This window comes from Parasteatoda tepidariorum, chromosome 3, assembly GCF_982258835.1.
Source record: "Parasteatoda tepidariorum strain Cologne lab strain chromosome 3, Ptep-v5.0, whole genome shotgun sequence".
Taxonomy (NCBI): domain Eukaryota; kingdom Metazoa; phylum Arthropoda; class Arachnida; order Araneae; family Theridiidae; genus Parasteatoda; species Parasteatoda tepidariorum.
Genome location: NC_141757.1, coordinates 38,254,091 through 38,393,501, shown reverse-complemented (window position 1 = coordinate 38,393,501; position 139,411 = coordinate 38,254,091). Strand labels below are relative to the sequence as shown.

General features: G+C 27.3%; 3 protein-coding genes and 1 non-coding gene across 5 annotated transcripts; 2 read left to right on the top strand and 2 right to left on the bottom strand.

Moving 5' to 3' along the window:
• Positions 1–7,433: 7,433 nt before the first annotated feature.
• On the top strand, positions 7,434–14,988 carry LOC107438299 (uncharacterized). Its single transcript, XM_043046614.3, has 2 exons — positions 7,434–7,641; positions 14,224–14,988. The coding sequence occupies exons 1-2, from the start codon at positions 7,454–7,456 to the stop codon at positions 14,861–14,863; spliced, it is 828 nt and encodes a 275-aa protein (XP_042902548.2). The 5' UTR covers positions 7,434–7,453; the 3' UTR covers positions 14,864–14,988.
• Positions 14,989–24,788: 9,800 nt separating this feature from the next.
• Hr3 (nuclear hormone receptor 3 ROR-beta) lies at positions 24,789–132,884 on the bottom strand. 2 transcript variants are annotated; one of them, XM_043046612.3, is made up of 10 exons: positions 132,225–132,884; positions 41,683–41,768; positions 36,649–36,790; positions 36,322–36,529; positions 34,116–34,321; positions 32,535–32,656; positions 30,933–31,065; positions 29,045–29,152; positions 26,598–26,714; positions 24,789–25,182 (listed from the first exon to the last, which is right to left on the bottom strand). In XM_043046612.3, exons 1-10 carry the CDS (start codon positions 132,307–132,309, stop codon positions 24,920–24,922), a joined length of 1,470 nt encoding a protein of 489 aa, XP_042902546.1. In that variant the 5' UTR covers positions 132,310–132,884; the 3' UTR covers positions 24,789–24,919. The 2 variants fall into 2 exon arrangements, with proteins under 2 accessions (XP_042902546.1, XP_042902547.1); XM_043046613.3 differs by lacking the exon at positions 132,225–132,884 and adding an exon at positions 115,061–115,190.
• Positions 39,709–41,527, bottom strand: Hcs (holocarboxylase synthetase-like protein). The gene has a single exon (XM_016050561.4). The coding sequence runs from the start codon at positions 41,410–41,412 to the stop codon at positions 39,718–39,720; it is 1,695 nt and encodes a 564-aa protein (XP_015906047.3). The 5' UTR covers positions 41,413–41,527; the 3' UTR covers positions 39,709–39,717.
• On the top strand, positions 41,948–42,020 carry TRNAR-CCU (transfer RNA arginine (anticodon CCU)). Its single transcript has one exon. It is a non-coding gene; the product is annotated as a tRNA-Arg (tRNA).
• Positions 132,885–139,411: the final 6,527 nt, after the last annotated feature.

Below are 139,411 nucleotides of genomic sequence, written 5' to 3'. Positions count from 1 at the left end.
ATTTCATAAGCTAACTCAAATATTTATGCGGGATTCACAATTGAAAGTAACGCCTACTTTCCTTCCGAAGTTTAAAAGTAACGCCTACTTTCTTTTAAAATTTTCTAAGAAAGGGATAAACTTTACCTGTTTTTCCGTCGAAAAGCATAAGCGTTCACGAATCGATTGACGATATTGCAACCGGTATTGCAAATTTGCTGGAACTTACGGAGCTCTAATTAATTACAATAATTGCCTAAAACCACAGTGTTTCTAGATTTTTCTCAAAATGTTGCAAATTTGTGATAGGTGATGTACTTTGTAACACGTGAAAAAATTTAGAGAACAGAAAAATGAAGCTTTACGCGTTACCAAGGCAGTTACCCATCATTGAAGCTGCAGACAGCTGCGGAGGAGAAGGATCCCCATGATAGACACAATGACAACTACCACTACCTTATGTTTGCATCATCTTAAGATCAGCTTTAACTCTTGCATTGCATCCGCATCTTAACCTCAGCCTTTACTGCCGCATCTTCATCTAACTTTAGCATCCGCCTTCTGTACCGCCTTTGTATATTCTTTTATTTTTTAATCGGACTCCCAATTTATCGCTATTATCCTGCTTTTTTTGTATAAAGCCCATTGATTGTTTATTTACTCTGATTTTTTACCTTACTCTTTTATTGTATCTCATCATTACCTTAGTCCTTTGGATGCTTGTAATTATGACTCTATGATTATGCTTAAGCACGTTCCTCCTCCTTTTTTTTTACTCAGCAATTTGCCATTGTAATTTCGCCTTCATTCACCGTCTCTTAATTCCGACGAATCGGTTTATTGCCGCCTATTACAATCTTTGTAAATCGTGAGATAATATTTATAATATCACCAATTAATCCCACTGGTTACTCCACTTTTGATTTGGCTATTTGTTCGTGGTTGGTGCTGGCTCTTTTCAATTATATGTCTCAAAAGTATACCGAATAAGTAAATACTGCTTCGCGTCAGTGCACTAAGATTTGAGCTATGTTTTAATATTATTTGCAATTGAAGGTATTATCAGTTTGTCCTGAACGCCTTGACGTCAGGGCTAAGATCAACGACAAGTAGGAAAATCGGATTGTTCGCTATAAACGTCTTGTCGCAAGGGCTAAAACCAACGACAAGTAGGAAAATTGGATTGTTCGCTTTAAACGTCTTGTCGCAAGGGCTAAAACCAACGACAAGTAGCAAAATCGGATTGTTCGTTATAAACGTCTTGTCGCAAGGGCTAAGGCTGATGACGATGGCACTGATTAAAAGTAGAAGAAATGTTAATTAGTGTTTGCGTTACCGAGAAACCGTAACATAACGCAAAAGCTCTCTATTTTCTTACTTTATTCGAAAATATGAATATAAATCTTAAATTAAGCTTATTCTAACTGCAATATACATGTATACTATAAAGATTTTTGTACTTACTTAACTTATTAATACTATTGAAAGTTGCAATATGTGCATAGCATGCGTATTCTTAAATTTATTGTAATCGATCGCGGAGTACAATAATTTTAAAAGAAAAGTATAAGAAAGTGTCAATTTTAATTTCATAATAAAAATATTACTACTAAACTTTTGCTCAGTGGAAACTGATAGTGGAAGTAAACAAACAAATTTGCTGTTTATCGCCAACATTATCAACTTCTGCCAACTTTCTTTAGTAACTATTAGTCAATTTAACGCTATTTATCATAACCTTAGTATTAATCAGCTAAAATTAATGCCAAGTGTCAGGTGGGTGACTCTATTTACTCTCAATATTAATTCTTGCTGAACTAAGGATAGAAATAGTATTTTTATTATGAAATTCATATTTTCACACTGTAGCACTCTCCTTTTTAAATTATTGCACAATGCAGTCAGTTAAAGGAAACGCATGAGTATAGCATATATTGCAATTGGAATAAACTTAATTTAAATTCAAGTTTTCAATAAATTTGAAATATAAGGAGTTAAGCACTTACTTTTTTAATTCGTCCTGTCTTCTCTTCGGAAAGGCTTTATAAATAGTTCAATTATAACATGGCAATTTTTTGCACTTTTCTTAAATGAATTGTACCGGTAATCTCTAAATTTGCTTTCTAGTAAATGGCTCTTTTCTTTTGTTTCAATTAGAATATATTACTAAATTTAGTTAAACATTATTAGCGATGAAAATTGTATGGCAATTTTTTTATGTCTCTCTAGCCCTGGTTTCTTAGGACAGGTCGGCGTTACAAAACATCAGCTAGAAGCGAGGACTAACCCTTAATTGGTCAATTTGTGAGTTAGACAGCATACCTCATCGAACGCTCAGTTTGGACGACGACTGACGTCCGAATCAACTGCTGTTGGATTACAACGTAACGTTAATGACAGAAGCAATGGCGAACAATATCCAACAGAACATTGAAATCAGCCAAGATTTTGATTTTAACGTTAAACATAGCTTCTTCTTCTTCATTAAGCTAAGCTATAATGTGTTTTTTCTTGAACAAAGTCATTATATTTTCTCTAAAGCACTGGTCGACAATAACAAAATCAATACAAATTCAAAATAAATATTTGTTTACATTATTAATGCATGCGCAATGCGAAATAATGTCTGTGTTGGACCGACTGCTCACGCTGAGCTACGAAACAGTATTTTGTTGGCATCGTTGGCCTAGATAAGGCTCTTCTCCTAAGAAACCAGGCTTTAAGTTGAACTAATATGCCTTTTCCCCATTAGGTTTGCTTTTTAATATGTAGCTTATTATTATTTTTTTAAACTTCAATTAGCACCTATTACAAAGTTCTATTCCAAGACGATCAATTTTAGCATCGATTTGCTTTAGTTCAAAAAAGTAACAGAATGAGCTAGTCAATAAAAGGATACCTTTGCAACTTATATTATGTTTAAAATAAAATCTTTTACAACATGAACCACTGCTTGTTAATAAGCAACATTTTTTTTTTATACAAACGTACATTTCATACTTTTAATTCTAATAATCACAAATCATGTAACAAATTGTAAAATATTAAAATAAGACAAAAAAAGGAAGAAAAAAAGAACTGTAGTTAAAGTTAAATTGTATAATTTTAAAAATATATACTTTAATATAAAAAAAAAATTCACTCCGACCTATTTCGTCGATTTGAGTTTATTTCTAGCAATTTCAGTAAAAGCGCTTCCTTATTTTTAACCCTATTTAATAACATCATATATCGCCAATTCCAACAAATTATTCTTATTTTGAAAAGTATGTTGAAAATTAAAAATAATGAAAAAAGAAAAAGTTAAAATAAAGAACAAACGTTTTCGGAAACGCTAACAGGCAGCACACAGCGCAATCAAAGCAACCCACCCATTAAAATGTGTGACTTTTCAGAAATAACATTAAGGTTAACGTTTTGCCAAACGTAATGCAATTAATGGCATACGTCAGGGATGGCGAACCAATGGCAAGCGACGCAATATTTTGGGCACGCCACCGATCATAATTGTTATTGCACTATGAATTGTTATTACACAAATGTCACACACTGAAACATATGTAAGAATTAAATTAAAATTCACAAGAAGCAAACAAAATAATAAACAATTCTTAATAAAAAAATTAACAATTAATGCTAAAAGAACAATTAATAACCATAAAAAACAAGCTAACAATAAATAACTAGCAAAAAAGTCAACAGTCTTGCTTAAACTAATGTCTTACAACCTAATATAAGTTATTTGTCATTTAATCTGCAATAACAGAAGTCCCACTGATGCTACTTTAAGTTAAATTACGCGTATAACTGAGACATTGTAAAATGTATTTTCTTTTCAATGTAAATAAAGAGTTTTGAGTTGATAGTATTTAGTATTATTATTTTCCCAATAATCATGAAGTCAAAATTATTTGACGGCACGTCTGTGATTTCATTAAACAATTTTTTTAGAGAAAATGGCACGTTGGTGTATAAAGATTCGCCACCTCTGGCATACGTTATACAGTGAATTCGCGATAACTCGAATCTGATAGGACTGACGAAAAACTTCGACATATCGGAAGTTCGACTTACCGTTAGTTTCGGTTTTGGACTTTCAAAATATTGCCGGATTATTTAATTAATGCTTATTAATCATTTTTCTGACAAGCCATTTACGATAAGACTGTTTGAAGCACTTTATGATACCCTGGTCCATCGGCTGCAACTTTGCTGTTGTGTTTGGAGGGAGAAACTGCAAGTTTACTGCTTTCAAATTAGGTTGATCACTATGTGCTGTGCATTTATCCATAAAGAGTATCACTTTTCGTTTTTTAGCAAATAATTTCCGATCCAATTTTCTTACATAGTTTTCAAATAAAACTGATGTCATCCAAAACTTTTTGTTAGACTTGTAATCCAAAGGATACGTTTTTACATTCTTGAAACATCGGGGATTTCGGTATTTTTCGATAACAAGTATGACAATTTCTCTGTCCCAGACGCATTTCCTCCAACTAGGACAGTCAAACGTTCCTTGCTCATTTTACCCCCTGAGCAGTTTTCATCCTTAAACATCATAGTCTTATTTGGAAGACATTTAAAAAATAAACCCATTTCATCAATATTGAAAACATCATTTTAACTGTATCCTTGAAGTAAATTTGGCAACGTTTCACTTAACCATTGTTCACATACTTCAAGAGGGAGAGCTTTATCTTCTCCATGAAGAGTGCGAAAGACATTGTGTGTGTGTTGCAAAGGAAGGGGCAAGATATCAGCTCCTAGGTTTTTTTTCTTGCTTTAAAAGATCAAAAAAAAATCGAGTTAAAGGGAGTAAAATTCGAGTAATCGAGAATAATTAACATGAAATTGAAGATAAAAGGGTCGGGACCTCATAAAAAAATCGAGTTATAGTAATATTCGAGTTATCGTACTTCGAGTTATAGCGAATTGACTGTAATTTACATTAATTTTCGCGCATGCGCTACGAAGCTCAATTAGCGCTTACGCTAGCGGGAAATCGTAACGTAACGCAAAAACCCTCCAATATTGCCGAAAATCACAGTAGATTTTAAAAAAAAAATCTCCAATTGGCAGGAATTTCTGATATTTGATCAACTTTGTAAAATGCAAAAAAACTTAAAAGTAAAGAAAAATGAAGGTCCACGCGTTGCTCCATTCAGTGGTGAAAAATAGGCTTTACTCTACATTTTTTCATCTCGTGATTAATAAAACAAAACTAATTTAAAAAGAACTGTATTCTCTACCACTTTAAGTTTTTAATTAGAAACATTAAGAATAATTGATAAATTTCAAGAAATGTTTATAGTGACGCAATGGTTTTCTTACTAAGCGCCTTGCCGATAGAGCTGAAGCTGCTGACGGCGAAGGTAATGAATAAAAATAGAGGAGTAAAAGTATTTTAGCTTGGTATTTCCCTGGTTTAGAGCGAGGTAGAATTATTACGATTATTGACAAATAAAATTTAAAAATGAATAACAAGAAGAGGTACAGATTTAGCATATGATGAAATAACATTAACCGTTAAGCTCCACGCTAATTTTACATGTCTTGCCCGTCAGGCCACAACGTCAATAACTACAAACTTAATCAGCAAATATTAGATGGATTTTGCTATTTTTTTAGAAGGTTTATTATGATCATGACATAAGTATAAGTGAAAAAAGTGGTGAATTATATAAATCTACGAATTATGTAGAAATAGTGGTGGATACAAATCTACTAAATTGAATTTATTATACCAAAAATCACAATAATTACGCAAATTTTGAATAAATTTTCTGCAATTCCATAAGAGAGTGTAAATTTTATAGTTCTATATCATGTTATACGCTGTCAGCCAGCTGTTTTTCGCGGCCTATGTGAAAGGTCAGTGTCAGCAAGCGGAGGCAGAAGCAGCCTAAATGTAATTTCAGTGTCAGCCACCGGTGGTTGACGCGGACTAAATGTAATTTCAGTGTCAGCCACCGGTGGTTGACGCGGCCTAAATGGAAAGTCCAGTGTCAGCCACCGGTGGTTGACGCGGCCTAAATGGAAAGTCCAGTGTCAGCCACCGGTGGCTGACGCGGCCTAAATGGAAAGTCCAGTGTCAGCCACCAGTGGCTGACCAACACCTCCTAGAAGTAGAACGGCCTCAGCACGGATCAAATTAGTAGTCCGATGTGACGAAGTTAACTGCGCAGTAGACGAAAAATAAGAAAGATGTCATTACGTTAGGGGCACTGAGCTGCGCAGTGGTTGTAAATACAAAATATGTCATTACGTTTGGACTACTAAGGGATATTTATGGCAATCCGTGCTGAGGCCTGTTCTTTCTAGGAGGTGTTGGGCAGCCACCCAATCACTAATTGAGATGTTAGGCGCGGTATTTTAGAATCTCTCTTAAAATTGCTTGTTTTTAGATTTTTGGTCGATTTGGATTTCGATTCATTGCTTAACCCCTTGGGGACATGTGATTCATAAAAGTATTCGTACAAAATCAAAATCAGGTTGTAAATAAATAAAAAAACGGTAGCTTAAATGTAGGCGCTGCTAATTTGACATACTTACTTTGCTTTTACTTTAATTATTGTTAATTTAATCATATACATAATCAAAGTTAGTTCAAAGTATAACTAAATAATTTTATTTTGAACTAAAGTAATGGTGAATTAAATAAATTAAACAATTATATAACCCCGCCCACAAATAAACTGCTAAAGAACTACTTTGAATACCAGTTTTATCTTTTTACCCTGATTGATACGAGTTTTTACTGGCACGTATTTGTGACAGTCGGCGAGAAAGGGTTAGAGATGGATTTAATTACGAGTTTGACAATTATCAAAAAATTTAAATTATTCAATTTCCAAGACATCATTATTATATTCAGTTACAGTAATTCTTTGACAGACACGGGGCTGTCATTCTGTCATCCAAATTGAATCCTGCTCAGACCATCAGCCAATAAAACTCTGCGCCTTCCTCTGACTTCCTAGAAATCTACTATTGTTTTATTTAATAACAGTTGGAAACATTTTGAATTGGAAGTAATACAAATTCTTACACCATTTTAAAGAATGTAATTTTATAAGGCAAAAAACAAAATCGGACGAACATTCACAAGAAATTTCGAATTTCAAAAATGTTAGATTTTTGAAATATCTCACTTTTGGTTGTCTTTTAAAACAGCTCGCTTTTGTTTCATCAAAACCAATTTGATTGCTTGTCAAACAAATCGCCTTTTCTACTTCTCTTTGTTTCTTACCAGAAATCAAGCAGGGTTTAATGCTATCTGTCGCCTTTCCCCATAATGATTTGTTACAGTTTATTTGTCTTAAGTAAGTACGGATATTTGATGTGCATACTGTCTTGACTTCTCGCACCAGGATTCTGAAAATATATATTACGGGTAGTCATTAGAGAAAACCAAGTATTTTAAATTTTTTTATTCAATTTCGTGTGTATTTACAGATGCTAGAGAGATATTGCTATGGATTTCTTACTGATTCTATTGTTCACCACTGTTCATTGCTTATTCAATCCTGCCGGCGCAGCACCGATTCCCTTAGAAATGGTTGATATGACTCATGTGTTTGACAACGACACTCTACACTGGCCGACAGCAGACAAATTTCAGCTCTCAGTTAGGAAAAATGGAACAACGGAGGCAGGATATTGGTAAGATAAAAAAAATCCCCTTTCATACAATAACTCAAAAAGATTGAAAACCAAACTACAAAATTAACACTGTTATATTCATGTGCATTTTTAATGTTGTTGTTGGAGATTAGAAAAAAATTGAAAAGTGTTTGACAAGTTTAATAAAATGGAAACAGTTTTACGAATTTGCAACCACTAGGAAATACTTAGAGAATTAAAGAATGTATATGTTATGGTAAAAAGTGTGGTATTTGTATCCTATTTATAAAATATTTAATTTTAATCATACAATTTACCCTTCACAGTAGCATCTAAAATAAGAATTATATTTTGCAATATGTTTGCAGTCATTTGTTCTCAAAATAAAAAGGTCATTTGTTCTCAAAATAAAAGCCTTTTTAAAAAAAAGGCTTTTTAACCAATCTATGATTCATTTCTTTTCCTCTCAATGTTAAACCAAATATCTTAAGGGAAATTAATGAAATCTTTTCGCGTTGTTCTGAAGTTAACTTCATTTGTATGGAAATGTAATATTAAAACCATATTTTCATAAATTATTATAATTATATACAGAGTTATAAGGCTAATCATGTTTACTCCTCGGATCGAGTCTCCTTGGCAAACTAGGGTAAAGAGACGAATAAAAGGAGCCCTGAAAAAATGTAGTAATGCACATTCAGGAGGGTTTTTTTTATATGATTTACAATAAATCTTTTATGTATATATACATATAAAGATCAGAATTTAGTGAATCTTTAGTGATATTTTAAAAACTTTGTTGTTTTTTTTTAGGTTAAAGATGATTTGTAATTTAAATCGCATGCTGATGTTTCTATACACTCTGAAAATGATTTTTGCAAATTTACCACAAAATCTCTCTCGACGTGTTCGTCCGCTAAACTCTTTAATTGCGTTCAGCTACATTTATCACCAAAAATCACTACTAAAATTTCTTTGTAATTTTTTTTTTATTCACTAACTTATTTTATTATTCACAACATCAACGTACATCTGATAATATTGCCCCATTTCAAACCAGAGGTGGCAACATTACTAAGAAGGTTTTTTTTCTAATGTCCACCTGGGTTGACATTTTGTCAATTCAGGCGTATATGGGCAGATTTGTTGGTCACTCACCAAAATATGTGGGTCACCGTTGCTGCCACAATAAGGACAAATAGTACAGAGAATGAAAGAACGTCCATGCCTTATTATACTAAGAATGATAGGATGTTTTTTTTTTGTTTATATTCACCACTCGATTTCAATATTCTATTTCAGTGACACCAAATATTTATCCACCCACGAAACGATCCATTTTTTCCCCCTACGTGTAAAATCAAATCATTAGTGAGGAAGTAATTCAGAGTGATGTCTTCAGGGTGGTGTAAAGTTTAAAAATATTAAAGAATTTATAAAAGCAGACGATTGTAAAGTCTAAAAATATTAAAGAAATAATGGGTTTGCAAAATCATAATTAAAATAAAGTAAACGCATAAAGAGATAAACTTAAAATAAAAGCAGACGATTAAATTAGAAGTCAATATTTAGAACGACAGAGTTGTTGATTCTTTTTAGATTAGTTTTATTGTGGAATTTGAGTTTCCTTATATCCCGTTACGGGTTTTCCAGTTGTTTATGATGTTTTCACTATCCCGTTACGGGTATTGCATATTTCTTAATGTTTGTGTTTGTTAATAAAAGTTTTTATTTAAAAGAAAAACTGAATAGTTCTTGATATAGCTTATGATACGTTACAGCTATATTTAATTGGTGGCAGCGTCGGGATCGATTTACCATTTGATTTAAAGGAATTGTGTTCCAAATATTATTCCTTATGGCTTTCTTGGGACGAGCAAAAAAGTGTGATTTGGTAGAATTATGCAAGGAAGTGGGCGAAACTATTATTGAAAATGTTACAGTATGTGAGTTGATAAATCTTATAAAAAAATCTGAAAATTACGAAGTGAATCTAGTTAAAGAAATATTAGAAGCAATTAAAGAAAATCGTATCGAAAAAGAAGAAAGAAAACGCCAAGAAGAAAAAGAAGAAAGAAAACGCCAAGAAGAAAGAGAAGAAAGAAAACGCCAAGAAGAAAAGAAAGAAAAACTACGCCAAGAACGGCAAAAACAAGAAGAACGCCAATTTGAACTCGAGAAATTAAGGCTTAGTGCCCAATTAAGTGGCCCTTCAAGTCAAAATATTGGTACTACTCTGCGGAATAAGTTGGATTATAGAAAAGAGAATTATGATAGAAGTCTGAAATATATCAATCCTAAATCCGACTATAAAAATATATCGCCAAATGTTTCCAGAAAAGTACCAAATTCTTTTATTGAAACAACAGTTACTTCGAAGGACACAGAATCTAGTTGGCTTAATATCGGTAAATTAAGTGGCACTAAGTCTGGAAATGTTGCCAAGAGTAATTCTGAAAGAAGCCAATCGACTTCCAAAAGAACAATAGTCCCACCAATAGTTGTACCTGAAGAAATGGAACCAATTACTAAAGTAAATAAGAAGTTGATTATAGATTGGGAAGAAAATATTTTTGAAAAAGTGTCAAATTGGAGTTCTCCAAGTTTTGAAGAGAATAAAAGAAAAAGAAATGAAACTTATTTTCGAAAGGAATTCGAAAAATTTGACGAAAACATTATGGAAAGTGTTAGAAATATTTTTATAGATGATTGGAAGGAACAGAGCCAAATAGTAGGAGCAGAAATAGATATGATATTGGAAATTAGTCCATGTGTACTAAACACAGAAATAAAAAGTGCAGTATCAAAAGATGAATTGTTCGATGGAGTTTCTATAGATATAGTAAAGGTGGTAGAAGAAAAGGAATATCAAGTCATTCAAGAAAAAGTTGAGTTGAAAAATGAAGAAAAAGATGATTGCCAAGCCAATCGAGTCAGTTTTGTGGTAGAAATTGTAGAAGAAGAAATAGCACTGCCAAAGTGCCAGAAAGAAACATCATATGCAGAAACATATTCGACGAAAAATTGTGAAATAATTTTGGTTGAAAATAAAAAAGTTTGCCAGAAAGAAGAAAGAAATGCAAGAATTAAAAGGATTTCGGAAATAAAATCTACTAAAAACCATGTTAGTACTGAATCATCAGTCATGAAAGAAATGATGGAGATTGATTCTAATAAAGGCAGCAAAAGTTCACCAGTGATTGTTGGTGACAAAATGGGAAGTAAAGCATTAGTCATAGAGAAACGGAAAAGATTTTCGAGCAAAAGAGTATCAAATAGTACAAAATATAAAATTGAAACCAAAGTGGTTAACTTGACACGTAGGAATGAACAATTTTGTTCAAGAAAGAAAACTCCAGCAGATTCTAAACAAGTAAAAATCTTTCATAAGAACTTTGTTATGAATGGAAGTGTCCAGAAAAGGAGCCAATGGCGAAAAATCAATGCCAAAATGAAAAGAAAGAAGAACTTTGATAGAATTAGCGTCACCCAGAGAGTTAAACTAAAATGGTCGCCAAATAATTTTGATCACAAATTCATCGATGCACGATTGAAACAAAAAAAGAATCGATTTCAAGGAAACTTAAAAGTTTTTGCGGATAAAAGTAAAGATGAAACTTTTCAGAGACAAATGTAATTTTGATCATGGAACCAAAGCGACCAAGTATAAGTGCAAAAGATATGTGCCATATTGGAAAAATTACAGTGTTAATAAAGTAAGATTGAAAGAAAAGTTCAATCATCGGTGCAAGAAACAGAAATCTAGTGTGCTTCACAGAGTTATTAAAATTTGCCAAGAAAATAATCAGTGGAACTGGAAGTTTAGGAAAAGAATTGTGGTGAGAAAAAAAACTGGTAAAAGAATATTGACATCTACAAAACAAAAGAAATCATGGCACTACGAAATTCGCCAATTACCCCAAATTTGGCTAACGTTTTAAGAGTAAAAGTAAAAATAATGATGAAAGTATGCTCTTTAAATCGCCAAACGATAGTAGTAAAGTAAAACGATAATTAAGATATACGTTTTTGTTATTAAACTATAAAACTAAAACAGTTAAAATAGTATTCAAGATAGGTTTTATAAATTATTTCACTTCAAGTGATTTTTATTTAATTAATAAGATATTTTTGGCTATTTCTTTAATTCTTTTGCTTTGCTTTAAATCTTGTTTATTTAACTGCAAACAGTATGTTGTGATGTTTTGTTCAGATTAGTCATATTTCTTTATTCATATGTATGACTTACTTTTTTTTAAAAAATTAACTCGTAAAGAAAACAGTTGCTATTAAAATTTGAATTAAAGCTTTAATTAAGGTGGAAATATAAAATAAAAATGTATTGAAGTTTTTGAAATTGAACCAGTTAAGTTTAATTTAAGAAAGTGTTTAAAAATGATTATATTGAAAATGAAACATAGGTGTTAAGCGAATTTGTTTGTAGAGAAAAGTGCTAGTGTTCTTAAATATGTTATTTTTTATGCACATAAATATTAACAAGATTGAGTAGAATCTAATTATGTGAAGCTTAAAAATTTTAAGTATATTGTTTGGATTTAAAAAACTAGTGATACCAAGAAAAAAAAATAAGCACTTTGAAAAAAATCTGGTTAGCTTCAGTTTTTAGATATTGTTGTATATATGTAAATAGTTATGTTAATTTGTATTTATTTTGTGTGAAGTTAAATTATAATATTTATTTACATTCTAATTTTATTTCGAATATTTTACTTTGATATCAAAATTGAGTTACAAGTGAATTGTCTATTAATGTTTACTGCAAGAGTCTAAAAATAATTTAGAAATTTTAAGTTTTAAAGTTAATTATTGTACATCACTTCTAATGTAAAAATTGTATCTTGCATTTAATTTGACAATTAGAAAATTTAAATTTAAAAGTGAAATGTTTTGATTATAACATAATGCATTGGTTTCAACCTAAAGTTTTAGAGGACACAAAAAGTTCATAATAAACTTTTCCCCTGATTTCTATGGAAAAGTTTTTCCAAGGGGAGAGGAGTTGTAAAGTTTAAAAATATTAAAGAATTTATAAAAGCAGACGATTGTAAAGTCTAAAAATATTAAAGAAATAATGGGTTTGCAAAATCATAATTAAAATAAAGTAAACGCATAAAGAGATAAACTTAAAATAAAAGCAGACGATTAAATTAGAAGTCAATATTGAGAACGACAGAGTTGTTGATTCTTTTTAGATTAGTTTTATTGTGGAATTTGAGTTTCCTTATATCCCGTTACGGGTTTTCCAGTTGTTTATGATGTTTTCACTATCCCGTTACGGGTATTGCATATTTCTTAATGTTTGTGTTTGTTAATAAAAGTTTTTATTTAAAAGAAAAACTGAATAGTTCTTGATATAGCTTATGATACGTTACAGTGGTCACTCAAATCAGATTTCAAATTTCCCTGATTTTTCCAGGTTTTCCAAATAAAAATCTTAAAATTTCCAGGTTTTTGTTTCTTTTTTCTTATAAAGTGTAGGATGTGTGCAAGAAAAGTGACTATATTATAAAATATTTTATTCAAAATGTTATTTTTTCAATGTATCATCTTGAGAATAATTATTTATTTTGACAATTTCGCAAGATTTTTATTTATTTTTTAATGTTTTAGTACAAAATTTGGAATCAAAAATCATATATTGACCAACAAAAGAGTAAAATTAAATATTAATATATAGTTGGTTCTTAAAAAAACCTTTTTTAAAAATTAAAATATGCTATAAAAGTTTAAAATGAAATAGAAAAATTTAGCATTAATGCAACAATTGTAACGATTTGTCGACAAACATTGCTGTGAGCGATTGTAAAAAAATGTGTGATTGGTTGATTTGCTGAGAAAAAATAATTCACAGATTTCTTTGAATGGGAGTAGAAAAGCTTTCAGAAAAAGAGTGCAATATAAAATCTATTATTATTAAATTATAACCAACTAATTTTTTGAGAATTTTATAAAGTTAAAAATACAAAAACATTTTGTCAAAATAGGAAAAAAAATTACCACCAAAGCATCGGAACAAACTTGAGCCATAAATGGATTCAGCCCAAGGACAGAATTTAAAAACAGAAGCTAATATCCTAATTTCTTTTTCCACCTCCACCAAAATCTTTTCTAAATTGCACAGTCCCACAGCGGTCAAAGGTTTCTACATTCATTTAGCAACCATGGGAGAATCTTATGTGACATTCTAGTTTAACAGAGCTGTAATGGAGCAAATTTTGATGCAAGCAAAGTATCACTGTTTGGCGATACATTTCCGTTTAAAAAAAGTGTGTATAATGGATGAAATAATTTAAATTAAGAAAACTAGTAAATAATTTAAAATAGTGAAATTAAAAAAATTATCAAAGAAAAATTTCCAGCTTTTCTTTAAAATTCCCTGATTTTTCCAGGTTTTTATCCAAATTTCCCTGATATTTCCAGGTTTTTTCCAGTATAAAAAAAATTCCCTGATAATTCCAGGTTTTTAAGGTTTTCCAGGTGGGTGGCCACCCTGGCTTTTTATTTCGGGCCCCGTACATGTACACCTTACGTAAATTATTGTTAGTTTATTTTATCCACAGTTTAAAACGTGCAATAAATCAACAAAAAAATTTCTTTCAGGGTTCAATCGGAAAGTTTATTCTCTGGCGTGCATGTCGGAACCCATATGGATGCTCCATGCCATTTTGCCAAAGGTCGTTGGTGCATTGATAAGGTTCCCCTAAACCATTTAGTTGCTCCAGCCGCCGTTATAGACATTACCAAACAAGCTGAAGACGACAGAGACTATCTCGTGAAAGTCGAAGACTTGATGAAATGGGAGATATTGTCCGGTAAAAGCCTTGATGGCACAATCGTTATGTTGAAGTCCGGATGGGGTCAAAGATGGGGAGACAGAGAGTCCTTCACAGGGACTCCTGGCTACGATATTACTCAGTTACATTTTCCGGGAATGTCTGCTGAAGCTTCAAAGTGGTTAGTTGAAAATAGAAGTGTGTACGGTGTGGGCACAGAAACGTTGTCAACTGATAATGGAAGATCTCGAGACTTCATCGCACATAGAATTCTATGCGCGGCTAATATTTTTGGATTAGAAAATGTGGCAAATGTGGAAAAAATACCTCTTTATGGAGCTACTTTATATGTAATGCCAATGAAAATAGGAAATGCGAGTGGAGCACCAGTTAGAATTATTGCCACTTTTCCGAAACCTATGTCTTCAGCTCAAAGCTGTTTGAAACCAATGCCCTTTTACTATTGAATAAAACATCAACAATATATCTATATCACATACCAACAAAACAGACAACAAGAACAGAACTTATGAAGAATAACCTTTTAACATTGCAAAGATGGGATAGTGATGATACAAAAGGCCGACACACTTATCAATTTATCCCAAAAGTCAGTAATCGAAAAATCTACTCCAACGTCTATATCAATCTATTTCTAACTAACCCATGAGCGTAAGGTAGTTATCAGTCAAAATTGTTTGGCAAAGACCCGAACTGTAAAGTTTGTAAAACTTATGAAGATATCGAACACATATACTTACTGTCTGTCCAGTTTATGATGATTTAAGAATAAAATTTTTCCCGAAAAATTTCAACTTTGATACCATTAAAAGAAACTGGAACCAAAAGAAACTAAACAAAGGAATTGAAGAGATTTTTTAAAGACTTTTTGAAAACAGAATTGAGGATCTGGCCTAAGTCGATCCTTCAACAGTATTCCCTGGATGCCCCGAAATGGGGGCAGGACAGGGTAAAGCCGAACTATTCAATAAAACAAAGATTGTAACATCTCCTTAATAAATAGACTTAAATAATTAAAGAAACTTTTAACAAGTACTACATATTTACGTAGGCTTGAATATTTGTCCTACATAAAACTTTCGAAACAAAAACTTTCAATGTAATCTGTTATAATTTTTTTTTTGTTCTGTCTTTTTTCTTCAGTACTTTTTATGATTATTTTTTTTTTTAATTCATTTCATTTATAACCAACAAAAATAAAAAAGTTAGGATTCAACTGGTTTCATATGATAAGCTTTAATGATAATAATATTGCTGTATGCTGAGAAAATTGAAGCATTACAACAATAGTATAAACATTTCTGAGAGCTTCGCGAAAGGACTTAATTTCCTAATAACGGATTATCTTGGAATTTCAATACTCACATCTCTCTTTGAAAGCAAAACATTTTTATTCTTTTCATTTGGTTTTATGGAGTATTCAACGTTCCCCTTTTAAAAAAAAATTCAGAATAAATACATAGATAAAAAGTGCTAGCTAAAGATAGGTAATTGTTACAAACTCACAACAGTTATGAAAATAGCATATTATTTGAGTAAAAGTATCATTTAATGAGACTACAGATTTCGAAAAACAGCCTTAATTGAATGTTAATTCTAATTGTGATGCTATTTCTACTATATTTTCTCAGGTCTTTTTGGACTCAAGTTTTAACTTGGTTTCCTAGTGAATATGTTGCATATATTTTGTAAATACTTATTTTTTGACCACATATTCATTACTCTATTTTGTTTTTCAATTTTTTTGTTTTGTTTTCAGACCTTGCTATGTTAATTTCATAATCTACATTTTCAACAAAATCTTATAATCTAATCACCAAACCACTAAATTAACTCTCATCGAAAAAAGAAAAAAAGCTATTCAACGAAATGTATTTTTAATAAATAAGTACACCTGGATTACTAATAGAAGTTCATTCAAAGTAAAAAGTTGAGTTAAAAGTTTTTTTTTTAATTATCTATGAAATAGTCTAGTATTTTGTTTGTTTAAATGTAATTTCTTCATTAATTGTCTAGTATTTTGCTTATTTTTGAGAAATATAGGGGGCCATATTTAAATATCTTTAGTTTTAAGATTTTCAAAACAACACATCAACTTTAGTATTTGTAAAATAAATTGAGGTATTCATTATAGAATTAATAAAAGAAATATATACATCATACACAAAAAATTAGAAATTCTGACATTGTTTGAAATTATGACTATTATTTAAAATGATATTTCAACAATTTAAAAAAAAAATCTATGTTCTTTTTTCTCTTGCAAAAACATTGCAGATTTTGTGCGGAAATTAACTTTAAAAAAATTGCATTGAGAAGTTCTACATTGTCAATTTTTTTTTTTTTTTAATCTTGTAAGAAGAAAATAAATGTTTTGAATAAAAATTTTATTCTATTGCATACAATACTATTTACTATGTGTATAATACTATCGAAATTATTAACATATAGATTAATTTTTTTATGTGTTATTAATATGGATAGTATTTATTATACCATTTAAATATGACACATGTGATATTGCCTTCTCTCCCCTCCCCCTTAAACTGTTTCAGCAGTGGATAACAAATAAACAACACAAAATATGAGAAGAAAGATAAGGATCTCTTTTATTTGTTTGTCAACAGTATTAAAAGATTGTATGGCTAACAATATCTATTATAGCTATTTATACAGGAGGGCCAACAATGAGGCAGACATTAAAGAGCACCTTTTCATTTTCCCAATTGAGACAACAGATCAGTTAAGAGAAAAACAATCATCACTAACTTGAAAACTAGAACAGGTTTCAATTACTTTTATATCCAGGGTGATGCCAGATCCCAGCATAAAACTGTTTGTTTACACTTATTTTCGTTATTATAGTAATTAGTCATACTGTAATAAAATAAAAGTTTGGTTTAAGACGTCCGCATGAAAAATTGACAACCTAAAACTCCATGAAAAATTGGTTGCACCCTAATGCAAATTTTCTACAAATTACTTTAATTTTAAAATAATAAATAAATACAAATTTACTATTTAAAAATTATAGTTCTTTAAATTAAGTAAGATATTAGTGAAATAATTTAATTGTGAATTGGTTTTTACAGAAAAGTTACTTCACTAATTTTTTCCAATTCATTATTAAAAATAATTAGAAAAAAAACATGATGCAGAAACTTACACATTTCAAACTATAAAAGTTCTTTTTGAAATTTTGTTTCTAGCATGCTTAAAAACTTTAGAGAATCAATAAAAAATTTCACAAAAAGCTATTCTGTTATTTTTAAAATACATTGATGATAATAATAATAAAAACATCTTTCTGAAAAGACTAAAGAATAAAATTTAAATTTTCAGATATTCATTGATCTTAAAAATGACTATTTAAATATTAAAATCCACAAAATTAAAATTTGTTAAATTTAATATCTTAGTAAAAAGATTTTGCCATGAATTGGATTTCCCTATTTAATATACCAAAAGATAAATCACTTTTTTAATTAGTTAATATTTTCCCACCTTATTTAATTGATAATTTATTTTGAACCAATAATTGAAACTATTATTTTCACTAAAGTTTATTGATTTTTAACTTAAATGACTATTGTCCCAACTTAAAAGTGCTCGAGTTATTCCAAATGAACTTTCAACAATCATGACCTGGCATGGTAATATACATATATAATATATATAGCTTACTCTCTTTCAGAATGAACTATCTTAAAATATAATTAACCTTCTTCATGAATATAGTTATCTTCAAAATATTACAGAAGTCCAAGGACACCACAAAAGTCAAATCTTCTCTGTACACACACCAACAAAAAATTATTTTTTGCAATAAAAAAGTATTTTACACCAAAAGAATAATAAAATGCTTACACTTTTCTTAAATACAAACGGAACATTCTGGGAAAACAAACAACAATCACAACTACCTTAAATAATTCTGAATGTTATATTTCTTCAAGGCAGATTTATAAGTTAAACATAAACAATTATAACTTAATGAGTTTATTTTGTCCAAAAAAAAAAACAATATATTTGAGCACCAATATGATTACATTTTAAAACAATTAATTTAAAATACAATACTTAATATTAATTTTTAAAAGAAGCTATAAGGCTCTAAAAATAAATAGTATAATTTAAAAACATATGTCGACACAATACCAATATACACATTTTGCAAATAAGTTCGAAAAAATTACACAAATAAAAATTTGAACTACACAGATATAATAATTTAAAATAGCTAAATGTAATTTACAAGTACGTTAAAAACTGCATGATACAATGTACATTTACAGGCAGAAAACAAGTTTCATGCAGCCTCTATAAAACTTAAATACAAGATTTGAAAGTTTTAAACTTTGTTAGAGTTTCTTCTAAGAAAGTAGATAAAATATATAATAAAATTTTTAACCATTAAGAAAACTACGACACTATAAATTTAGTGACACTAAATGTTTGTATGAACAATAACAATTCTCTCTCAAAATGCACTTTTAACTCTCACAAAATTAATTGTAAATAATCTAAAACTTTTCTGATAATAAATTTCTCTCGCTATACTTATAAAACAACTTAGAGGCACTTGTGAAGAAATGTAAAAGTAAAGTTGAGAACAAAAACAATTTTTCAACAATTTTATCTTAAAAAATGCAAAATTACCCCTTTTATCAGTGGTTCTCAAATTTCTCTAATTTCAAACTAAAACATTCATAGTGAAACCTTTCGGGAGTGACCACTCTGTTCCACAGTAATATGGTCTTTAATGGAGTTTGGTCATTCTTAGAGGTTTACTCCCATTGACTTTAACACGGTATCGAAAGTACACGATTTTTCGCAAGTGATTTTAATTTGACACAGTGTCATTTTCTTGGTTCGGAAATGCCACTCGTGCCAACATCACGAAAACCGGATCGATGAATAAAATTTAGCGGCAATAAAAATTACCACTACTGAAATAATTATGCGCAAAAGCAAATTTACCAACTATGAATGATATAACTATTTTAAATAAATAAGCAATTATGCTTTTTGTTTAAGTTTGCATTTAATTTTATATCATAAAAATTAGCGTAGCCAAATCTTTGAATCAAAAATAAGCACTTTTTAAAAACTTTTCAAGCACTTTACAAAAATTTTCAACCACTCAAGAAATTCATATTCAATCAATGATGTTATTGAAAAACAAAAACTTTTTATAAACAGTTTTAGCATTAAAAAAAAACCCAAAAAGAAACAGACGTAAATCGAAACAATCAGTACTTTCTCACACCACAGAGTGAATTCAACTAGACCTTGAACTCAGAACAAAAGTACCCTTACCCCCTATGTCAAAAAAGTGTCAGAAGTAAAATAAAATAAACAAGAATAAAATTAAAATAAATTAAAAAGAAAAAGGTTTCATAAGGATCTGATATTCTCTATCCGAATTGGAGCACTCGGGTTTCGGTTTCAAGTGTGCGCGCATGCGCAAGTCATAACGCGAGTACGACATGAAGCGTAGATTGCGTAGCGACATGATTACGTAGCAAACACCCCATTTTTCGTGAAATGCATGGGATCTACCAAATATCACTGAAGGAAAAAATATTTATTCAAGAAAAAAAAGCACTTTTTAAAAATGCCAGCTGAAAAAAAGCACATTTAAAAGCTTTTAAAAACGAAATCCCCCAAAAAGCACCTTTAAGTACTTTATACAAACGCTACGCACCACGAGTTAGCTTTAAAGCTTGCTTGTTACAGATGTTTAGTTTTTCTAAAATATATATTTTTTTTATTTAACTTTCAACTTGAAAACTAAGTTATGGATAGCATCGTATTTAGTGCACTCTGACCATAACAGGAGGCTGTGGATTTTTTTCTGATATTGTCAAAAAGAGCTTTCTAAACAAGAAACACTGACAAATATTTTCAATACATTTTAATCTACTTATTTGTTTTAATACTTTTCTATTTCGATATTTGGTGCAGTGGTTCGCCCAGTCGCTGGGGGGAAGGGGGGGGCTTTTGATGGTCTCGCCTAAAGGTTTTCTTCAATACAAAATCTATAGAAAAATTCCGTGCCTTTCAAAAGTGGTCATAAATAGAGGAGGTTGCAACACAGAAATGGTCATTCCGGGAGGTTTCACTGTACTAGACTTTGTGAGGCTTTTGACGAAAGATTTTGCAGAATCCCAACAAAAATAGATCACTTAGATTGAATTAACCCTTAATTTATTGAAATCAATTTAAGTTTTTTTTAAAATCTCATTCCTTAACAAAAATTTAAAAGAATTTTTCTAATATATTTATTATCATTATTTCCATTTTTTGAATCATGAGCATCCTTAGCATGTGGTCGTATGTCTAAAAATATGAAATCTCTAAAAGGCCATCTTAATATTTTTAAACTAATAAAGATTCCTGTACCACTATGGATTTAAATTTTATTTAAGTTCAATACCAAGTAAGACAGAAACACAATCAGATTTTAATAAAAGTTTAGATAGAAGAAAAAGTATTTTTTTCGCATGTTAAATTTAAAAAGCTATTGTAATAGTTTATTTTACTTCCATCCTTCCCAAAAATTGAATACCTGTGGCGTCTGATAAAATTTCCAATACTAAAGTTTAATTGTATTTTTTTTTTGAAAAAAAGGAAATTTGTATGATTATTATAATTAAAATACCCATGTTAGATTAAAACAAGTATGGGGCCCTGTGATAATAATCTGCTTGTCACAAACTTTTGAACTACATTGTGAACTACTTAAGACATATTCATTAAATTATAATTTGACAATGATACTTATCTTATCAATGTTTAGTTAAAAGTAGTAGTAGGAACTAGATATTACCAGTGATTGTAAAATAAAAACTCACATAGATTTAAATAAGCATAATTATTTTTGATTTAACTAGTTCAAAACGATCAATTCATTATCCTGTAATTTGTATGCAAGTGCAAGTTTGAAATAGTTGTGCAGTTTTGTGATAAAAACCAATTTAAATCAATAGAATAATTGATTTACAAAGATGATCGAATAATTTTTGTTATTACTAGGTACAATTTTTCAAAAAATGTGCAAAAGGTAGTAACAGCTTTTAACAAAACGTTTATTAAGAAATCATCTCAAGTTAAATTTTTTAAAACTTTAATTTCAATATAAAGTATAGTGCAATTTATCTTTTATATATATATATATATATATATATATATATATATATATATATATATATATATATATATATATATATATATATATATACATACAGGGCCTGTGCTGAGCATTTGCCACCTCGCCAAATGTGATAAAATCGTAAATTTGGCAAATAAAATCATGTTGTAGCAAATGATATTTTCCGCTGGAATGAAAAATATATATATAACTCGATCCTCAAAATGAATTTTTATAAACAAATCTGTATTCTTTTATTCAATTTCAGTAATTTTCAGTAGATGTGCCGCATAACCAATTAGAATCGGGTTCAAATAATACAAGTCTGAAACAAACTACCGTAAAGATGTTTTCAATAGGGAAAAAAATTAATGATAAAAATTTTTTAATATTTGCATTAAGCAAAGACTTTCGAAAATTGCCGAATACTTTTGATATTTGGCTAATAATTTAAAATCCTTAGCGCAGGCCTTGATATATATACAACTGCTTGAAAAATAAAACATTCAGGACATAGTTTTTGATTAAAACGTAAAGGTAATACATTATAAGATATTCTCTGTTTAGAACAAGACGGGTAATTTAGTGTTTCACCTCTGCTAAATTTCTTCTCATACTAAAAGTTTGAGAACCACAGATTTTTCTTTTCTTTTTAAAAAAAAGAATATATTTTTTGTTTCTAATTTATAAAATTTTTTTTCTTCTATACTTTGAAATTTTTAACACTAACTTCTAGTAACAAAAATATTTAAGGCCGCAAATGATAGGTAACTATCATTTAAACATTCTATTAAATATATTTTTTTGTGTACAAAAAATTCTCTGCAAGCAAATGACTACACAATCATGGAAGAAATAATAAATAAATTTCAAGATGTGAAACAATTAATTAATGTCTATTCAATATACACATAAAACAAGGTGAAATAAGATATTTTAAAATTATTACTAATAATAATTATTAATAATTTTATAGAGAAAGGCCACTAAAAATATTTCAGTTTGCTAGTTTATGCCATAGCAAGTCTCTGTTCTAGTATAAATAGTCAACCTCCCAAATTTTGAAGACTTTTGATGTTTTAATAAATATAAAATAAATTCTAATATTTTTTTAAACTTATTTCTATCAAAGGATTTTTTTCTCCAAAAAACTGAGTTGTGACCTGTATTGTGCTTTCTTTAAGTAAGTTAAAACTCTTTATGTTTTAAAACTGGGGGAAAAATATCTAAATTACTATTATTGTTTTTAAAAGTCGAACATGCACCAGTTTCACAAATGGCAGTGAAAAAGTCATATAAAAAAATTTGCCTTTCCTTTTGTTTGGGGACAGAAAAGCATCAATTCATTCACATATACAAAATGACAATTTTTACACAAAGTATTTCATTAAATAATGACAATATGACACAAAATAAATTCGAAATATAAAATTTACATAAAGTAATAAATAAAATGTTAATGATGTGCTTCAGGCTAAAGAAGTTACATTAAAGTAAAATAATAATTAAAAAAAAAAGCATTTATAATTCAACATGAAGAGTAATTTGCATTGTTGAAAAAATTAAATTTTATAGTATTAAATTAGACAATTACATTGTGAAACATTTATAAAAATTTTGTTTAAAATTCACTACATTTAAAATTATTTCCTCTTATTTGATAGTATTATTGCCATTACTTTACAACAGAATACACAAAAATATATGCATTTAAGAGCTACTTATATTACTATTTATATTTAGCGTTTAAACAATCAAAATAACTAATTTATTAAATCTTAAATGATGTATCCTAAAATTACTTTTTTTAATACATATTAATATTGATATGTAATATAACACTATGTTAAAATTAATGTATTTTAATACAAAAATTTTTAATTTGAATAATTAAATATCTTTTAGTCACAGCTATTAATAAAAATGTAATATTTAAATAACCATTTTTTAAAAAAATTATAAACTTTAGATCATAGAGGGAGAAATTCGCTAACAAATTTAGATAAAATGAAAAGAAAAAAATTATTATATTAAATATAATATAATATTATATAAATTATTATACAAAATTTTTTTTTTACCATACTCTTCATGCCTGAATTGTAAAACAAACAAAGAGATGTGAAAAATAGTTTTATTAGAATATTGCACTTTCCATTCACATTCGCAGCCTTAATTCGAGAATCCATCTTTTTCATACAATAATAAAATCTTTATATAATAGCTTTCAATATGTAAGTATTTACAGTATGAGTTTAAGTACTTTAGTATGAATAAAAAATGCTCTTTAGTTAGAAAAAATTAAAAAGAAAAGAAAAAGCATCAGCTTTTTTTGTATGTCTTTTTAAAAAAAATGCATACAAGATGAAAAGAATGTGAAAATAGGAAACAACTCTAACCCAAGAAATAATCAGCTCTGTACAATCTATAATCAGTTATAATAAAATAATTTGTACAAGGCAAGAGAGCCAAAAATATTGTTCAGCAGCCCTCTATGGTCAAACACAAAAAAAAAAATTCTGAAAAATACTAAGACATTGTACAAAATTCGCATCGTTAAGACAGTCTACATGAAACAAGTTTAACATTAAAAACACTAAATGTGCAATATAAATAAGTGAGCCAAAAATATCTACTATAAAACTACCGATCACCAATCGAGAACAAAATCGGAGCACAAAATTGGCAGTAATAAAATCTCGGCATTCACAAAGTTAAACCAAATCGTTTCCGTAACAAATTAATTCTCTCAGAAATATATATCCCTGCTCTCTATTATTTTGTACAAAATATTTACTATTGATAGCAATAAACCTACACCATAAGCTAATCGGAACAAATTGTTCGGCTAAGAGCCACGCATAGTATCTTCCATATCACATTTCATCTCTAAAATAAACCTCATTTTTTCTCCTATTCTAAAAAAAAGTTTCAATGATGAATGGTATTTGTCGATGTAACATTGTAAACGAAGGAATGACAGCACCGTTTTGATATCTCAACAAATCAGATATCGCAGTTCACCGGTTGATAAATGTGCTGAAGTCACATGATGAAGCTGTACATGAGGAGGAAGCCACGCTTCTTTATAAAGTACAATTCCACTGCTACTCGAGAGGAAAATAACTTCTCTTTTTTTATTAAATTCTCAAAAAATTAATAATATTAGTCATCCATCCAAAATAAAAATGAATTTCGAAGAACTTCTGGATGGCGAATTTTTTCTTTTTCTCCTTCTTTTTGCCATTTACTTGAGTTCATCAGCTAAACCAAAGCTGAGGTACCCTTTATTTTAATACTTTAAACTCTGGCACTGTACAGAAAATGAAGAAATGATGGGAGGAAATGATCACATGCTTTCAATCGAGAAGAGTTCCTTGTGAAGAGCCGGGAATTCGAGGTGTGGTGCTGAACACCTGAACTTGGCCAGTGTTTCCATGTGCAAAGAACTCAAATCACGCAGGTCGACCAGTTTTCCCATCAGGATGTCGAATGCACGGACATCTCCTTTATATGGTAGCTTATGAGTCTGATCAAGTTCATACTTTAAGGCCTTTAATATTGCTTGATTTAGAGTTTGTACGTCAAGAATATTCTTTAGCCCAGGACGGTCTGGAAAAAAAAACAAACATATACAGTTAAAATTGTAGAAAGAAACATTTGGAGCCTGATAATTTAGTCAAAAAATTAAAACAAACATTTAGCACAAAAATATATAGTAGAAAATTAGAATGAAGATTTAGAGCAAATTAAAAATCAATTAGTATTGTAACAGATATCTATATTAATAATATATTTTAAACATTTGGTGCAAATCTTCCTTTTACAAAAAAACAGAAGGCTCTATTACAGCACAAGCCTACAAGACTGGGCTCTGGGTGTAAAGAGGCACAAAATGTCTGTAGTTAATATTCATTTTTAACCATATTTTTTTTTAATTCTTTCTCTATTGATTAATCAAGATTTGATATGCATACTTCTACATTTTGTAAATAATATTATGACTCATTATTATTTGCTTTAATGAACATATGCTAATTTATATGCTTATGCAATATTGATACACATATAAATAAGAATAAGATAATTGAAATAAAAATAAGATAATTGGAACTGGAATCCTATTTTCAAAAAATACTATTAGCATTCTATACAAGATTCATAATTTAGAATTTCTTTATGGCAACAAGGTAATATTTTAACAAAAATTATACTATTTTTGCTAAATTTATGGAATTTTTATAAAAACAGCAAGTTATTTTTAAATTGAGATTTCCTTGATTTGAGAATAAAAAATAGTAGATTTCTAAAGAGGGCACTATATGAAAGTTCAGATCCTTTTAATATCACGACAAATGACCAAAAATTAGGAAGAAAATCACTTTTTATTTGTTCAGAAAAGTCAACCCTGATCTGTAATTAAACATACAACAGAATAAAAGTGTATACAACAGAAAAAGAAAAAAGGTTTTGATTAGTTTTGTTATTTTATAGCTCAAGGAATCATTTTACAATGTTGTGCACGAAGAGTTTTTCTAAATGAACTATTATTAAAGAGAATATGTTCAATATATAGTGTTAATTAATAAGGTATACCTATTTCCTAGCTAGACTTACCAAGTCAGTTTATGGCTGATGTGTTCAGCTCATTTTTAAAAATTAAATATGCTGCATTATATGCTTGCTGTTTAATATGCTGCATTTATGTTGCTTTAACATTATATAAAAATATAGTGCATTCAGTATGTGGCAACTGCAGAAAATGAAACTGGATACAGTGGATATGAACTAATGTTTGTAATAATGAAGGCTGTGAGATTTTATATTAACAAAACTGTCATTCTATATTAAACAAAAAGTGAATAAATAATAAGGATAATACAGCGGGAAAGAAAGATATATTACTTAAGAAAAGCTAACGATTACAAATGTTAAATTATTTTATAATTTTCATGAAATATTAATAAGGTATTGCAGAATAATCATAAACATGAAGAGGTAATTACAGATGATAAAAAAAGTAATACCTGGTTGAAGTAATACAGAAGCTGAATATAGAGCTAGTTCAGATTCTGTCAATTTCAACTCTGCAATACTTTTAGCCATTTCAAAAGTATTATTAACCAATTTCATTTCAGATGTATCTACAAAGAAATTTTAAAAAATTAGACACAAAATTTTTAATAAAAAAATCAATTAACGACACTAAAATGCATTTATATAGAAAATTACATATATATTTGGTGAAAACTTCATTAAATGTTATTAAATCAAAGATAATTAAAAATGTAGAAAAAACTGACACTTGAAAATCCGTGTAGAAGATCATTTAAGCAGTAATAGAAGGATTTATATTCAGCATATATATATACCAGGGTTGGCAAGGTTTAGGACAGAATGGATTAATCCACGGTTTAAACCGTCCTGTCCAAAACTGTCTTAAACTGTCCAAAACCCTTTTACTCAAATTATGTCACAATTTTATCTGAACAATATTTAAGAGGTAAAATAAACATAGAACTAATAACATATTGATAATTAAATATACTACAGAATATTTGTTTTTAAAAGTATAATGTTTTGTTAATATTGTTTGACATTTCAATTTAAACATTAAACAAAGGAAGATTAATCAGTAATCAAGTTCAATTGATCCTCTCATTCAATAATACATAACTGAAGTTGTACCTTGCCATACAGATTAAGCTATTAGGGTCCAAGTGCTTGGTTAGTCATAAACAGGTTTATTTATCTATAATATTATTCAAGAATACTGTTATTTCATTCATGTTCAATTCCTTTAGCATAGTGGTGATACATCACCAGTGTCAGTAACTGAAACTGATGTTATACCCTTCAAAACTGTTAATACATTTTTCAGTTGTTTTGTATTTTCAATTTAAACTAATATATTTATACTTAAAAACAAATTTTTTAAAAATAGATGTCTTTTTTATCATCCTGTGATGCAAAAATTATAACATTTTTTTAAAAAAATATTGTGAAAAATAAAAGGTTAATTTTTAAACAAATTTAGTATTTTTTTTTTTTTTAAGAATCCTTATTTTTTAATATTGCATTATTTATCCCTATGAAAAAACATTATTTATCAGTATTAAAAGCATATTTATATTTAAAGGATTAGGTATTCACTTTTGTTGTTCAATGAATTATGGAGTTTCAAAAATTATAAACCTTTGCCTATTATATTATATTATTTTCTTTTGATAAGTTAAAGTAAATTGTACAAAAAATATCAAATATTTATTGATACATGTAATTATTATGTGTAAAATGATTACACCTATAGAATTTTTTACCTTTTACCAAAGTTCAAGGTTTTACCCAGTTTAGGACAGTTTTATCCAGTTTAGGACAGTTTTACCCAGTATAATACAGTAAAACCCACGTGTCCTGTCCAAAACCAGTTTAGGACGTCCAAAACCCCAACCCTGATATATACATATATCAGGGCTTGAAAAAACTCAGAAATTTTACCTGTCCCCGGGGACAGCTTGTCCAACAATGTACCCATCCTTCTTTGAAACTAACCCGTAGCTTCTAAATATGTTGCTGTATTTTTAGATTAGAGAGTCATTTTAGGAAGGGAGGCGCTAGACTTTTGTGAGATAACAAAAATTGAAAATGTATCACGAATATTAACGGGAAAATGGCCGTCCGTGCGGGCGTCGGAATCGAGAAATTCGCTGCCCGCGGGGAATTTTTGACCGCTGAGGACGGGTGGTTTTTCGAGCCCTGATATATATATACATATATAGTGTTCCCCTTAAGCTCTTTGAGAAAAAGGCCCACTCTGCTTTCATTTTGATTCCAATAAATGTCCTCTAATCACCATTAATTGAAAAATTATTTTTTTTATAATTTTCTTGCATTATTATAGTTTTTCTCTACAAACAATAAGTATGATTATGAGTCAATTTTAGGATTTATGATACTTTAAAGTAAATTAAATATACACATTGGAGGCAGCTGTAAAAACAAAGTAAACTTCTAGCATTGAAAGATATATAACTACATTATATATGTATAACTTGCGTTCTTTTCAAATAAAAAAAGTACTCATACAGCTGTTGTTAACACATAAATATATAGTATAAGATGAAAACAAACTATTTCGAAAATAAATAAATAAAACATAAATTTAGGAAAAAACATTGCTTAGATTAAAATTGGAGGAAAAGAAATTACGACATAACTTAATTCTTTAATAAAGGATTTATTTATAGGAAAACTCATCATCATAAACAAATTTTTTTAATGACTGAATGAAAAAGATATGAAAAAAAATCATCTAAAATAAATAAATAACAGATCAAAAATCAAATTAGAATTTTGAAGATACACAAAAAATCCAATCCCATTCATGAATATTTTCCTTGATTAGAAAAAAAAAAAATCTTTATTTTAATTCTAAGAAGAAATAAATGGAAGAAATTTTTATGATGATGATTACCTGCTGTAGTGAAAGCTTCTGATGGCATCATAACCTCTCCATACATTACATAGCCAGAATGTGTGTCAACATACCTGCTCATTCTTAATACACTCATTTCAAAGCTACCTGCAATTCGAAAATAAACAAAATTAAATATGTATCTGGGATATTTTTTTTAGTTTTAGACATAAAATTTGATAACTAAAACAAATAAAGACGTATTAAGGCAATAAATCAATAAATATATAAATAGATATAATACAATATTATAAATTGAAATTCTCCATGTCCCCATTAATTTTTGCAGAAGTGAACGATAAAAATTGCAGCTTAAGAATTTCTGTAAATGAGTAAAAAAAATTAACTTCTTACAATATTTATTTACCTATTTGATAAGAGGTAATAATTTCAAAGGCTAAGCAATCCAAAATACATACATTTTTATTAGTTTTAATGCTCCAGAAAATTTCAATTTTTTCTCATGCGAGTAAGAAGTACTTTAGTGCATATTATTGTGTTAGTAAATATTTGTATCTAAAAATTATTTTAAAGCATTCCAGACCCAGACTAATTTCCAGCCAGGCAACCTGTTCTAGACTAATATTGCAGACATGATTAATAGGAAAGTTTAATGATAATTAAAATGATCTATATAACACAAAATTCTATAAAATGCAAAGCCTCTGATTTCAAGATTAGCAATATAAAATCTTCTACTGCACATATATATAACTATGAACAAAACTTTTCTGGAAAAAAAATGCTTGCATTCATAAGTATCTTGTTAAAAAAATATGCAACTGTTTGTCGTTGGTTTTACATTAACTTTCTGACTGTCATTAAGAAAATAGATATCATTAAATGACATTAACTCATACATATTTCACTTTGCTAAGCAATTTTTAAGTAGTAAGATAATTATCTAAATTTGGTCTCAATGGCTGTTTAAAATTTCAAATAATTTTAGATTGATCATTCAACAGATTTGTAATAGGGTTTATTCACAGGCAAAAATTTGAAAGAAAAAAAATTTAAGACAATTTCAGATATTTTCTGTTTTCCTAACTCATAGAAACACAGATTTATTTAGAAGGCAAGCAAAATTTAAGTAAAAGAAAAAATAAAAAGGTTGAAATAAACTAATAAAAAGTTTAAGATAGCAGCATTGCCAGATCTCAGAAAAACTTTGACTGATGAGAAAAATAAATCAAATGAATTTAAGCATAAAAACAAACTTATGGTTAAAAAATTGCAATATTTTCTATATTTACATACTTAAAGAACCTCTTACGCAAATAATATTAATCAATACTTTATACAACAAATAATGTACTTGTAAAGAAAAGGAACAATATTTATTCATAAAATAATTTAATTTAATAATAATTTAATTTAATAAAACTAATAGAATCCTTTCAGTTTGATAAAGTAGATACTGAATGGTAAGAATGAAAATTCAAAGATTAATGCAAATTTCAATCTCTCTTTAATAGAAATAAAAATGAATAAATAAGTATAACAATGCATTGATTTCTTTTTTGAATTGTCCTCATAAAAATTTGGTAGATTTATAAAATTTCAAAATGAAATATCTAGTTTTAAAGCAATTGCAAATATTTTTATTAGAAAATAAATATATTATAAAAATGTTGTAATATTAAAAAATAACATCATCATTACAATTAAATAAGAAAATAAATTTTTAAAACATGCTATTAAAGTTTAATTAAAAAATAGCAAATATAAAGTTAGCTTTTTATAACAAATATACATTTTTAGTTTAAAAAAAAACATAAAAAATAAATTCAAAAGATAAGATCTGTTATGTAATGAAATAAATAATAAATGGATTTATACAAATAATGTTTAAAAGATATGATTTAATGATTATAGTAGAAATACGTACTGGCTTTAAGTAATAAGATCTGGTCGTCTTGTGAAAGTTTCATGAACCCTGGTACCATTTTGGCAAACTCTATCAACTGTTGAATTATGTTTGTAAGTTTTTGAGCGCAATCTAGCCATAGCTGTTCATGATCCTGTGAAAGAAGAAACACAAATGTCAATATTATTGATGAAAATAATGCCTCCTAGAAATGACAGTAGTAAAAAAAGAGAACATAAATATTAATTATCTGTAAAATATAATTAAAACTTTTCTTTTCAGAGGAAAATTGATGAATAAAATCAACTAAATTTTCAATATGTATTTGAAAATATTTTCTTGACAAATTATGTATAAACAATAAAAGCATAGCAGTAAAATTAAATTGTTCTTGGTTTAAAAATATTTTATTGAAAATTCTACTATCATAAGGTATTTATGGAAAACGTAATCATCTTCAATAATTGGAAAGCTTAGTAGGAAGGTTTTAAATTACAATATTGAAAAAACTGAATTTTCTCCAAGAAATGTATAACTTTAGTCTTAATTATGCAACAATAATTTAATTTGAAGACCTCAGTGGATACAAATTCAAATTCATTTGGGAACTGACAGTCAAGAACAACTTTGATAAGTTTCCATTTTGATGAAAAATTTAAAAGTCAAAATTGTGAACACTATGATGCAAACAGTTTAAAAGAGCGTTAAAGATTAATAGAATTTAACAGTAGGAAGCTGGCACAATTTTTATTTATTTCTCAGTTTTGCTGATTATAAACTAGTTTGCTCAAATTCATTAAGATATCATACGATAAACTATCACTTGAAATTAATATTTATTAGTTATCAGAAAAAAGGAAACTAAATCATCTGAGTGGAGTGGATATTGTGAAGTTTACATTTTGTACAGGAAATAGTATTGAAATAAACTTTTATTAAATAATTGAATCACTTAGTTAATTACACTTAGAAATTTCTCGTAATTAGCACAACAGAAAATAGAAATAAAAACTTGATCAAACACTTGATAAAAACTTGAAATCAAAACATTTTCATAAGTACAGAACAGAATTTTAGTATAGAACTCAGAACATTTTTTAAACAAATAATTGAAACTTTTCTCCCCTTTACTTTACTAAAACACATACTTCTTTTTAAAGGCTTAATCATTTCTTAAGTAACAATTATCTGCAGTAAAAAAATAAATCGCTAACATAAATCACAAAACTTAATAATTTAACATTATTATCTTATAAGAATTAGAGTGTATAGTAATATAATCTTTTGGTATATAGGTTTAGCATTGTAAAATAATTAATACAATCAGCTGGGTGCATGCTTTTTTAAAACTCACCAAGAGAAATATAGCAGCTTTTAATTTTATCAGAAAACTTTAATGGCTGTACCAGCCTCTACCTTTTTTCACTAACTAAGAACGATATATAGCATTAAAACATTTTGATAAATTCATGGAAATTAAATCGATACATCATTTTCTTAATTTGCTGTGAGTCAGGGTTTTAAAAAGTGAACTTATGCAGCATTGAAAAACACAGTAAGAGCATTAGAAAAGTTTAATACAAAAAAAAAAACTTAAATGAAAGAATACTCTATAAAACTCACCATGCTCTTGTATACAAGAATCGATGTGACATCTGTAGGTTTCCTAAACACTTCTGCAACCTGCTCACTTGTGTATAAGCAAGTCCTCGTGTGCGCCTCGGTGAGAGTTTTCGTTAAAAGTTCTAAAAATTAAACAAATTTGTAAAAATTTAAAGAAATTATAAAAACTAATAAGTGAATGTTAATAATAAGAGAATACTGAACAACACTAAATTTAGCTAAATCATGGTATAAAATATGCCAGGCTACGTATGTAAACTGCTTAAAGTCAGATATTTAAGATTTCGGAAAGCAACTTAAATTTTACAAAAGCTCTAAAAATAAATACCCCAAAAATATTAAAAAAATTTGTATTTTTTTTCACTTCACAAATCATAGTAAAAGGATAACTTAGCTTATATCATAACAGTAAAATAGCAGACCAAATTCTACACCCCAAAATTCTTTCTGAACCACAAAATATGCCATTTATTACTATAGTGTTCAGAATGTAAAATTCAGTGCAAGAAATATAAGAAAGCTAAATAATATGTACATATTTGTAGATTAAATTAAAACAGATCATAAACAAAATGTTTTATGTGATAAATCAAACTGTAAATAAAATTTTTATTCCATCAACTAAATGTTGCATTTATTTTTATAAATTCTTTTTCAGCTAAACAGATGTAGATATAAAAAAATATATATAAAAAAATCAGGTAAAGTTATTTATACAAAACAGGAGGTAAAAAAATAAAAAAAAGAGAGAGATTAAAAGCATTGCTTAGTGATGAAACTAATACCTATTTGTGTTACACAAAAACCACCAAAACTTCCTATCTTTAGCAAGGGTTTGCCAAGGAGATTCTAACCACATCGTCTTCCACTTGGGATATTTTACGTCATTACTGTGGTTCGAGCAAGCAAATTTCATATCAACCAGCCATCACTGGCTTTTCAACCTGGGTAACCTTTAGTGGGAAGTGAATGTTCTATCCCCTTAGCGACTGCGGCCATAGCAACAATTTTGTTTTATAACCATCACTGAACAGCTGAACCAATTTTGGGCTTATGACTACTAATGTTCAACTCCGTAGCCTTGTAATTTTGAGCAACCTAATCCAGAAGACAAGGGAACTCCTGGTTCAAGTGTTGTGAGAAATTAACCTTCGTATAGGAATTTATGACAGAACTAACTCGCATTTGAGTGACATGGGGATAAAAACCACGAAAACTTTCCTCAGTCAGTCAGCATTACTCCTACAATCAAAGAAACTCCTTGTATGTGACTGTGTCTGGCAATCAATGGTAAATCAGCAAAAGGTATGTCTGGCCTCTGATTTTACTAACTCCAAAATTCTTCTGTAACACTATAATATGTCCTAAACTTGGTTCAATTAAACTCTCGCTTTCGTCTTTTTACAACTATAACCACTTTCCCTCAACGTTTTCAGTCATGGGTTGCAATGTAATTTTGAATTTGATTTACCCTACATCCCCTAAGAGCATTGTTGCAATATTTTTGAGACACCCTGCATAATAATACACATCTTAGTGTTACTAGCATGAACATTTATGAAAATCGAAAATTCTGCTAACCTAAATGGGAATTTGTAGTCATAGGTCCAGGAGGTACTACAGTAATGAGTAGACTATTGGCGTCTGCAATAGGCTCTAGCTGCTGTTGAGGATCAAATGTTGTGCTATCCACAAAATCTGTGCTGCCAAGGTCGAATTGTATGGCTTGTGGAGTGTAAGTATAACCATTAGCAGGAAATGTGTTTAAGTCACCATTATAATTATACCTACAAAAAAGAAGAAATTAAAAGAAAAACATGGTGTTCTTTTTGAAGTTTGCATTTTGTTTACTAAATTCGCATGCAACTTTTAATTAAGTAATAATAATATTAAAAAAGCAAACTAAAAAATATACATCATTAAATGTTTTTCACAAACTAAAATAAGTTCATTCTAACATAGGTCGAGATTAACGATGGCCACTGGCCGACTAAATATGAAAACAAGGCAACAAAAAAATTGTGTATCAGACACCACTTTTTCGTCAAAAATGCACCTTGTAAAATTTATTTATTTGTTGTTTATTTTAAAAATAAATATAGAATCATCGAGTATTTTATAATAATCTGAAAATTAATTTAATTCACACTTGTTTCTTAAATTTTTCTTTCATTTTAGAAATGCACCTTAAAACGCTTCCCATATTATACCCTTGCATTAATAATATTAGGTTTATTTAATCATTTAAAATTTTTGAAAAAATACTACAACTGACAAGCATTAAAATGTCCTAATTTTGCCCTTCACATTCTAAACAGCAATACTAATTTTTACATTTTAATATGAATAATTAATTGTTAGAAACTAATAATATTACAAAAAAATTTTTTTTAGATAAATCTATTTTGTGCACAAATTTATATAGAAAAATAATCTATATTAGATAAGAATCTTTATTAGATAGAATTATCTATATTTTCATTACTTCTATCCTTAAAAAAGAAAAAGACTGATAAATTTGCTTTTAATGATTTAGATAATTTTCCTTTAATGATTTTTTAATGATTTAGAAATTTTCTTTTAATGATTTAGATATAATCTATATTAGATAGAATTATCTATATTTTTATGACTTCTACCCTTAAAAAAGAAAAAAGGAAGACTGATAAATTTTCTTTTAATGATTTAGATATTTTTTTATCAATTAGAGGCATATTTAAGAAAATGACTTATCAATCAATCAATAATTAAATATAACTAAATCAGTACATTATCATGATCAGTATGCAAAAGAACATGTGCCAATAACAAAATGAAACCTTTTCTTTTTATAAATTAAGACAGCAGTGAAAACAAATTAAGAAACATTTTAATACATTTTAAAAAATCAGATTCAATATATATAGGAATACAAGAAAAAAAAAATTTCTTTCTGTTTTACACTAACCATGCTTGTTCACCTGAATTTTTTAAATAACACTAATTTAAGACCTGTGGTGTAAAGCAGGGACGTGGAGCCATAGCTTTCCTAAACTATGTTTTCTCCGGAGCTGAAGCTCTAAAATTTCCCATGCTCCAACAATTTCATTGTATCAAACAGACAATCGAGAAGCCTAGCCTATTGTAACGCATTGTCTGCTAGCAAAGCTGCTGTTCTTAGCATTAAAAAACATTTATAATGATTTATGATCAAATTCAATGTAAGATTCATTAGATTCAATTTTATTTTATTTTTTTTTGAAATTGGACATAACATGAAGAATTAAATTAAGTTTGCACTTTTTGTGTGAGCTGATGATCATACTATTTTTTTAATATTCCTTTTAATAATAAAAATTTTAGGTGCATAAATATATAGTAAAATAGTCAGAGCCTTAGGTTATAGCAGGAGCTTCAGCTTATTATCTGGGGTGGAATTGAACATCCAAAATTTTTTGGCTCCAAGTCCTAGATGCAAATTAAGTTTGATAATTGTGCCTTGTTTTTCTTTAACTTTCAGTTCATGACCAGAGATAAGCATTAACTTAAAAATAATAATAATTAATTAGTTATTTTCCAAATTATTCTTTTGAATTAAAATGTCTTCTTTTCATATTTGGATATACAATTCAAATAGATTAGAAAAATAAAATAATCGATTTCTAAAAATTAAAGACTGTTCAATTTTCTAATCTAAAATAAATTAACAACTTTCTGTTATATAAAACTAAAAAAAGAAAAAAAAAACTTATTTAAATTTGAAAAGATACGACCATTTTGGAAATAAAGAATTATCTTGTTAAAATACCCGCTGTTAATGTAGGAGACATGTTGATTGGATGAGGACGGTTGCTGCTGGTGATCGAAAACAGAACTATCGGGCGAAGTTTCTGTGGGCTGTGGCGTCGAATGGGACGGAGTCGTACCCTGAGGACGGACTAGCTGTGCTCGATGAAACCTCACCTCATCTTCCACTTTTTCTCTCTGCTTTTTAGACATGCGACCAAATTTAACCGCTGCAATGATACGCAGTGTTTAACAAAAACAGTAACACATAAAACTTTTTAGTTATTTAAAGATGTATTCAACAAAGTAAATAATACGACAAGTTAATTGATACATGTCATATACTCACCATCCCTAGACATCCCAAGTGCTAAACACTTCTGTAACCGGCAGTACTGGCATCGATTTCTATTGACTCGATCAACAACACAGTTTTTCTGACGAGGACACTGATAATTTACAACACTGGACTGGCTTCGTCGGAAAAAACCCTAAAATAAGTTTTAAAATATTGCTTAAATACAATTAAATGAAAACTATATCTGTAAAAAGAATTAAATGTTTTTGACGATATTAAAAATAAAATAATAAGCTTTGATGTTACACTCAGTATAACATCCAAACTTGTATGTAATTTTAACTACTTTAATACTTTTTTGATTGTAATATTGCTAATTGTTACAACAATTGTCAATAATTGTTTTAACACTGAACTCATTGTTTTTTACTAAATAAATAAAATAAAATAAAAATTATTCAAGAAATAATAACACTTCAGTTAATATTTCAACAAGTAATAACTGAAAGTATCAAATTTCCTAAGAACAATCTATTTTATCAAAATAACTACAACATAAAAATAAATTTATTATACACTATTAAAACTATATAAATAAAACAAATACTTGCTATTAATATACTTCTTTTCAAAACAGTAAATCAATAATTTAAAATATATTTTAATAGAATCACCTAGATATAAATATAGACCTACTGTAAAAGTGAATCATCACAACCTAAACATAAGAACCTAGTAAGAAAATTTGCCGCCTTTTTTAATTCTTTAGATTAGCACATGACAGGTTAATAATTTTATTCCTGGAATAGGCATGCTAAACATAGCTGCCAACAACTATGGATCATCCGTAGTATTTCCTTTTTATATTTAAATTGGTAATTTTATAAATTTCTTTTTAATTCTCGTATATAAGAGCAAAGTAATAAAAATCCCTATAACTCAACAGCTTTTATGTTTTTTAAATTAGGTAGTTTAATTACTAAAAAATTTTTATTAACAATATGTTTTATGTTTGTCTAAATACAATAAAAGCTTCTGAATCATGCCAAGAAAGCACATACACAAACTAATCAATATTTCTACAATTCTATAGCTTTTAAGGGCATTAGGGTCTCACTGTCTTAAATTGACTAAAACCATGAAAATTTGTTAATATTCCATGTGTAACCATTTGCACAAAATTTGACGTATTCATACTTCATAATTTTTTATAGATAATTTATCTTAAAAACAAATATTAAGCTATGAAGAATTTTTGATGCCTATTCCCAATAGTTCCTTATAAAATAATGCTTTTAAATCAGCAAAGTAATAAATAAAATAATAACTATTTTCCAGTTTTTATTTTGTTACACTCAAGAAATATCAAATAAAAATAATATTAACCAATATTTATAAAAAAATTTGTTTAAATATGAGTAAGAGTCTTAATTCTAATAAATTTAACAAAATAACGACGCAAAAACATACAAGCACTTTAAAAAAATGGATAAAAAGAATTGGAAAATTTTGTACTTTTTGAAGTTAAATAATATCAATAAAACCATTAGACTAATTTTTCCCATTTTCTTATTTATGCATAGGTTTTAGAAGGAAATATTCTCTCATAAATTGCAAGTTAAAATTTTTACTTATAAACACTCTAAAAAATTAGATAATTTAATAAATTGAGAATTGAATAAAAATTATCTTGGATAGAACAATTTTAATCATTGTGCCCTATGCCTTGCCAAACCTGATTATAAATAAACATTTTGTATTTCGAATAAATGTACAATATTCTGAATAAAATTGGGCAATTTTTATAAATGGATATACCGTTATTTTTGCCGCACTTGGAAAAAACAAGAAATCTGTATTAACTTTCTTAAACAGTGCTTGAATTTGAAATTTAAACAGAAACCCAAAAATATGAAAGAAAATAAATTAATATTCAATGTGTAATCAAATGAATAAGAAATATTTGACTGTTAATGTTTGATGAAGACTGATTATTGTGAACAAACAAAGGAGAAATAAAAAGATTATTCTTGGTTTAACTACTTTATTGAAAATAAAGATCAATATAAATAAAAAAAAACTATTTATATTTTTTATAACAAATAACATACTTAAAATTCTCATATTTAACAAAGAACAAAAACCTTATCTTTAAAAAAAGTATGCACACTAATATGATTTATAAAAAATAGAAATGCAAAAATATTTATAAGGTACATTAAAGGGAGATTTTTCCTTTTATAGACTTACTAAGATTTGGATAATTTCAAACAAAAACAAGTAACTTAAGTAGATATATTTTTTTATACAAAGTTATTTGTTTTTCTAAAACACTAACAAAGCCTTAAAAAAAGTATAATACATCAAAAATTAACAAAGCACTCCTTATTAACAAAACATGAATAATATATATATATAAACTGAAATAACATTTCAAGATTAATTAGACTTTTTAAAGTTAATTAAAGTTTATGAATATGTAGCGAAAAACACTTGCAATTCAACTATCGCAAAAATATATACATATATATTCATTGAAACAATATAAAAATATATTTCTAAAATATATAAATGTCTTTTTAAGATTGTGTAAGAAAAATTTCCTTAAAAGAAGTAATTCAAATATTAATAGAATCTGTAATATGACAGACCTGAAAATAAAAATTCAAACTTAACAAGTCATAACAATCAATTTTAAGTAAATATATATATATATATTAATGTATATTTCTTATATACAAACAGAAGCTGCGGAAGAGGAACCTAAAGCTTCCTCACAATTTATAGATGAAGACACAGCTTCTTTTAAGATAACTATTTTTCACTAAAAATTTGTGTAATTAAATTTGCAATTAAAAAAACGTACTACAACAAAGCAAAACATAATTTAAAAAAAATACCATCAAATGAAAAATAAATTTACAGGTAAACAATTTGTTTTATTAATTTAAAACAAATTGAATTATTAAGTTAAAATTAGAAGGTCATGTATGTATAAACAGAACTTCCGCAGTTACTGTATACAAAAAAATTTCGTAATAAGAGTTCAGGTAATAACTTCAGTTTAGAGGTAATTAAATAACTTTTTTTTAAATCATACAACATTTTCAATTTTATTTTTTATAGATGAATCTCTTTGGCAACAATTAAATTTTTCATTATGTCAAAACGATTTCCATCAGGTTGCAAAGACAGCTTTTTGCCATCTTCAGTTTCAACAATAAGAAATCCATATTCATCGATAGACTTCACAATTGCCTTTACGTTAGTACCGGCTAAGGTGATACTCTGGTCTTGGTGAATCCAGTACTTGTAATACAAATCCAAAAACCTTGCAATACCAGAATCGGTAAAATCATTCACCAAAGTTTCCAATTCGTTTAAAGTGGAAGCAATTACTTCTTCAACTTTTAACGGCTTTAAAGACTTTCCATGCTTTACATTGAAATCTTTAATAACACTGTTAACACATACTGTTGGATGCACATTGGCAACATTAAGTCCGATCCCAATGTAAGTATGAACGACATCACCTTGTATGGTAGTGTTGACAAGAACACCGCCAATCTTCTTGTCTTTTTCATAAAAAATGTCATTCGGCCACTTAAGACGGAACTCTAAGTTTTCGTATCCATCTTTTTTTCGCAATCCATGGACAAGCGCTAATGATGCCATGTGTTGCATAAGCGACATTCTTTGGCCGAGTTTCGACGAAAGCATCAATGGAAAATGAAGAGTAAAAGCGGCTGCCCCTTCTGGACTTATCCACATGTTTTCGCCTCTTCCTTTTCCGGATATTTGACGACTGGCTATAACGACTACGCCTGGGTGATTAGATAAATGCTCTGCAGGGTACATAGTTGATGTAACAACTGGGAAAAAAACTACAGGTCTACCAAAATAACTAGTTCTTAGAGCAGAAAAATATGCTGATTTATCAAAGAGGCTAGGTTTTAAATCATCATAATGAAAAAGCAAAGGAACTTTAATGTCAGAAGATTGACCTTTTTCAGCTGATGATTTTATTGATTTTTGTAACGAAATTTCTGAAATTGACATAAATTTCATCACATCTTCAATCTGTGCGTCCTTTTCAACAATCACATAGCCACATGATGGTGCAGGTATGTCTGAAATGTGACCTTCTAAGTTCAACTTTTCAGATAATATACTTTTTAAGACTGAAAGATTGGCTTCAGAATTTTCTATTCGCTTCTCTGTACCTGAAGCAGAAATATTAAATCCTAAATATACGGATGATATAATTATTGTTCCATCACTTAATTTCACTTCGAAAATCACTGGTTTATTTTTATCGTCATGTGCAAGAACGCATCCATTTTCAGTTGAGAACATGTACTTTCCACGATATAGGTCAGCATTTGCTAAACCTTTATAAGTAACAGAAACAATTTTTTCTTCTATGCATTCATAAGAGCAAATGCCTGGAACTTTAATGTTTGAACTCACAGCTAATAATTTACCTCCCTTCTTCACAAACTGAATGAATTCCTTCACGATATTTTCTTCGATATCGTCCGAAATAACCACTAATAGAACGGCATTTTCCATCCAAGGTGTAGTAAGCACTTGGTCTTGCTTAAGATGATAGATCAGATATTTATCAATACATAAACATTTTCCAAGATTTTCGGCCGCGTGTTTATATATTTTTTCAGCAGTAAAAACCAACACGTTAGGAGGTTTGACTACAGCTGAGAAAGAAGACATTTTTCTTAAAAGTTTAAAACGATAATATTTTTGATAAAATGCAAACGCTCGGTAACAAAAATTAACATTAAGTTTAATCAACATGAACTTTGTTCAAGGACATTCCTCATTATAGCTTAATATTTTCACTTCATCTTACGATGAATGTAAATAACAGGAAGTTAGAGACTAAGAAGAAAAAAAAGTCCAAGATGAAGATATTAACTTCACCTAATTTTTTACTTACGCGTAGCTGGTGGCGTCATCTAGGAAAAAGTTTCAATACTGTTGTCATTAAGCGTAAATACGAAAGTTTAATTCAAGATGTAGAAATGACACAAAACTTGAAATTAATTATAAGTGAAATCAGCTTACTTTGCAGCCTTCACAAGTAATAACACCGTAATGAACTCCTGAGGATTTGTCACCACAAACTTTACAGGGAATGATTTCAATTTGCGCTAAAAGAAAAAAAATCAAATTAATTATAAAAATGAAAATTAATTTAAAAGTAAAGCACTTCCTATTGTTATCAATTGATAGAATTTTTAGCAATAAAAATGTTCTATAACTCAAAATTATTTTAAAAATCTCACTGTTGCATTTTTTATTCTTCACTAGTAATTTGTTAAAAGGCATCGCCCTCGTGGCCTAATGGATAAGGCATCGGTCTCCTAAACCGGGGATTGCGGGTTCGAGTCCCGCCGAGGGTAGAATGAAATATTTTGTTGATTTCATCAGAGATTATAATTTTAAACTTTCTTTCTTTAAATGCAACAAAAAAAAATTCTGAAATTTTTTATCTCATTATAGACCTCTTTTTTTTTCATCATTTATTTTTTATGACAAGGAGATGACAAAAATGTGTTGCAAAAATTTTTGGACAATAATTTTTCTCTGACAAAGAAAAAAAATAAATTTTTAAACAACTTTTGAATAAACTAGCATATATATTAAAAATAACATAAATCAAAATATATTGAAATAATAATTTGTAATAATAAAATGCAGAGTTTGCGAGTCTTGTTTGTGTGTCTCATAAATTCTAGAACCATTTGAGCTAGCATTCTGAAATTCGGACAGTGATTGAAAGAGGCAGTACTAAAAATCGATACTAAAAATCGCGATAAAATTTTCATTATATCGTTTGGGAGAGACGTTTGAATTTTAGAAATTTCTCACTGGTCACCATGCCAAATAGCCATTGAATTAATTATTTTTAAAAGATAACATTAATGACGACTGACTACTAGCACATGCCGTTCATTAATAATAATAAAAAAAAAAAAAAGGATTTTATTGCACATTCTTCAATATGTAATTAAATGTAATATTTAAATATATGTAATAATATGTCAATATATATCATTTTTAAAATAAGTAACATTTAAATATGTTAAAATAACTTAAAATTAACGGTATTTGAAATTTTAAAAGAAAAGTTACTGACTGTAAAGTAAAATTAATGGAGAAATAGTACTATATCGTAAAGGAGAAAGGTAAAAGATCGGCACATTGTTAATAACGCCTATGATGCATGCTTAATTTTGGTAATAAGTACTATAACTTAATAAACAATTTATTAAATAGCAAAATTAATGGGGAAACGGTATTCATTCGTTTAGAAGAAAAGTAAAAAATCGCCAAACTTTTATTGAAGTCAATAATGCTAATTAATTATGTTAATAGGTTGTAACTGTAAAAAAGAAGGTATGTTCTAAAAAGCAAAATTCATGGAGTTAAGTAACTTATTCGTTTAGGGCAGTGTTTCCCAAAGTTATGACTTTTGTGTACCCTTTCTAAATTTTTCGTAAAACTGTGTACCACTAATGAAAAAATGGATTTATTTTTTACTAAAAAAAATGCACAAAAGTTAAAAATAACGACTGGCTGTTGACACCACTAATTATTAACTGTTAACTCTGCAAAAAAAAAAAAAAACCAATAGAAAAATACGTAATCGTAAATTTTCATAGCTAGTTTTGTTTTTAAATAAAAATTTTTGAAATTTTCGTTTGTTGCAAGATATTTTGTACCACACTTTGGGAAACTTTGGGATCCGTAAATTTTCGGCCCACAATTATTGACGCTTCGTAATAGGCATTACTGGTATTTAGGTGATTGGTCCAATTTCTATAGTTACCAAATATATACTAATATAGGTAAAAGTATTATGTTAGTATATTTGATACCTATTAATATAGATATTTACTGCTGTTTAATATAGATAATAAAGAGGATTTTACGGCCCTTTCGAAATGTATAAGAACAGGAAAAAATCTCTTGATAGTGGTAAATTTTGACTATCGTAAGTTGGTCTCATACAAGAACATTATGCCAAATGATACTGAATAGAGTTGATCCTTATTTTGATAGAAATGAACTTTTAAAAATGTGTTTTATTTAATCTAATAGCGTAAAGTCACCGGAAAAGGCAAAAAGTAAAAATAAATAAAAAATTTTGTTTTAGTTTTATTTAAAGTTTTGACATACTTGTTTCAATTTAGGGCATCATTTTGTACTGTTACTTAGTACTGATTCATTGGTTATTTACTTATTGCTTTCACCCTGCACGAGGAACGGGTATGCAACTAGTAATTTATTAAACTAAGTTTAAGATCCCACTCATAAACTTAAGGAATTATAACTAATAGGTAAACAAATTGACACATTAAGTTATTTGCGTTATATTTAACATAACATTCTTAAAAAAAAAAAAAAATTCTTTAAAAAAGCAGGAAAGATTATTTTTTAAATGAATAATTTAGAAAAGGTTTTTAACTATTTATTGTTATTCATTATTTATAACACAGTTAATGAAGAACTAATACTAATTCAGTTAGTAAAATTTATTTTGTTTCCATTTTGGTAAAATATTTGATTTTGATTCTACATCAATCTCTAATAAATTAAATAAAAAATTTTAAAAAAAATATTTAAAAAAAAGCATTTAAAAGAAGCATTATTAGCGATTTAATTTCAATATATTAATGATTAATTTAATTCGAATAAATCGGAAGGTTCAAATTTCCATAAAGCTACAGCTAAAAAACTGCCAAACGCTTTGAAAAAATTAAAAAAAAAGAAACTTTAAAATATATTTTGCACAATTTCTTCTGTATTTACAAATTTCACACTTTCTTTACACGGGCGCAGTCATAAAACTATTTTTTTTTTCCTCTAAACTTTACTACGTGCTTCAATAAAAGTAAATAAATAAATATTGCGGCAGATCAAAGGATATTTCCTAATTTTTGTTCATGTTTACTTACTGGAAGCCTTGCTTTTTCGCCCGCTTAAAGAGGGGAGTTAAATTTTAATAAGGATTTCTGTTCTCTGAACTCGTGTAATAAAATAATGAAATTTAAACTTCGGAACTGATATAGTAATAAAAAAAATACTGTATAATATTCTCATGAAACATTTACAGTACTTGCATATAAAAACATTTCCTTACGTCTATGTTAAGGAGTAATTTTCATGTAAAGGAGTGGTTTTTTCTTTTAAACAATTCCAGTAATATGGCTGGGTATTTGCAGTTGTAACAATTTGCACTTGGTTTGGAGCAGCTTTGAAAAATATTTGTGTGGGCTTTTAATTCATCGCTTATTTAATTAATGTTTTTAAAATGAAGCCTTACTTAATTAATGATTCAAATTTAATTTAAATTACCCATTTCTAACATTTCTACACAAAAAATTATTTTTTTTAAAAAAAAACAATTTAAATGAAAACTTGGGGAAAAATACCTGTTTTTGAACAAGTGTGGTAACATTTTCGGAAAGGTTCCTTTTGGCGTAGTTGAGTAATTAACAATAACATTAGTTGAGTAATAAACAATTTTAAAATAATTTTGAACAAAAATACTTATTTCGAAACCGGTTTAAGAAACTAATATGGACTTGAGCGGCTTGGAATAGTAATTTTACATTTGCAATTTTTAACAAATGCAATTGGTAGTACGTAGGGAACCGATTATCCGGAACGATCGGGACCATCGCTATTCCGGATAACTGATTTTTCCGGTTTTCTGAATCGCTACAAAAAGCCGTTTTTTTATCGTTAAACCCAACTAAAAAAAATATATATATATTTGGAAATTATCTTAAAAGGAAGAAAAAACGATGAAGTAATACATTAATGATTATTTCTAAACTGATGGTAAGGTAAACATCTTTCAAAAAAGAAAGAAAAATCCTAAAATCTTATGAAGAAAAAAACATCTTTTTAAAAAATTAGCGGGAAAATTTATCGAATTTTGTTCCGGTTTTCTGATTTCCGGATAACGGGTTTTGTACTATATCAATAGATGAATCTTTAGCTATCAATCTTCAAATCAAATGATGCATAGTTATTTATCTTTGCATAAAATGTAATTATTTTCCAATTATTTGTATTTGTCACTGGGGTTTCAACATTACGTTCTTATGTCTCATTTAGACTGTATATCATGATTTCATTACACGCAATCTTCTTTATTCATCAGGTCATAAAATTTCATAAATAATTTTTAACAAATCTCTTCATTCCATCATTTCCTACGCAATAATTTCCATCGATAGGCATGATTGTTCCCATTTCCTCATGCTGTTGAAAAACTACGAAGCTTCCGGTTTTATTTATTTATTTATCATCATTATTCGATTTCTTTCTTCTTCTACAACAGGTCAGTCGGAAAAATGGCGACCGCTTCCTACTTTTCATGCCCCATTAATTGTTGCACGAGTCTATTTTTTGGACAAGCCGCCCAAGTTCCCCACATAAAGCATCACGTTCTGCTCAGATCATGTTCCACGTTTACTTCCTCATCTAAGACAAGAAATTTTACTTGCAAATATGTCCCAATGTTCAGTTCATTTAGTGAAACCACATTTTTCCATCAATACTAATGAGCTTGTTCGCTAGAAATTTCTTTGCACGCAATTCTTAATGAAAACGTTACCCCGGAATTTTATTGCATTCGTCATAGACTAATATAAAAATGTTAACTCCCCATCATTATTATTATTATTGCTTTTAATATTAGACATCACAGTTTCATAACAGATTGTTAGCTTAAAAACAACATTATGCTAATAATTTAAGAGGAATATGAATTATTATTTGCAAGAAATTCTGTTTAGAACGGATTTTATGAGCGATATTTTTTCTTCACTTGTAAAGTCTGAAACAAAAATCAGAGACAGTAAAAAGGAACTTAGTGCTAACGTTTTTTTTTTTATTCTCAATTTATCTTTCCATTAATATTTCGAATTTTATGTTTGCTAAAAGCGCAAAACTTATTTTTTAATGTTACTTCTTTCTTAAAGCCAAAATATTGTTTGAAGTATGGGTGACATTTAAATGATCGAATAATTAAAGATATGAATAGATAAATAAATAAATAAGAAACGGAATTAAATTGACAGTTCTTTTTATATCAGGGACAAAATAAACGATTTTTTAGTTTAATTTGTAAAGACAGTATTATAAATATACTGGAACGTTTCGCTTTGTACTTATAAAATACTTTATTTTTATTTCGTTAGAGTAAGTGAAAAGTTAAAAATAAATAAAGAAATAAAGAATAACAAAAAATAGTAAATAAATAAATAAATTTTTTAGTTGAAATATGATATATAAAGCTTTCAAATTTTTCAAAAATTTGCTATAAATAACTTGCAACTAAAAAAAAATTTGGCTTTATTTTAAAATAATGATTATTATTAAAATGTTACAATCCGTGATGATTCGGTGTTTCACGATTTAATAAATCATACGAATTTGAATACGGAATTAATTTTCGAAATAGTTTTCTGATTTACAATTTTGAACTTATGCGTTTATATGAAATACAAATGACGCACTTACAGCATTAAGCAATAAAAATTGTAAAAAAACTTTCATTTATTTATTTTTTAAATATGGCTTTATTGTAAAATGATGATTGTTGTCAGGAATTTATAGTCCATGATGTGATGATTTGGCGTTTCATTCGAAAGAACGATTTTGTTAATCATACGAATTTCAATACGGAATCAATTTTCGAAATAGTTTTCTGATTTACAATTTAGGGCTTACAGGTTTGAATGAAATATAGAAGAATTTTTGAATTTAATCGAGAAATAAAAATTGCAAAAAAATTCGACTGCGGAATTTGTACTTCAACAGCGAGTAACAGAACCCATTGCAAAGCAGAAGGTGCGAACATAATCAGTCTAAAGACCCACAAGTTTCTACTCCAGATACTGAGCATCTGTCTCCGTTATACAGGAAGTTGGGATCTGCCATGAGAGGTGGTTTGGCCTTCACTTAGCTCTGGTGTGGTCACGTTTTACAACCGAGTTTTACTACGAGTTGGAAGCAGGAGCAGAGGATGTGAGGGAGTAACGAAAAAAAACAATTAAAAAAAAGCAAGAGAACCTTGGCCTTTCCCAGCAAGCAAACAGCCCGATACTTCTGTCTGATGGACTGAAGAAAGGTGGGGAAATACGTTAGTTCTTCATCTGGCTGCCATTTAAAAAAAGCTGGATTCATTTATTATTATTTTGCTGTTAACAAAAGCGGAAACAGATTGCTAAATCTAGAAAAACTGGGTTCTTAAGAGTAAGTTGTTAATTTATTACTGGTCTGCCTATGGAGGCACATAGTTTACGCGAGTTAAAAAGGAATATTTTTTGTCTGTAACTCTAATCCATCCATAGAGATAAAATTTAATTATTTTAGTCAACAATTTATGCTTTTGGTCATTACCGCCATTTATATTCTCGATATGTTGTTAATTACTAACGCTAATTACCTATATCTTTAATATTATGTTAATTACTAATGTGATAACGATTCTGAAGTGTTCTCACGTTATCGTGATAAATACGAAATATATGGTAATTATCGACATTTTTTTTTTAAATATTTTATAATCGTCGTTGAACAGCCGACCCAATAAATTATCGACTCAATAATGATAATTATCAAATAAGAGTCTAAAATCTAGCGTTAAAAAACATGCACAAACAAAAAAGAGGAGTAAAACACTCCATATTAATTTTTTTTTTTTTTTAGAGTTCTTTGATCAAACCAAACCAAAACTTCCAACAATTCTTTATTATTTAAAAACAAACTTTATTTCTCAGTTTTTAGCGCGAAATGAAAATAGTTGTCTTTAAAATCAAACAAAACTTAATCTCAAAGAGAAATAAAAATGAAAAAAGAATGTAAAATGAACTGTTCTAGGTCAAAATTTTGTCAAACGATAAGAATGAATTATGAAGGACGTTTCAAAAAAAAAAGAACTGAGGCATAACCCAAGAACATAAACCGGGGGGAAAATTTTATTAAACGAATCATCGATAGATCATTGACAAAAAGGAATTGAATTGAAAATTGAAAAATAAGTAAGCGACACGGAAGTAAGAATTGCATTATTAATTTTATTTTAAGTCTAGACGAACAAATTAAAATATGCAAACAAATTAAGAGTGGTATTTTTATAGCGGAAGAAAGAAAAAGTACTTTTAAATGATGCCTAAAACAAAACAACATAAGTTTATATTAAAAAGGATTTGATTGGAATTCAATAATTACAGTAGATTAGTGCTTGGGTACCCACAACCAATTAAGTATATTTGTTGGTATCACAAATTATATATAACAATGTCAATATTTATAAATCCATATTTATATTATTATTCAATATTTAATATATTATTCAATATTTAATTTATTAATCAATATTTAATTTATTAATCAATATTTAATTTATTATTTAATTAATAGTAACTATATTATTTATTAATTAACAATTAACTTAAATGAAACTTCATTTCAGAAAATAAGAAGAGTAATTCATGGTGGGTAAAAGCAATATAACTATATATCGTGGAATATCGATGTTTTCCGATAAATGATGTTTTATTCCGATTACGATATTTTAAAAAGTTTTCTCAAGAAAAAATTGTGAATATTAAGTTTTACGATAAATATTTAATAGAAAATAATTATTGACGACGATACTATAACTATCATTATTGACAATATTAATAGCGAATATGATAACCTCGTAAATAATATTGATGACGATAATTATCGAATACGATAATGTTTTGATCATTAACACATCAAATAAGATAATATCGTGAGTAATTTCGGTAACAATAACTATCGAATACGATATTAATTCACAAATTTAATTTTTATTATGAAAATATTGGCTGTAGGTTAGTTAAATTGGAAAAATTTTGCGGTATATCTTGAAATATCGAGAACTTCTGACGATATAACATAAAATAAACCAAATGTTGTTCGGAAATTAAGCATTTGATTTGGAATTGAGACCAACTTAAAAGAGATCTTAAGAAATACTAAACTATCCGAAAATGTAGGACTCTTAATTCGACAAAATGATAAAAAATAATATTCAAATTGGAAAAAAAAAGAAGAAGAAAAAAACAGACAAGTGTAAAATTGTAAAAAAGTGTAAAACATTTAAAATAAGTTTCAGACAGTTTAAATCTTGATTTTTGTAAATTAAAGTTTTGCAGAAAATATGTACGCAGATAATAATTTTAATTTATTTCTTCTGTTATAAATGCAACTGCAAGTAACGAGACTTAACAAATAAAGTCAACCAAACATAAAAAATAAAAAAAAAATAGAAAATTTAAAATATTTAGTTGGGCAGCGAGTGAAATAAAATGATTAACAATTACGTAAAATATATAAAAAATAGCTAGCCAAAAATTTTTATTCGATTTCACAATACTATGTTTTGATAAAGTACAAAGATTTATTTTTGAAAAAAAAATCGATTATTAAATAAAACGTTTGTACGTAACCGAAATTCATCAAAATATTTCTTATAAAATGTTATAGAGTGCCTTTTGTGTATAATTAAGTATCGACATATTAATAGCCTTAAATGAAGTAATAATTCAAATAAAAACTAATGGTTTTTGCCTCTGATTTCAAAAAATATCTTTCATCTGCAAGTTTTTTTTGTTTTGCACATTAACAATTATAAAACAAGCAAAATAAATTTTCCAAAAGAAAATGTAATTTGTAAAATAACAATAATAAACTTAGTTGAATCGTATTTAGGTAATTCATAATACAAAACACAAAACTAAATATTTTAATTACGCTATTTTTTAATTTTATAAACCCGAAATACATAATATGATAATAATGCCACAAAAATTCATCTAATAAAAAAAAGAGAAAGAAAAAAAACAATTCGCATAATAACAATAACAAACTGGGATGAATGTATTAAGGTGATTAATAATAAAAACAAAAAACTGAATATTTTAATTACACTGAATTTTTTTAAATTTTGGATAAGAATAAATAATAACATAAGGATATATGTAATAACATAAGAAAAACACGAAAGCTCTTATTCCAGAAAAGTAATTGAAAAAATTAGAACCGGTCCGAATGAACAATTTGCAAAATAATTACCAAATTCATTCAACCAAGAAAACGATTTTTTTTTTCTCAATTTGTTTCATTGTTTCATCATCTTAAAAAAATTAACTGGTGATTTTTTTAATACTATTGTATACAATTTTTTTGTTGTTGCTATTATTTCTCAGAAAATTTGGTTTTTGAGTTGTAATCCTGTATAATATTTTGTGTGAATTCCAACCATGCATTAAAGCGTAAATATGTGAATAGATCGACGGAGTTAAGTGAAACTGAACTGTAAAAAATCGAAACGAATTAATCAAAGTAATTATAGTAAATATATTAATATTTAAATGAGATATTTTTGATGACTTAGAAGACAACACCGTAATGCCAGAACTAGTACAAATGTATGGAACATGTTATCCAAACAAATTTAAAATGTGTTCTGCGTCACGAAGTTAACTATCAACAGGAAAATTGGAACAAAAGTATTTACCTGTGCTTATCTGAAACGCTATTTAAACTTCAAACGCATAAAAAATAGTAAATTAAAAAATGGCTTAAAATTATTATTCTTAGTATCAATTTCAGTTTAAAAATATGTTAAAATAAACATAAAATCATTGACTAGAATTTGAGAAAAAATATTTTAACTAAAATGAAAAAAAAAAAATCATTGAGTAAGTTTTAACCAGCTATAAATTCCGTAAATTAAATGTTATATATCGAAGATAAAGTGTTTAAAATAATATTGCTAACCTCAACCGAACCAAGATCTGGTTTTCTTGACGTTTTATTTACCGCTACTTGAACCGGTTTCATTATTCATGCCTGAACACTATTTTTTATTACTTCCAAATCTTGCTTATTCTGTAGCGCAACGAGAATTACCTTCTAACGGAGCAGACGATTTCAACAATTCTACATTCCATGTATGGCCTTGTATATAGAAATCCCTTCGTTTCACCTTCAATTATTATTATTATCTTATTTTCCCAGCCATTTTCTGAAGTTTTAAGTTTAAATTTTCTCTTGCTTTTATTTTATTTCATTCGTTGTTTCTCAAAAATAATAATGACTCAAATTTATCATAAATTAACAGGAAATGAAATTTCATCAAGGGAAAAAAATACATTAATTTTTATCATATATAGTTCTTTAAAAGAATTAAAATTTAAAAATTCAAATTTTATTTGATAAAAATTTCATAAAAAATACATAAGAGCTAGTAAATTTTGAAGTTATCAAGGCTGTTTGTGACAAAGTTCTTAATTTTTTTAAAAATAGCCATGAACGAATAATAATCACTGTGACGTCATTGCATCAAGTTTATATTCACCCTTCTCAAAGGAGAGCTTCCTAATAAGTAGGAAGATTAGACTTTACACTAACACACCTCAACTTAGTGGCTTTATCATATTTTTAACAATTCTTGTTTATTTCTTTTCCTTTAAATCTGTTATACGATAAAATCTACTACAGAGAAAAGGAAAATCTATATTAATAATTTATGGGAAAGCATTTATATAGTAACCATGAGCAATAACACTTATTTGAATTTATTCTTTTATTAGTTTAATAGAATTGAAAGTGCATAGCTAGCATATAAATTTATAGATATTGCATTCAATATGAAAATAAATGCAAAAACTACAAAATTGGGAAGAGTTAAAACCTTTAAATCAAATCATAATTTATCCTGGGTGTTAAGTAAAAGTAATCTGTCCTAAAACTCGAATATCGTTTAAAAAAAACATCCAAGCATAACACAGAATTGGAATAAAAACAAATAACCAAACGATTATAATAAAATAAATCGTCCAACTCGTAGTCAGGCTGATTACCATAGCAGGGCTATCAGTGAGAGGTGTTGCCATTTTATCAAATTTTGCAGGGGGAAAAAATCGCTTTTTTTCATAAACTTTAGCACAAATTAGAAACTTCCGAAATACTTTTCTATGTAAACATTACAAAAATTAAAATCGCTACTTAAGTTACGCAACCAATAAAAATTAGACTTTTCGAAACTAATTTATCGAAATAAATTTAAACTAAATTACTTAGCTTTAGAACTAAAGAAAGTTCTTCAAGTCCTAGTTTGCCATGCGTTACCTAGCCAACCAAAATAATCATGTAGATAAAAATGATTACTTAGTTAATCGAAATAATTGTTAATTTTTTCATATTCTTTTCTAAAACAACGCAGACAATTTTCTGTACGTCACCTAGTTCTAACCTACTTTAACACTTACAATTCCTTAAAATAAAGATAATTTTTATTAATAAAAATGAACACAATTCAACAACAAAAAAAAATTGTTTCACATTTAAAAAATTGTTTCATACTGATTAATATGACTGCTTTGTGCATCATAATTTTGCTTTAAACAAGAACGCGATCATTTTACGAATACATTCGTTTTCACGTGCAACCAAAATAAACAGTAGAGTGAAGTGCCAGAAAATAACATTCTACAGAAGCAAGCGATAAGATATTTTACGTCACGAGTTGTTTGTTAGTTTGCATATTTGAAGTGTTTAGATGAGCAATAGTTGATTACAAATTTTTAACTTTCTCAAAATCTTCGAAAAGTTTTCAGTGGATAACCCAGAAGCATATTTAAAGAGAACTCAGCAGACATTCACGAATTTGGGTGGAGTTGGAAAAACGAAACTATTTTTAGTTCCACTCAGTGGGAAGAATCCTAAAAGCTTCCTTGTGGTTTTTGTTACCTCTCCTTAGAACCAGTTGGAATGAACACGTTTTGGGTGTTTTTATGTAACTGCTGTGCGACATTAGCGATAATAATATTGTGTAATACATTGTATTGAAGCTATTATTTTTCGTCTATAAATGTTCAGTTCTTTTTAAATCTTGCGAGTAATATTTTAATGTTGCAGATAACGTTAGAAAATAAACCAAAATAAAAGTTGAAAATTTTGATTAATATTAATCACATATTTGCAAGAAACAAACAAAAAATACCGATTATTAGTCGTACTTAATATAAGAATGTAACACAATATAAAATTATGGACTTAACTAAATTTCTACTGTTTTAATTTTTTAAAGAAATAAAAATAATCAAATAATTCTGTTACAAAAATTTACAATGGTAAATAAAAATTTACAAATAATAAATAAAAAAATAAGACATCAAAAACAAATCGAAGTACAGAGATTTTAGAGCAATATATGGATAAGATGTAATTAAAGAATATCCCACATCATAAAATTCTAGACATAGAAACCTTCTACTAAAAAAATCATTTCAAAAATCAAGAATAAATAAATATATAAAATTTCAAAGTTAAAATCATTTCTAAAATCAAAGGCAGAATCTTATGCAAATGCAATTGATAAATATCGTGCAACATCGAAATCTGGACTTAACAGAATTTCTAATAATTTAAAATCATTTCAGAAAATAAAATATAATAGAAATGAATATTTTCAATCCATATATAACGGCAAAATGGCACACAACATTTCTGGACTTAGGAAAACAATAAAAATAAATAGAAATAAAATAATAATAAATAAGTAAAATACAATAATAATAAATAAATAAAATTTAAAAAAATTTTGAATTCAATTAATTTCAAAATCAAAATAATTTAAGCTGCTAAATAAAATCAGATTTAGAAATTCCTACATATGACTAAGGCATAATCTATGACAACAATAAAAATTATATTTAATAATTTTAATTTTTATTTATTAAAATTATAAATTTTTTTAAAATTAATTTATTAAAATTATTGATTTTTATTAATAAAAACTATAATTATATAATTTTTATTACATCTGCAGCCAGTAAAACATGATTAAATTTTAGAACAAAAATCCTTTAAAAAATTTAACCCGCTTCATAATAACACTGTACATAAAATAAAATTATTTAAAGAATAAAAATTTAGAAAATTAGTTCCTATTTTCTACCTGCTAATTAAGAAAAGAAAAAGTCATTCCAATATAACCCCCCCCCACGAAAAAAAGAACTTAATGAATAAATAAACAATTCGTATAATAAGGGCATTAAGTAGTATGCAAAGAAAGCAAACACACCAATTTTAAAAACATTGTTCTTCAACCCTTTTAAAGAAAACTAAAATAAATTCATTTTGTATTCATGTGATATATTGGAATAGCTAATATTCAAATGAGTATAAAATGTGTAGTAAAAATGTAAAATAATAGAGATGCATTAAGATATATGTTGATACTTGGTACTTAAAGAAAAAGCACAACTATGGTTGCCCAAAACAGGTTTTTTAATTAACAAATTAAAGACCCATAACGAATTTAAAAAAACGCACACATTTTAACATTATTTAAAATATTAATTAAAAGAAATTAAATGATACCAAACGCGTGTAAGGTCAATCACGGACAGCAATTATTTGAAAACATTGCGAGTGCTATAATGTTTGGGTTTCACATAAAACATGGACGGATATGACATAATATATGATATATGACATAAGGCATTGGCATTACTATCTCCCATAATGATATCGTTATATAATTAATAATTTAAGAACGCGCATTTACTGCATTGGGCGTTTTCACTTTTTTTTTTCATTTTAATGTTAGTCTTTCCTATTTAATGTAGATTTCAATTAATAAGAGTAATTATTATAATTTATATCATTAAATTATTATAAAATCATTTAATAATAGAAATCGAATCTGAAGTATCTTGACTTATTTTGAAATTCAATTTTTCACGAACTATTCGACCGATTACGTTCAAATCTTGTATTTTGCCATATGAAATTAAATTCTTTAAAATGATGTGAAAATTTTACACTTAACAATTAAATTTTTTTTTAACATTCTTAAATAAAATAATAAATATTTATTAAGTTATTTTGTGCATGTAATTATCATCGGATAAACGAATTTTATAATTGGGCGCAAAAAATTTTGAATTCGCTTAAAAAGTTCTCTAAATATAATAAAATACGAAAAAAGTAAAAATTAACATTAAGAGGTTCAAACTTTGGATCACTCTCCTGAGCAAACTAGTAGAACCATATTTTTCAGATAGCGGCTACCGCCTATATTTTGGGAATCATAAATCCAAATCAGTTGAAAAAAAGGTATATTTATTTAGAGAAAGTACGTTTTTGTGTCTTATTTCGTAACTAATATCGTCTGCAGCAATTAATTAGCATGTTTGAGGTCACCCCCTCAAACATTAAGATTGAGTCATAGAATGTGAAGATCCTATCATTAGATCAAAAGTTATTAATTTTTTTTTGTTACACGCTTTACATACTTATCTAGCTTTAACTCAAATAATGAATTTTAATACCGTTAAAAATAAAAGTGAGTTTCTACAGATAGTCAATATAAATTATTTATATTTACTACAGTAATCGATGTTACTTATTTTGATAACGAGAATATTTTAGGCAGAATTTTCAATACGCAAAATTTCGAATTTCTATATTCAAAGAATTATTAATAATACAACAGAAATATCCAAACAGTTTAAGTTTGAATCAAAGTGAATGAAAATTTAAAGTGGGTAAAATTAATTAACTTATTTTTTCATTAGAAAAACAAATATAAAAAACTTAACAAATTGAAAATTCAATAGAAGGAGATAAAACTAATTGCAACGAATCCATTTTTTCGTGCATTCCTCTTTTCTTATTTTTCACAAAAGTTTGATAAAATAAATTAAAAATAGAATAAGATATAAACAATAATTGAAAAAGGGGAACAAATAATATTATTGAAAAATTCTTCCATTAATATGCATGCTTAATATTTCTAATATGGCATTGTTTTGTCATAAATATTTCGATCTTTATGCTTTATGTGGAACAAAAACACAAATTAAATAACCTAATACTGGTTTTTATTTCAATTTAAACATAAATTAAAAATAAAAACCAGTTTTATTGCATTAAATTTCTTCCGGGATTATTAATCAAGTAGGAAAATTGCCTTTGAACAATAGAAATGTTAAAAGGAATTTTTCGAATGAAGCAGCTTTTTATAGGTCATTTGCCGTTAATAATGATAGATATTTTTTAAAATTATAAATAAATAAGAAATTTATATATTAGTAAAAGATGAAAAAAGAACTATAAATGATTCAAAGATTTAATAGTGGGATTTATATTTAGATATCTAGAACATATTTGCTGCATTTTTTAAAGGTGCTTCATTTTTATATTAACGAAGACAAAAAACAAAATAAATTATGTTTTAAATTATTCTATGCCATTTACTTTTTGTAAAAAAAAAAAAATTTCTTCAATTTATTAAAATAAAAATCTCTAATTTGGCAAAAAAGAAATTCAAAATAATAAGGAAGAAATTTTAAAACAAATAACATTCAATATTTTAACAGCTTATCAAAGTCTTATATGTCTACATAATTAAAATTGTGTGGTTTTTTGTTCTAAATAATTAGAGTTTGAGTCTGAAATTTTTTTTTTAAATTTAAGTGTAGATATTCACATACTTATACAAATCTTTTGTAATAGTTAACTTGTTCTTTCATTTACAAAAAAGTTATTCTTAATAATTAGTTATTTGAAACTGAGTGTCAGATTGCTTGTCTGGGATTGTCCATAAATATTTTTATGGCGTTTTTAGTTATTCATTTTAGTTTTTTTTTATTTCTTTACGATATCAAAGGATATTATTTAAGAATCCTCTTCACTTAATTATGTCTTTAAGAATACAAGTGATTACTGTGTTTGCTTTTTATTTTTCCCCTTTGTCAAAGTTTTATTTATTTTGAGTAGTTTTAAGTTAGGATAATTAAATTAAATACCAAATACATTCGATATCCCATCACTTATATTTATTTAGTCTGAAATATTAATATTTATCTGAACTGCACTTAAATAATAAGGTTATTAAAAAAGTATCGTTATTATAATATATTAGGACAGGCACTCAAATGAAAAAAAGCACTGAAACAAAACTCACTAAAACCAAACAGGCACGTAAATGAAACAATCACTTTAATGAAAGAGACACTCAAATTAATAGCTCACTTAAAGGAAACAAACACCCAAACAAAACCTACCAAAATAAGCCATTCAAATGAATCACTTACTTAAATGAAACAAGCACTTAAACTAAACTCACTAAAATGAAACAAGCACTGAATACCTAATTCCCACACTTAAATTAAACAAACATTCAAGCAAAATTCTAACAAGCAATCAAATAAACCAATCGCGTAATAGAAATAGACACTACGATGAACACACGCACGTAGATGATAGAGGTGTTCTAAGAAAAGCACTCACTTAAAGGAAACAAATTTATGCTAAAATAAATGGACCATTGAACCACTACCTTAAATGAGACAAACTCTTAAATAAAACTCACTAAAATAAAACTCACTAAAATGAAACAGACACTCAAATGATTCACTCACTTAAATGAAACACTCAAACAAAACTCACTAAAATTAAACCGGCACCTCAAATAAACCATTCACCTCAATGAAACAGACACTGAGATGAACATAGATGACGTTTATATTCAACTCAGACGCTAAAGTAAAAAACGTTATTAGATTTTTTACTTTAGCGTCTTTATTTAAATAAATTCGATTTAGCATTAATGAAAATTAATAAGATACTACAGATTGAAAGCAACTAAACTTTAATTTGAGAATTTGTTTTATGTGATCGAAAACTTAATCGCACCCTAAGATAAGAATCGCGAAAAAATTGTAAATAGTTTTGAAAATAAATTACGAAAAAAAAAATTTGAATTTCTAGTAAATAAATATTAAAATAATTAATAAATAATGATAAAAAAATATGCTCGATTTTTTTTGTTTCTTTTTTTTTTTTATAAATCAAATTTTGCGAAAATAACACAGTAGTTGAAATGGATATCAGTTTAAATGAAGTGGAAATTAAAAAAACATGTAAAAGGAAAAAATATACAAAATGCAAATATGGTATGAAGTCAAAATTTATCCCTTTTTTTGTTAACAATAAATAAAACGAAACGCTTTCATCCTTCATTCTTTCATTAATAAAATAAAATATAAAATAGTTAAAAGAATTAAAAATAATTTTATTCTACTCATTTATCATTAGGCGACAGCAAAATATCTATACTTTTCCATGAATTTCATTCGATTTCTCGTTCCTTATGGAATTCCATATAGAATAAGTGAACAATCCCCCACGTAAATCACCCATGTGAGTCCAATGACTATACCCTGTAGCTAGGTGGTGGTTAAAACACACAAAAAAACATAGAAACAAGCAAACGCGGAAGTTAAGCTGGCCTACTTACCTATCGCCATCATTATTCTCTTCCTCCCGTTTCCTCCCCTCTCGGGGTGCCCCCAACAATGGATTTTTTTTTACGGTTACGGTTCCGGCAATGTGGAATTATTGAATACCCTTAGACAATTTACAACCTGCATTGTAATATTATGTAATAACGCAGTGATCAACTCTCTATTGTAATGGATGATTTTCTAAACGATGCTAATCTCCTTTCCACTATATGTAGTACCTATACAATATTATTCTATTCAAGAATTGTCTTCGACAATTTACTGATTGTCATGTTATGCAATAAAATTTTACAAAAGAAAACAATTCTGATAACTTTTTAACGAAATTTTAATGAATAACTAATTAATATATTAAGTTTTTTAATGAATAACTTTTAATGAATAGCAAATAAACAACTGATCTATATATTTAATTTCTAAAATGAATAACTTTTTAACAGAGACGCAATACTTCAAAATGGTATTGGTTACAGATATAAATGAGCCACACGTAAACATGAGATTGTATTAAAATTTTCCTAAAAAATAAATAAATAAACAATTCTGATATCTTAAAATTGTTAAATTGAACTATGTTTCGGTTCAAATTGAATTACAGTACCGTGAAATCAATTTTGAGAACAATGATAATATGGTACGACTTAATAAATAATAATAATAATAATTTTAAAAAAATTGAGCGATATTACGGTTTAACACATTTAAAAATTTCAAACTATGTTCGACTACAACAACCTACCAAACAAGAAAACCGATATTATAACGTCTAATATAGAAATACGACAAAATGTTTTATTGTGTGATATTATTATTTCTTTTAGCAGATAAAAGATATTTCTCACAAAATATAGCGGAATAAATATAATAGATAAAGCTAATATTCTCAACTTTTTTAAGTAGGCTGTATAAAAGGCTCTTTAGGGGCTGTAATAAAATAATTTATTTAAAAACTGTTTCCCAAGGTTTTAAACAATGTAATACATTCAACTTAGCACTATATTAAGGTTTGAAATATGATATATATCTTAGCACTATCGTAAGGTTCGTAACACCATATTCAACTTAGCAGCACATTGAAGTTTAAAATATCACATTCAGCTTAGCACCCTATCAAGGTTTGTAATATTCTATCCAGCTTTACACCATATTAAGGTTTGTAATATATTTTACTTAACACCATATTAAGGGTTGCAGCAAATTTAAGCTTTACTATGGTTAAACACGCTAAAAATGTGTCTTATTATGTGAAAGTTACAGAAATCTGAAATAATGGACTAATTTTAGCTGCATTTCTAAATTCTCAGAATAGAAGATAAGACAAATTAATCATAATTTGTGGATTAAATACAGTTTAATATTTCAGAAAAACACATCTTTATGAATTAACATTATATTAGGATAAAGTATTGCCATCACACTAGGATAAATGTAGTGTCCAGGTGCGTGTCATAGCTGCCATTCGAAAAAAAATTAATACAAATATAATTAACTTTTGTAATATTTGAGTAACACGCATCCTCCTAACAATGGCAAAGTTTATTGACATCCATAAGAAATTTTCATAAAGTCGATAAGCCTGCTAGCAATAACATGCAACGTATAGAATGCAGTACATAATATTATATAGCTTTATTACAATACGAAACAAAATTAATAATTTTTAAAAAAAACGATACAATTTATGCATCTAACAATGAAAATAACTTTTCCTTTGTTATGAATGGAAAAAAGAAAATAAAAGAAAGTTTAAAAAAATATTGAATTTTTTCAGCTTTATTTTGCCTAAATCATTTTATAATAAAGTAATTAATACTTCAATTTTTATTTAAAACATTCGCGTAAGGTTAATCTTGCTAATGCTAATCTAGCATCATAAATATTAAACAATGACGCCAATTCATTAATTGAATCATTCAGTGATATTCCAGCACTAGCTTGAAAATGAACATGCTTTTAGAAGACATTTCTTTCATGTCTAACAACCCCAAACTCAGAAAAAATCTTAATGCATCAAATAAAATAAAATAAACATAATAAAAATCTCAGCGGTTTCCAGTAAAATCAGAACTGACTGAAACGCTAATGGGATACCAGCAAGTGACGTAGTGTCGGTATCTCGATACAGATTGGTTGTTGAAACGTGGCATTTGTTTACGTTAGCAACTGTTCTTTCCTTTCTACTTCGAGTAAGCCTAACCCGTCAAGTACCATTTCTCTTAAGGGACACATTCTATATTCTTACATAAAGATTTTTTACAAAGGTTTCAATTCTTTCACTATATATTTCATATTTAACACAAAGACATGCATGAAGCCATGTAGAGCATACACAAACTAATTATGCATCAAAGTTGCCAGGTACACAAAACAAAAATATATCACGGTTACAATAAAATACATAAACAAGTTATAAATTCAAGTTAAGTAAGAGACGTAGACGAGAAAAAAATTATATTTTAACAAATTTGATGCGCGAAATGGCGCTGTATTAAATTAATTTAACGTTATTTAACATGCTAACTTATGTGAAGAAACTAAGCTCAACTTCAACACGCCATTTTGTTAATAAACTGTCGCTGACGTCATAGGTCACAAGTGTGGGTATCCGTGATCTTCTTTTTCTCGAAGTGCAAGAACCCAAATGTATTCACGCAATGTGCCATGGTTTTGTCAACCTCGTCAATGCGGGCACAAGAATAGTATATATATTAAATTATAAATAAATGACATTGATTTATTTAACAGTAAAGTAATTCAAGATGAATTACCATTTAAAAAATATTTCAAATGCAATTATAAGTTTTAGAGTGTTGCAGTAACTTGGATCCTTCTAAAACTGACGAAACTTATAAATATTCGCTAGCAATAGCCTATCATTCAAATGAATGCAACGTATTTAGTGCAATAGATTATTACACGATACTGATTTATTGATACTGGTATAACTATACTAAATATATTAATTATATTTATATAATAATTATATTAATACTAATATTGATTTATCCTTTTTGTCCTTTTAATAGTACGGTTCCATTTTTTTTTCCAAAATATAAGCACTGTTTTATTATTAGGATTTACTTTCTAAAAACAAACTTGTTCTGCCTACCATAATATATTAATAATATAAATATTTATAAATCAATCTTAAGTCATATCACTGCATTTTTCACTTATTTAAGCCTAAAGCGCTCATTTTTCAGCTTAGTGCGGTATTTAGCAGAAGAAAAATGCCCACGTTTAAACAACTCTATTTTTCCATTGCTCAACCATATATATTTTTTTTCACATCAATGTAATTCAAATTTTGACGACTGTCACTAATGTGTTGATAATTGTAACAAAAGACTAAATTAGTAATTAAACGAGCGACTAATTGTTGCATAATTGGCTGAAAAAAATCTAAGTATTCATACGCAATTAGTCAGTAAATATTTATGATGAATTGCTAAAATAACTAATCACTTATATGAGTAAATCATAACATACTATGAAAAAAGTAGCAACCTTTCCAATATTAATTTATACTACTAGGAAATAAAACTTACTGATGATAATTTAGTTCTCTTGCTTCAAACGGCAGGAAAAGCTCAACTGCAACCGTGATTTGTCACCTGCTTGTTTGAAATACATAAAAAGAATCCACGAGACCGATCGTGTTATTTGCATAGCTGCCCGTGTTTGGAATAGGATATTTTATGATACATATCGCCTAGTACCATGTGTTTCGAACAAAATAAAATGCCTTACGTTTTAATAAACGGACGTTGTATACTTCTCACAAATTTGGATAAATCACACGTATAATGTACTGAGTACAGAGTAACCCCAAACAGAAGTATAGAATAACCACAGACAATCTCAATTTCCTACGATTTTTAATAACTTTACATTCATGATCACAATAAGATAGTAACAAAAATATTATAGAAAATAATATTTCTAATCGAAAACAAGTTAGTAGAAAATAACAGTTTGAATTTAGGAAAGCAGAAGATAACAGCATGTTAATGCAGCAACCTGGCCACTAACACTCAACGAATTCTTTCTAACTGGTTTTATTGAATTTCCTTGATTTTTGTAACCGGTGGCAAAATTTTTACTAGCAATTTTTACCCGATTTCATTCTTGTATAAATTAGAATATAGGGAGCTTTGTATCGTAGACACAATGTTTTTCTTTTCTAAATTCACTGAATTTGCAGGGAAATTAAAAATAGATTTTTCTTCATTTATACCCACGAATTTTTCTTAATGTTTATGAAATCGTAGCAAATAGTTTTTGAGTAACAGAGCATCCGGCAAATATCTTAATTTTTTTTTAAATGAATAAATAAAATTGGGAAAAATTAAAGCAAAAAATTCGTGGGAGGGAAAAAATTTCTGGAAAAATGCTCTGGTATTTGGCACTGGTGGAATTATTCTTTTATTGTAGTAACTTTTTTTATGACTACTTTAAAATTTAAGAAATAAGAGATCATGGATTATTGTAATGCTACGTATTTTTTATTGTTACGTTAACCTATTGTGCGGGCGATTCAATTACATTTATTGTATTCCAAGAATAACAGTTAACATATAGCTGCTTCAAAACTAAAACGACACATCTGCAGGCATTACACGTTTGCAGATGTGTCGTTTTAGTTTTGAACCAGCGATATAATAGAGATAAACATAGTACACACACATTTAACTGTTGTAAATAAACGCGGATGTTAAAAATGTATAGAACCATAAGGGAAAAAAGGAAAATTTCAAATAAATAAATAAATAAAATATCGTTTTTTGAATAAAAAATATCCAAGATATAAATTGAAACTTTGGTTTTAAAAGTAATATCGATTGATAAGAATTACACCAATCGATAAAGACTTTCCAAATATAAAAAAAATTGCAAACTGAATTTAATTTATAAATATTTAAAAATATTAGTATTCAGTATTCACTTTAATAAAAACAAAAAAGGCATCAAAATTAAAGCGACAATGATAGGAACTAACAATAAATAATAATAAAATTTCTGCAAGTGGTTAAAATTTTGAAAATTATAGCTGTTTTATGATTCTCAGCTTATATTTACTTGATATAAATCATAATCGTAAAATCAGTTTAATAATTACTTTTTTTCATCCAGTTCTAGAAATCTAGAAATAAATAATTTTAGGCACTATTAATTACTAACTAAATTCAACTAATATTTTTTTTTATAAATTAATTAAAATGCAACAATTTTCAAAAGTAGGTTTTAATAAAGACATTTTTGGCGATATTAATCATTTCGACAATTTCAAAAATAAATTGAATAATCCGTTTTGTTGGAAAACTAGGAAAAATCTAGAGAATAATATCGAAGCTAAAGAGGGTTATGAATTACTTTAAAGATGAGACATTATATTTTAATAGTTATATTTTTATTAGTTAATTTGATAACCAACTTCACAGATTTATATTTAATACAAATATGAATCTGAAGGCTTAGGTGAATAAAAAGAATTATTTTCCTTAAAAAGATAATTGACGTATATATATATAGTTAAAAGATATATGAAAAGATACTCTTATTATTTATATTTTATTTTATAATTTTATAATCGTCCTTGAATAATCGACTTTTGGAGAATAAAACCCAAATTTGAAGAGCAAAGAAATTTTTGGCAATATTAATGATTTCGATAATTTCAAAAAAAATTTGAATAATCGGTTTTGCTTGAAAAGTAAGAAAAATCTAGACAATAATATCGTTACAGCAAGTTGCGTGTTACTTTAAAGAAGAACATTATCTTTTATTAATTCCTCAAACAATTTGATAACCATCTTCAGATTCATATTTGATTCAAATATGATTCAAATATGAATCTGAAGATGATTTAGATGAATAAAAAGAATTCTTTTTCCTAATTCCTTGTCGTCCCCTTGGATATATATATATATATATAGGTAGGAAAAGTAAGAAAATGAATCGAGCCTGCTGATATAAGGGAAGAATCGCGACATTAAATGCATGACTAAAGTGCGAACAGAACCATTTAGTTGTAGCAGAAATTATTTGCTCAGCTGTGTATATCACATCGCTCAGCCACCAATCAGAAAAAAAGAGAAGCAAAATATTTGAAAAAGAAACGTCTACTGCTGTTGATTATATAATATGTCCATAGCATTTACTAAAAAAGAAATGTTGAGACTGAGTATTAAAAAACACGAAGAACGTACTCATAATTTGCAAAAAACACGATGAAATAACATGTTATGAGACATTTTGGACAAAATATTTATCCTAAGATAATAAAACCCTTTTATAAGGACAGGGTATAAATAAATTAATTTCTTCAGCCCTTGACATGCATTTAAGCCGGGACATATGAGTATTTTCAAAACCTTACCTGTCCTGTTCGACAAAAAAACAATTTTAACTCATATTTTTTTATTTAATTATAAATTATTTTTTACTACTTCATTTATTTATCCCCTTAATTATTAAATAATTTGTTTCAATTATGTGTAAATTCATTAACCTTATTAATTAATTTTTAACTAATTTGCCTTTTTTAAGGACTGAGATAAAACGTTTTAAAGCTGGAAATTTAATTATGTTCGAAAAGTTCTATAACATGTACAATAAATAACCATTCGTTTAGCACATTCGCCTTGTTTATTAATTAATTAATACACTTTATTTATTAATTATTTTTAATTCGACTTATCAATTTTTTTTATTTTTTTTTTATTTTCTAACCATAAAAATAATTTTAAAAAAAACCCTGAAAAGCAAGCTGCACAAGTATTTGTAACTAAGAATTTTTTTTCTTCTAAATAATGCATTCAATAAAAACTTCAACTATTTGTAAACGCTATTATACCTTTTATTTAATAAAAGCTTTATTCACTCGATTAAAATTCAACGAAGTTGATTGAATTAATTGAAGTTTTTTATTTTTATTTTTTATAGGGATAAAAGGAAGTAGAGAAAGTGTTTGTTCCATATGCATTATCATATAGTTCATGTGATAAATAAGACAATATGATATAGAGAGTTTAAAAAAAAAAAGTTGCAAGCGTTAAAAAATTGCTATTCCAGAGTTGTAATTATTTTGCGTTGTCTCAAATTTATTAGGAAACTAAAAAATTATTGAAATTGCCATTTCGACGTATTCAAAATAAGTGTATTATAGTTTGCAATTATCAATACAAAAAACAATAAAAAAAATTTGTATATGTAAACAAAGTTTAAATACTAAGTCTTATACTAAATCTTAAATTAATTGCTCAAGCATTAAAATATAAAAATAATAGTTCTAATGAAAAGTCTTAACTTTCGATTGCTGCAATTTTAATTATTTACGCGTAAAATAGAAAAATAAATGGATATTTTATTTGTTTTAATTTATTTGCTGCAAAACTGCCACATAAAAGAAGTAAAGTGATATGATTCACAACTACAGGATGCATTTTTTTAAAAAATACGTTTTGAAAATACAATTATCGTATACAATTTCTTTTAAAAAAAATTTAGCATTTTATAACACACAAGTTCAGAGTAGAAAAAACGCCCTTTTTAATTTAAAATTCGTGCATAAAATGGTTTTATTTATTAAAACATTTAGGTTTTTCAAAACCACAATGCGATTAAAAGACAAAACTTTTGTTATTTATTGAGTGGGGTGAATTTTGAAAAAGGGATTTCAAGCATTAAAACCTGTTTTAAAAAATAAAATTACCTTATTCTATGGTAATGTCATTTCTGAGAAGAAAAAAAAAGCCATAATTCTGGTTAATTATACTAAAATAAGCGGTATTTAAACCAATCATTTGATAATTTTTCCTTTCATATGGTGACGGTTTACCGAAAATTCTGCTTTTCAAAATAATAGTTCTTATTAGCACACATTTAGTAAAATATACAAAACTGAAAATCAAATTTAACCCAATAAATTGTTTTTATGTTATGCTCTAAGGTATCATAATAAAATTACCAAGATCTACCACATTTACCAAATTTTCACGCACATTATAAAACTATATTTTATAGCTAATTTTGCCTAAATCATTACCAAAGCGCTGCGGTAAAAGCTACCTAGCTTTTTGATGTTCCCATAAAGCTAGAAACATGATAAGCTTCACCATATTCTGATGGTTTCGACCATATTTGTTTTTTTCAGTGTGGTAGTCAAACCAAAATGAACACTATTTCAATTACATATTTATCTATAAAATTCCATAGTTGCTGATCTATGTTTATCCAATCTTATGAAATGATTTAAAACCAGCGAAAACTGCACGCGAATATTAAATAGCGCAGATGCAAAGTTTCAACAAGTGCATGAAATAAAAAGAAGACAAACAAACAAAATTCAACGGGGAAAAAAAAAAATTCCAAGAAGTTATAACAAGATGTCCTCATTTCTCTCTAACTCGTTCTATTTGCATGATGTTGTTTCACGATAATAAATATTTGCGGACATCAACGTGATTACAGAAAAGGATGATAACAGCAATAGGTCATTTACACCGGCAACTTCTAAAGTAGGACAAGCGTCGACTTAACAACGCTTCTTACCTCTCTGCTGCTTGCTTATATGCCTTCGATTTCTGAGACCCAGAATTCTTGAACTTGGGAGTTGGAGGATTTGTTTTAAAATATTTTTTTGCAACTCTTGTTAAGGTCAGGTTGAGAAACTGCTAGGCAATGGCCGATATCCTACTTTTAGCCTAATTCATCACTTATTTATTATTTTTCTTTCGGCTTCGACACTTTGTGCGATTTAATAGCATGTGGTGATGGAATATGGAGGTGGCATTTTGTTGTTGTTGACTAAGTTTTCATTTTAAAAAAATGTAGGTTCATTTCTTAAAACGAGGTCACACTGTTTATTATACAAGAACTTGCGGTTGAAAAAATAGTTATCTTTTAATTTGTATAGAGACATAGATACGACTTCTATTTATGGCCAATATCTCATATAGACTTTGGATTTCATAATACCTTGTTTTGAACTCCGTTTCGTATTAATTGTACATTTTAAAAATATTTAAGAGATAAAGTCAAACATCAAAAAATATAGGTCATAATGTAACAAATAATTATTTATTTATTTTTTAAAAAAAAGAAGAAGAAAATTATTGCTAGATGGTCAAAACTTATATCAACTTCCCTCTAGATTGTTATAAAAAAAAATTATTAGTTAAAAGTATTTTCAACAGATAATGGTTTTAACGTAATAATTTGCATATTACCATGGCGCTTTAAAACCAGCTAATTTTTAAGAATGCTTCACTCAGATGTTCTGGAAACTAAATAAAGGGACAGTAAAAAATGCCAGCCCAGGAAAAAAAATGTGGCTTATCACCATATAGCCAAAAGTCTTTTGCGTCATTTTTATATAATAATTTTTATATTAGTCTTTTTAATGTCTTAAATAAGTACGAATAATTATATCATCATCATCAGTAGCTCGACAGTCCTGGGTGGACCCTGGCTTTCTCAAGACTGCACCAGTCATTTCTAATAATTATATACATAATAAAAAAAGTGAGAGAAAGCTGCAGTTAAGGAGACGAATTTCTATAAGTCTAATGTCATGAAAGGTCACTGTCATAAACTCATAATTTAATTCAATGTAATGGAACAAATGCAATTAGTCATTATATTTAAATGCTCATTAATGCATTTTTTTTTAAAATTCAGAGTCAGTAACAATTGGAAAATTCTTTAAATGCAAAAAGTTCTATAAATCCTTGATATAGTCTTGTTCTTGTCTGCTTTTTATATACTTTTAAAGTGGTAAAATGTTTAAATGTATCTTGGTTAGATATTTCAAAAAAAATTTTATGAATAAATAAAAAATAGTAGATATATTTAAAATTTTTACAAGGTTAAACTACATTGCCTTTCCACAAAATTTAATTTGTATCGTATTACAAAAATAAAACTTGCTATTAGAATTAACTTAAGGTTTCTTAATAAAATAGATCTGTTGGACATGGCTTCCAACAAATTAAATTCTAGCATTCATTAAGTCAAACTGTAACAAAAAGTACTTAAAGGTAAAGCGATTTAGAAAGGTATTAGGTCTGCTTTAGAAAAGGACCCCCTGTATAGATGAACATTGAAAAAAATTTAAAAGCTAATTTATAAGAAGAAAAACAAAAGAGTCAAGAAAAATTTAAAAAAAACAATGTACCTAATGTAACTTTTTTTTAACTGATTTAATTTTTTTAATGTAACGCACTGAATAACACCGTTTGTATAAAGTTCTAATGCATTGTCGTGATTTTTCTAAAGAGATTTTTATTTTTTTAATGTATTAATTTAATTAAAATTTAAGAAACAGTTTGAATAAATGAATGTAAAGTTAAATAATTGAAACCTTAATGTTATATAAAAAAAATACCTTCAAAGTATATTTTAAATTTTATTTTAATGTTGGAAATTCAACTTCTAGAAATTTTAACACTAATATACGCTACTAAAATATATTAATAAAATTTTAAGTTTGAAGGAAAAAGTAAAAATCTAATTTAACCTGTTCTAATAAAATAATAGATATGAACATTTTGAATTTTTATGCGTCATTCTCAACAAAATTATTTTAATCTAAATAAAATATTAATCTTATAAAATGTATTTATAACTATAACAAACTTAAATTTTAAAATTTGATAATGTATGTTATTATTAATTTAATATGTAAAATTAAATTAATCATAACGCAACATTATCCATGGTAGTTACATGTCATGGAATAGCATTTTGTGTGGAATCATAGTTATTGTTCTCTAAACTATCACTTTAAAACCATATTTTAAATTAAAATGAATTCCTTTCATAATGGCATTTTTTGAACCACTATACTCGGAAATAAAAAAACTAACCAAAAATTTCTGCTTATAGAAAATAAAAATTCATTGAATTTTGTAAACATTATTTTTTTTAACGAACTTAACTAAATTTAGACTCCATTTTTAAATTTCATATAATTTTCATGTCAGGCAAAATGGCTAAAAAATTTCATTCTTTTATAACATACTATCATAAAAATACTATCATAAAAATACTATCATAAAAATACTATCATAAAATTTAATTTTATAACATTTTAATAATTTAACCATTATTTAAATAATTTTATAGGAAATGTGAAAATTGTAACACGACTTAAATGCAACAATTTATGAGTACTTAATGACAAACAAAACAGCTATAAAAATGTAGTTTTAAAGAGAATTCCCATTAAATATTCACAAAGAGTAATTCTAATTCATAAATTCACACACTGTCTTTAAATTATTTGTCTTCAGTAAATATTGTGGTGTCTTAAATCCCAGACTTAAGTCAACAGAATAGTTCAAGCTTAGTGACAAGTTCTTTGTAATGAAATAGGCAAGAAAAGATATTGTGTTCGCCTTATACAAATTAAGTTGGTTGCAATTCCATTTGTTTGTTCGAGAAAGATTAATGAAGAGAAACAAAGTTTATAAATGAAGGATAATCAACATGAGAACCGTTGCCAAAAATGGTAGAGAAAAGATGTAAAGAGTAAGGCGAGAATCGTAGACAATGTCTTCTTGGAAATTGTCCAGCAATTAAACAAATTAAAGAAAAGAAGAAAAAAATTCCATCCTTAAAATAATTCGATTTTTTTTTTAACGAAAATGTATTTTGCGCTTAAGGCCAAGGTTCGAAAATACGTAACTTATCTTACAATGTTAAAAAATCAGGTTACGATTATACCTATCCACATTTGGAAAAATAAGCAAATTAAATAACAAAACAATAAATAACTGAGTAATAAGGAAAAGATAACAACTGAAAAAGTCAGAAAAAAAGTAGGTCTCTGAGCCAAGAATGAAGAGCGCGGTCAATCACACGGAAGCGGAAGTAAAGCTGTGTGGCACAATTCCATATCTCCAGTCCAAATCCTTTTCCGGGTTAACACCGTTACGATGCAAGTGACGTCACTCTTCTCTTCATTTCAACCTGTACATAGCCACTCTGTGACGAAGTCTATCGTTTTCCCCTAGAATCGTCTGCCTTTCCAATTACTCTTTTGGATCTCAGAAGGAAAAACTTATAAAAACGTTTCTTTCAGCTTATGTAATCGATTATCAAATGTTTTTTTTTTTCTTCCCGAAGAGTCAAAAGATTTCACTTTTCTCTTATCATATCTCTCGTATTTATAGAGTAAATCAAATAAAAAATCCAATAAATATTTCTAGAAACAGATTCTTCCGATTTAAATTTACAAGATAATTCTTGGCATTATTTTTTTACGCAAGGGTATTAAATACTTAGAAAAAGTTACAATTTTGGAATTTTTTACAAATATATTTTACATTTAAAAAATGTTCACGACGATATTTTGTATTTCTTTAAATTTTTTTTTCATTTTATTTAAATTATAAGTATTATGTAAATATAAATAAAAAATAAATTTGTTTAAATTTAAAGAAAGATAGTTACACAATTTTATATTGTAAAGCGAATTTATAGAAGCAAAAACTATAACAATATTAAATCTTTTATTGAGGAATATACACCGGTTACATTGTGTGTGGCTTCTAATAGAAAATTATGTAAAAATTCATTCACTTTATTTATTTTTTACAAAAAAATATGTTAAAATGATATTTTAATTATTGCACAATTTACAATTGAAGTAGAATAATTTCTTAACTAAACAGTTCTTAATAATCATAGTTTCTTGTGAAAACATTCTATTGACAAAATCGTTTTATCAAAAAAGAACGTCGTTTTTTCTCCCGTTAATGAAACTATTGCATATATATATAACAACTGACATTATTAGAACAGGGAGATATATTGTGAAACATCGATTGTTTTTTAAACATCGCGATAAGGATATTTAAAGGAAAAATTCCAAATGTTAAATCGCAAAATAATTGGCGAAAAATATCGAAAATGTCTAACAGGTATCAATAAAAGTAAACTAGTTGTTTCGGGGAAAATGTCACAATAAATCATGAAATATTGTTATTTTTGAACGATATATCGCGATTTTGATATTCCAATATTATTCGGTACTAGTCATGTCATTTCGAGATCACTGAAATGTAATTTACAATGAGACAAATTTAAAATAATAAATTATTACTTAACAAATTTATGTTTTGGATTACAAACATTTGTCTACAAAATTCAAATGTTCGTATACCTGTATACTTTGATAAAACATAAGCAAATAAATAAAAATAAAGGAATTGGAACATTAAAATGCAGTAAAAAAAGTCTTTTTGTTCCCCTCTAACACATTTTTTCAATTAAAAAAATTTTTTTCAGCTCAAAAACTCATTAAAGAAATCGGTAAAACTATTTTTTAAATGAAAATATTTTTGTAGCTCTAATACCAACAGAAAAGTTTATGTTAGTGAGATGATTTGGAATTCGATGCTAAGAATAAAAATTCTCATTGCTGAAAAGTAATTTGGAGCAGCGATTTTTACTCTTTCTGAACAATTTGAAGTGACAGTTTTAAAGAATAACATTATATTTCGTTCTTCCCCCTCTTTCTCAGCAATAAATATCGGCATTTTTACTTAAAGCAGTGTTCATTTATTATACATTTTAATACATTGATTGTATATATTTTTTCTTATTTAATTTTTTCTATCGTATTTAAATTATTTTTGAATGAATGCCACCGTTTGAAAACGGGCTTCATACTGAAAAAAAATGAATTTCTATTTTATTTTAACAATGATTTTGTTTCAAAAACAAATTTTTTACAAAATAAAATATAAGAAAAATAGCAACGACACAAACTAAACTAATCTTGCTTATTTTTACTATAACAACAAAATCAATCTTTTGAGCAGAGTATTTGGCTATGTTTCTTTTTAAAAAAATTATTTTTGAGCCATTTTCTACAGCAAAAAATAAAAATGATTTTTAGAGACATTACTATAAATTATGGGGAAGACATGGCTCATAAAAAAGCCATTTTTACACAAAATTAGAATAATTCTACGTAAAAATGCCTGTTATTAATTAAATAAAAATAAATGTAAATTATTTTTTATCATTTATGTATTTAATTATTTTAAGGCTTATATTTACGCACATAATATACTATACTTACTATAAATATACAACACATATACCATTTTTAACTGTATTTAATGCGCTAACTATAATGAACTTGAACTTTTTTCCTTCAATACGAATACGAGCATTACATTTTTAAACAAGACAAAAAGTAATAATAATAAGCCATCTATAGTGAAACTTGTGTAAGTTTGACCAACAAAATGACAACAATTTGGTGGTTCATTTAGAAAAGTGGTCAACTTAGAAAGGGAGAATTATATAGTTAAAACAGCTTGGACATTAAGAGCAACTAAGACAAGAGATCAACAAACAGAAGAGGTCAACTTAATAGGTTTCACTGTAGTATGAAGGTAAATGCTATGTTTAAGTATTTATAGGATAATACTTTAGATACACAAAGGCGCTGTAAACACACAAATTATGAAATACATTCCCATTTCGCAGCTGTAATCGACATAACACAAAATTTGATATCTTTATTTTTTTTCTCCAACCATCTCAAAGTAAAACTATTTGGCAATGAATTGTATAATTATAAAGGTATATAAATGTAATTAAAATGAACTAAACAATGTGTATAACATTGATATCTTTGGAAAGATGAATCATGAATACTGCCTTAACATGCCGTAATATCACCGCGCAATATTTTTATTATTTTCTATTTCATTTTGACTTATAATTTCAGAACATACAAATGCTTGAATATCGTAGTTTCTAAGATTTAAAAAATTGAATTCAATTCACAATATTGAGGCAATTTAGGTAGTTCAGTATATAATATCGATATAATGTTCGAATGATTGCAATGTATATTAATAAACAAAATCAAAGAAGAAAAAAATGTTAAGGTTTACCTTTTTTTGGAAACTCTAATTGCAATACCTGTTACTTTTCATAAGTAAAATTACAAAAGAGCAAATAAAAAAAATATTATTACATTATTCTCGGCAAAAATTTCTTTCTATATTATAGCATTAGCATGTAATACGTAAGTTATAGTTATATTTAGAAAAATTTAAATTTTTTACTTCAGAATAATCTATTACGACATACGAAAAAAAACATAAGCATGTTCATATTTTGTGCGGGCTGTTCAGTTGGCTCATGAATATCAAATTTGGAGATTTAATTTCAATACTACAATGACAAAAACAAAAATAAGAACAGACCAGTAACACGTTTCGGCATCACTTAATCAACTAATTTTTATTTAAAACGACCATACGTCATTAAGAAACAATGAAATTCGCGCTTATTAATGCAAAAATCCAATTCCCGTGACATTGTTCTGACGACAATTGCGCCACATCTTAGAACAGCAAGCCATACATCAAATTTTAACCCTTTCCATTTTTTACTCAGGAACATTTAACATAAAATATCGCTTGTACCATAACTCAAGGTTATATAAGACGACTGCCGTAATCTTTTAAGCACCTTAAAAAAAGTAGATTCTGGAAATGTCCCAGCTTTGTGGACAGACTTCCCACCAGACTGTTTTAAATGTTCGAAAATCCTCATTCTTATTCCGAGAGGGTCACCCATAAGTCAAGATGAAGGAAAATGAAAAATGCAGTTAAACCTATCTAGTCTTAATGACGGTGATAAGATAGTGATATATTTGCGTTCGTAGGTTTATACTATGGCATCCCGTTTATATTATTCCTGGTGGCTGAGTTCTTACAGAACATTGCTTAAGATTCGGATTTGGCAAAAAGCCCAAATGGGATACACGAAGAAAAAAAAATGGTTGCCAAGTTAGTGTCTTCTGATTCGAATACAAAGATATCATGAACTCAAACGATATTTAAGAACATGATATTGATCGATTTCATTTTTGTTCTTTCAGTAAGAATAAAATTACAGTATTATGTGACGGGCCTTTACTCGAATGATAACTCAATTTTTTTTAAACAAAATTATTATTAATTTAAATATGATTTATATAGAAGAAAATGGATGATGACATCAAAGAACCGTGAAAAAGTTTCACACCTGATTAAAACTTATTTACCCATCAAAAATAGAACGAAATATTATGATAGGTAAAGAAGGTACATGTATGAATTATAGTTTTAAATTATAAATTATTATATATTAGTTAAGCTCCAGTACCAGCGGAACAGGATGGTATATTGTTTTCAAAAACATGTTGAGTAAATTATCGCAGGAAAAACGTAAAACCAAAAATAAATAAAACCGGATATTTGTTAAATTAATAATATATTTAATATTTAATAAATCTAGTTTACAAAAATTGGTTTGAATATGTTATAAGCCATAATAAATTTAGTTATTTAATAATTAAATATTTGAAACCATTTAACAGCTTATGCCCATACATTTTCAAAATAAAACAAAAACAATAATGACGAATATATATCTGCAAATAAAATTGCCCTAACTTTTTCCAACTCATATATATATATATATATTCTCTCGACCGATTTCTCTCAAATTTCGTAATTTGCCATGTAAAATTACTCACTTCAAAATTATGTAAAAATTTTTATACCCTACAATTCTAAATTTTTTCGACTCTAATTAATTAAAATAATAAAAAATAACAAATATTTACTAAAATGTTTCTTTTGAAAGTAATTATCTTTGTACAAACAAATTTTATAATTATGTGCAAAAATTCGATTAATTTAAAAAGTTCTCTAGATTTGGCGAAGTATGCAGAAAGTAAAATTAACATTACCCACTATACTTTGGGGGTCAGAAATCCAAATCCGCAGACAAAAAAAAGTTACGTTTATTCAGAGAAAATACGTTTTTTGTGTCTTATTTCGTAACTTAAAATATTTGTCTGCTCTAATCAAATAGCATATTTGAGGTCACCCTCTCGAACCTTTTAAGATTGAGTTCATTAAATCAAAAGTTATTCAAAGTAATCCGCAATTTTTTTTTTTTTTTTTTTTTTTTTTTTTTTTTTTTTTTTGCGCAATCTACATAATAACCTAACCTGTAGATTCCTATTTGTTAGAGCAAATCAAGGTTTTAATGTAGATTCCGAAAACAAAAAGATTGCAATTTTCATTCTGGCAAACCTAATTTTTTTTTTCTCTCTGCAATTTGATAAAAGTTTTTTTTTTTTTTTCGGTAAATACGTGACTACAGTGAGAATTTTGGCTTGAAATTATAAAATTTATATTTATGCTTTTAAGAAAAGTTTAAAACTTACGTTCCATCGCTGTTGCCAAGAAAAAAACATATAAATTTAGACGCATTTTAAAAGACCAAATTTTTTTTCTTCTCCAATTTGATAAAAAGTTTTTTTTTTTGGTAAATATGTGACAATAGAAAGAATTTCGATTTGAAATAAAAAAAATCATATTTATGCTTTCAAAGAAGTTTAAATTTATGTTGTTGGTACAAAAGAAATCGAAAATTTAGAGAGTTTAGTGATACTGGGGAACTTATTTATTTATCTTTTTAGTTTGGTAAAATGTTTTTTTTTTAGTAAATATGTAAATACAGTTCGTATCGATTTTAAATTTAAAAAAAAAAGGTTTTTCTTTTTATACAATTATACAGTAACCATTATTATCTGATAATCTTACTATTTTTTCATTACTTTAGACGTTTAAAAAAGTTAAATGTGAACTACATCGCGTTGTGTTATCAGCCAAACATAAAAATACAAATTAATAAATAAATTATCTTCAATTAAGCAATAAATCTATGAAACTAAATTTAATTGTAAAAGGCATATAAATTAAATCGACAATAACAGTAGTCATCATTATTCAATGCCATGCATTAAAGTTATTTCTCTGGAAAAATGCCAAAGCAGAGATAAAGCTTAAAATGTCATTTCTCGGTAGTATGTCAAAAGCACAGAGACGACAATAAATAATTTGCTAACAAAATACCAAAAATGTTTTTATTTCATTCAACAACATATCTAATTATTAGAAAATTTATCTATATGTAATTGCATTATTTTTATAAAAACAAAATAGCAAATGTTGTTCAAATATATACTTGATGGATGATTCGCAAATGGATGATTTCGTTAAATATATTATGAGTAATCTCATTTTTATATCATAATCATAGGTTTCTGCGAGATTAAGAAAATGTTAATTTTAAGATTTGATTTGATGTCTAAGTGATTAGAGCAATCTAATATTATAGTATACTTGGTGTTGGCGCCTCTCTCGGCTTTGGCTTCGTTTATCTTTTCGTTAATAAATTGTTAAATAGTTATCTTTTGTTCTTAATCATTCGTAAATACAGTCCGCATATCGACCCCCTCAACACTTGGGTTCTTGGAAACTATATAATTGGGCCTAATTGTATATAGATAGAATAAAACGATTACGTAGGATTTTTTTAATGAAATGTGGTTATAATTGTTTGACCCCATTTACTGTAGAAAATCACTATCAGTTAGATAAGCTATGCACGAAGAAACGAATTAAATTCTTAATTTTTAGGTCATATATTTTCATTTATTTGAAACATTTTAACAATAATCGTTGTTCAAATTTAATTCTTACAAATTTTAACAATGATAAAAGATTTGCTTATTTTTATAATCAAATTTTTTAAAAAAATTAATAAGAAAAAAATCAAAAAAGTAGAAAAATGGAAAAATATATATTTTTCCCTATAAATTTCTGCAAGAAAGTGAGTTTCAACTAATGCCGCTACTTTAAATTTAAATAAATATGCTTATAAATAAATATACTATAAACATAAATAAATATTATCACTATTAAGATGCTTGCTTCTCTCACATTGTCTACAGAATTATTTGTAAACAAAAGTAAATTTTCAAAAAATTGTGAGAGAACAAAATGTCAAACGTAAATATACATACGTGGCCAAAACGAGCAGTTATTGATGAATAAACTAAAATTGATTGAGATATTATCAACACAAACTATGCATCGTACGAATGTCAATGCATTGTAATGATATTACAATATGAAAATAATTGACAATATGAATAAATAAGCACTATAATGATATCACAATATGAATATCTAAGCTCTATAACGATATCCCAAAATGAACATCGAAGCTCTATAACGATATCACAGTATGAATATCTAAACTCCATAATGATATCACACTTTGAATACATATATGCACTGTAATGATATCCCAATACGAATATTTGAGCCCTATAATGATATCCCAATACGAATATTTGAGCCCTATAATGATATCCCAATACGAATATTTGAGCCCTATAATGATATCCCAATACGAATATTTGAGCCCTATAATGATATCCCAATACGAATATTTGAGCCCTATAATGATATCCCAATCTGACTACTATCTGAATAGCTAAGCTCTATAATGATATCATGAATTGAATAACTATGCACTACGATATTACAACTTGAATATCTATGCTGAATAATACTATAACGGTACGATATCTCAATAAAAATTGAATAGATTGAATAGATATTGAATAGATTTTGCTCATCCGATTTGGTTCGGTTCATAAAAGGTCAGATTCAAAAAAAAATTACCTTGCTGGTTAAAATAAAAATAACGTGTAAAATAAATAAGTTTTCAAACATATTTTAGAGAACATATTTTTAACTGCTGCGATTGATTTGAATTTAATACAAAATGGCAACATGTTCTAATTTACGATGATGAAACATTACGCCATATTTTATTCCACTGGCTTCCCCTTCAGAGGTGTTTTTCAATGCTATTTTACGACTTTTTACCTGCGTAGCAATGAACGATCACACAAAGCAGAGCAATATATTTTTTCCAAGCACTGACCCCGAATTTACGTTGCACGTTACCGGAATTTCTTACCCCCACTTGAACCCAAGCTAGACGCTCCCAAATCCTGGTTTATGGCGAAAGCACAATTTCAAGATCCGGGAATTTAAAAAAAAAAAGGTTACTGTCAACCGATCTCTGACGTCATTTGTGCACCTTTAACCCACCGTGGGATCAGGGTTACCTGTATTTCTCTTTTTTACCTCTCCCTCGGAAGGGGTGCCCTGTCTGGGGTATAAGAAGGGGGATGAAATTTAGAGAAAAAAAGGTTTGAATTCTGCTCAAACTTGGCCGTGGTGGAGGCAGACGACCTCCACTATTTACATAACGGAGGTCATGAACTAGATATTGAAATTTCCTTTTCCAATTTTGAAAAAAAAAATGAATCGATGTAATAATGAAAGTTAGATGGCAAAAGCTAAGAACGATATTTCTCACAAAATTGTTATCGTTTTCAAAAACTGATTTAATGCAAATGCATGCTTGTCTTACTAAAAAGTTGAAGCATGCTTAATATTCGTATATTTTCAGAATGATAATTTTTTAAATTGTTATTGAATTTCGAGAAATATTATAATTCTTGTGTAGAATTCATTAGGTTTTAACGCAAATCACTGAGGACAGTTCATAGTCAAAGTTATTTAGTCAATTTGGCAAAGCTAAAAACGATAGTCAGCTCTTAAGATTGTTATCGTTTTCAAAAACTAATTTATAACTGTCGTACTAAATATGTTCTAACAAAACTTTATGTTTTCCATCCTAAAAAGCACAAGCAATCTTAACATTTATAAATTTATAGAAAGTATAAATTTTTACAATTCTTATCAAATAATTACAAATTTCATGAAGCCTTTCAATAAAATTCATTAAGTTTTAATGTAAATTACTGTGGATAGTTCACAGTTACTAAAATTTTAGAGACTATGATTTCATTTTTCTATTTTAAAGCAAATTGGCTGGAAACCATTAATAGCCAATCAAATGAAAGATTTGTGCAATTTGTGATATTACTTTGTTACATATTATTCGTACATATAACAAAGTCGTCTTATTTATATTATTCGTAGAAATTGTTCTTTGTATGTCCTGTACACAAAAGCCATAACTGTAAAATCAATTATTCACAAAAAATTGTAAGAAAACGTTGCATTTTATTTGAAAAGATTAAAATTCGAAAAAGATTAAGAATATGCATCACTTATAAAAGTGTTTACTCCAAAACTTAATTCTTTTTCCCATTATATTTCTATATAATTATTTATTCTGCGAAACTATTTTATTTTGAAATACCATATGTCATTCCAAAACAAAGCAGATTAAAATTTATAATGAGGAAACGATGTTTTATTTTAAAAAAAGAAAATGAGTTCTGCTATTTATAACACTATCTGTCCTAACGCGAAAAAATAAACACGTTCTTTTTTTCTTCATTTTTTTAAAAATTACTTGCTGATAAATTAAGTCCTATCAAAGCATTTTTGTAGAAGGGAAAACGTCGCACAAAAGCTTTTTGAATTGAGTAAAATTTGAATTTAATTAACATATTTCTGTAGATAATGCGAGTTTAATGTGTGGCAACAGTTTTACAAGAGCCTAAAACATTCAAAAAATTGGTTCACTTATTTTATTTTTATCAATTTTTTTTCAGAGTATCATTATACTTGAATAGTAGTTCCATTTTAAAAATTAATTAATTTGAATTGATTTTTCGAAACCATAGATTTAAATTTCATACTCAACCATAGTGCTTATTACTCAAACAATACTACAACTTTTAAGAAAGTATATTATGTGATTTTATATTTTTAGAATTTGTGTATAATATAAAATGCATTAAGTTTTGTAACAAAATGCACAATAAAACGAAAATCTATTAAAAAAACTGAATAAAGATAAGAAGAAGCATTATCATTATAATAAAAATAAATACATTCATTTAGATTTTTTATGAAAACAATTTACACCTCATTGCAAATGTAATTAAGAGATGCAATAATGCTACAAAATGCTTTTTCTTTTTCTTGTTGACATACCAAAATTTCAAATTCCAACTAAATTGAAATAATTTTTGGCGTTTAATTTAAACATAGCTAAATATTCTGCACTTATAAATCTTTTAAGAGGCGAGCAGGATTTGCATAACAAAAATATAATTTAAATAGGAAATATTTAAACGTACGAATCCTCGCAAAAAATTTAATAATATTTTACTTGCCATTTGTATAAAGTTCAAAATCTAAAATTTTACATTTCGCTTGCAGATAGGCAATAAACAATTATTCATAAATCAAAAATATTATTAAATAATAATAAACATATTGTTAAATAATAATAAAATATTATTAAATAATTAAAAATAAGAGTGTTTTTAAAATGACCAAAGTGGCGAAGTTTTTAGTTTACCCAAAGAATCGGTACTTTTTACCGGAATTTGATCCGGAATTTTTTCACAATTTATAGACACGAAAGAAAGTTTTTAGTTTAGGCTTATGATAAAGTTTTTCTAAATATTTTCTAACTTCAAACTAAACAAATATACACAAATTTATTTAATTCAAGTACTAAGCATAAAAAGAAATGTAGAAATTATTAAGTTTAAACAAATTAAGTTTCAAATCTCATGATTCATAAATGGGTAATCGTTATTTATTTGGTCTTTCTCTTCGCAAATTTTGGTCTTAAAGCTTCGATTTTTGGATTTGGTTAGACAAACAATTTCGGTCTTAATCTGGCAAATAAAAATATCAGGCATTAAAAAAAATTCTTTGGCCTCTGAAAGTAAGCTTGAGCTCTATAATGGGAATATATACTGAAAAGGTTGAGTTTGAGGACAACTAACGCGACAACTTCTCTTTCGATTTTGAAATAGCTTCTCTGCAATGTTCCTCAAGGTTAACCGCGGAAGTAGAATTTCACTGCAAGGCCAAGAAGTGATCCTTGTTTGGCGATGATACAGTTTTAATTAAAATTTTTAATAAACATCGTTATTAGTACAGAAGCGATATCATTGCATTCCATATCTATCATTGCTTATTATTGTCGAATATTCGGTAGTGGTCATGTTTACAGATTGCACTAAGAGAAATTGTATTTTCAATACATAATACTTTTAAGATATCATTGTGTCACGAAGCTTAAAAAATACCTATATTTCATAATACATTTTTAATACTTAATATTATAATTTATAATACAACATAGTAAATTATAACACTAAAAGACAGGTGCGTGAAGTAACGTTAAACTGCATAATTCATTAAAAAATGTATCAATCATTCGTAGACCAAATAAAAATGTCGTTAACTGTAATTTTTAAATAAAAAATAAAATTAAAATAGTGTGTTCTGTTATCACTTTAACGCAATTAACTATTATTGAAACCAAATAGTTTTTCAATTAAGACAGTAAAAACTGATCACGTCAAAAGTCTGATATCTTTCGAATATAGAATATTAAACTTTCACTTTTTTTAAATTTCGCTACAAATTTAGCAAATTTTTATGTAAAAAAAAAACTTTGAAAATTCTATGTATTTCAGATTCAGTTATGATTGAGACTCTTTATAGCAAATCATTTCTTTTTCAATTTAAAACTTTTCTCAGATCTTATCATACACACAATTCGTTCTAGCAACTATTATTTTTCGTCTATAGGCTGTAGAATATTGGAATAAAACAATACAATTCTGATCCGGAAGTCGTAAGGTGTACAACAATGCTCTCTTTAAAAATAAAAAAACAACAACTATTCTTTCTCTACCAGCGTGAGAGCAAAAGAATATAATTCCCGAAAACACTCAACTGTTCGAAGTAAAACGAACTTTAACAAGATGCTCGATAATGAAGGTATGTAGGTTGATGATTAAAGCCGTCCACACGTTCCGGTAAGAATGAAAAGGGGTCGAGATTATGGAAGAGGAAGGGATTTAGATCCGGGTCACGTGATCAGTTGAAACTCGTTCCCTACTTCACGTGACCGATCCGTCCCTGCGACGCAGTCGAACCATCGGAGCAAAACACGTGAACTCGCATCTTCCTAAAGCACGCCACAATGCATTTCTCGTGGCCATTATTTAACATTTACATTTCACTCCCTTTGACTGTACCATCGTTTTCTCGCCAGAATTGTCACAATAACGTGATTGTCTCACCGTCTCAATGGGGATGTCCCACTTTCTGCCTTCCACGAATATCCATTCCCCAGTCTACTTTGGCAGCTCTCTACCCCCCCCCCTCTCTCTTTCTCTTGGAAAAAACAAAAAAAAGAAACAAATGATAATAGTAAAAATTCCTGTGAAGGGGAAAAAAAATGATTTATGACAGAATGTATTCTACCGGCAATTTAACAAAATTCACTGGTTGGACATGAATATTGTATTGGGTCTATGAGAATTTTCCTTTACATAGACAAGTAATGGAACATAAAAAAATGTACATGAAAAAATTGTTCATGTAACCATTACGCATGAAGGTGTGATTTGTGCTGGAAAAATTAACAGGAAAAAAATTAAGCAACATATGCGAAGTACGTAGGGAAAAATGTAAATATCCATAATTATATAATATATCCAATCCAATTATTTTATACAATTTATTACAATTATTTTATAATAAAATGTAAATATCCAATACACATAAAATATAAGTACAAATAAAAAGCTCAATTTATTTCTTCACGCGATTTAGCTATTTCTTGTCTTTAATGTTTTTGAGGAAACAAAACGTAAAAATATATTCTGTACAACTTCTCTCACTAGAATATTTATATTCTAATATGCTTGCAATTACTTAAATTATTACTTAAAACAAATTAAGTTCATGTAACCATTACGTATGAAGTTGTGATTTGTGCTGAAAAAATTAACAGGAAAAAATTTAAGCAACATATGCGAAGAACGTAGGGAAAAATGTAAATAAAATATAAGTACAAATAAAAAGCTTAATTTATTTCTTCACACAATTTAGCTATTTCTTGTCTTTAATGTTTTTGAAGAAACAAAATGTAAAAATATATTCTGTACACCTTCTCTCACTAGAATATTTATATTCTAATAGGCTTGCAATTACTTAAGACAACATAACAAAATGAATCTAAATAAATACTTAACATATAACAATTTTTTTTAAACTCTAATTAAATTATTAAAGATGACCTAACAAAAAGAATAACTATAGTGTTGCCAATAAATAAATAAAAACACGAGCTTATGATGCCACATAAGAGAAATATATTTACAGATTATATTGACTTTTATAACTGTAATAGAATTATATTCCATTGAAATGTTACATTCTGTAAGGAAACATTTACAAAAAAATTTAAATTAATGCTTTTTTTTTTAAAAGTATAATAAGAGAAAATTGACTTTTGCTTATTCATCTGACGAAATAAAAAGAAATTAAAATGAATTTTAAACAGTTCATTTACAAAGTATTTCGTTAAAAAAAATTATAAATATTAAAAAGCATATTTAAATTTCTTCGAAAAATATCATATTATTAATCCTATTGACCACGAAAAGAAAGCAAGTTTGATGTATATTAACTATTCAATGAAATTGAGTATTTAATTTGCTACTTTGAATAAATATTTGTTTTGAAAAAATTATGCCAGATGACTGCACTTACTATTTTTTATAATTGTTTTCTGGTGTGAACAAAATTTAGCATAACTGTACTTACTATTTGCTATTTTTTATATTTTTTTTTTTGGTGAGAACAAAATTTACCATTTGACTGTACTTACTATTTGCTATTTTTTATATTTGTTTTTGGTGTGAACAAAATTTACCTTTACTTACTATTTGCTATTTTTTATATTTGTTTTTTGGTGTGAACAAAATTTACCATTTACTTACTATTTGCTATTTTTTATAATTGTTTCTTGGTGAGAACAAAATTTACCATTTACTTACTATTTGCCATTCTTTATATTTGTTTTTTGGTTTGAACAAAATTTACCTTTACTTACTATTTGCTATTTTTTATATTTGTTTTTTGGTGTGAACAAAATTTACCATTTACTTACTATTTGCTATTTTTTATAATTGTTTCTTGGTGAGAACAAAATTTACCATTTACTTACTATTTGCCATTTTTTATATTTGTTTTTTGGTTTGAACAAAATTTACCATTTGACTGAAAGGAAAAACCACATTTGGCTGCTTACAAAAATTAAAACCAAGGCTTCTCTGCATTTACTGTTAGCTATTTTGAAAACTACACACCAATGTATATGAATACATAAAATTGCTTTTCGTAGTTTACATTTTAAAACATAATAGTACTCTTAATTTTACATTAATTAAGAAAAATGAGTTTTAAAAAAACTAACTTACATTCCTTTCAGCTATGCAAGGTAGTAGTTATTGTTTCAATGTTACGAAAATCATTAACTTACCTAGAAAAAAAAAGCATAAATAAGTATTCATAGATATAACACATTTTATGATAAAAAAAATACATTGATTTAAAACGCAAAATTAAATTGCATTACAAAAACACATTAAAATTGATTTTAACAGAAAAGTAAGAAAAGTTTGTTTTAAATAAATCAAATTAAAAAATGACATCGAAATATTCTTGATTATTTAATTAAATACATTAGATATAGATTTAGTTAGAAGTCACTAAAATTTTTTTAGATAGATGATTTTGCGAAAAACAAAGGAACCACTTCGATTCCATTAGCCCTAAAAAAGTTAAAAATTCAATAGGAAAGGTAAAGGAAAAATTCAATTATATGCGAAGAATAAATTTAAATATTTTTTTTTACCGTATAATTCATGTTAGTTTTTGATGAAACAAATTCGTATCAATAAATTGCATAATTATGTACTTTTGCATGCATTATGTACATACTTTTCAAACATGCATTATGTATTTTTTCAACATCAAATATCGATATCGTAATACCTGAAATTAAATCTCTTTTTACCGGATAATTCATGTTAATTTTTACGAAACACGAAAGTAAGCATGCATTGTATACACTGTAAAAATTCCGAATCTTATGGTAAAAAATACCGGCACTCATGGTGCCTGTAGTACTTTTTACCGTAAAATCCATTTTTACCGGAACATGTTACGGAACAAAAAGTCTGATTCATATACAGTAATTTTGACATTAATAATTACCGTAAAATCACTGAATTACTCTAATTAAACGAATATTACAGTAAAAATCATGGTATACTATTTTACGGTAAAAATGGATTTTACAATAAAATAAATGATGCACCTTTACAGTTCACAAATGAAGAATTAATTATGCATTTCAATGAAAGAAAATACAAGCGTTTAATGTACTTTTAAAGAAAAAAAGTACATAAACGTTTAACGAAAAGTGCTTTAAAAATTTTTTATATTTTCAAGGAGATTAAACTGCATTAAAAGAAAGTTTAATTTTATGAAAAAAATCATTTAGTAAATTAAATGGAATAAAATTAAAATTTTCTAAGCTCAACAAAAATGACTATCGAAAAAAAAGGAAGCTTAACTTAAACGCCTTAGAAATCTGATTTAATTCGTCAGTTTTCGAGGCAGGTGATGATGTTGCCACTTCCGATTCGAAGGTTGTTCAAAATTAAAAACGGCGTCTTGTTGCATGAGAAATGTTCACTTCTCAAGGCTGTCGTCTTTCAAATAACGGTGTTCTTTTTGGGGAAAAAAAAGACTAGAAAACAAGATAACAATTAAATCACTTTCACCGTTGTTGCTCTCTCGGATTTAAATAAAAAGAGCGACAGAAAAAGCAAGCGAAACCAGTTTGTTGTCTTGAAATATAGGCGTTATGAAGGTGTTTATTTCCTTCTCATTAGACTGTGCAGTTTAATATTCAAGATTAACGGAAAAGATATCAGAAGAAAAAAAAATACCCTTGTTGTGTTTCATTAGTATGTTTTAATTGATTGTAAGACATGAGCGATAATAAAATTTGAGTATCGTGAAATATTCTCAGGAAATCACGATATTTCGTGATATTCTTCGAATGTTACTAAATCGCATTTTTTTTAATTTGGCATTGTTAATATTTTCATAACCTGGATTAAATTTTTCAAGATTCACGATAATATCGTATTCGTTAATTATCACTATCAATAACTACTCGTTCACAATGCGATCATATTCTATATTTATCATTGTTGATAATGATTGCAATATTTTCGCATTCGGATTGTCGTTGTCGATAATACTTACGAAATTATAGTATTCAATAATTATGACTGTATCGTAAATTTGTCGTAAGCTATCGTATCCACTATAGATCCCCACTTCGTATTTTTTTTTTTTTTTTTTTTTTTAAATCATACCATAACTTAAAAATATAATTCACAGATAAAAAAAAAAGAGAAAAGAAGTAAATTTTTTTATCTAATTTTTTTACTAATTCTCTCCTTAATTATTGAATGATAATTATTTCATATTAAAATATCACCAATTTTATGAAGTTGACCCAATATATAAAATTAAAAATTAACTGTCTTCAAACTCAAAATAGAAGAAATAGAAATAAAAATAAATGTAAAATTTTTTAACGATTTTTATAAGTTTGGCAAATTTTATAATTAATCCATTATATTAAAACAGTTTAAAAATGCGAAAGATCTGTATACTTTACGATTTAAAACTTTTTCGATCATTTTTTAATTAAACAGTAAAAAATAATAATAATTGATATTTATTAAAAATGCTTCCTGCGTGGAATTACAATTTGGCAAACGAGTTATATTATTTTAAATAAAATTTCTTTTGATTCTCTAAGATACTCTTAAAGATATGGAAAAATTCGCAAAAAGTAAAATTAACATTAAAGGAGACCAAATCTCGACCGCTCTACTGACTTAGTTGTTGGGGACAGATTGCATCTACCCCCTCACATTTAAATAATTGTTGAATGACTTTTTTCTCATTAAAATGTCACAGTTTTTGACAAAGGGCGTAGAATACGTTTGAGGATTAAAGAACTTATATTCAGGCTCTAACCTTCAAACCTTCTATCTATCAAACAAAAGGCTTGTTAGAAAAAAAAAATTTGTGTTTGTAATTTAATATATCATCAGAAAAAATTAGTTAGCTTTTTTCAGCATTAACAAGACGAATACATCTCAGTAAGTCAAAACTTAATCATTAAATCAAAAGTTATTCAAGTTTTTTATTATTATTTTTTATTGCGAACTATACGTACAGAAATACCTCCAACTTTTGAAGTTTACAATTCGTTTACATAGTGATTTGTGTTCAAAAAATAGTTTAAAATGGTAATATTGTAAACTAACGAAAAAAACTTTTTTAACTATATCAATCGCCAAGAAGTATACTGAAGATCCAAACAAATTAAAATAAATAAAAGTTTTTTCGATTCGATTTCGTGAGCTAAACAAATTAAATTTTATAGATAACTTATTTCGAATGAAAACGAAAAAAAAAAAAAAAACTAAGAACATTCCAACGACTTAAGTTCAACAAATCAATTCCTTGGCACAACAACAGAGTTGGAACACTATAAATTCAAATTCGACAGACAGTCAAAAACATTCCGATTAAATTTTACTTGCATATTACGAACGGAAAAAAGTATACGAACGATTCATCTTCCACAACGACAAAGTAAACAATGCTAGTGTCAATAGACTGAACAAACAATGTATTGATCAACTCAGTTTAAGATAGGGAAAAGGTTTTTTTTTTTTTTTCTTTTCTTTTTTTCCCCTTTCTATTTCTATCATAATTAGAAGCAATTCCTCCTTAAAAAGTTGGGAGTAAAAAAAATGATTATTAATCGTAAGAAATCGTCCTTGCTCTAAGACAGTGAGGAGGAGAAGAGGTTGGAGGACAGATCATTTCCCTGTCATGCATGGCACGCCGACCCGCCCCAAGGTCATAAACGTAATATCGTCAACGCACACACCGTTATTTTCGCGCCAAACATCGATCTCATAGCACGGCTGTGTTTACTTTTTTACTCACTTCATCATCTCTTCCGTTTTCTAATATAGAGAAGGAAGAAAGAAAAAAAAGAGAAAGAAAATTGAATCATAATTCCATTCTTCGTTTTAGAATTCTTTATGACGTACCTTATCAACGCTTTTGCCAAACGTCATTTCATAGATATAAAATGTGAAATATAATTCATAGAAAACCAAGGAAAATAATAAGCACTATTTATAAAGATGGGGAATGTAAACGTAGCCACACATAAGAAAATATTACATAAATTTTTAGACGTAGATCTATGAATATTATGAGATATGTTGGAATGAGGGGAAGAAGGAAAAAAGAAGTAAATGAATAAAAATGTATTAGTAATATTATGTTATATCATAATTTCGTTTTTTATATCAATTTTACCTCAAATTTCTAAAATTGCTTAAGTATTTTTTTACACCATTACTCTTTTCATTGTTTCCATCTACAAATAAGAGAGCTATAATTGCTATATTTATATCCTATATTCATCTGTCTATTCTATACATCCTTTCCTACTCTATGCAACCTGTCTACAACTTATATTTCCTCTACCTAACCTTATGTTATGTTTACACTCAGAATGAGCGAATTAGCACAAGCAGGGGTCTGTCTAGGTTTTTCTGTGAGGTACCTATTTTGTGAAAATTTAGACATAATTTATGAAAATTAAAAATTATATTATTAAAATCAGCACAAAAATGTGGTAAAAATATGGATTTATCGTATTTTACGGAACACAAAAATAAAATTTTAGGAAAAAGTATTTTGTGAAAGTACCGTTTTTCCTAAAGTTGAATTTGTGAAGGTACCGCTAAACGGTAGTAAATTCGGCCTGGACAGACCCCTGACAAGGGAAAATTCTTAACATTTGCTTACTGTTATTTTCAGATCATGTTGTTGTTGTTTTTAATCCTAAGTGGTCTAAGCCAACTAGACTAATTCCATACGTCCATAAACCTCCAGAAAGTCTAAAAACAGGGGAGGTTTTGAAAAAAACCTCTTCTGTTTTTATAGATTTTTTCTAGAGGTATGTCTATACATCTTATCCTACTCTATGCAACTTATATCCACCTGTCTATGTTAAGCACATTATAGTACGAGGGAAAATCCCCTACCCTCGCTTACTATTATTTTTAGAACACGTTGTTTGTAATCCCAAGCGGTCTAACCCAACTAGACCCATTCCATAAGCCCATAAACTTCCAGAAATTCAAAAAACTGAAGAGGTTTTGAACTTAACCCAACTTAAAATCAATGCAACTTAAAATGTGCTTGGGCTATACATGAGCAGTCCAGTCCTACTCTGTGCAAATACTAAAATTTTTCTGTTCCTCTACATATGAGAGACATCTGATTAGGTGACTACTGGCAAAGCGCGATATGTTAGTCTGCCAGCTTTTAAGTTCTTAGAAAATAAGAGCACTCCCATGAGGTTTTCTTGAGTATTAATCATGTATAAGAATCACTAGAGATCCATATGCGTTTTTTTTTTTTTTAACACTCGACAATATCTCATTTTTCAGAACATAATTATGCTTAAAAAACCTCACTCAGTATAGAACTGAAACCACTGAAAATTTTGGTCTAAATCTTAAGAAATAAAAACATTATTATAAAACTCTGATAAGATGATTCTAGTTCTGTTGTAAAATTACAGATATTTTTTTAGGCGTATACATGAACGCTTTAAAAATTATTTGACTTCGAAAAGTATTATTCAATAGCAAATGTCAACTTAAGTAAGACAAACAAACTTAAAGTAAGAGAAATTATAATGATTTGGCCTGTATATAAAGAATATTTTTTTTCTTCCAAATTTTGCCATATATGAATAAACCAACCCTTGATCAATCATTAAGTTAGTTTTTAATTTAAGAATGTTGTTTACACTTCATTTTCAATGAAAGGAGAGGAAAGTTTATACTAAATAATAAACGGTCTGATATTTCCCATACAATGGGCATGAAACCTTCAAAATTGCAAACAAATAGAATTTTACGCCTCTTCGTGTAGAACTGACTCATCTAGCAATAACCGGAATGGAAAAGCAAATAAAGCAATGCAAGCTGAGGCTCGGCTCCCAGATGAAACACAAGAAAAAGAATTCACCTCCGAACTTAATACTATTGATTACAATTCAAGAAACGTTAACTACCTGCCATTTTTAATCAAGATGGCTGCGGGCAACGAAATTTGCACACTCGCGCCAAGGTCTTCTTCTTTCTCGCCAAATACTAGATTCTTCTCTGGACATGCAAATTTTTTTCTTTTTTTGATTTTGTGGCATTAAAAATAATTTGTCTATATGAATGCCATTGGTTTGATATCGTTTTATTTATTATTATTTTTTTTTAACTTGTTACAACCTTGGAGAGGGAAACGTTTACTAGCTTAAGAATTTCGGGGAATACCGTGTCAAATTTTACGAAGGGTATAGGATACGAATGTCGTGTCAGGATTTTTAGGTTCAGCGTAGAAAAAAAGATAAATGAAACCTTGAACAGAATTAAACTTATCAGAGCAACATAAGTTACATTTTTTTTCCAATCATGTAAGGAATAATAATTAATCTCAACATTCTTTTTTTTTTTTTTTTTTTGCAAGCATCTTTAATACGACGGACTCTTAACATCTAGTCGGTATTCTTTGAAAACATTTAATTTAAATGAAGATTTAATCCTGAATGATAAAAATGTAACTCATAATGATATTGCGTTGTTAATGATTATAATGATGATAGACAGTGATGTTAATAATAATAGTGATGATGATGCATAGTAATGTAAGTAATAATAAAGAGTATTAAAATTATTACGAGTGCAGAAAAAGAGTCAAACTTTCCTCCAAAAGTAAGAAGAACTCTCTGAATATAAGACACAATGGAGAATAATATATTCATTTGTATATTTATTCATGAAAACGTTATGTTATATGTATTATATATAAACGTTGTGTTTGTATATTTATTAATGAAAACGTTATGTTTATGTTATAACGTTATGTTATGTCGCTATTTCCCCAAATAGAGAACACAAGTTAGGAAATAAATTGCCCTTTCGCGTAGGTATAAATTCTGTATTTCTTATAAATGCGATTTTTTTTAAATTATTAGCTTATTTTTTTAAGAAAAAAAAACTATGCCGTGCAACAGTTGAGATCTTATAATTTTCATTCAGTCCATCGCTACAGTTTATGAAAGTTGTTTTAAGAAAACTTTTTCCCAATCATACCTACACCGTAAAAAATACAGTGTCAAATTACGGTATAAAGTACCGGCACTTTCGATTCATTACCCGTAAAGTCCATTTTTACCGTAAAATACACCGTAATTTTTACAGCAATACTTATTTAATTAGAGTGATTCAGTAGTATGGAAATAACTGTAAAAATTATGGTACATCAGACTTTTTTGTTCCGTAACATGTTCCGGTAGAAATAGATTTCACGGTAAAAAGTATCGGCACTCTGAGTGCTGGGACATTTTACCGTAATTTGACCCGGAATTTTTTACAGTGCAGAGGGTAATGGCTACAAATTAACAAAACTGAACTTAACTATCACGATAACTGTTAAAAATATCCAGCAGTAATAAAAAAAAAAGCATATTATTTGCCAAAAAGGGCTATTTCGTATGATGAAAAAACCTCCAAAAAAACAGCTTGATTTTTTTTTTAGTAAACACCAGTATTAAAGCAAGAAAAAGTAATTAAAAAATATTGAATAAGTTATTCCAATTATCTATAAAACAAAGTAACTAATTCACAGTGGCATTTCAAAAGATGCAATTTTAACATCGGCTTTGGATAAAATTTCAATTTCATTTCAAAATATAGAAGGGAAAAAAAAACCTTTGTTATGCAACACCAAAATCGATAGAGACGAAATTTCATTGTTTGAATCTAATTTCTTCCGACAGGTAAAAATAAAAAAAAATTCACTTCAGCATAAGATGAGTGTTGCCTCTTTCTTTTGCCATAGAAACCAATGATATCTTCCGTAGAATAAAAATGAAACAACAAATAAAATAAAAATATAAGAACACGTTTCTATTTCTCACTTGCACGCTATTTCTCTTACGGTAGTTTACCTCTTCCCATAGTTTCCCATACTATTTCCCATAGTTATAGTATTTTCCATTTTACTCTTTTCTCATTTATTCCATATTGAAACATAAAAATATTAAATAAAAAAATGGATTTCATATATTTTATGTTTCAAAATGAATGTTTGAATACGTAATACACAATTCAAAGAGCCAAGCTGAATTATGCAATCATTCTACATTTTATATTGCAATAAATGATTCAATATTCCATATCGAAAAAATACAATAAGTGATTTAACATACAGTTAAAAAAAATCGTAGACATTCAATATATTTTTAGAGTTTTTTCGAATATATCCCGCATAAAAACGTGCAATAACCTAATTATTCAAAAATCCAATGCTTCATATTGAATCATGCAATCATTCGATATTCCATATGGAGCAAAGCAATAAATAATACAATATTCCATATTAAAAAATACAATAAGTGATTTAACTCTAATTTAAAAAAGAAATCGTAGGCACGCACTATAGTCTTTTCAAATGTATTCCACTTTAAAAAGTGTAATAACTTAATTATTCTAATATTCAATGCTTCATATCGAATCATGCAATGATTCAATATTCCATATGGAGCTAAGCAATAAATAATTCAATATTTCACATTGGAACCCAAAATAAGTTATTGAACATATATCTCGAGGTAAATAACAAACATGTAATGCATTATTTATTCTGGAATATTCTACTCTGGAATATGGAATAACGTTTTCAATATTCTATTTGCAATAAACGATTCTATGTATTCAAAGTAGATTAATGGAATTAAGGGAAAAGGACTCAAGTAACTATAAAATGTCAAAGTAAATGTGAATACAGTACAACTGATGGTGAACGATTTTCCAAAGTCGAATTTAAGTAGTGGAAAAATAAGTTATTTTAAAAACATTGACATTCAAAGACATGCGGATTAAATTTCACATTAAATGTGAAGTCTGAATTTTAATCTTTTCCAGAAAATCCCTTTTAAAGTTAAGTATTATGGATATCTAGGGCACATAGGAAAATAACTGAAGCTTTACATAAAGAAAAGATTACACAGCAATTTTGAATTTTTTAAAATAAATAAATAACAGTAAAGTACTCGCACAACAACCAGTTGTAGGACAAGAGGGTCATGCAGGTTAAGGGTCCCCAATGTCTAAAGAAGGATAAATAAGTCGCTGAAATTTGTAGCAAAATTTGTTTTTCAAGTTCGTAAAATATTTAGGGATCAAGTCTTAAATTTTGGGGCATTGTACTACATAGCTTTACATATGATTTCAAATAAAATTTCCCAAGCAAAAAAAGCAGAGAATTCGCTGCGTATAGGCCTAGTAAAAATGTGTAATTCTATTAAAAAATATTTATTTAAATTTTGAACTTCAGACTTTTTTTGAATTTGAGATAAATTTTGAATATGAGATTGAAAAATAACGATGTCACAGCGAAAAATGTTTTCCAAACCTTTTATTTCCTCATTAACAATTTGATGTACCCCCCCTCAAGAAAAAAAAGTTTCAAATAATAATGCTCCAAAAGCTCAAAAATTATTATATTTCTTGTAACCTTCCTCCATATGTATTTTTAAATATTAAACACATACACACATTAGTTACTTAGACTCATAAGAATTAAGAACGCTTAATTTAATTTTACATTACTCTAATGGTGTGTTCCAGTTGTTTCAAGACTTAGACTCCTGGGAATTTCCAAGACTTAATTTAGAAGCTAGGTGAATAAATAATTACCACATAATTATTTATCCAAGATTTTAATGAAATTACTCTCATTTGATTAAATTCTCTCTCAATTTATTTTTAAAAAGAAGTAAAGGTTTTGACATACTTTATTATTTACGAAAAATTGCTTTATATTTTTAAATTCTTCTTGATGATAAGTACAACGAAAACCTCGGTATAGAAGTAGTTTAAATTAAAAACAGAATAAGAAGCATACTTAAAATTTTAGACTCAACATATTAATTTAGTTTGTAATATTAATAAAATAAATTGCATTATATTAGCATCTCAATGCTTGCTTTTGTGTTTTTAAAATCGAAATGCGTTCTACACAATTTACATTACCTTCTGAATTTACAAAGTACACAAATAACTGTAGTAAAAACTAAAACTTAATACGTTTTATTGCTAATTTTTATTAAATGAAATAAATCTTGATAAAATTTTACTAATTTATATTTATTTTATTCCATTAATACAATAGAAAAAATGAAGCCAAAATATCTATTATATTCTACGAAAACATTATAATAATTATCTATTTTATCAATAATAGTATAAATTTATAATCAAACAGTCTATGCGTAATTGGAACTTACTAACAATTAATATGAAAAGAGGGAGAAAAAAAAAGAGATAGATAAGTTTTTTCAAAAAAAGGAACGGTTAATATTATAATTAGCGTTACCAACTCGGAACTACAAATATGCAACTGATATACATATATTTTTTTTAAAATGTGAGCTTTTTTCAAACATACTTAATAAAACGAGGTTTTTCATCAATATTACTATCTCTAGTTAAGATCCAAGGTTTATCTATAAATATATCTTCAAACGCTTTGTCAACTTCATCGGTGGCGCGTTGATATTCCAAAAAACCATTGATTATTTCTTCACCAGATGGCAAGCTAGCGTATAAATCCATAGCCATTTTGTTCAAAAGTTCTTTATTTTTGAATTTCAAAAGCAATCTTGGCACCATTAAGCATTCCGTAGCAGCAGTGGCAAAGACATGATTGTCGCCAAAATCTTCTCCTACATTGAAGTAAAATCCTTGCCTCACTAATTCAAATTCAAATGTTTTAGGCTCGTCGTGGTCGCCTTGTGTAATCGACACATCACTAGTTTTGCAATCCATTTTTCGAACAAGTTTACACTCACCCGATGCTACAAAATAAGACCAATAGTTAAGTTTTTCAGTTTGGTCGTGGCAAATATCAGCTTCTTGAAAATAACTAGCCAAATCTGAAAATATTTCTAAAACCTCATATTCCTCATCGGTCCATTCGAATTTTCCCAATACTCGATTTGAGTGTATATATCGATGAATTACATTTTTTTCATCTTCCAGTTGTTTTTGAATTGTGTGAAAATCTTCCTTTTTAATTTGAAGTAGCTCAGAATACCCGATACACTTGGCATCAATCGAAGCTGGCCTGTTCAAGATGATATCCTGATGACCAAAATAATCGCCATTTCTTAAAAAATTTTCTGGCCAATTGGCGTGACAATCGTGCGTCTGAGAAAGCTTGTATTTCAAAGATATAACACCAGATAAAATAACGTACATCGCCAATGGTTCCTCACCTTGTTGCAGTAAAATGGAATTGGCGTCTTGTTCGATATACAGTATTTTTTGCGCCAATTCTTTCTTACTGTTGTTGGAAAACTTACGGAAAAACTTAATATGTTCCATCTCCGAAAGCAAGTTAAAAAATGCATCACCGCTTCGTTCGCTAGAGGGAAGAGTTAATAAATGTTTAGATTTCGGAGAAAATATGCCAGCGGTTGGAGGAAAAACAGAGGAAACTAATTCATTGCTTAGTTTCAATTTGAAATTGGAAGCCTGGTTTTCGGGGTCTGAAGATTCCATGGATTAGAGAGGTGAAAGAGTTTTCGAATTTAAATCTCAAATTGGACACAATAAAGCAAGAGTACACAGTATCTTCAAGGCATGAAAGTTCCTGTAACTTGTTTACTTCAAAAATATCAATAAACTAAACATTTTGATTAAAGAAATGGCGGTTACGATTAACAATCTCAAATCGACTAAATCAAATTTATTCGGAAACTGTTCGCAACTGTAATGATAGAGCAAGCATGTAGAGCTACAAAAATAATCATAAAAGTAATCACTAAACATAAAATATTAGAATACTCATTTTCGATACGTAGGTTTTTATACTTGTTAGAAATTTTAAAGGTGCCAGCATAATTATGGTGCCAAAACAATATAAAATTATGTAGAAGGAATTACGTCAAAGGAATTTTATAAAAGATTACAAATTATATTAAAGAAACTACCATTTGTTGAAAACGTGCATGCGTATCAATTTTTAAGAAGCAAATACTTTTTCAAATGGGAAAAAAAAAACTATTTTCTAAACACGATAATTCTAAAACTTATTAAGATAATTTAACTCAATGTTTTCTTACGGACAACGAATTGTATTGAGGTTAAAAACTGAGAAAAATTAGGCCTAAATCTGAAACCATTCAGATTAAATTCTCAGAAATACTAAGCCTAAAACCTGATACTATTAAGATACAATTCTCAAAACTATTAAGCCTAAAATTTGAAACAATTAAGGTTAAAATTTGGAGAGAAAAAAATAACGTATACGTTGATTCCAAATATAAATTTTAATCTATCAATCAGATATAATATCTCATTAAACATAAATGAAGGTATAAAAGTATTTAAAAATTTAATTTAGGAGTTCGCCAACAGCACAGAAAGTTAACTTTAATAAATGTTTCAATTACACAGATTAATACTAAATAAAAGACGGATAAAATAAGAAAAAGAACTGAAACTCAAAGCAGAAATGACATAATATTTAGCAACTAACAAAAATTAGGAGGTAACCTAAATTAAAGCGATCTAAAATTCTTTTTTTAAATTAAAAACATTCTAGAAGATAACAAGAGTGGTGGGTGTGGATGTTAGTAGGGAGTAGAATCCAAACATAACTCATTTCCATGGAAACCATACAATCGGCACGGTTACAACTAATGGACAAAACATAAGAAAATTGCCTTTCGGAATCTTCAATTTTTTCATGACATATCATAATTGCTTTAGAATTAGTTAAGTGCTCCAAGATATCTTAGAAATGATATATTTCTGCTTTGATGTCTAATGCATGTCATTGTTTTCATGTGCTGAATGTCATTGTTTTCATTATTTAAAATTACGCTTTTGTTTACAAATCTAGTAGGGAATGGTATTTAGGAAAGGAAGTTTAAATAATGGTATATCTCACAGTTCAAAATAAAGATAATTCAAAAATGAATAAACAAATAGAATAAAAGAAAGTTTTATTCTTAAGTTTAGAACATGATTAAAATAACTGCAATATTAAAAAAAAAAAAAATTTGACAAATTTTGACAGAATCCTTTTAAAAATATAGTCCTAAAAGTATAAATTGAAATCATAAAAATGGATAAGATACAGCTCGTTTTGATAGCCGTGCATTTGCAAGAAATACACATTAGGAAACTTTAAATGGCGTTTTCCCAAAAAAATGTGTGTTTTTTTTAAATGGGCATAGTTTTTTTTCTTTCAAATCGACATAGAAGTACTAAAAATAGAGATAAAAGAAATACATTTGCATATTTCAAATTCTCATACACATACTCAATATATTTTGACCGAAAAATAATGAAATATTGAGAATAAAATATTTTTAAAAAATGTTTGAAAATAAACTTACATTTGGCCATCTCTCCTTACTCTCAGACGCAAAATTTTTGTTAAACATTTTTTTCATAATTTTGTATAAGTCAAAATAAATGCAAAATATTATAGTTAGTATTTTAATAGTTTATGGGTATGAAATATCGGTGCCGTTTTATGCTTTAAAGGTGAAAGCTTATCATGGAAAATAAGTAAAAAGAATCTAATAAATAAAACCAAATGTACAGATTTAATCCTTCACTTTCGAAAAAACTCTACCACATTTTTGACATGTTTTCATAGTTTGTACATGTATCATGGAGTCACTGCATGCCCCTTACACATTTTATCTAGTCATAATTTTTAGCGATACTGTATTCTTCCCCATAACCAACACATAGATATTCATCAAGTCTATTGGTGGTTTTAATAGGTAATAAAAAAGATTTATTTTTATTAGATATCATCTTAAAACTATGAATCCGAACGAAACACAAGATACTGAAACCAAAGATTTTGTTACCAGATTTATCTATTTCTAAATATTAAGCGTGATAGTGAATTTACTAAAATGCATCCTTTTTTTTTGTTGATAAAACTTTTTAATTTTTTAAGAACCCATAGATCCTCGATACGTAGCAATGGAAAGTGAGCATCACTAATCGATTTTATGTGGTCATCTCTATTGAAGATAAAGAAGAGATATCCACCGAATTTATAGCGACACTTCGCCATTACGATTTCTTTTGCTTTTTTGCTCACAATGATTGGACTGCATATGAGCCGCAAAGGTCCAGCTAGATGAAAAAAATATAACCAAGATATTAAAAAACATCAAAATACTTAGTTCACGAAAAAAATTAAGTTTTTACTAATTTTTACAGAATGGCTCATTATACAGAATATCTCACCCATTTGTATAAATTTCAACCTATACTCTTAGAAGCAATTCACACCCATTTGTATAAATTTCAACCTATACTCTTAGAAGCAATTCACACCCATTTGTATAAATTTCAACCTATACTCTTAGAAGCAATTCACACCCATTTGTATAAATTTCAACCTATACTCTTAGAAGCAATTCACACCCATTTGTATAAATTTCAACGTAAAATTTTAAAAGCAACAAGCCTTTCAAAAAGTATACTGTTAAATAGCGCTTAAGAATCGTGAAACGTAAAAAATAAACAATTTTAAGTGGTAAAAGAAATTTTAAAACTGTTTTTTTTAAACGATATTTTGAAAATTTATCTGTGATCTTTTTTTTTTTAAATTTAAGTAACGTTATCTTTATTGATTTCGCATAGTACCTCTTAATTAGTATTCTTGTTCAACTATACTTATGAAATTTTACAATGATTCTCTAATTAGTGCCATTTACTTTTGAAAAAAAAAATAATATTTTTGAAAATTTTATGCTGTTCCACTTAAATGTTTTAAGTTTTTTTTCAAATATTTTAATAATTTTCAATTGCAACTTCGATGAAAATTAATTAATCAATTAAAATAAAATAGCTATAATTAAATGATCAGTAGTTCATTAAAAAAAGTAGTTTTTTTATTTTTTTATTAACGCATTACTTTGAATGAGATATACCGTCTGTTAGCATAAAAAAAATAAAGCGGAGAGAAACAGAGCAACGAATGAATTAGAGATAAAGTTTTGTTTCATGAGATAAAAAGAGGAGTTTTATTCAACCAGAAGTTAAAAAGAACTTTATTACATAATTAATGGCGTCATTTCCTCAGATGAAATGAAAGAAAAAGAAAGTGTAGACAGATTCCACTTCAACCATCATAAAAATAATAATAAAACTTGGAATTAAGCACGCCGGTTTGTTAGCAAATGAAATTATGAAATGTTTGTGTACGCCGACTATCAGATGCGAGATATAGGTTCAGTACGGATAGAAATATATATACATATTTTTAACCCCTTAATACAGAATTTTTATTGAACATATTTTTCGTATTTTTTTTCTCCTTACTTTGCATTATATATGTCAAAATAAGAGAAAAATATTATATTTAGAATTTTAATTAATTATGGTTATGAAATACAGCATGAAACACAGGTCTTTCTCTACGTTAAAGGTAAAATCTTTCAAACACGGCTCACTTCCAAACAATATTTTTTTCTAATTTCCACTTATTTGCAGTTTAGATGAAACAAAAAGAGTTATTTCTCATTGAAATTTCTTTAATTTAAAAAAAAAACAGTTATTGATACATTTTTGAGTAGGAACTTTAAATTTTTTTTTTCAAACTAGTTTTTTGGATTTTGTATTTTAGTTCAAATATATTTCCCATAATCTAACCAAAATATATCCTTGCTTGTAATTAGAGTACCAGGAAAGGAATATATGATAGGGACGCTGCTGTCCCATCGGAATCAAAGGGCTAGAAGTGTAATATGAAACTCACAAACGAACTAACATGTTTTATAAATATATATAATTAGGGTACTTTGCCCCTGCTCGCTTCATTCACAATTATTTCACAAATATTTAATTTATAAATGATAAAGAAATAGTTAAATTAATTGAAATGTTCCAAATTTTTTGTGCTGTATTAACACAAATTTATTTTTTTATTTCATAAAATTTAAACCTTAACCATTTTGCTTGTTTCTTATTTAAATACAGCTTCATATACTAACTTGTTTTTTTAAATTCTTATTTAATTTTTGGTTACTACAGAAGTTCTCCAAAGAGATATTTTAAGAATAGTGCAAAAGCTAATTTTTAATGTAACTTTAGAATTTCAAATATACGGGTGCCGAAACGTTAAGCATATTTTTACGCATATGTGCAATTCAAATCTAAGCATAACTTTTGAATACAGTGTACTTATTTTGTTATCTGTTCAGCTACATACGCTAACATTATTGCAACTGTATACGTCATTATTATTTTAACTGTATACGATAACATTACTTTAAAAGTATACGTTAACAATATTTCAACTGTATGCATTAACATTATTTTAACTGTATACGTTAATATTATTTTAATTGTATACGTTAACATTATTATAACTGTATACGTTAATATTGCTCTAACTGTATAAGTTAACGTTATTTAAAAAATATAAGTTAACATCATTTTACATGTATATGTTAGCATTATTTTAACTATACATGCTCACTGAACACAATTTTATATTAAATTTAATACAACAGGAAATAAATAATTTAAAACTAAACATTTTTATTAAAATATATATTTTTATTAAAATATATATTTTTATTAAAATATATATATTTTATTAAAATATACATTTTCATTAAAGTATATATTTTTAATACATTTTGCTGCACAATACACATACTCTTGTCAAATTAAGCTGATTTCGGGTCATTTGGGAGCATAATTGCGAAAGTTTCGAAACTTTGTGATATTGATTGGGAAGGTCTACTAATGAACATATTAAAAAACATGTTGGGAGCTGAGTTTGAGTTGGGGAAGTAAAAGAAAATATCCCTTTTCAGTTATAATTTTTTCAAGCAACTTAAAAGCTGAACAACTTACGAAAAAAGGCTAGATTAACAAACTGTAGATGGTAAAATCCACATCAATTGAGTACTAAGAATTAAAATTTTCTTTGAAAAATAATTAAGTTATGATCTATAAAATTTAAAAAAAAAACTATTTTTCCTAAAATACGCGAAAGACATTTTTTAAATTAAAAACAGCTGAACAATTGTTCTGTTATTCTTTAGTCTATAATATACTCGATGCTTATCCATAATATAATTTAATTGATACATTTAGCAATTTTTACACCTAAAAAATAAATATCGTTTGCTTTCTGAAAAATTGGAAAAAATACTTTTGTTTTATGCCATAACTTTTTTTCTTTTTTTTTCGAAAGTTTAACTTCTGCGACTTAATTGATACGGATTTTGACAGTTGATATTTAGTTAATTTTAACTTTATTCGCAAAATAAGTTTTCGAATTATTTTGAAAAAGAAATAAATAACTTGTTAATTGATATCTATGCAACTACAAAATTACACGCGAACTTACAAAATTAGGTGCGATAATAGGACCTTTTTGAATTATAAAATTAAAGAGAATTTTTTTTCGAAATTCTAATTTGTTTGAAAGTTATCGCAATTACTCGGGTTCGATCCCAGCGATGGCTGGTAGATACGAATTCCGCACACGGTGCATATTATAATGGGAACATTTATGTTAAACAAAACAACGATTAAAAATAAATTTGCTTTTCTGAATTTCCTCAATTTTCCATTTAATTCTAACAGAAATACAACAGAAACTTGTTTTAAAACTGTCTACCAGCATAAATAAAGTACTACGTGCTCTTTGTCAAGTTTTTTTCCAAGAATGGTTTAAAGATAATATCTAAGACTCATTCAGGTTTTCAACAGTTATTTCGCCATTCATGAAGCATTCTTAAACCGAAAGGTGGGCACCGTGTTTAACATTTTGTGACTCATATTTTTGTCAAAAAATATACTCCCTTTTGTTGACGTAGCAGGCTTAGTTATTGATTGACATGTTTAGTAAAGTTAAACAATATTTAATATAAAAAATAAAAGTCGTATTATATCGACAAAATAAGACAGTAAAACTTATTTTATTGCAAAGTTTATAAGAGAAAACTAATATTTTAAGCCTACATGTAAATTGATTGTTTTTTCAAGCTAAATTCCAAGCTAATTTCCAAATTGAAATAATTGAATTACAAATCTTCATCCTTTTGGAAAAAAAAAAAAAGAGGCTATGAAATTACTTTAAAATGCATGAAAAACTTAGTAGCAACTTAATAGTTTCTGAGAGAATACAGACAGTAACGGTTATGACAAATTACATTTCATAATAACAACACAATTAGATTTAAAATTTTTACTGGCATTGCTTTATAATTTAAAATATTTGATAAAACGAGAAAATAAATCTACAACCATTTACAACTTTATCCCAACAAATTTTGGGATCTGAAATGAATACCTTGAATACCGCGAAAATATAGTCGTCTAACAAATGAGGCGATAATAATACAATATTATTGATGATGATATTATAGTAACAGTTGATTTTCATTTGGATTACTAAAATATTGATCAAGAATAAAACTATATAAAATCGTAAAAATTAAAGAAACTTCGTAATACTTCGCAAAATAGAGATATTTCATGGATATATAGTATCCTTATTGATAATAATAATAATAAAAAAACATTTAAAGCAAGAAATAAAATAATTTGTTAATTTAAAGTAACATCGCCTAATTTAACTCACAACGGAGAACAACATGAATAGATTCTTTTAAGTTACGCATCATTAAGTAAAATATATGATATTCAAAGAATGAATAATTTAATGTTTTAAAGGTAGCGGTAATATCACATTAATAAATATCAATTTTAAATTTCATTTAAAAAAAAAGTTTCACACGGGAATATAACCATTTCGATAACATCACGATCATTATTATAAACATCGAATTTGATAATATCGCGAGTCTATCGTATTCGATATATACTTAAGTATTGATCGTAGTTGAGTGATTATATTATGTTAATAGTGGATAAATTTTATTTCGATAACGAAAATATAATTATCTAAATCAATAAAAATTGAAATAATTCCACAATATTTCGTGAAGACATATTTCATCCTTACTGATCAGACAGTAGAAGATAAAAAGAAATTTAAAGCAAGAAATAAATCATTTCGTTAGTATAAAGTAAAATTTCCTTACTAAATCCATAACAAAGAAAAACGTTAAAGGCAACGTATAAGCAACGCATCATAAAAAACACACCGAGAATTTCATGCATGTGCTTAAATTTAATTTAATTTAATTATTTAATTTAATTTAATGATGTAAAAGTAACAGTAATATCTCATTAACAAACATCAATTTTAAATTTAATTTAAAAAAAGTTTTAGCATTTCGATTAAATCACGATCACTATAAAGGACCATAAATACCGAATTCAATAACATAGTGAGTCTGTCGTATTCGATATATACTTCAATATTTATTGTATTCGAGCAACTATGTTATAGTAAGTGTTGATAATTTTCATTTCGATAGCAAAAATTATGCAAATTAAAAAATATGCTACAATTATGTAAATAAATGAAAATTTAAATAATTCCGCTATATTTCGCGAAATGATCACTCAAGGGGAAAATCCTAATCGTTATTGGTCATAGTGAAGAAGATAAAAAAAAATATAACAAGAAATAAATCATTTTATTAATTTAAAGAAACACTTCCTTATTAAATCCATAACAGAGAAAAACGTGAACAGATTATTATAAACAACGCGTCATAAAATAAAAACATGATATTCGAATAATCAAGAATTTAACGACTTAAAATAACCGTAGGGTCTCATCAATAAAAATCAACTTTAAATTTCATTAAAAAACGTATCCCAGAGGCACATAAACATTTCGATAAAATCACGATTATTATTAAGAACTATAAATATCGAATATGATGATGAAACGAGTCTTTATCGATATATACTTCTGTATTTATCGTACTCGAGTAACTATATTATAGTAAGTATTAATAAACGAAAATATAATTATGTAAATTAATAAAATGGAAAAAATTATAAGAAACGATCGTGAGTGATTGTTTCGTGAAATGATCACTCATAAGGAAGAAGATAACAAAAATAAATTAAGAAATAAATCATTTTATTAATTTGGAGAAAAACTTTCTTAGTAAATCCATAACATATAACTCGTAAATCCATTTATATGAGCAGCACCTCATAAAGTAAAACACATGATATTCAAAGTATAAATAATTTAAAGACTTAAAGGTGAAGGTAAGATCGCATTAACAAATATCAACTTTAAATTTCATTTAAAGAAAAAGCTTCCCAGAGTATTTATATAAACATTTCGATATAATCACAATCAATATATTACAGTGGAATCGTTTAAATTTTCATTAATTTAGATAATTATATTTTCGCTATCGGCACGAAATTGATCATCTTTTAGTATACTTATTCGACTAAATACTGAAGTATATATCGAATGTGATTTAAACTCACGATATTATCGTCTTCAATGTTTATGGTTCTTAACTTATGAGATATATCTTATCCTTATTGATCTTAGTGAAGAAGACAAAAAAAAAATCATTTTATTAAAGAAACACTTCCTTATTAAATCCACAACAGATTCATATAAGCAAGACATCATAAACTAAAACACGCGATATTCGAAGTATAAATAATTTAAAGCCTTAGAGGTAACAGTAACATCTCATTAATAAACATCCATTTTAAATTTCATTTTAAAGAAAAAGAAAAGTTTCCCAGAGGCACATTCGTGATTGAAATTTGAAATGATAGATTCGGAGCCTTCCTTATTTACTGATGGATCGATAAAAGCACATGGCATATTAATTTACAGCTTTTCCTGGTTCGGAAGTTATTTCCTAGTCTCTAAACTCACTTCCGGTAGACAAGTGCTTTTTCCTCCAGTTTTTTTCCATCTATCTATCCCTACCTCTTCTATCATTTTAATCACGGAAATTACGCGAGATGGCGAAAATGAATATGAAAAACATCTCAACTCATTTACGAATCCTCGTATTTCAATGATGCAAATGTAACACGTGATGTATATGTAATGATGCGCACGTAAATTGTAAGATTTAAAAGAAATTATAAGAAACGTTGGGAATTGCTCCAATTTTTGTTTTTCTTTCTAAAATTAGAATATCCATTTTTTAAACAAGTAGGGATGTTTATTATAGCTTGGCGATATATCGTGATTTATTTCGATACTTTTAGTATTGCTGTAACAGTTTTAAAAGGCATCACCACCGTATATTGTGGATATCCTGTCTTACGATGAATATCAAGCATATGATGATAACGCGATTATTACCGACAGTGATAAATATCGAATATGATAGTATCACGATCAATATCGATTAAGATAATTATCAAATCCAAATATGCAGCGATAGTTATTGAAGACGATATTTTCGTGATCGTGCTGATTTGAATAATAACTTTTTTTCAAAAATTTTGATTACAGTTATTATAAATAAATTTGAATTGAGACAAAAAAATGTTTTATTTTCAGTTAGGTGACGAAATTATTGTTCAATGTAAGAAAAGAAAATTAGTGAAAATCAGAAATTGAGCAATCGAATGTCGGTATTTTACAACGATATTTCTTGACATTAAATTTTCGCTATCACCTAGCATTGACTAGATTTTGCTCTAATATTTACAAGTAAAAAGAAATATCACAAGTAAAAAAAAAATATCACTAGTAAAAAGACCAGCATTGGCATTATTCAGGGTAAAAGCTTCTGTAAGCATAATGCTCATTAATGCTATCGGAATTTTATTATCGCGGTCTTCAGGAATTATCAATGCTTCACAATCAATCACGATATTTTTTTTAAATCTAACTAATTTAAGTTTTTTCACGTGATCACTACTTTTATGATTTAATTAAAATTTATGCTCTCAATACGCAAGGTAACATCTTATACGATAATTATTGTTATCGATGATATCGGCGATTATTATCGTATTCTATAAACATCGTTATTCAAAATATCACTCTTAATCAATTTAATAGCTCTTGTTAAATTCAAAAGCGCAACCACAATGTGCATATATTGCTAATTAGCAATATTTGCACATGATGGTTGCAGTAATAATAGATGTGCAAATATTGCTTATTCACAATACCCACAATTAAATCAACACACAAGAATTTTAACAAAAAAAGTGAAATTCACATTAAAAGAAAGAATTAAAAGCGGAACAATACTCTTCGAAACAGGTTGGGAAAAAATAAAAACAAAACACTCAAGATATAAAAACAATTTTCAAATTGTAAGCGTGTCACACAAATGCAAATTTATGAAATTCAAATAAAAGTTAAAAGCCTGTCACGATTAAGGATGTTCGAAATAATGGTGTAAAAGAAACGCACTTTAAAATTCTTTGAATATTTGAGTGCAAGCAGTTAATAAAAGTTCACTGACTCACAGGCATCGAATGAGGATAAAACGAACGCAAACCTCAATAAAATGAATAATTCACCTGATGTGTGAAAATCAAACATCTGATCAAATAAAGATTGAAAATCATTGTTTACAGTCAAGCATAGGAATTCAGTAGTTTAAATTTCGAAATAACAAAACGCAGTTTAAAAACATAATGAATTCAACAGTAAGATGATTACACAAAATTAGAAGAAACTAAACAACAAAGAAATATAATGAAAAATTCAATACGCATAAGAAAAAAACTATATTCCGCGGCAAATATTTATTAGTCGAAAAACTATATGGACCAGCCTACATCATAGTTAAAGTTGTAGTGGAACAAAGCAGTAATATTCCAATGCTTAAAAACAACATAGCCTAAATAATAAAACAGGTCCTACATGATAAAGCAGGGTCCTACTTTTTACAGATAAAAAATATTTTAAAGAGGTACATTTAAAAATACTTTTGTTGAACTACAAAAAAAGATAAAATTTTTTACAGGTACTTCTGAAATATATTGAAATAAAAGGTACTTTTCAATGATTTATATTTGACTACCACTTTAAGTAGAGTACAATTAAAGCTTTTAGCTGGAGAAGTAGGCAGCTTTGTATATACATATAATCTTTTTATGTTGGTTGTAATTAAACAAATACTATTTTTAGCTTGATGAAATACAGATAATAAAAAAAATTATTTATCTTTTTTTATTCAACAATAAATTTAAGTGTTAATTTTTTTATACAACAATAATTTCATAATAAATTAATAATTACAAAATACAGGGTCTGATAAAAATATTAAAAACACTTCTATACTAACTCTATGTAAACATTATTTCTTTTAGCTACAAATGCTTTGGAAGATTTTACTTGACATAACCGTCGGCATTATTTGAAAGATCATGCTTGAAGCTTTTAGGAATGATGCCATTTTTGCCCACGCTAAGATCGGATCGTCCAAAATGAGTGATGAAAGTTAATAAATTCTATCTAGTTTAAATATTAGCAATTCTGAAATCATTCCACAGGATAGCAATATTTATATAAGAATGTTTCTTTAATTATAGGTGTATTTCAAACGAAACCAGCTTTCAACTTCCTACGCTCATTTTGGTCGTTGCAAATTTTATATGGTTAAAAAGGACACCATTTCTAAAAGCTTCAAACACGATCTTTCAAATGGAAAGAGAACAAGTTTTGCCATGTAAAATCTTCCATACATTTGTTGCCAGAAGAAAAATTGTTTACATAGAGTTAATACAGAAGTGCTTCCATTATTTTTATCATATCAACCCAAGTATTTAGAAACTCACTTGCGTGCCTTCATTTAATTGTTTTATTGTTGTATAAAAAAATAGTTTGTTAAAGTGTTGTATAACAAACGATTATTAAACAGGTCTAAAAAAATTCGAAAAAAATATTACGAGAGAGAATTTTTAAATTATGTCTAAATAATTTTATAAACGAAACACTATTATAAAAACATCTAAAAAATTACTTCTAATGTTGAAATTTATAAGTTCTGCATAAGGAATTTATACAGCTTATTGTTTATAAAACTAATAATAAATTTAAAAAGGAAAAAAAAAAAAGAACTGCTAGAAAGGACACTGATATAGAAATTCAAAATTCAAGAAAAAAAAAGTTCTTCAAAAGATGCTGTTAAGTAAATTTAGATATTTAGTATAATTTTAAAATAATCAAATAGTAAGCTTCAATTATTTTACGCAAATCGCAGTATGGTTTGGAATGTTCGGCAAATGAAAAATTAGAGGATTTCTTAACCCGCGAAATAAAAATAGTGTTAGTTTTTTAATTTTAATTTCTTTAGTTTTTCTTTTTATTTATTTCCTTTTAATATTTGTAGTTAAATTTAAAATTTTCCTTACGTAAATTAACTTTTGTTAGCTCGCGATTTTGTTCTAAATACTAACTTTGTAGCTCGTAGGTAATCGAAATTTTGCCACCTCTAAATTTTTAAGATCAATAACGAAAAGGCTATCGTGGCAAAATTAAATATATTCCACAGAAATGCATACTTATAATAATAAATAAACATATTCAACAGAACAATTCAGTACCTAAATAAGGAAACTGGAATATAATGAATAAGCAGCAACTTGATCAAGGATCAAAACACCAAGCGATAAATTGCAAATAAATTGCAGATCTTTCCTTATCAAGAGTTTGATTTAATACACACACAAAAAAAGAAGAAAACGATAATTACAGTGTCATAAAAGTTGACAAGAACTTTTTTTTTTTTATCTTCAACATCCTAACTTGTAACCAAGCATGAGAACTCATCTGCTGTATTTAAAGTAACGAGAGTACAAGAGAAAACCTTTAGTTTCAAAATTGAATAATGGAAAGATGCATAAAGTGGGTGAGGTAGGAAAACAATCATGAAAATGATAGAGAGGTCGCGTGATCAACATCACAATAAAAACAAACCCGTAAATTCAAGTCAAGAAGGGGGAAAGAAAACCTTCCGTATGCGGTTACCAGGTGAAATCGGTGACCTCTCGAATCTTGACTCAAGCATAAGGGATTAGGGAACAATCACATATTGCGATGATGCCGATTATACTTAATTGTAATTGCCGTTTAACTCAATTTATTTTCTGACTCTCTAACTTAACGACGTTCATCAGAAAACATCAACTTGGCTTGAGCACAAAAAGCCCAACCAGTAAAGTATCTTTTAATTCGTAACAAAATGTTGCCTTTGCGGAATGTCACTTGGGAAAGAGTTTTGTATACGTATTAATTACAATTTTAGTAACAGAATAAACAGGTAGAACATAAATAATGATATTCAGGTAAGGAAGCTGTAAGCGTACGTTTATGATATTTTTTTTTTGGTACTACTCATCTATTTCAGAGAACCGTAAAAAACTTATTGCCCTAATACTTATGTTCTGTTCTTACTGCCAGAGTAACAGGGCTGTTTGCGCACCGAAAAAGTGAAAAAACTGGTAGTAAAACCATTATATCATCTTGCTTTCGGGAAAAATAAAAAGCCTTGGCTACCATGACCATTAAAAAGAACAGCGCATCTCTAAGACTGTAACCTGATGGAAAATAATTGTTAATTAGTCGCAGGCTTTTGTACCTCACATAAAAGATCCAAAATGAAATGGTTTTCATACCTGATATTTTTCTTTTTTTCCGGAATACAAACAGCCCTGCAGTAATATCTATTACCGCAATTAATTCAGCATCGTTCGCGTCAACAATTGTTTGGCGATTTTTACAATAAGTACCTATTTTTTTTTAAAATTAAAATCGTGCGATGCCTTATAAATTATCGATATTACTTATAAATTGCGTTAAATTAAATTGCACGCATACCATGCACAACAAATATCGAATACATGATAATTACAGTGATCAATAAGGTAACGATAACAGTCGGAAACTACTATATCGTTATTATAATCGGTAACGTAATAATTAGCGCGGGTTGATATCACAATGATGATCGAAGATGATTAATATCGAATGATTAATCAATGATGATTATCAATGTATAATATCGAAACACCGAATATGATGATGTCGCGAATATTACCAATAACGATAATTATCTAATACGACACTATCGTGATAAATTTTATTTGGGTAATGGAAAAATGGATAATGTAAAAATATTGTGAATCAGTTGAATTGAGAAATATACTTCCAATACTTAAAGCTTCCTCCTGACTATATATTGTGATAAAGTCATTCCTTTATCATCCAGCATTATGAAATACTGAATTAAGTAAATTTATGCATATCGAAAATAAATATGTTAGATCAGATAATGATGCATCGTTCGTTTTATTTTTAATTTACATATTTATTAATTACAAAAATAAAATGACCACAATACATATTTGCTATTATTTGATTTTTTTCATTGTAAATGAGCATGTTAAAGTATTAACAGTTAATGAAAAATTAATTCACTGCGGTATTTATAATACTTAATTCAAATTAATTAATTCAAATAAAATTAATTTAAATATATTGATTCAAATATATTTTAAAAATGAATTCAAAATTAATTTAAATATATTTTGTTTCGAAAATTTCTTTTTAATTTGACGCATTTAAATGACATTAAAGTTGATTTAAATTTTTTTTTTTTTAAGAATCCTGTAATATCCTGTTTTTATATCACAATCCTTAGAAAAAATTAATTCAAACATATTTTATTTCGAATCTTTTTTCAATGTAACGCCTTTAAATGCTTTTAAATTTAATTAAATTTTTTATTAGAAGCATCCTGTAATATTCTGCTGTTTTTATATCACTTTCTTTCAAAAAATTAATCCAAACATATTTTATTTCGAAATTTTTTTTAATATCGCACATTTAAATACTTCTGAAGTTAGTTAAATTTTTTTCTTCCAAGTATCCTGTAATATCCTGCAGTTTTTATATCACTTTCCTTAGAAAAAATTAATCCAAACATATTTTATTTCGAACATTTTATTCAATATCACACATTTAAATACTTCTAAAGTTAGTTTAATTTATTATTATTTTTTTTAAGTATCCTATAATATCCTGCGGTTTTTATATCACTTTTTCCTAAGAAAAAATTCATTCAAACATATTTTATTTCGAACATTTATTTTTTTAGTTCGATTAATTTAAATATTTTTTAAATTAATTTAATTTTTCTTGTACTAAGAATCATTAAATATTCATTAATAAAATTCACTGACATAATAAAACTGGTTAAGTTTAGTTCATTGACGCAAATACTCGCAAACTTAATTCCAACACTGACCTCTCAACTGAAACGTGACTACAATTATGCATACTTCTTTTCGTTTTATTACAAATCAATGTAAATAATATAAATTTAAATCCTAACATCTAACTACGAATTGAAAAAAAAAAAAATCATATCATCTTACGCATAATTGTTTCTTCTAAGTCCACTAACAGACATGTAAGTTTCAAACTAATTTATTCATACTTTTCGTAATGTTCCGCAAGTAGCTTTGGGCATTGACCTTCGCAGCACAATTAACATTTAACAACGTAATTATTCAAGTAACAAACGACCTCAAATAAAATAAAACCTATTTATACTAGTAATTTCATCACTTTATTTCAATGATATTTGCTAAACTAATCTTTAAGTCATCGTTAGCATTAACTTAAGGCTTCATTACTATTACTTTGCAGCGGCAACATTGTTGACTACCTTGTGGCATCACATCAGCGTCCTTTCATGGTAAACGAGATGGAATACTCGTTTGTTTTTGTTCTGTTTAAGAAAGGAAGGTCTACTGTGAAAGTGGAATATTTTTCATCTCTTTACGCTGATTCATCGTTTTCAGCACTGGTTAACTTTTCACTTTATACTGTTCAATTTTATTTTTATAAATAAAAGTAAATAAATAAAATAAATAAACAAAATAGCGGTAATGAATAAAATAAAAAAAACTTGGAATTCTCATGCTAATATTTTGTTCTGTTCGAAAAAATATGTTAATTTAATCATAAAGCTGTGCAAGTGAGCATAGTTGCCAACTTGTACAGCTGTTATTAAAATAATAAGGCAGGATTTTCCCTTGGCTTAAAAACATTTAGTACGACTAGGAGACAAACCTGGGTCATTTCATATATTTTTGACCACAGACCTATAAACATTAAAGTGGTATGTTTAAAAAATTAATTTTTGCAAGGCTTATAGCTTAAATCTGTTACCACTAGTACATTTTTTTAAAAAACCAAAATGGATACTCTGAATGATAAGATGAATTTTCTTAGATTTATTAGAACATTTAGATTTAGGGCAATTTTGAAAACACCTAAAATAATAAGAGCTTAACTAGATACAGATGTTTACAGAATCTTATATGCAGATGCTTGCATTTTATTACTAAAACATTTTTTAAAAACTACAACAAGATAATTTTTATTTAAACTCTTAGAAAACATTTTTTTTTAAACTTTAACAAAAAAAATTTTTGAACTTTAAGAAAACAATATTTTTTTAAACTGAGACAAAACATTTTTTTAAAACTTTAACAAAACAGTGTTTTTTAACATGTTAACAAAAAAGTTTTTTTGAAATTTAAATAAAATAATTTTTTTAAACTTTAACAAAAAAAAATTTATATTTAATGAAACAATTTTTTAGAACCTCAACACAGCAGTTATTTTAAACTTGAGAAACTAACATTAATACATTACGCCATGAATGTTTCTACCACAAAATCCCAGTTTTAAAAACAGCCACACAGAAGAATAAGAAATGAATGCTAATTATAAAAATATAAAAGTTTCATTGAAGCAAGTCACAAATTACAGAAGAAAAAAAAATCAATAAATTAATATATCAAACATAAATGAACAAAAGATTAATTATATTTTTAAGTAGGCAGATTATGAAGCAAAAAATTACTTAAACCATTTAGCTCTTTTTTGGTTTAAATGAATTTTACTTAATATCAAAGAGTAAAAGGTTCGATAATAATGTATTTAACTAGCGTACTTTGTTATTTTTTAAATATTACTTTAAAACAAAAGTAATATTACACTCTAAGACCTATAATTTTTGAGAACTTGATAATGACATAAAATTTTTTTTAAAAGAAAAGTAAAATAAAAATGACAAACCTTGATTGGAAAAAAACGAATTGTGATCGAAAAATAAAAGGATTAGGAATATAAGATTAAAAATGATAATGTTCATTTGTATAACATTAAAAAAAAAGTAAAAATTATTCTTTTCCCGCTTTGATAGAGATGTAAAATACGGTACTAAAATTTAATTCTAAAAATTTAAGAACTATTTGGGAGTTAAAGATATGCTTTTTAAAATAAAAATGAAAAAGTGATAGCCAAATTTCCTTCATATTAATTATTTTCTGAAAGAACCATTAACATTGAACGTAATCATGTTAACTTCAGATTAATTTTAATAAAAACACGAATGATTTTAAGTTCTCATTAAGAGAATTTATAATACTGAAGTAGAAGTTAAACCGGGAAAATATCTACCGTACTTAATTATCTTATTTATAATTTGTCGTTTTATTATTATAATTGTATTTTTAAATTAATTATGTTTTCATTTTTAACAGGCCAAATTAAAAAGTGATAAGAGAATCGTTATACTTCTCACCAAAATTTAAGAAAAACACGATATTTTGACTACCACGATATCATGATTATACTGAAGACATCACTTTGGTTGTTTTTAAAATTGAGTAAAAACTAAAGCATAAATATTTTGTTACACAAATTTTTTCCATTTTCTAATTTTTGACAATGCAATTCGGTGACTGTTTAACTTTTTAAACAATTTTATCGTTTTTTTTTTAAATAACAAAGGCGTGGAGGGTTGGGGGTAGATGACCTCATTAATTTAAATTTTCTATAAGCCCCCTTCTATATTTCAGACAAACAGAATTTTTATTTTATCAATCATTACCGATTTAAATTCATTAAAGGTAAAGACAAGAAAGAGATTCATCTTTTTACAAATGTTAAACAAACTTAAGATTTTTCTTTTAGTGATTGAAATTTAGAAAACTAGTGTGACTGTGTTTTTTAATTATGTAATTGCTAAAAAATTGGACATTCACGCAAAATAATGCCCTCAATTATGAAAATATTAAAACTTTATAATTGAATTTTTGCATTTAACTGTGCTTAAATAAAAAGTAAAACAAAATTAATAAAACTAAAAACAATATTAACATAAAATTATGATACTACCGAAACGCAATTTCCAATGTGCTACGCTCGAATTCATTCACCTCGTTCGATGTTTGACTGGAGAATTTATCGTTAAACAATAATTACAAAATACCGATAAAGTGCACCTGCAAGTTGAAGCATCTGAAATTTTTAACAAATATACAACTCAGAAAGGCTCCTTAATTCTTTCGACGCAAAATGTTGTATCGTTTAGAGATAAAACCCGATAAGAATTTTAAGTTAGATAAATTCTTTTATGTTGTCAAGCCCAGAGTACAATGCACTTCGAACACAGAATTTTTTTTTTATGTATGTTCAGTTACATAGTAGAAAAAAACTATCGTTTTCATTTAACTGTTGATAAAGAAACGATTATACGCCTCTAAATATGTTTCGAATTGTTCTGGAATAGATCGGCAGGAAAAATGCTGTAATTTTAATATAATTTTTAAAGGTTAAAAATATTTTAACGATTATAAATATACATTAGTATGAGTACATAAAATTATACGAATACGTTTATTATTACATATAGATATTATATATACTTTCAACGTTACAAATAAACATAATATATACTTACAACATTACATATACGTTTTGTGATAAGTACATAGTAGAAAAAAACTATCGTTTTCATTTAACTGTTGATAAAGAAACGATTATACGCCTCTAAAAGTGTTTCGAATTGTTCTGGAATAGATCGTCAGCAAAAATGCTTTAATTTTAATATAGTTTTTAAAGGTTAAAAATATTTCAACGATTATAAATATACATTAGTATGAGTACATAAAATTATACGAATACGTTTATTATTACATATAGATATTATTTATACTTTCAACGTTGCATATAAATATAATATATACTTACAACATCGCATATACGTTTTGTGATAATTTTTAAATGTTAAATACATTGGTTTATTGGATTTGCAAGTGTGTGTGCTCAATAATTTAGGCTTATAAACCTTTGTCAAATAGAAGGACAGATAGCACAATACAGAGAAGGACAGCACGAAGATACATCCAGGGTAACAACGGGTTTCGAACCCGCTACCTCCACGCTTTGCACAGCGTTTAGCGGACGATACCACTCTGCCAGGGAGGCTCCAACGCTAAATATACTTAACGTTATAATGTTTGAACGTTAAACATATTATGAATATACTTATATGATTACATATAGATGATATGAGTACATTTATGATTGCATACATGATGTAATATTATAAATATTTTTATGACTATATAGACCTGAAAATTTGAATTTTCAGTTAGCTGCCAGAGGCCAGTAGGCTTTAATAACTTAATAGTCACTTTTTCCTTAAATTTAATGTGTTAGTGACCGATATCGATAGGTTCATTTCGTTTAACAGTCACTTTTTTTTTTTTTTTTGCTTGGATTAATTTATATTTTAAAAAAAATCATAATAGAAATAATCTACGTATATAAAAAGTTAATTCACCAATAAAAATAATATAAATATGTGAAACAATTTAGTTAAACAAACGACCTTTTAAGAAATTTATATAAAAATATTTGGAGAAAAAAAGCGCATTTAATGTATACCTTAGAACTTTGAAATACGTGAATTGTTAAAGAACTCTCCTTCCACATGAATCTTCTTCCTACAAATTGATGAATTCTGAAAAATCAAACTTTAGAACGGAGGCATGGAACAGTTTAAGGAAAATTCTGTTTTCCAGACTCTTTTTCCAGAATGATGTACTTCTATCATTAAACGATTTTTTGAAAAAAAAAAAAAAAAAAAACGACAGGAAAAAGTGACCAGTTGTCCATTCAAGTCGCCACTTTTTTCGTTGACTCGCCACATGGCGAGTAGCAAGTGCTTATTTTCAAATCTATTATTTTTTAATTACTTTTATGAATACACGGGGATATTTTATAAATACTCTTATACATCAGATGTATTTCATGAAAACTTTTATAAACACATATTTTAAGGCTATTCTTATGTTTACATAAAAAGAAAAAAAATTTAATTCATTTATGATAATTTCGATACATTAAATATACTTTTACAATTATAAATAAATGTTTTCATATGATTACACATATATTTCATGAATAGTTTATGTGTATATTTGATAAACATATATATCATGCTTATTTTTATGATTATTGATTATGATTTCAATTTTAATGAATGCTTTAATAATAGCCAAGAAATGAATATTATAATGAGATTAAAAGCATTAACGAGAGAGGAAAAAGAATACGTATTTATTTTATCAGATATCAAGAAAACTGATGCTATTAAATGAGAATAAATAATTGGTACAAATTATCACAGAAATGTTTTCAGCTTGTTAGGAATTAATAGAATTTTTATTCTTAAGAAGAAAAGAAAGAAAAAAATGTAATAAGGCTGATAATTCTTGATTACGACATTGAAATAACATTCTGATTCGAAACTGACAAATCATGCTGATGAAAGGTCTTTTATTTGCCTTCACCTCTGTAGCCTTGTGATTTTAAGCTCAACTCATTACTCAAAGCGATTGAGTAGAGCTGATCAATATATCGTAAAATATCGATAGTTTAACGATAACGATATTTTCAAAAGTATTATCAGGATGCATAGTGAATACCACGTTTCATGAATAGAATCTACGATAATTTCTGACAAAGATAACATTATCAACGGCGATAAATATCGGGTTTCTTTTGACGATTCATACTTATGCAATTTCCCCAGTTCTCCAATTCATATCTATTCATAAAAAGAAATTTAACTTTCTTTTATTAAATATAAATCAAGTCACATTTTCGAATCGTTTGACAGTGCGCTTTTGGATAAAAGAAAACATCATAAATATGTGTTGTCTATTATGCTGCTTATTTGGGAAGCTTATGAAATGCCTATCTGGAAACAATATTAAGAAATATTTCGATGCAAAATTTTTAACTTTGGAAAAAGTGTGACTTTTTACTACACGGTCCTAAAGTCTTCCATCGATGTCTCATACTTAAAAATTTATATAAACTATTAATAATTAATAAAAATATAACTGACTGAAACATGACAAATTATAAAAATTATACGAACAGATTATTTTATTAAAAAAATAATACTAATAATAAATGAGAAAAAAAACTTAACACCGGCACAAAATTTTAACATTTATAACAACTAGGTTTAAAATTTCGGTTTACACTTCAAAACGTCACAGCTTTTATGAAAATTCTACTTGTTCGTTACTTCACTACCACTAGAAAAAAAAAATTTCACATTAACCTGTGGGATAATTATGCATCATAAAATTATTTAAACGTCATGATCATTTCACTTCAAATGTATCATTTTAATTCAAATGTTAATTCATAAAATATCCTACCACGATCATTCATACCATTGGGGTATTTCCAAAACAATATTTCTCAGCGGTAATGAACTAAAACAAAAATTTTTAAAACAAATCGAAATAAAAAAAAAAAAAATCGAATATCGAAACCAAAGAACAGGATCGTTTGTCATCATTAGAATGTCACGGGCGACTTAAAATGTAAGAAGTGGTAAAAACTGAATTCATTTTTATTTATTTAATACGCTCAATTGTTCAATCGAAACTACCACTATGACTTACATTGGAAATTATTCGTATATAATGCTAAAACAATCTCTGCAGACACTTTTAATAATTAAATTGAAAAATTTTAAATAATTTTTAAAAAAAATTAAAAAATGTTTTTAAAAAATCTTCTAATTTTCACTTTTAAAAGATTTTTGCTTTTAATTAGTCATCATATTTTAAGTCGCCCGTAGCATCCCTGTCAATTACAACCGGTTTAAATTAGTTCAATATAGAAGTCGACAAAATTCTTATATATAAATATATTAATACATTTTCTATGCTAACACTATGAAAACAGGCGACTTAAAATATAAGAAGTGGTAGAAAGTCAATTCATTTTTATTTATTTAATATATTCAATTGTTCCATCAAAACTACCACTAGCGTACATTGGAAATTATTCGTATATAATGCTAAAACAATCCCTGTAAACAATTTTAATAATTAACCTTAAAAAAAAGTTTAAAAAATCTTCCAATTTTAACTTTTAAAAGATTTTTACTTTTTATTAGTCACCATTTTTAAAGTCGCCCGTAGCGCCGTAGCATCCCTCTCAAGAGAACCGGTTAAATTAGTTCAATGCAGAAGCCGACAAAATTCTTATATATAAATATTTTCTATGCTACCACTATGAAAACTTTTTCTGAAACTACCCAGATTCCATCGCAGTAAGACTAATGTTAGCGAAAAATCACCGACCTCCAGTCGAAGTTTCCACGTTTGTATTAGACCTTGAAGAAAACTATACCCTAAAGAAGGAGACAACCCCCTAACGGTAGTGCTGGGTAAAAGAGGCGCCAAGCCGGCACCGTAAAGTGGTTCTTCTCTTCCTGGTCTCTCCTCTCCACTCCAACCCACCCCTTCTATCTCCATGGCTTCATCCCTTTGTGTATTCGAATCGCGTTCTGGACGACCCCCGTTGCGCCCTCCCTCTATTCCAGTGTTTATCACGTTCTTTCTTCCTTTCCTTGATATTTCATAGGGACCAAATTTTATTCCCCATGAACAGTAGTATTTTTGAGATGTAATTAATCTTCGATATTGCCTACAGCACACCAGTTATGCTAAAATATTGTTCTGATAAGTTTTTCTCTCTTCTGTGCTCGTCCTTATTGTTCGTGTTGAGTATTAATTGCCGCCAACTGAATCAAAAGTAACGTAGTTTTCGAGAAGTAAATTTGGCGACGGATTTATCACACTTGGCACCATCAACAAAAATAACGAATTGCGATGAGTCCAGTTAACCTAATTTTACCCTTCGCTTCATGTCATTTGATAAACAGTATTCTTGATGGAACGAAGCGTGAAAATAAGGGCTTTATCAAATTTTGTTTTTATTTATTTATTATTATTTTTTTTTAGGAATTTGTAACTAGAATGTATTTTTCTTCTGTCTGGATAAGTTCCTCGGAGAGATTTATACAAATTACGAACGCTGGTGAAATTCAAAACTGATTCAGTGGTATCGTGTCGCTAATTTATTTAACTAGACAGACTGAAAGGGAACAAAAAGTCACCATAAATTAATTTAAAACAAAAGGAGTATTGATTAGTTAAGATAAATAAAAAAAAAATTTTAAAGTAAATGTTGGTGTGAAATTTCTTTTTTTTTTTTTAACTCTTAGTCAAATTAAAGCAAGCAGCGTTTGATTTCTTAACCCCTGAATAATTTACAATAATAATTTTTTTTTTGAAAAAAAAAAAGGAACTTAAATCTCAATAGAGTTGCATGTAAGATTTTATTACTTTTTAAAAAATTTACACTTGGCCCTACAGTTTTCAAAAAGATAAAGACTGATACCGCAATTATCTTGTTTATAAAATTTACCTTCAAGAAAGACGTTATTTAAATTTTATCTATTTATTTTTTTTAACTTAAGTGATAGTTAATACTTGAAACTAGCCAACAAGTCTAAGCCTGATTTTTCAATCACCTTATTTAAAATAAATAAATACCCTCCAGCAAAAGTAACGTATTCACAATATGATAAATTACAATTTCATAGCTGCGAAAGAATTTTGCGTAAAATTTTAGTTTTTCATTTAAATTGGTAGTAAATTTTATTCTACATATATATTTCTCGTCTTTTTAAATTTAGTTTAAAATAATTTTGAGTGCCACTACATATAAATGGATTAATATTTATAAAAGTGCAAAATAGCAAGTAATTTTTGGGCACTGAACAAAATAAAACAGATATTTTTGCGTGTAATTGTATTTCAATTTTCATTTTACTACCAATGGGAAAAAACATTCACAGAAAGACTAAAAGTTGGCAGCTAGACAATCGTATCCACCATTGCAAATAATTAAAATAATGCGACATAGGAAAGTAATATAAACAAATAGTCATAATTAGGTCTGATATAATCTTTAAAAACATTTTACTTGTTTTAAAATATCTGTTTTCGCTCGCTACCACTATATAAAATAAATCGCACGAAACTCAAAAGTTGAAGAGTATGATGACAACAAAATGTTACGATGGTAGCGGAGAATAAAATAAAGAATTTGAATTGAAACCGCTTAATAAAAAGATTACCATATTCTGGAAAAAATTACGAAGTGGTAGACTAAATTCAAGGAAACCGTTTGATCCGAATCTTATTTACCAAAATATCTATATAAATATATAGGAAATAAACTTGGATGTTAAAACTGACCATATGAATTCTTAAAATTAAAGTGAAATTAACACCAATAAAGTTTCCAACAATCGTAATCGTACATTTGTCACCACTTTTTAAAAATTTTTCAAAACTGCGGCCATCATTAATATAAGAAAGATCGCATTAACGCTTGCTTAACAAAATACTCAAACTAAAAACAAACGAAACACGCAATCTATTTTTTTCTGCATAAATTGACTTAAAAACTCAATTGATAGCTAAAAAATTTCACTACACCAAAAATTTAAATTTATCAAGTGTTATTATTTTATTAAAAGAAAAAATAAAGCCAAAACTCTATTTTGTTTCACAATGATTTATTTAAAGCCAAACTTTCTTTTTTCTCCTGAAATTTAAAGGCTAAAGTAGCATCAACATAATTTAGAATTTTATGCACAGGTTAAATACCTTAAATAAAAGCTGTAAACACAGAAAACAAATAGAAGTATTTTTTAATGTAAGAAAACAATTTTTTAAAAAAGATAAAAATTTATATAACAATTATTTAATTATTCAAAATAATCCAAGAAAAGAAGTCTTACGTGTCTATCACAATATTTATAATAGGTTTGGATTTGAAATCTCTAAGCCTACAGTATTGAAACTAAAATGTAACGAACATAAGGAAATATTCAATTTAAGCATATCTATGCAATTAAAATGCTCATAGAGGCACAACTCACATCTCACTTTACTTCTAAAATTAGTTTTAGATTAGTTTTTGAGTTTAAACTAGATTCACCAATTCAGAAGCTATACAATAAATCATGATCTAATGTCTATTCCATGCATTCAGACATGACAGATTTCAAATACACGAGTCGTGTAGATTTGTCCATTTATTAAAAATTTACATTTGTCATATGTAAGTAAAGTGACATATTTTTACTGACATTCGAAATTTTCAATCGGAAATATAGAAAGCAAATTTAGTTATAGCTCGCACGTTTAATTGTTTTGTAAATCTATCTTTAAATTTCTTTTTAAAATGTGTATTATAGGAGAAAAATGGAATTCTATTAACAATTACTTTGATTAATTAAACTGATTTCATTCAAAATTGTCTTTTGTAGCTCTAATTTTAAAACTTTCGTTTTGGGAAAAATCTGGCGATAAAAAAAAAATTAGTAATTAAAGTAAACAAATATTTACTAAATGTGCAAAAATGTAAAAATAAAAGTATGCGCTGAATATTATAATCACTTTGTTATACTTTTATGTTATTCTTATTCTTTTATGTAAATAAATTCCAGAAAAAATTTTGTGTTTTGTTTCATAATCATGTCTAATTTTTACTTTTTTCTACACAAAATTTTTTATAATTTTCCTTTTATATATTTATGCAAAATATTTCAGTATTTTACTATACATTCGTGTGAAAATTTCCTGCACGCAACTGTAATTTTTAAAACCTCAAATACTTGACCAAAACGTAACGCAGTTCACTTAAAGATTTTTAAAAGTAATTTTCAATAAATATCGAACCAGACAATTTTATTCCAAGTAATACTTAGTTACAAATCTAAGCGATCTGAAAACAAAATGCACATAAATAAAACAACTGTCTGCCTCCGTATAACTAATATAATTTTCGAAGGCATAAAATTTAGATGAAAAACAAAAATTCCAACGATTTATCACGAAGCAGTTGACAGAACAACAAAAAAAACTTATTCTTCTTTGCTACAATTGTGAACCGATTAGTCACGAAGGATGGAATTCTGGCCTGACTGATTTTTCTTATTCTGTAAATGTATCTTCCCTGCAAGCATCATTTAGTTAAGGAAAAGCTTTTTTTAACATGGGTTACCCCAGAAATAGAATTACTTTTCCTTCACATCTATATTTACGGCGATGGAAAAAGACTTGATATCGCCAAGATAGGTAGCGCTAATAAATCATCGTAACAGTTCGTTCAGTTTTGATTCGTATTTACGACTCTAAACGGAATCGTTCAGATGGTAATGCGAGAGTTTATATTTTATTGTTCGGTGCGTTGGCGGAAATTGATTTTAAAAGTGTTATGTTAAAACGATGTCGTTTTAGTACTCATTTAATTCACTTCAATTTACAAGCGACTTAAACATTTATTAATAATTCTTTATTTAGCTTAAAGGTAAAGATCCTTATACACCCACGTATAATGAATGATACGACATCAAAATTATTTTATTATTAATTTTCCGAAGACTCCAACTACTACGGATTATCTGTAGATGTAGTAAATTTTTTTCCAAGTGGTAGCGAGGATAATGTTTTTATTTTATTTTAATAAATTTAAAATTAAAAGAATTTGGTCCATTACTAAGCATAAGTAATTTAAACAGATGCATATAAGGGCATACAGAAGAATGCTTCAAAAAAATTCACAATAACCTTATATAGTTAGAGTTTCTGTGTTATTAAAGAAACATGCTCTCTAACTTATATGAATTTTTAAAAGGATTCACAAAATAAAACCAATAAAGAATCGGTTTGCCTCTTTTAATAAGAGGATGCGAGATTAAAGTTTTATAATTAATTAAAAATAATTAAATAACGCTTAGTACCGTATTAGCACCTAGCGCTATCGTTTAAATACGGGTCACCCCTTTTTTTTAAATTATATTTTTTGGAATATTATTTAAAAAGTTGCTGGCATGCAATTTCTGAAGGAAATCTTTTGTGTTTACAACAATGTAAGAAAAAAAATATTTGAAAAAATATATTTTTAAAAAAAGAAAAAGATTAATCTTTTTTAAAAAAAATCTAAATTGTATTTAGTTCTAAAACGAATATTTAGTTGTATTAAATGCAAATGGATTATCACTCTTTAAAAAACTATTTGTTTTCATATCGCTACACTATAATTATAAATACATGTTATCACATTATACAATTACATATTGTACAATATGATAATACATATGATATGATATATCATTACATATATCATACATTATTATCACATATATCATACATTATATCATACATATCATCACATATATCATACATTATTATCACACTCTTATACATTTCCTTTTAATATCATTTAAACTAAAGTTATTAAACCAGCACGCTAACTTAATAGCTAGTAATTAATTAATATGGACTTTATGTAATAAAAAAAAGTTTTATCATTTACATTAAAAAAAGTTAGTTAAATTGATATCCATTAAGACTTCTGATTTATTTATTATTTTCGTTAAATTGTATTCCAAATAATTAGTGTACCACAAAACATATAATTACTAAATTTAAACTAGTTATATTTAAAACATATACGTAAAATATGTAATACTTTAATTTGATTTATTAATTATATTTAAAAGTTAAACAATAAAACAATACGTACTGCAGTTAAATGCAATTATATTTAAAACTTTTACAATAAAAAACAATAATAATAAAACTTATACGATAAAAAAAAAAAATAATGACTAAATTCTTCTCCCGATTTAGTAATTATGATTCTTACAACTCCATCCCAATAAATTACTATACCACGAGACACATAATAATACCTGAATTAGAATTAATTACATAAAAAACCTCTGCAATAAAGAACGTAACTTAATTTGAATTAATTATGCTTAAAACCCGGTGTGAAAGACTTTTAATAGAAAATTAAAAAAAAACATACAGAATTGATTTTATGTAACAGTCTAACGAATTTATGTAACACTGTCGAAATTTTGGAACAGATTGAAGTTAATGTTACTAGGTCAGACGAAGGGAAATAAACTTAAGTAAAAAAAAAAAAAAAAAATTGAAATGGAAAAAAAAATTAAGACGAAGGAAGAAGACCTTACCTAGGCAAGGTGTTTGACCTCTTAGAATAAACCTCTTTGCATCCTTTTCAATGCCATGATGGAAGAAGAAAAAAAAAAGTGGTGCCCCAAAAAAAAGGAGTAAAAAAAAATTCTCCACTGTGAACCTATTTTTTTCTTTAACAAAAAAGTTCTAATACTTTGGGGTGAAGGATTTGAACTTAATATTTTCTTAACCCCGGAAGTCGCTCTTCAGAATAACCCGGTAAGAAGAACCGTAAGAACAGGGTGAAGAAACGGGCGAGAAAATCAGTTTCCAGGTTACAGAAAGAAAAAAAAAAATTTTTTTTATAATATCAATTTCAATTTTTTTCAGTCACACCTCAGTCCTTTTTATTTAAGGCCGCTTACCTCTGATATTCTAAGCCATTTTCAATTTTTAAAATACTGCATAAAAATAAATAGTTACATATTTTGAATGGTTAACGTAATTTTTTGTAAAATTGATTTTTTTTAAAATGGAGTTTAAGCATATTAAAAACTTTTAAATGAAAATAAATTTGTTTCGACTTATTTTAAAGATGACTAGGCGTAGTAGAGGTTAAAGTAGATTAATAAACTTGGGATTTTGCTATATTCTTTTTTAGAAGTATGCATTGTAACGGTAAATAAGTTGAATAATAATACATTTTTTTTAAATGAATTTAGTTGTTACTAATTTTTACTTTTGCAGTGTTTTCATAGTTAAACTGAAAAATAAATTGGGGCATGAAAAGGTATTATGTGTTTCTCCTTAATGCAATGACTCAAAAAGTGGTCGATACTTATAAAATAATTTCTAGTACATAGATGCCAGATCTATGTACTTGTATTATACTTTTATTATCGATATGTAAAATAGAACTATCGTGTGTTCGAAAAATACATAGTTACATTAAATTCCTTTTATTTATTTATTTTTTTAAAACAAACTAGCACAAATAAGTTTTAACATATTTTTTGCGAGGTGCAGACGCAGAAAATAATTTTGACGCTTCAATAGTAACCCATTTTTTGATTTTTTTTAATCAAAAAATCATGAGTTTTGTTAGCTAAAAATTAATTAAAAAATAATATTTACATCTTCTTATGATTTTAAAAAAATTTATTATAAATTTATAATGGCGGGTACAAATATTTTGTTTAAATATTTTAATTGTTAATAATAAAACCATGTTACTACCACTATTTATTAGAAAAAATTATTTATAAATATTGACAAAAAAATGATGAATGCTCGGCATTATTATGAACATTATGGTGAGGCATATTCAATTACTTCGCCTGATTTCTTTTTAAATCAACGGAAGAGCGGGGCGTGTGAGAAAAATAATGATTCCCAAGTGAAAAATAAAGAAGAAATCCACAAAGGACAATTGAATATCTTATCAACTTGTGCAGTGGACTCCCATTCCTTATTATCTCCAACTTATGTAGGAGTAGAATCCAAAACTACCCATCAATTGAAAAGACTTAAGATAATTATAGGAAAAACTTTAACCCATGAAAGATTTCGAAGTGATAAATTGAATGATAAGCTTTACTCAAAGTGAAATGGAAAATTATCAACATTTGTATTCAGCAAGGTAAATGTAAAATAGTAATTTATTCTTTTCAGCTATAAGAGTTCTTTAAATGAAGTATTCAATATTTGTTTCGTCACTGAACAAAAAATATAAAGGCCATTTTAATTTTCATGTTTCAGCTACCACATTAATAACTCATTTGAATTTAAATATTAAAATATAAATTTCTAAATTATAAATATGTTAAGGTATATTAAGGGAGTCGATGGATTTCATAAACGATTTTATTTCAGATTGTTTTATTACAACATTGTTTTGTACAAATAAAAAAATATTTCTAAAAAAAAAACTTAGTAAACTCCCGATAATATGGTATTCAATAACTATCGCATATTCAAAAACTAAAGTAATATTATCGCATTTATTAAGTATCGCTATCGGCAATAATAGTAATATTAATAAATTCCATTTTTATCGCTGTCAATTATGCTCACGATATCGTAATCTACACGATATCTTAGAAATGTATTTTAAAATACCTTTATCGCGACATAAAAAAAATTAAAATAACAATAAAATTATTTTAAATAATGCAAAAAAAACCGCTTTTGTGAAGGCGTTTCATTAAGTTATTATTATTTGTTCAGTTCTTTAATTTATTATTAATTATTGTTAAAACAAATATTAAATTAAATTAATTTCAAAAGCAATAAATTATAATTAAAATTAATAATAATTTATTAAATTTCTAGTCATTTTTTTAATAATTCAATTTATTATTAATTATAATTAAAACTAAAAATAAATTAAATTTAATAAATTTTCAAATTTTATTAATTCTTTAATTTGTTATTTATTAATTAATATTAAAATTAATAATGATTTATTGAATTTTTAATCTTTAAATTATTTATTAATTTATCACTAATAAGTTATTTTTTAAAATTATCGTTCGCATATTAAAGAGATTGAAGCTTGTTTACATAAAAATTGAATAGAAATCCGATACTCAGTGAAAAGGTAGTTCTCCAAAAGAACCCTTTTCACCGTTTCAAATGTTTACCGTTCACTCACCGTGAGAAATAAAAATTGTCGTAAACTTCCGGTAGACGCAAAAACATTTGTAAGTAAATAATATTGGCGCAACTAAAAGTTTCCAGAAGAGAAAGGTAAACTGAAACGAAGGAAATGCTTGTAATATGATTCGTCGTTAGAATGGAATTTCTTTATGGAGCAATTGGCGGGAAAATTTCAACTAGCGGATTAAATCAATTTTTTTTAATATAATATCCTTCTAGTATTTAGAGAGAAAAAATTATTTTTTACTTATTTTTATGAAAACATTCCTGTCTGTATGCATTAAAAGAGTGTTTTAAAGTATTTCTGTTTAAACTGAGTTGCTAAACTAGCTAACTTTTTATTTCAGTCGCAGTTACCACCCTAGAGTATCAAAATTTTAGGTGACTTTTTTTTTCGCTTTCGTTAATTTGACAATTAACAGAGTTTTAAGTTTTATTCGTGTCACTGAATATGATATTTAAGAATAGAAATTAGTTTTTAAAAAGAAGTGGTAGTTAATAGGTATAGTAAAATAATTTTTTGTCTGAGAACGTAGATGTTTTGCAGATCGAATGATATAAATCTGTATTGTTAATATATTGGGTTGACTAAGATTTTTCTGCTTTTCTAAGATAAAATAAATAAAATTGTACAACACTATTTCCTTAAAAAATATCCGATATCTGACAACTTGTACGGTCCAAAATGAATATTTTGTTCAGTGGTATCAAGAAACATTTATGTTTTGATATCTTTCATTGGCAAATAAATTTAAATACAAATTGCTTTCGGTCGATTAGTTAAATGACAACGCATCTATGCATTGGTTAGGCTTAGTTTTTAGAATAATCTTTCTATTTTATTTATTTTAAGTTCATTTAATAAATTTTTTTTGCTACAACAGTACAAGTTTTCAGCTTTGCAATCTTATGATATCCTATCCGATGTACCCGATTGACAAGTGATTGATATCTATATTCTTTTTATTGTGAACATATCTGTCAATTTTTGCACTTTTCGTGTCAGAATTTTTCTGGTGAAGAAAAATAACGAACTGAAACAAGAGAACAAAATTTTTTAAATTTTCGCAGTGCTTAAAAAAACATTGCACAAATTTCTTTAATGTGTATATCAATTACATCATCTTCGTATGAGTTTCATTTAAAATCGAACTTATTAAACTAGGAAACAAACATCAAGCATAAACTTACTATAGCTTAAAAATTCTTCAGAAGAAAAAGAGAAAAAAAGGTTACAGCAGCTGCGTAAAGGATGAGCAAGCGCTACCTTTAAAAACCCGCAAACTACCACTGATTATTTATTCAAAAAAACTCAGCATCAAAAATATGGTATAGATTCAAAAATAAAGTTTTTCGTCAGACTACCAAGTTATAATCTCACTAAACAAAAAATATATACAAATATATGCAAAAACATATGCAAATATATTCGAATATTGAATTATATTACAGTATCGAAGTAACTTAACCTTTTCGGGACGGACAAGTCATAAATGTATTCGTACTAAATTAGAATTAGGATAGTAAAACATAAAAAGCGGTAGCTTAAGTTTGGGCATAGCTAATTTGACAGACTTATTATTGCTTTCACTTTAAATCTAACACATCCAATCCTAGTGTGTTAAAAATGCAACTATAAAATTTTTAATTTGAACTAAGTAGTGGTTTAAATAAAGTAAACTATTATTACTTCGCCCATAAATAAACTGCTATAAAAATAGTTTTGCTACCAGTTTAATCTTTTTTTACCCTGATTATCGACACCCTGAGAATGCATATATGACTCTCCCGTCTGGAAGAGGTTTTAAACCAATAACCTATTGGCGAAATGCCAGTCTTTCTGCTAATAGAGTTTCTAATAGAAAACAATGGAGAAACTATTTAACTGGATTTATATAAATACTCAAACAAATAAATCTATGAAGCAAATCTAAATTGTTACCAGTTTTTGAAATAAATCTTTTTTTAGTGATATAACAGCAAATAATTATTAACTTTTCTCTGCTAAGTTTCCCGTTGAATTTTTATAACATCAAAATTAAGCGAAAACGCTAGCACAAATAGGAATATTTAATAGAGAAAAATTAAAAATTCGTTGCAAGCTCTATTACAGCTAGAAATTATAAGAATCTTGGTTTCAGAATTTGCGAGATAGAATCGCCAACAGGTTGCGATTAGTAAAATTCAACTTCTACAATTATAGTGGTAGCTAACATAAATTAGTGTGCCCATAAATTAAATCGAAATTTCATAATCAATTTCTTCCTGAATACTCATTATTCACTTCGATAAAATAAATGGGTTGAATGCCATATTTTTGGTAGATATGAAGGCGTTTAAATATTTTTATTTATTTCTATGAGACTGTCACGATTGTGATATTTTTAGTACTGAATTGAAATACAAATTAAACTATTTTTTTAAAGTTAAATAAACCTTAATAGGTGACAAATTAATAATTGAAATAAAGAATCCTTTTTTTTTTTTTTTAGAAATATAACAATGTTTAAAAAAATTCTGTTAAAGATTTCCTTTATAATTTAATGAAAATGAAATCACATTAAATAGATTATTTTATACTAAGCGCTGCACATAAACTGTAATTATTTCCAAAAGAAGATGATTTTTGCTAAAAATGATTTTTTTAAGGATAGGAAAATGTTTTCCTCACCTTGCAAACAAGTGAAAACATTTAAAATGCATAATGAAAATACAACTCGCCAACTTAATATTATTCCTTTGATCAGCCAATAATTTTCTATTCTTCCTATAATTGCCAATAATTTCCTAACAACGATTCATAAATTCAATTTGTAAATAAAAGGACAATTACTTCAAGAAATAAATGAATTAAAAGTGATTTTTAAAGAATTTCCAAGGTGGTTAATAAAAGGCTTTAAAAATAAAAACTTGTTTTTTTTTTTTAACCCTTAAAAATTTTTTTAACTCCTATGCAGTTGCGCCCAAACATAATTAACGGGCATAATTAACAAAAGATCTTATATAACATAACGCATTTCGAGTTTTGAATTTTTTAAAATCTCCGTGATTAACTAAGAAGACAGTGGATTTTGGATTGAGCTTTCCTAAGTAAGGGATAAATATTTTACAATTTGCTTATGATTAAAAAAAAAAAAAATCAAGATGCCAGATTCAGGAACAGAGAGGCCCAGCCAAATTTATACCTTGTATGTGAAAGTGGAAAAAATAATAAAGATGACATATTGACTTTTTTTGTTACTATTATTGATTCAATTTTAGTCGGGATAAAGGTAATTTAAATACATTTTGTTCACATTCTCAATGAAAAAAAACTTTTTTTCTTATAACCAAACTTTAAATGTGCAATCAGCAATTTCAAATAGATTTTTTTTTATACAGAGAGGTGGTAAATACCACAATGCAGAAAAAAAAATTATAAATATTTTTAAAAAAATTTGAAAAAACAAAAAAAAATTCTCGTAGCGAGTAAGTACGTTAGTCGCCAGTACTTCATGAAAAATTAGTCAGGATATTCGTCAGTTTGCAAAGGTCAAACCCACAATTTATTTATCAAGCACATAAAAGCTACGATGTTAAGTTATTTACAATGTTTAAATATTCATTTCTCAGTAACATTAAGAGAAATGTAGACAACAGTTTCGCAAACAATGTCTGTAGTACCGACAGTGTCTGTCATTCCGGCGATGTTTACAGTTCACGAGATCAAAGTAGCAATAATCAAATTTAATTGATAAAAAATATGTCGCTTATCCAACTGTTAAAGTAATTATAGATTTTTTTTTAACCCTGATGATAATCGAAACTGTTCAAGTAGACAAAGATCAAGGAAACAAAATGTTTTAATAAATTACCTTTGACTAAAAATATTTATAAAATAAATATCTAGATGAACTGGATTCCTAAAACTGACTTGAAATTCGAGACTATACAATTTACGTAAACCTAATATTTATGTCACCACTTTTTAAATTTTTCTAGATTGTGGGCCACCTGACAATAACGTATGTCCTAAACTTCCCCCGGTATTGTATTGAAGTTTAATACGGGCAGCAAAATTTTTACAAGACTTGTATTTAATAGGAAATATCCAACTTATTCGAAAAATGCTATAAGAATTTTCTGTTTGAGAACTTCGATTAGAAGAAATTTGTAAACTATACGAATGCCGACTTGTTTGTGAAATCTACTCAAATAGTCGTACTAGTTGTAAACTACAAGAACAACTTTGTAAACTATAAGAATGACAACTTATTTGAGAACTACTATAAAAACAAATTTATAAACTGTAAGAGTAGCGACTTATTTGTGAACTACTATCAGAATAACTTTGTGAACTATAAGGACAACTGGTTTGCAAACTACTATAAGAACAACTTGTTTGGGAACTACAATAAGAAGAACTTAAGAGAAATTTGAGAAAACCACGCAAATAAATCGTTCGCTACAGGAACAACTTCGTGAACTATAAGAATAACAAGTTATTTGGGAAGTACTGTAAGAATAATTTTATGACTGACCTTTGATGGATCCAGTGGATGTTTGAGGCTGAGCCACCTCCACCTTCCCGAAGCTGGTAGTACACCAAGACATTTGAAGCACCATTCGAATATTTCCGAGAAATTCACTTTATTTGTTTGTCTTAGATTAGAACACTTTACAAACACCAAACAATGAACCCGCGATGCAAAATCCCAGAGATGATGAGAGGATGCTAAATCGGGATGGTCCACAGGAAACCGTCCTCAAACTTTGTCACTCCAAAGTTTGCGAACTTTATCGTCTTTTACCCTGGCCCCATGCCATTAGAGCAGCCAAGTTTTAATCCAACACAGTACTTGGGATGCCGATAAAACACACGCGGAGGAAAAGAGTATAGATGTTCGATAAAAGCACTGTTTACAAGGAAGGAGTTAGGCTTAAAGGGACGTTGAGCCCGAATGAGAGGCATGCATACAGAATTTTAGGAGAAGTTGAGTATCCTATCCCACCTGTTTCGCTGGTTGTACCGTTATGTGGAGTGGGAAAAAGTCATACAACGAAGTTCGCGAGCAGGCTTAGGGCTGGTTTGCCTTCTCATTTCTCTTGCTTTACTTCCGCTACCGGGTTTGGGTGAAAGAGCGCCAAGATACCGTCGCCAAGCTCTCCTCCCTCTTTTACAGCTACGGAGTTGTTTGTTTACAGTTGCGGGCCATGCTCTTCGATGTCTTTTTTTTTTTATTTCTTTTATTCTTGGTGTGGGGGTTAGGGTGAGGTGAGCGCCGCATTATTTTTTTTCTTTTAAATTGCTAGGGTGGGGGTGTTGCTAGAGTTGCGATTCAGTTGTTGGAACGATTGTTCGAGCTGTGTTATTGTAGCATAAAAATTATGCGTGGATGAAACGTTTTGAAATAATAATGCAAATATTGTTGGAGAATTTAATGTACATTTTATTACAATAGAATAGGATGAAAACCACTCTTTTCATTTTCTATTAATCTTGATTGTTTTTAAAAATATATTTATTAAATTTATTTTAGTTGAAATATAGTAAATAAATAATTTATTTTAAATGAAACATAATATCTTAAATTTGAAAAATAATATATTAAAATAATATTAAATATCTTATAATATTATTTTAACATAAGATATTATTTTAATATTAGATAATATTTTAATGAAATGCTTTTAGGGCCATGATAAAAGTTAAACAAGAATTATTAATGAATTTTAAACAAAGAATTAATTATAAATTTTAAACAAAGAATTAATGATAAATTTTAAGTAAAGAATTAATTATAAATTTTAAGTAAAAATTAATTATACATTTTAAGCAAAGAATTAATAATACATTTTAAACAAAGAATTAATTATGCATTTAAACAAAGAGTTACATATAAATTTTAAACAAAGAATTTATAATAAATTTTGAATTTTAATTATGAATTAATTATGAATTTTATGTAAAGAATTATTCATAAATAAGTCATTCATTGAAAATAGAGCGCTATGTTTCAAATATAATAAGATTTGTTTAACTCTGTATTTTAAAGCGTGATTTTTTTATAATATCTCATTATAGTTATAGTAGTATGTTTTTTCGATGTTAAAACTTTATTGTTACTCTTTTTTTTTAAAATAATAATAATTGTTTTTATCCACTGCTTTCAATTGAATTACAAAATTGAAACTTTTATTATCAATTTTAAAGAGTATACAATTGAACATTCTTCTTTTGAATGTCACCATAGAAAAAGTAATAAAAAATAAATAAACTAAAAATTAAAATCTGATTTTTTATTTCTCATAGTTGCCGAATCATCTGGTTTCGCAGGATATTTTATTGCTATTTTTATTAAAACGGCCAAAAAATGTATACTTTAATATTTTTATATTTGTGTAACAAAGTTGACTCCTTATAATTTTGACCAACACTACTCATGAATTATTTGAGTAAATCTTTAAAAGAGTTATCAATATAAGTGTTTGAATAGTTAAAATAGTTCCTACTTACAACTGTAAAATCAATTTTTTAACTTTTTTTAACTCTTCATACGCTCTAAAGAATCTTACCCAAAGACAACTTACTTAAGTGTAAAAAACAACAGGTAGGCTATTCTACTCGCTTTAAAAAATTTATTATCATAGCATATACATAATTCAACTAAAATATTTATGCTCAACTCGAAGCAAATTAATTTTCGTGTCATATATACACAGAATTGCGAACTTGCTCACATTAAATAATTTAAATGATTTTTACACTTGCTACGCTGATTAAGCATTAGCTTCTGACCAAATTCTTCGCTACATTTTGTATCAATAAGACAGATCAGGTGGTAGCAAGATATATACTATCATGCAACCATTTATGCAGAAAATATGTTTTCTAATGAAAATAACCTACTGTTTATTTAGCAAAATAAAAAAAAAAATTGTGAAAGCTGTAGTTAGGAATTATCTGCTACTTTATAAAATATTTTGCAAAAAAAAGCATAGTAGCTAGCAACTCTGACTATGCATGAACACTTGCCGGCCGATTTATTTTATTTTTTACCACGTTTATATAAACTTGCCTTCGTGTATGTCTGTCCGGGTGGAATTTTGTAATCGATTTTAAACTAACTTCCCGACTAGCTACAAACTTCAAATTTGGCACATAGTTCAGAATTGGATGACAATGCATGAAAATGAAGAGAAAAAAGACATAAAAAGTAAAATAAAATTAAAATTTTAAATAAAAAATTATTTTCGAGTTTGTCTTTTGTTGTCGATTCCATTATTTCAAATTAGGTGTCACGTGAAAAGATTTTTATTGTCGGAGTATTATATCATTGACTGAAAAATCACGTGGTAGGATCCAGTTTTCCTCATTCATTTCCAGATTGTTTTGGTTGTCATCAGCATTGTATCCCTAATTTAAAATGAAAGTTCTATTATTTTAGTAGTGGTCTTGTAGTAGTCTTGACTACTCTTGACTAAGAAAAATAATCTAAATAAAAATATATATTTTTAAAAACCACGTTTTTTGTAGTGAAGAATAATAATTAAAGAGTAATAATTTCTAAAAAATATAAAATAAAAATTAAAAAAATTATAATTTAAAATAAAAAAATTCAAAATAAAAAATAATATTTTTAAGAACCACGTTTTTGTAGTGGAGAATAATAATTAAAAAAAAAATTGAAGAACGAAAAACGTGGGGCGCATGAAATACATAACAGTACATATACACATTTTCCTACTCATACACATGCACAGCCACATATACATCCACATACATATGCATATACACAAACATATTCCACATCCATATTCAGATACAATTACAGATATACATACACATATTCTCAAGAGCACATATACACACACTAATATAACATTACTGTTTTGTATTTCATGCGCCCCACGTTTTTCGTTTTTCAATTTTTTTTTTAATTATTATTCTCCACTACAAAAACGTGGTTCTTAAAAATATTATTTTTTATTTTGAATTTTTTATATTTAATATTATAGCAAAATTTATGTGTTTACATTTTATTCCTATTTGAACAAATGCGGCTCAAAATTATTCAGACTACCATTACATTTGTTGTTGTTTCTAATGCCACTTGCTTAGCAAGCCTGCTTGGTGAACCAAGAGAATTTAAGGCACAGGGTGCGTTTCTTGTTTTCCAGTGGCGCCATCTGTGGCCAAAAATAGGACTTCAACCACACACACGTCACAGCCCGTCTGTGGGGCATACCATTCATTTATCCACAGATTGTAATTTTGACCTGAATAAGAGAACGATCAATCTCCAATTCAGTACCCTTAAAGGAATAATTTGCTATCGGAACAAAGATGACTTTGTGACCCGACAGATTTAACGTACACCAGTCACCATTTACTAAAAGGCAAGTTTTCGAGTTGCGGGATTCGAACTCACGTTCGCACGAACGTGAATCCAGCGCCCTATCAACCAGGTTATCCCGGCCAGTAGTGAGTAATAAATAGCAAAACTCTTTTAGAAGATATTAAAACCAGTTACTTTTTCTTGCATATTTTTTTTACTTTACTATAAATTAAATATACAAGAAAATCTTTTATTTTATAAGTGAATAATTTGTTAAATAAATCATGGTGGAAGTTACATTTAAATAATTAAATAGATTTAATAAATAAAAAGGAATTGATCTACTACCTCTTACATTTTTAGTCATCCGTGGCATCGATGCAGTATATTAAGGATATAAATATCTATATTTGGATCTGAAGTCAAACATTTGAGGTTTTTGTGAAATATTTTTTTAGTGTTAGTGGAATAAAGTATAAATCTATAAAATAAATGAAACTCTTAAAAAAAACTTTTTTTCTCAAAGTAAGAACATGGCATGTCTATCTGACCTTTTATACGTTTTTGTTTAAATTATTTACTTACTGTGGGGAAAAAAAGTATTTTTATTCTAATTTATTAAAACATTAATACACAACTTTTATTACCTGTTGAAAAAAAAATTTCTGGAACTACTGAAATTTCGTAGTATTTAGAGGGATTAGCTATGGTGCTTTTTGTAGTCAAGGCATTTTTTAAAAAACTTAAAGATAAGCAACTGAAAAATATATCCTCTTAGTATAAATAAATATGTTTTAACTTTTTTTTCAATTAAGGTATCTAAGTAGTTTGGACAACTTTTTTTTAAATGTTAACATGAAATTCTAAAACACTAGTTTATTTGTTTTATTAAAACTTACATTATTAACAACAAAAAAATTATCATTATTATTATTTTATTTTTATCTGGCCATTTTTAGGCAAAAATAAGGCATTTTTTTAAATATACGCTAAACACTGTAAATAAATTTCTATCGCCTAAAACAAAACATCATTTGAGGATTTTACTTAGAAGGCTATCAACTATGTTTTGAACTATTATCTTAAAAACAAGGGCATTTACTACTGAGTTAGGGATCAATGTTGTTAAGAAAGTTAATTTCTTAAAAATTTCTTCTTTGCAAAATAGCATAAATAAAAATTGAAATTCTAGTTTTTCTCTTAGTCTGTAGTTCAAAACATGTGTGCCGTAATATTAAATATTCAGGAAAAATTATAGACAGTTAATTTAAATCAACATGAAATATCGTGTTTAAGGGAGTGTAAAATGAGAAAAAAAAATCTGATTTTCAGATTAAACGCATTTAATGACTTGAAGCAATTTATCTATTCACTGTTATCATCTTACACAAAAACTGCTATATATAAGAGTAGAAACAAAAGTAAAGTATTTTTAGAAAGATAAGAGTGCAGAGTTTATAAATTTATAATAAACTCAATTACGAAAATTTCGCTCAAGTATATTTGTAACGCCTTAAGTATATTTTATTTTCAATTGTAAAAATTTAGTTGGCAGCTCCATTGCCATACCTTACCTTTCAACATATGAGGTTTTTACGAAATATTTTTTCCAGCGATAGTAAGCTGAAACAAAATTTTAAAAATGAATAAAAGTGTTATGAATTTTATCGTAAAAGATAAGAGTATTTGCAAGAATGCAATGGTGACTATAATTCCATTATTTATTTAATCACTAATTGTAACTACCACTACAATTTACATTTCAAATTATATATATATATATATATATATATATATTGTACTTTGAGCTGTACAACACAGCATGCTACTCCAGCCGCCAACTGCCTTAATTTCCTCCAATTACTTATGCCATTAATAATAGTTGCCTTAGAGCAAAATACAGATTTAGAGGTTTTGTGGATTTAGTATAGATTTAGAGGTTAGTAATAGCACTAACTCCTTAAAGATAAACATAAAGAAATACCGATATTATCATTAACTCCAATGATAATTAATTGATGATAATAAAATGATGATGATAATATCCAGTGATGATAATAAAATAATAAGCTATGTTCTAAAAGGCAAAATTAATGAAGAAATTGATTTATTTAAGAGCACGTAAAAATTAACAAACTATTATTGACGTCAATGATGCGTAATTAATATTGGTAGTAGTTACTAACTGAAATTACAAAAAAAGCTATTTACTGAAAAGCAAAATTAATTTTGAAAATGCACTTATTTGTTATGGAGAACAGTAAAATGTCACCATATTATTATTGGCACCAGTGATGCTTAATTTTAGTTCTAAACACTACTGACATCATGGGAATTGATGCAGTTTCAATAGGTACCAAATATACTCTTATGTAGGTACAAAGTACTTAATGAGTAAATTTGCTGCCTATTACAGCTGCTTCAAAACTGTACATTTTTATGAGGGGTTCTACGGCCTCTCGAAGATATAAGAATATGAGAAAGTAGCTTCATTGTGGCAAATTTTAAATATCATAATTGCCTTGTTCAGAAATTGAATTCCAGGGAACCCTAGGGTTCCGAGAAAGAGTGAAACAGGTTTTGAAAGTAAGGACTTCTTTTAAGCAATTTGTTTTAGCACTTTTGAAATCTGTAACTAAATTGAGATCCAATCAATAATTCCCCATTTATTTAATATTTCGGTTGATTTTTTAAAAAATTGTTGAAACTGCGAATGAAAAAGAAGTGGTAATAATTTTTAAAAATATATGTATAATTTTTTTAATTACAATGCATTGAATAAGCTAAACATGCATTTTTTCAAATTTATGTTAGTATTTCGCATCGCGTTTTTCTAATCAAAATAAAATAATTAAATTTTGCTAAGATAGAAATATGTGCAGCAAAAACCATTTTCAAATTTTATGACATTTCTTTTTAGTTTTCATTTCAATGATAACCATATATTTTTAAAATAAAGTAGTCTTTTATTGGTTAATACGTTCATAAATGTCTTTGTATACTTAATTTATATAGTAGGAATTCCGCAAAAAGAAGGTAGATCCTTTAAGGTTTCATAGACAAAAGAATTTGGAAACCGTCCGCCTATAGCAGTGTTTCCCAAAGTGTGGTACGCGTACCCCAAGGGCTAAGGGAACAGTTTAGCGGGGGTACGCGTTCATATGTGAAATATCTTGCAACAAAGGAAAATTTCAAAATTTTTTATTTAAAAACAAAGCTAGACATGAAAATTTACGATTACGTATTTTTCTATTGGCTACTTTTTGCAGAGTTAACAGTTAATAATTAGTGGTGTCAACAGCCAGTTGTGATTTTTAACTTTTGTGCAATTTTTTTATAGTAAAGGTTTGTAATAAATTCTACTTATTTTGATTATTTTTATAAAATAT

Bases quoted from the DNA above. Each gene is read 5' to 3' on its own strand.
- LOC107438299 (XM_043046614.3), top strand. From the start codon at position 7,454: ATGGATTTCTTACTGATTCTATTGTTCACCACTGTTCATTGCTTATTC. The intron at 7,642-14,223 runs GTAAGATAAAAA...AATTTCTTTCAG, and splicing joins ACAACGGAGGCAGGATATTG to GGTTCAATCGGAAAGTTTAT.
- Hr3 (XM_043046612.3), bottom strand. From the start codon at position 132,309: ATGGTGCTTCAAATGTCTTGGTGTACTACCAGCTTCGGGAAGGTGGAG. The intron at 36,791-41,682 runs GTAAGCTGATTT...AACTTATTTTAG, and splicing joins TTACTTGTGAAGGCTGCAAA to GGTTTTTTCCGACGAAGCCA. The intron at 26,715-29,044 runs GTAATCATCATC...ATTTCTTTGTAG, and splicing joins AGAAGCTTTCACTACAGCAG to ATACATCTGAAATGAAATTG.
- Hcs (XM_016050561.4), bottom strand. From the start codon at position 41,412: ATGTTGATTAAACTTAATGTTAATTTTTGTTACCGAGCGTTTGCATTT.